This window comes from Aquila chrysaetos, chromosome 2 (genome assembly GCF_900496995.4).
Source record: "Aquila chrysaetos chrysaetos chromosome 2, bAquChr1.4, whole genome shotgun sequence".
Lineage (NCBI taxonomy): Eukaryota > Metazoa > Chordata > Aves > Accipitriformes > Accipitridae > Aquila > Aquila chrysaetos.
Genome location: NC_044005.1, coordinates 11,747,567 through 11,891,154, shown reverse-complemented (window position 1 = coordinate 11,891,154; position 143,588 = coordinate 11,747,567). Strand labels below are relative to the sequence as shown.

The 143,588-nt window shown below is 43.8% G+C and overlaps 1 protein-coding gene and 1 long non-coding RNA gene across 5 annotated transcripts; one reads left to right on the top strand and one right to left on the bottom strand.

The window, feature by feature from the left end:
- Positions 1 to 24,979: 24,979 nt before the first annotated feature.
- Positions 24,980 to 127,320, top strand: KIF26A (kinesin family member 26A). 4 transcript variants are annotated; one of them, XM_030004038.1, is made up of 17 exons: positions 24,980 to 25,044; positions 25,329 to 25,490; positions 27,953 to 28,198; positions 60,986 to 61,486; positions 76,749 to 76,915; positions 96,277 to 96,460; positions 110,815 to 111,024; positions 113,024 to 113,117; positions 113,596 to 113,858; positions 114,114 to 114,297; positions 114,596 to 114,755; positions 116,476 to 116,638; positions 117,198 to 120,582; positions 124,101 to 124,291; positions 124,748 to 124,768; positions 125,156 to 125,306; positions 125,848 to 127,320. In XM_030004038.1, exons 2-17 carry the CDS (start codon positions 25,356 to 25,358, stop codon positions 126,021 to 126,023), a joined length of 6,231 nt encoding a protein of 2,076 aa, XP_029859898.1. In that variant the 5' UTR covers positions 24,980 to 25,044; positions 25,329 to 25,355; the 3' UTR covers positions 126,024 to 127,320. The 4 variants fall into 4 exon arrangements, with proteins under 4 accessions (XP_029859898.1, XP_029859908.1, XP_029859916.1 ...); XM_030004056.1 differs by lacking the exons at positions 24,980 to 25,044; positions 25,329 to 25,490 and adding an exon at positions 27,487 to 27,812; XM_030004048.1 differs by lacking the exons at positions 24,980 to 25,044; positions 124,748 to 124,768 and having other exon boundaries at positions 25,356 to 25,490.
- On the bottom strand, positions 25,233 to 29,227 carry LOC115336685. Its single transcript, XR_003921865.1, has 2 exons — positions 28,875 to 29,227; positions 25,233 to 25,472 (listed from the first exon to the last, which is right to left on the bottom strand). It is a non-coding gene; the product is annotated as an uncharacterized LOC115336685 (long non-coding RNA).
- Positions 127,321 to 143,588: the final 16,268 nt, after the last annotated feature.

The following is a 143,588-nucleotide window of genomic DNA, read 5'->3' as shown; positions in this document are numbered from 1 at the left end:
TTAATAATTTACACTTGCATCTTTCAGGGGGTGTGACTTCCTTCCTGGGTATGTTTTGCTGTGGATCTTTGTGACCAGGGCCCAGTAAAAGTGGGATTTCGATGCATCAAATTCTTTCCATGGCACATCTGAATTTCTGATTCCTGCTGAAGGCTCAGTTTTGGGTGACATGATTCCCAGCACCCTTGAGGCAAGACATCCAGCAGAGATCTCCGCAGAATCCCGTAGATCTCCAGGTCTTCAGGACAAAGATGACTGCCTGTTATCTCTGCTGACTGACAAGAGCGTGATGTGAAATAAATCAGTTTATTTACTTGGACCACTTTGACCGAGCTCTCTGCCCACAACTATGTCACCATTCACCACTGTTGTTTGGAAAGTTCTACATTCAAAGACATAAAACCAGAAAGATGAGATGTTGCTAAAAACTACCGTGCTACTTCAGTGCAGAGTCACACTCTGCCCCTCTATCTTCAATGGCTTGAACCAGCAAATACTTAGGAAATCTCAGTGGATGGTCAAATCGTTAGTAACAACTTCCTTCCTGATGGCTTTATGGCACAGGACACGTAATTCTGCTAACCCTGAAAAACAAGCTGGTTGGTGAACATGAAAAATAAAGTTGGTATACGGTTTGTGATGGCTATTGCAATTAAGCATTGCAATCAATTACAAAGTTATTAAAGCACACTTAGTGCACAGCAGCTAATCTTAAATATGAATTGCTTGGCTGAATTGTTCAGAACAAGCTAGTGATTTCAAGTGTCAGCTTCCAGGGTCTAACCTGAAACTTAATGGTAGAATAAAAGGTGGCTGGCATTTTTTGAAAGTCAGCTCCTCTTACAGTCTATAGAGTCAGGCACCTGGGAAGTGAGGCATTCAAAATTACTGGCCATGTCAAAATCTTGTTCACTGGCTTTAATTTGTATTTTTATTTCAAATAAAAAAATCCCAAACAACACAACACAAAAAAGAGGAGAAAGGAGAATTGATTGTGAGGAAATAAAAAAAGTAGCCATGAGACTAAACTTTACTGAAATTTGGTAAAAATGCTACAGAGATTGTTTATCCAGAGTTGATCGCCAAACAGGACTTAGTGGATTCCATTTCTCACACATCTCCAACTGTCATCTCAATGGCACTGCTGTGGCTCCTAAGCTTCCCATGGAAAGTCATGGCAAAGTATAATCTACACCAGGACTGCAGAAGTACCTCCTCATTGTTTCCAGTATGCTTTTCCTAATGTTTTTTAGGGTTCCTACAGCCAGAGTTGAAGCCTCTCCTTAATATCGAGCTCTTGATGCAGAGGCTGACAGATCTCCCAGGATACATAGACTTGACAGCTCACGTGCCATCTTGCCCGTTTTTTTTTTTTTTTTTTTTTTTTTTACAACTGCTGATGCACAGGTAATTGTACCCACTGATCCAGCCTGCAAGTGTGTAAAGCCCCGAGGCTGCCTTATTCTAGACTCGTTATTAAAAGAACTGACATGTTTAACAATTAAATTGAAAATTTGAAGTAGAAAACAGAAAATTTGTACTGTTAGTTACTGGTAGCTGTTGTGCTACTGTATACAGACAACGCTTGACTTGAAAAATTCTCCCAAAAAGGAATAAAGTACATTAATTTATGTAATGTAATTTACACAGTTAACTTCTGGAATGAACAAGATGTTAAATCAGAACAAGGAAAATAATGAAGAGCGGTATTACACACTAAATTGGTATGTAACCTCTGTAGTGCTCAGGGACAATGAACTGTCTGCTTAGATAGAGCACATGAGATACAAACCCCTCTCCTGCTAAATTGATGATTTTGGATTTAATCAAAATTTTGCACATACAATGGTGGCATTTTCCAACAAAATGTGAATTCTTAGCTTCACATGAAGCTGTTGTCCATATTTTAATTTCTAGCATGTCTTTATTAATTTAACTACTGAATGGCAACTCCCCAATCTTTCTAAAAGTTCTTGGTTGGAAAAACACCCCACCCTGTCTTATTTCTCTATAAATCACTTGATGTTATTTAGGTAATAATCTCAAAAGGCTTCCTATATATGAAGAAGCATTAGGCCATCTCTCAAGGTGTTTATTACTGCAAAACAAGTTACTATCAAGCTATTATTATGCTCACGTGTGACACATAGTGGGCTGCTATATTGACAAATGAATTTGAATCAACTAAAGTAAACAAGAAGTTGCCCCATCAGTGTTTGCTATGAACATATGGAATGCTCCCAGGGTGGGAGAAAACCCACTTGTACAGGGCTTTTTCTGTTTACCAGGCCCAAGAATATAACAGGTACTTTAGAGGACCCATCAGGTTCCTGGTCTTTGCTTAAACTTGCAACCTAATTTTAGGTGAGAAATAATGAGCAAGAATAGTGAATCAGTAGGGAAATGATGATGAAGGTAAAAATGATAAGCTGAGAAATGGTAAGCTCCACGTCCAGGCTTCGTTTGCATGCTGGGTTTATTTTAAGTTTAGAATGGTCAGATAAAACATGTTGTAGTACAAGGAACGGTACTTTGGGTTGTCCCATGCTCTTCCACAGTATTACCTATGGAATAACGTATTGGCAGGAAAGTATGGGGATCTTTTGCCAAAGGAGTGTGGGGATATTGATGGATAATGATAACGCTTCCCAGTCACTTTTCACAACATCATTTTTTCAAAGTAGAACCTCCTTGAAATATAATTTTCCTCTCGTTACCAGAGCATTCATGATCTTCCATATTCTGCCATGCAAACAGCACACCCTTTTATGTCCTCCCACAAGCTTACCCTTCATCCTCCCTTCCTCCCAGGCCAGCTCTTTGTCTCTTACAATCACCCCTGGCATTATGTCTCCTTTTGTGCTGCCCTCTTTGTTTGACACTGTCAGCTGATTAGTATGTGCTTCCCCCTTCCAAGAAAACTCTGTCTGCTGTACAAGGTGCTCAAGCCACCATGTTCCACGTTGCAGTGTGCTGCTCCTCCAGGTTTCAGGAATATCAGTGCAATCAACATCTAGTGCGATGAGTTCACACTGGTGGGTAGCATAGTCTTTTTCATTGGGTTTGTGCCCTTGGACTGCAAACACATGGGAGACATACCTGCTGCTTGCTTAACAGGGCCATTTATTGCACTGTGATCCCTTAAAAACCAAGCACAGAGCTACTGTAGTCACATATATGCAGCTGAAAAGAGTAGGATAACAATGCACAATACCTATTTTAACCATCAATAAAAATTAAGAAATAATTACTATTCCTTTTAATACAACTAAATTTTTCCCTCTGTACAATTCAGAACCAATTTTATTATTTTAATGCTCCAATCACCTTTCAAACCTTAACAGAGGAAGAACAATTAATACACGGCTTATCCCTTGCATAGTGCTATGTGTCCATTTCTGCTGTTAGGCACCTCTATTCTACCTCTTAAAGCTTTCAGCCTATTCTGTGAGACTCCACCTGGCTAAGGGAGGTAGTAGGATGTTAGCTTTCTTACTTTTATAATTGGGGTGTGTAAGGGGTGAGAAACAGAACTTATTAAATAATTACATAAATAAATAAAATGTACACTTGCCCACTGCTCTCTAACATGTAAGTTACTAAAAAAAACCATTTTTCATACTAGTGATCTAAGGGAATTTATACATTGACTAGGTGGATCCCTTTAAGCCAGTAAAGTTCATTCTAGCCACCCCTTACAAAGAAACATGAGACCCGTACTCTCTTTTCTTATATTCTTCCCTGGAAAAAAAACCCAAAACTTATTAAAAAAAATCCAAAGCAGAAGATGATTCATCCTGCCTAAACCCCATACAGGTTCTTGTACCCGAGTTCCCCCTGGCTGCCCCAGGCAATTCCCCATTTAGGGCTCAGAGTCCTTCTTTAGGGGCCAGCAGCCATGTGTGTCTGAACCTGGACCAGAACAGCGACGGGATCCCAGGGGATTGTATATCTCACCAGTACAGTAGTGGGTTCTGACTGGTTTGGCTGGAAAGGGCTTTTGCACCCAGTTAGTATGGACAGTCGGCTTATTACTTAGCTGAGTGGTATTGTGGAGCCCTGGGTGTGGGTGTGGGTTTGTGTTTGTCAGAGGCAGGCAAGAGCTGGCAGTATAGTTAGTGAGGGATTATAGATAAAATACAGCTCACACGATCATGCTGTGTACCTCACCGGCAGGAGTGGGAGACCTAGGACACTGTGTCAAAAAACAAATGACTCTTCTTTCAGGGAGTGAAGAGCAGCCTTGCTTCCACAGATTTCCACAGATGCCAAGGACAGACATCCCCTTTGAATTAACTCACAAATAGTGCACCCTCTTCTATCCAAGGCAAGCAAATACCCTTTTTGGGAGAATGAGGAGGTCCAGAAAACCCCTACAGATTGGGCTATCTGGAAGAAGGCAAAAAATTAACTTCTGGGTTCAAGTCTGAGAGGGCAGAGCAGAAGAGCAGGAGCTGGTTTTACCAAAGTGGACTGAAACGCCTCCAGCCTAGACCCAGGGAGCTTCCTCAGCACGAGGTTTGCATAGGCTCCTCGAGCAACCTGTCTGCTCCTGCTTCTGGTGCGAGCGCCACGTTCACACGAGCTGTGCTGCAACAGCTGTTGCACAGCCACCAGGGCTTCTCCCTCCCCTGCTGCTCTGTCATGCCTGTATGGGCATTTTCTCCGGGACCGGCTTGAGTCTCCTATGTATTTTGAAAGGGCCAAAGATCATAGGATCCAGAGCGCCAAATTTCATACACAGCACTTCGTTCTTTAAACATGCAAAGTACTATATAAACATTAGTGAAGCCTCATAAGATGAGGTAGGTAAGCATTATCTCTCCCTCTCAAGGTGTGGTGAAGTGACTTGGCTGAGGCCGTAGGCTGAGTCACTGGCAGAGCAGGGTTTACCATCCACATCTTTTTGAAATGGTGTCTCCTGGGCTGGCTGGCAAGAGCAACGTGCGGTCAGGCAACGCAGGCAGCTCGGCACCACCAACGACCAGCGTCCCCACTGCCACCACGGGAAGGTCTGCTGTTAGGTTACCAAAAACCCCGTCCCGAGGTGGCAGGGCGTGAAGGCCTTTCAGCTTATCCCAACAACGCGGCTCGGAAGCCTCAGTGAGTTAGGTTTCATTGCTATTCTGTCGATGCAGAGAGTAAAACTGAGAAGAATCAATTGAAGAAGCCCCAAACCAAAGTTGGTTGCTCCCCGAGTCACGGCTAAGGGCGCGACAATGAGCAAGTGGCCCGATTTTTGGAAGTTCAGGGCGTCCTCCCCGTTGGCTGCCCAACACACCACCTCTGAAAATCAGGCCCTTCTTCACATTTCCCAGTTCCATCCGACTCCCCGGATGCCTCACCTGGGGAAACGGCAGCAGGGCGAGTGGGGGAAGACAGGGCAAACCCAGCCCCCCTGCACACAGAAGGTGGTTTCCCACTCCATTTCTGAGAAAAAAAATGCCCCACACCCAAGAGAGTAAAGCCGGCAGTGAACTCTTCCAGGCTGGGGAGGGCTACGCTGTGCCATCGAACTTCTGGAGGGCAGGGCAGCACGCGGCAACGCCGCCATCCCACACAGGGGTGTCGGGGGGCTTTTGCAGATAGAAGTCTGCAGCAAACCCCCCCCCCCCCGCCGCCTCTCAGCGAATATTGGCCGCAGGGGAAGGAGGAGAGACCCGGCTTCGAACAGCAGGGATGGCAGGGAGGGCACCGGGCCCCTCCACCTCAGGCCTTCCCCGGGGGCAGGCCAGGCGGGAAGCGGCCTTCCTCGCCAGGCGCGACGCCACGACAAGCGTGGAGCCCGGGCCAAGGCAAGGCGTTCACGTTGCGGCGACGAAATCCCCCAGAGAACGTGACGGGCCGGTTTAGAGCTTTTTTTGTTGTTGTTTTGTTTTGTTGTTTTGTTTCTTACGGCTGGCAGCCAGGCGAGGGGAGCCGGGAGGCTGCCGAGGGCAGGCGGCCCGTCAGCGGCAGCTCCTGTCAGGAGGGCGCAGGGTGGAGTCTCTTACTCACCTCCCGGAGCCACCTCCAGCTTCGGCGAAACCTGTCGAGCAGTTTCCCCCCGGTGACAGGGCGGAGGGCAGGAGGGCGGGCGGGAGGAAACGCGCCGCCTTGGAACAGGTTTGTCCTTTTCTACCTGCTGACGTTTGGCCGCCCCAGATGATGGCTGGAAACAAAACCGCCCCGTCAGTGCGAAGGCAGCCTGGAAAAACTGGTCGTGTCAGGGGCGAGGGCTGCATTCCTGGCTGCCGCGGCAGGGGACGGCTCATCCACCGCGAGGTACCCGCGCGGGTATAAAAGGGCCCCGCACGGCGAGCCGCGGCAGAGGGGCGGCCGCGGCGGGGTGGCGGGGGACCGGCCGCGGGGCGCCCGTCCCGGGCTGCCTCCGAGCTGGGTCCCCTGAGGAGAATGGCGCTTTTTTGGTGGTTGTTGTTGTTGTTCTTTTTAGGCTTTTTTTTCCTCTTTTTTTTTTTGTTTGTTTGGGTTTTTTTTTCCTTTTAAAGAAAGCTTGTTGCCTTCAAGCTTTCACAGCCCCAGCGCAAGGCCAGGGGGATGTTCGCGGGACGGTGGCCATCAGTAAGTGGCGGCGCCGAGTGAGGAGCGTGCGGGGAGGGCGGGGGGCGGCGGGCCGGGCCGGGCACGGCACTCTCCCCGCGGCGCTGGAGCCGCCCGCCCGCCCGCTCGCCCGCCAGTCCCGTGTGTTTTGTCTCGTCCCCAGGTCCGGCCGTGGCGAAAGGAAGAGCCGAGCGCGGGCCAGGAGCGAGCGGGAAGCGCGTCCCCCCGCCCGGCTCCCCCGCCGCGGACCGCGGCTCCTCAGCCTCCTTGGTGCAGTGGTTCTTAACAGTTCAACAGTTCTCTATCATAATTGTGAAATGTTTAGGACCACTTGACCAGCGAGGCCCGGGCATCGGGCCGGCAGCGGCGGACGAGCGAGCCCCCTGGCGCCGCCGGAGACCTGCAGCGCCGGCGGCAGAGACGGGCCCGGCCCCCGGCCGGAGCCACCCGCCGGAGCGGAGCGGGGCGGGGAGGGGGGGCAGCCGCCGGGCCGGGGCGGCCGCGGGGAGAGGGGCGGCCCCGGGGGAGGTGGGGCCGGGGGCCGGCGGGAGCTGCCCGGCCCGGCCCGGCCCCGCAGCGCCGGGGGCCCGGAGCACCTGGGACGGGAGGCGGAGGGCCCGGTGCGGCAGGAGGAGCGGGCCGGGCCGCAGGACCTGCCGCCGTTCCCGCTCTGGGGATGGCAGAGAGAGTAATGTCAGTACAAGTACTTAAAAAAAAAAAAAAAAAAGTTCCGGCAGGTACTGTGGGAACTGAGCAGTTGAATATCTTAAAAGGAAGAACAGGTAGGATAAATCCTTCTTCTGCTACAGCTGCTGTCGGCTGGCTTTGTTGGAGGCAGGCTGTTACTGCGTAACCGTTTATTCTCTCCTTTATTCCCCCCATACATTCAGATGCACAGATAAAAAAAAAAAAATCAACTTGCCTTTGACTCTCCAGGCTGCATTCTTCAGAGGCTTCCCACCTTTCCACTGTTAATATATGCAACATGTATTCAGTGATAGCACTTTTTTTTCTTTGAGTGCCCTTTTATTTAGGGCAGTGTAGCCTTTATGCTGTGGTGTTTTACGCTGTGTTTTCCACGTATACACTCACTGCAGGCAGTTAAAGGATTATCCAGACTTTCTGTCCTATCTTCGTCAGAATGACTAGTGGGTGGCTGCTTTTAAGACTGTTGCACTGACGGCCTGGTTTGAAGGTCCGTGGACTTAATCAAGTTGGATGGACCTTAGCTGAAACGCTGGATCTTTCAAAATACAGCTGAAGAATTTTGAGTTTTTAAAAAGAGGAGAAAAAAAAATAATCTGGAAACAGTAATTCTGCCAACAATTTATTTTTCCTGTAAAAGGGTAGCCTTGTAAGTGAGAAGTTCTTCCTACCTTGTGCTCATTCTTCTAACCCTTACCCCAAGTATCAAATGGAACTAGAAACATTGATAGGTTTCTTTTTTTTTTTTTTTTTTTTAACTTGCATCTAAATAAAACAGGCAACAGACTAATTCATAATACGGAATTTTACTGCTTTAAATTTGACCAAGGAAACTTAGTGAGCCTGCCTACGTGTATGTTTTAAACCTTAAAAACCAACAAGGTATATATATATGTATTCTCACCATCACTTTTGCGGTATTGTGTTTGCTTCAAAAATATGCTGTCTGGCATGAACATGAGGTGCACGAGTATATTTGCAGGTGATTCTGGCCTCACTGAAGTCAAGAAGAGTTCTGATGTTGCCTGCAGTCGAGCTGTGATCTTCAGAAGAAGAGCTTCCAGGAGAAGCTGGAAATATTTGAAGAGTAGGCAAGCCTGATATGTAAAAATGCTTCTTGGGGACAGCCTAGGAAAAGCATGATTTTTACCTACTGCTGTAACTCAGAACAAGTTAGGCAAGGTTAATTACAGCATAATAGGGTTTAATTTAGCTGGGAATGAGGGTATGGTGGCTGCTAGCACTGTTTCTCAAACTGCGAGGCTGGCCTCCTTAGGCAAGCTTACACAAGCCCAAGGCAAATGGAAAAACACACTTTGTCTGGGACTTGGCAAAGGTAGAACCCCCACATCTATTAATGATGATTCCTCATTTGCCAAGGCAAAAATTGAAATGCTCTCCCAAGGAAAAGATTAACGACCTGTCCCACTTAAGGGTCTGATGATTCAGTACCATTCTGTCTGGGTTCTAATATATGGCACCCATTATCACAGTCTCTTGAGCACCTCCCAAATATTTAAAAAGAAATAACACTGGTGTTCTGCACACACAGTTCTCATTAATTTCAGTGGGTGTTGTGAATGTTTAAACACAGCAGAGCAGAGCCCTGAAGAGTTGAAAATAGACTTGCAAAACGCACTGTGGGTTAGATCCACAGCTGGCTTGAATCGGCACAACCCTGTTAACTTGAGTGGGGTTACACTGATTTACACCAGCTGGGATTTGACCCAGTGTTTTTTTTCTCCTGCCCCATCTCCAGTTGATAAGTCTGATCCTCTCAGCTGGGTGTATCCAAGCTGTCCACTGGCTTCAGTAGGAATATGAACTGTACAGGGTTTCCTGTTTCCAGGGAATCCTCTGCTTTTCATAGTACAGCTCAAGATGATGGAAGTGTTGGGTGTTTTTCCTGTGTTTGACTGCAGTGTGCCTGGAAAAAGTTTGAAAGAAACCTGTCTGATAGGGGTAAGAAAAGAGTTTTGTTTTTTTTAAGGATAGTGTCAGTCATTTTGGAAGAGCAAACCTGTGGGGGAGGTTCTGCTTTCACAAAGACAAGACCTTGATGTTCTTGTGGTGGGTTTTCCATGTCAAGACAAACCTCTACTGATTACTTACAGAAACCGATGTTTCATTATAATCCATGGCTGAAGCTGGAGAGCGTCACGATGTTACTGGAATGTCTCTTTTATGTGTGTTCTATTCTGTGACATTTTAAAGGTATGGAATCAGGTTGACTTCTAACCATTGTTTTTCCTCTCAGACTGGGTGAACTCCTGATGACAGGCTTGTAGTTTTCATGAGCTGGCAGTAAGCCGTGTGGATGAACAAACAAACAAACAAAAATCCCCAACAAATACGCAGTGAAAACCTCTGGGCAAACAGCCCTTCCTTGTGATATTGTCTAAGCTAAGCAAAAGCCTGCGGGGATGAAGGGAGGAGACTCTTCTGCCAAACTTAGTAAAATGTTGCCCTGCAGTTGCAGAGCATGTCTTTAGCTCTTACTATTAACATCTCAGACAATATTTCAGTTTCTTATCACTGGAATCTTGGCCTTTGATTAATAACATTTAATTTTTTTTTACTCCCTTTTAAAATGAATAGCAAAGGTGTTATGGCCAGACTGGAAGCATAGGTGGATTAAACCACCTGGTCCTGGACTAACCCCTGGACTAAAGAGGTGTTTCTCATTTTCTGCTCTGCCCAAGAACAGGAAGTAGAAGCACATTCCTCCCTCCCCGCCCTTTTCTGTAGGCTGCTTAATGCTTTGGCAGCATCTGCTAGTTTCAGTATACACAGAAATACATTGGATGGGATGCTGATTGGTCAGAGATTTGGGTGGCAACACCTAGTAAAGTATGCATGCAAATCAAATTCACATTTGAATTTAGAAAGGTGTGTTTCAGGTTGCTCTTTCTTTGTCATCTACTGAATAATGCCCCTCTGGGTAGGTGCAATCTAGATATTGGTGTTTCTTAGCTATTGAGTAATGCTGTAATCAGGGCATCCTAGACATCATACGTGGACATCGCACTTAGGTTCTTGAACAAGAGGTAGTTGCATCTCTAGAAGTCCTTAAAAATAACAGTAAAAAGCTGTTTTATGAAAAGCTAATACAAAAAAGAGGTATTTCTAGACATCAGTAGTCAACATTCACAGAGGGTTTAAGCTTAGTTTCTGGGACGGTACTTGTAATGTTGTTCACAGAATAATTTCCAAGGCGAGAGACTAGATGTCCACCACTTTGAGCATCAGAAATTCTCAGGCCTGATCTGACCATTTGCTTTATTGTCCTGAGGGGCAGAAGAGGCTCACCCGCTGCTGTCAGCTGCCAATCCTATAGACATGAATTAATAGCCGTACTTTCAGCCCATGTAAATTGGCATATGGTCTTCCACTTCTGTGTAGCTATACCAGTTTACCCAAACTCAGGCGCAGGTCTTGAAATTATTTCTCCCTGCGAGTGATTTTGTGCTCAAAATGGATGATGGAGAATGCAGATAATTTTTGAAAAATGTATTTTTCAAATACAGTTAATTGTCCATATCTGCAGTAATGGCATCCCTATATGATAAATGGGGTGACAAAGTCTGTGCTTGATAACAATGAAGGCATGATTTTTTTGCTGGCTGGTTCGTTTCTGATTCCCTCCTTTGACAGAAATTTATCTGGCAACCTGTGATTTTAGAATTTGCATGACTTTCATTTTAAAGGTGTTCATAGTATCCAGCAATTTATACTGGTAGCTGATGAGTGCTGGTGATCATCTCGCTAACTAGTTTTTGTTCTATCTCTGTCTGATGCAGACACCAGTGATGTACATCTCCCTTTAGCTTACATGGCTTCATGTCATCTTTTTTATGTTCTTAGACAAACCCAGCACCCAGATAAAAAATCAGGTTTTTACTGGTATCTGGGAATATCTTTTGAAAGCACTAATTTCTACAGGCATGTCCGGCAAGTTTGTAATATCTACTGTTTGAGCTTGTTTCTTTCCCTCCTTTTTTGTGACAAATTTGGGTCTCAGGGGGTGGGGGTGTAGCAGTATTTGAAGCTGGAGTAGTGTTCTGCCAGTTTACCTTTTATTGCACACTTGGATATGATTCACCTGAAAAAACGTAAATAAAATAACTAGTTGCCTGAACTAACTTTATGGTTAGTGCACACAAATGGCCGTTCTCAGGTGTGATTCATCTCATCATCTTAAACTGGATGGCTAAAGTAAGTGAGACTCATTCTACCCTAAAAGTACCTGTTTCTATTAGTTTGCTAGAAAGTGGGGCAGCATCACTAAATCAGCCACGAGACTTGTGCATTGTGGACTATGGCAACTTGAACCCCCTTGTGAGTCTCCCTGCAGTCTTGGTCCAATACAAACCCTCTAGCTGTACATAGCTGCTCTGCTCCATCAGTTAGATCCATGTTGTTCCTCAGCTGCTACGTTTATGTGAATCACCTTTTTTCTTGCTTCCTGGAGTGCAGCGGGAAGCAATTTTTAGAACAACGGGCACTAAAATTAGAAATAATTCAGTGACACTTTTATAGTAGCCGCATGCAGGAGTACTTGTTCTGTAGTAGTTTAACCTTCACAGTATCATAAAACAGCTGTAGAGCTGGTTTTGGTGTCAAGATGAAATAAATTTATAATAATGTTTAGTTACCACATTTCATGAGTCTTACACAGAGCTATTTTTGCCAGTAGCTTTTTTCCTGACTCCATAAGAAATCAGGACTGGGAGAACTGGCTTCAAACCAAAAGCCCCAACTGCTTTTTGGGTGTGGGGTTTTGTTTGGTTATTTTTTTCCCAGGAACATTGTGCATAGTTGATCTGGATTAATACCCAGAGTGTAGTATATTGGCCCTTTTTTCATTTTAGGCAGTTTTAATCTGTTCTAGCAAATGTCATCTTTTTCTGGGTCTTGTAGCATAGCCAGCTTTATGAACCTGTTTGGTGTCAGTGATTCATTAATTGCTCTAGTATTTTCATCCCGAGTACCTTGTTAGCTGGTTTTGTTCCTTGTTAGCTTGTTTTGTTAGCTGTTTTTTGCCCCAAAGGCTCCAGCTTCAGGATTCATGTGATTTAAGGATAACTGTGAATCTTTAAGACAATTCCTAGTGCTCATTGTGGCAGAAGGGTTTGAAGTAGTAATCTGACGACACAGAAATGCTCAGAAACTGGTAAACAAATGGAATCAAAGCCATTTTTACTCTCGTGATTTTTGTTGTAGGGTGGGGATGAATGATTCATTATGTCCTTTTTTTTCCCCTTCATTTTCTTAATACTTGGAATTGGCAATATTGCATTGTAATAAGCCTCTAAAGATGTTCTCTATTAATATTATGACATCCAAACAGAAAGCCAATCTTTTCTCTTTCACATGGGCTTAAAACCAGGAAAACACCAGTTATTTGTGTACACTGATGGAACAGAATAAACAGAAGATACTAAAACTGCTACGATGATCTGTGCATTTGTCACTTCAGGTAAAACCGATGATTCCCAATCCCAAATGCTGCCTGGCCCAACCTGTGTTTTGCTGATCTTACCACCAGGTCAGAAGGCTTGTGAAGCTGTATTGGTGCATGGAAAAACTACTTTTGGTGGCCTGTTGAGAAGGGCAGTTTAAATTCTGGCAGCAGGAGATCTGGAAAGAGGTTCCCTTGATGCCTCTATTGCCTGGGGGGCAGAATTCATAAGCACCTGGCTCCAGGCAAGGGAGGATTTGGAGTATGAAGAAGTGGCTCTTTGCACCGTAGCCTTTCTCTTTGCAGTGTCTTGAGCTTCCTCCTGAATTTTTCCTCTCAGAATAAGCAGCTTCATATGGAGTATGCTGACTTCTGTGGATCATGTTCCTGGGCACCTTAATCTCCCCCATTGATGGACCGGGATCTAAAAGGTGATTTAGAATTGGAAGGAGAAAGTCTAACAGGATTTTTATTCCAACATGTTCCTTCCACTCTCATTGCAGCCTGTACATAAAGTCCCTCATCAGGTCATGCTCACATTCACACAGCTTGATGTGGACTCAGCAGAGTTGTGCAGGTTTCTTTGGGGACCGCTGTTGGCTTCATACCTCAGCAGTGCATTGCCAAATACTAAAGGTCAAAGTGGTGGCATCCCAGGCTCCCTCTAACCAGATTCAGATGTAAAATTGTAAAAGGCAGTTTTGTGCTCATGTAAAATTAAAGAATAGTGTTTTATTGTTTTCATAGACTCAAAAAGGCCAGAAGAGGATATTCACATGACACTAATTTTAGATGGCATGTGCGAGAGGCTTATCTTCCCAGACATCTCCAAAGGGAGGACAGAGGACTGTAGTGAGGCTTCTGGACAGAATCCACTTTGCTATAGAGGGAGCATAGAAGACAGGCTTAAATCAAATGCATGTCAGGAGGCAGTGTGAATGCCTTCCATTGGGATAAGATAGTTCCCTCTCTTGCATAACACTGCTAATAGGATGTCCCTGGAATATTTATGGTTTGGAGTGGAACACATCTTTTATAAAGACATGTGGTCCAATTGAAAAAATAAGGCAATTTCCAGACTCTCTAAAATAAACAGGAGATTCATCACATATAATAATGTTGTTCACGTCTTCCCTCCCTATTTTTCTTTCCCTAGTAAATACAAACATATTTTTCCTGGCTCTTCTTATGCATTCCATTTTGTAATAAGGGTTTAAAGAAAAAACAGAGTCACCACACTACTTTGAAAACAGGCACTGGATTTTTATGTTTGTGCAGACTGTGTATTAAACATCTAATATCCCAGAAGAGGCCAGCATCTTGCAAAGTCATGCCTTTCCAGCCCCAAAGCCTAAACTTAGCTCCAAAATCCATATTTAGACTTAATTGTAAGTGGTCTAGAAAGTCAACATGTAAGATACTGCATCTTTGAGCCTGTCAACATCCAGGAACACGGGCACTGCCAGTATTCACAGCCTGAACCCATACAGCTATGACTTCAGATGCTATTTAGTGATACTGTAGAGATCAGTGAACAGGGTTTCTATCACAGAAGTTTCAGCCTGTGGATATGGCTCCATGAAGCTATGAATTATTATTTCTTTTTATTTATTGATCAATAAAAACAAATACCGAATGTGTTTGCATAAAACTCTATTTTTTTTGACAGAAAGAGAGGTAACTAACCTGGCTTCACGTAGCTTCCTACTGAGAGCAAGTATCAATAGTCTTCCATATACCATGAATTCCAGAAAGAGCATAGGTTAAGATTATAGTTAGCTTTTTATATAAAGTCTCTTGAGAAATTTGCTGCATATAATAGTAATAATAAAAAAAGTTGTTGCCCATCTTCCTTTAAGAGCTGACTTTTCAGCACAGCTAAGCATTGTACAAGAGAGATCCTTTATTGCTGGTAGCGACTGCTCTGTCCTGGGACAGAAGATCATTCGGAGACATGAGGAGATACTTTGGGGACCTGCATGTCTATAACTGTTTAGCCACATTTAGCAATATTCAGCACTAATATAACTGAGGCAGTTAAGAAAAAATAATACTATGAGCTGACATAATTGTAATGGCAAACCATCAACTCCTGTGCCCCTCCTCATGTGTGGGTTGTTAGTTTAAAAAAAAAAAAGGGCAAAGGGCCATTTATTTGGTGGCAGCATGTGCCATGTCACCCTATGTGTCCAAGCTGTAGAGAGTACAGAACTGCTGAAGTCCCAGTGGCTTAGGCTTTAAGCCTTGTGGCTTAGCTCTTTCATTTGGGTGCTTTCAGTCACAACTTTTGGGTCACTGGTGTTGACAAAATGGAAACTATCATCTTTGCAAAGATAAGTTCAAGCAGTATAGCTGGAGACTTTTCTACTGCTGCCTCCATCCCTATAGCTGTGAATTCAACTTCTGAGTGGTTGGGAGTCTGGGGTGAGTATGTGCAACCTTGTATAAACTGGGGTTATTCCTGACTCTCTACTGGAAACTGAGCAAGATCTATTAAGGAGCTGAAAAAAATAAGCTATTGCGAGGCCAGAAGAGCTGCTGTGTTGCCAGAGGAGCTGGGAGCTCTTGCTGCTCGTGAAGTAGAGAAATGGTGGATTATTGGTGGTGGGTGGATGGGGTATCTCGCTGCAGGATCAGCGTGGTGAAGCACTGGCTTAGGAAAGCAGCCAGGCAGTGTGTTTATTGTGCTGTGCTAAGATCACACTTTTGGGTGGGTTTCATAAAAGAGGTGAGCTGAAATGAAGGCAAGTAGGGACTGGGGAAGGATAAGGATTAGGATGAATGCATTAGAAAAAGGGTAGAAAAGAGAGTGTCTTGAGGTATTCATTTATTTGGGGGCTTTTTTCAATGAAGTTTTGATTCCCTAGCTCTCTCCCAGTGGGGTGCCTGCCTCTGTGTGGGAATGCTACTTTTTCTGGCCTTTTCTTAGCCTTGCCTTGCCCTCTCCGTTTCCCTCTCTTTAGTCTCCTTTCATCTTCAGGCATCTTCTTCTTCCTGACTGCATTTCCAAAATCCTGTTTCACTCTGACCTCTTCCTCCAGTCCCACCTGCCAGAAGGATCATCAGAGGGGAAAGTAACCTTTGCTGCTCAAAGCTATTGCTAGTTTTTCCAGGTAAGTCCCTGTTAAGGTTTAGTTAGCAGAACCAGTAAACCAGGGAGATTGCCTCTCCCAGTCATTGTTTTAGTCTTCTGAAGAAGATATTTCTGAATTCTTTCCTCCCCCACTGGAAACGAACTTTTCCTTTGTTTGAACGATCAATTTGCATCTGTTGTGTGATGGACTGTTTCGGCTTGATGTGTTCAGCAGGGCCGACTGAAGGCTTCTCAGCTATGCAGGCAAAGCAGCCAAAATTTGATACATTGCCCTATAAATAAGGGCATGGGCCAGGTGTCTTCTGCAGTTAGAAGGAAAAATATTGAGGGAGAGATTCTGTCTTGGTGTCCCTACTGTTGTGGGGGAGATGTGCCTGTATGAGAGCGCCAAAGAGACCTTCCCTTTTCCCACATTGGGTCTGTAGCTTCCACACGGGCTTTCTACAGCTCTGGCAAAGGGAATAGAGGCACTGGTGCTCATGGTCATTTTGCTATGTCTGGTTGCCTGCTGCTCTAGAAAACTGCTCGCTTTGCCAGTAGCTGGAGCTGGTCCTGCTCTTCATTTCGTCCATGTTTGTTGCCTACTGGTTCAGGGTGGCCCGGAGATACAAATGCGAGAACATTGGTAAGCCCACAGGAGCCTCATGTACCAGTAAAGTATTTGTAGCTTGAAAATGTCTGGGTACAAGTGGGTACAGAAGGAATGCTTTTCCAGTTTAGTGAACCATTTGTAGTTTTAAGTGTCATATTATGCAAGAACCTGTCATCACTCTTTGTGTCATAGGCTCTCCAGCAATGTTTTCCATGTGCAAGACTGATGCTCTCACACCCCCTTTCTGCCTTGTTTCACAGAAAACTGCATTAATTCTCCTTTGCCTTCTCAAGCTGTCAGCGCCCTGATGCTGGTTCAGCTCTTCATCCTTTCTATCCTAGGACAGAGAATATACAATATACAGCTGAACTTCAGTGCAGAAGCTGAGCAACTCGAAAAAGAAGGTTTCCCGAAGAAGGCCAGTTGATGAATTGGTTGGTCTAGCCACTTGATTTTAAAAAGTCCTTTATAAAGCACCCTCATGCAGGATGGGGGGAGTGGGGAAGGAAAGGAAGAAAGGAGAACCATCAGTGGTCCACTGATTCATTTGTTTATTGTGACACTTGTTTTGCTGGGACCTTTTCTAACGTGCAAAAGGTATGGCTAAATTCCAGCAGCTGCCGCGCGGGTTATTCCCCGGTCCACTGGACTTCAGTCCTCCTCGGCAGCTGCCTCTTCCCCGGTGGCTGTCTCCCACCCGGAGCGTAGGTTTTGCGCGGCAGCCTTGCCGCCGGCGGAGCGGCGGGACGGTGCGGGCTCCCCGGGGCGGTTCCCGGCGGAGCAGTGCCATCTGCCGAGAGCGGGACGCACACACCGACCCTTCCCTTCCCTCCGCTCCTGCTGCGGCTGCGGCGCGACTCCGGGCGGCTCTGGAAGGGCTTGCTGCCTCAACGTTGATAAATACTCTTTTCTCTTTGCTTGAGGTTTGGGATTCACGCTCCTCTGGTGTGGTTCTCAGGATTACCGGTGGTTTTCAATCCAAAAGTTCCTGCCTGTGAGTGCAATCTGCTCTGAGGAGCCACTAGGCTGTTGAAAAATAATCACCTGCTCCGTTCTTTGTCTCTTACTGACAAAGCAGCCCCATTTTAGTTGATATACACACAACTTTCTCTTTCCAACCAAATAGATTTGAAAACTGAATTTAGAAAATTGAGTCTTTCTCCTTGGTTAAAGGATTAATAAGGCGCTCGGCTTTGGCCAGGGCAGTAAGAAAAATGCACTCAAGATCCAATGTGGCCAAGGAAACAAATCAGCAACTTCTCCAGTAAGACAAGGCGTCAGATGAGCTGAGAGGAGATGCAAGGAGAGGCCACACTGAGCTCTCTGGAGCACGTTTTCTGACTTTGTTCCTTACAGTATAATCTTCATGCTGTAGGGGGGGACGAGGGAGGGGAGGAGGCTGTATTTCCAGGGCCATGCTCGATATGTTCTCCAGTCACAAAAGCTGTAAATGCTGCTGCGTGTGGCCAGCAAAGCTGATTCTTTCTCCTGCAACTTCTTGGATATTTTCATGTTTGTTGTGATGCTATTTTACCTTTGATGAAAATATGGTCACGTAGAACTTGATGTTGGCTTTTTAAACAAGTCGTTTGTCACAACGCAGGGTGTCCCTGAGAACGCCTCCATGTCTGCTGTACTGGGGAGATGGAGGAAATATTTCATGAAGGCTAGAAGCCAGGGCTGGTTTGTTCCTTCTTTCTTTGCCCTCCCCCGTGCATGAAGTCTCCCCTAGGTCCCGTTTGCTGCCCAGGGCGGTCGCAGCCCCACAAGACAGTTTCCCCGCCATCCAGAGTCACTGAGGAGGAAGAGGAGGACACTTGGTTAATCCCAGTTTGCACCCCTGCAACAGAGTGAAGGTTTGCCCATGGCACCCCGTGGACCGCAGCAGCGGTGGGCTGCGCAGGGCTGCTACCTTGTCTAAGGCACAGCTGATTTTTATTGCTTCTCATGCTGTTTGCGTGGGCTCGTTAATACAAACCTGTCACGGGAGAGAGCAGAACAGTCCCCAGAGCCCCTGCTCCTGTGGCAGCATCCGTCACCACCCATCCCTTGCAGCCCGTGGGATCCCTCTGCCAAAGCCAGAAGGAGACTAAAACACAGCCCCCCAGCTGCTGCCAGAAGCTCTTTTTTTTTTTTTTTTTTTTTTTAAACACATCTGCCCCACACGCCCAGTGAGGCAGAGTCCGGGCATCTTCTCCCGGGCCCTGTTTCTCCGCGGAAGGGGCGGCCGCTGGGCGGAGGGGAGCGGTCTGGAGCGGGGCCGCTGTCCAGGGTGCTGAACCGCAGCGCAGCACCGCGCCGCCCTGCTCGGCCCGCTCCAGCCCCGGGAGGCGCCGGGGGGATCCCCGTCCCCCGGCCGCACGGAAAGGGGACCAGGCTTTGTGCCCCCCTCCATCCACCCCCCCCAGCACTGCACAGCCTGGCGAGGGACTCCCCGGATGCGTGTCCCCGCACGGAGGGAAAAGATGGTTCTAAGCAGACGGGGAGAGGTCAGAAAAAATAATCCTCACTCCCACCAACCCCTTTAAAAACCAGCCAACCGAACATTAAAAATGAGACAGTTTGGGTTTGGTTTTGTTTTGGGTTTTTTTTGCCGCTTCTCCTACGGGCTGCTGCTGTTCAAATGCGTCTGGGCAGAGGCCATTGAAATAGCATTAGAACCACAGATCCATAGTGCAAACAGGACACTAAAGTGCGTGGGTAGGCTCTTTCACAGAGGAGGTGGTAGCCAGGGCTGAGCATAAGAAGCACCTAGGCAACTGAGTGAGGGTTAAACTGGCATGATTACGGTGACAAGAAATTAAACGGGAGACCATGGACTGCATACTGTCTCACTTTATGACTTGCAAATTAGAATGGAAATTAAAAAGCTTGAACACAGAGATCCCCACGCCTCCCAGACACGGACAACTGAGCAAAAGATTGTCTGCAACTGTCTTTCATTAAGTGGTGTCAGGCTTTCCTTCCCCTGACCTTCACCAGTTGTTTACAGGAGGGTTTTCGGTCTCCCCTTGGAGAGCAGGGTCACAAAGAGGCAAGGGACCGAGCCAGAGCAGGCCCAAGATCAGCTCTGAGCTGTCAAGCCCAGGCAGCGACAGGAGAGCCCTTGCATCAAGCTCTTTTACCCAGCCCTCCCCTACAAGGCAGGTCACGACCTGGGGCTTGCTTAAGCCCCTGCTTTGCTCCAGACTTGCGAGATCCACTCTGTGGCCTGAATTGCCCCAAGTGCAGGCGGGACATGGTCTTGGCGTGGCAGGGAACCCCGTCACTGTGGTGGGAACTGAAAAGGCGTCCTGCAGACTGGGCTGGACCTCCCAGGACCACAGGAGTGGCATGGAAGCACCAGTGAAGTGAGCAGAGGGCAGAGCCCCAGTGTTGCGGGGAAGAAGCACCCAAGCGCAGAGCGGGAAGGAGAGCTGCCCAGAGGCAGGACGGAGTTGGCCAGACTGGTTCACCTCGGCGACAGAGAGGCAATCTGCCTCGGGGGGTGAATTTGGCCACTCTTCTCCCTGGGTCCCTTCCGGCCCTTCTGGTGCAGACGCATCCTGCCCACAGAGCCACCGCAGAGCCGACGTCTTCCCTCTTGCAGCCCTCGGGCTGCAGCTGGCCACCGGGTGAGGGCCGGGGGCTTCTCTGGGCTCCCCCCTGGACCCCAGGGGTGTCCTAGGCGGCCGGTCCGGCCCTGCAGCTTCGCCCGGGCACCCCCAGGTCTCCGGGGTGGCCGCATCCCCATCTGCGTGTGAACATGCGCTGGGGGGAGTGAGGGGGGGAAGGCTGTTGTTTGCTTTTTCACGCCGGTTTCGCCGATAACGATCGTTATTTTCCCCCGCAGCCTGCAAGGGCTGAAGTTTCCCTTGATGGTCTCAACTGCCCGCCCCGCAAATCAATTAAACCCAGCGCCGGCAACAGGGCCTGATCAAAATAAAGGAGAGGCCGCACAGCAAACAAACAAACAAACAAACCAGCCCCAAACAAACAGGCGCCCCCGCGGCTCCCAGGACGTCCCCCCGTCCCCCCCCGCGGCCCGGGGTGGGCAGCGCCCGGGAACACCCCGAAACCTGCCGCGCCCCGCGGGGAAACCAGCTCCCCTTCACCCCGCCCCGGGGAGCGGGTCCGGACCCCCCCCCACCCCCCCCCGAAGCACTACCCCCACCACCCCCCAGCTTCCCACCGCCCGTGCACGCTGCCCCGCGGCCCCCGCGGGGTCCCCGGGCGGGCCGGGGCCGGGGAAAGCCGCCTCCCGGGACAGCGTGGGGGGGTGTCTCCGCGGGGTCCTGCCGGGAGGTGCCCGCGGGGCTTTCCCGTCCCCCCTCCGAGGTTTGGGCCGCGCTTGGGTTGCCCCCGGGGCCGGCTTTGAAACGGGACGTGCCCGCCTCCCCTGGCCGCGATCCCAGCCCGCTCCGCCGTCTATCTCTTTAAAGAACCACTAATTTATCGTGTTTTCCTAATTATGTTTTATTTAGCTATTCATGAGCTATTTGGTGTTCCAGTGTCTAGGGCTATTCCTGCTCTGCTTTCCTTTCTCTCCCTCCCCCTCTTCCTTCGCTTTGATGTCCTTTTGCATATTATACAAACAAGATCAAAAGCTACTTTTACCACCTCCGCCCACCTCACGCAATATTTGTTACGGGAGAAATTGTGTTTCGCGTCGAAACGCTGCCTTGTTAGAGAGCTACTACCCAGCTGAAACCGGGGCGGGGGGTGTGGGTGAACGGGGGGGGGGGGGGGGGGGACACGACACCAGGTACATGAACTTTAAAGTGAGCCCTATTACCACGTTATTTAAAGGTCTGGTCGTGTCAGGTATTATACTGAAGAAAAATGTTATGTCGGACAAAATGCTTATATTTTCCTGCGGTATTAATGAGAAGCTTGCCCTGGGCTATTTCCCCGTCTCAGAGGGCAGCAGATGCGGAAAGTCCTTGGGGAGTAGATCTTTGAAATTTCATCAGCATTCATGGGTGACCTAGCCTTTTCAAGCACAATGATAGACATGATAAATCATCTTTACAACGAATTCTAATTATCCTTTATATGGCCGGGTTGCCTCTTGAAAAGCAGAAATCTAACACTTTTCCATATTGCTTCCAGATTTCGGTGAGGGTGTCAAAAGTCTCGTGCCATCCTTCTTCTCCGCTGCAGACCGCATTGCGTGACATTAGCCCTAAAGCTGCGAGTGTGCAGAAGTCAAACTACTCTATTAAGTTACACGCTTGCCTGTATTGAACTAAATTTAATTCCTTTCCTCTCTTACCCAATGAAATTATGTGGTGCGGTGTAAGATAGGATTAGAAGTATATCATTATAGCAATTAATACTATAATGCCTCCATGATTAGTGTGCTACATTGAATTTCATGGATTTTTGCTCACTGTTGCCTAGATTTCCCTTGGGTCCTCTAGCCCAAACCATTGTATTCTTAGTAAATTAAATGTGAAATCACAGCAATATACTTAATAAATCCACTATCACCTGTATGGTGTATTAATAAAGGAGTCCAGTGCAACCTGTACAGCACCACCTTGCAGCTGGGATGCGCACGCTGGGAAGGCCTTTTCCCCCGAGGAGGTGGCAGCTGCCTGCTGTGTCCCTGCTCTCCTGCCCAACATTCTCTCTGCTTGCAGAGCAGGCCCAGGGGAGCAGGACTGTGGGAGCCCAGCACCGCTCACCCCAACACAGGGCACAGGGAGGATGGATTTAGGCTTTTGGCTCGCAGAGGGAAAGCCTTGCTCCACGGTTACTTGTGGAAGGGAATGCATTGCAATGCGCTAACCCCCCACCCTGCTTGGGGACTTGGATGAAATTCCCCGCCCCTTGCTGGCTCCCCCCCACCCAGGGAGGTTCAAGCCTCCCCCGCCTCCCCTCGGGGAAGGAGGGGGTCTTTAAAGAGGAGCCTGTTTGAAGTGGCCCTGATGGAAATGGGGTTATTTCAGAGGTACAGTAATGGCTGGCTGGTTATCTGCAGCCAGGGCTCTGTGGCGGGGAGATAAGATATTTATTAAGAGACCCGTTTTAATGCTCGGGGATCGCTTTCAGAGGGCCCAAGAAAAATGGACTTTATCTAGTCTATTATTATGTACAGTCACCCCGTTGATGTTTTACTTCAGTTTAGACACCATGAATAAAAGGTAATAACTTTCCCTTCAGCTTGTTTATCGGCAAGACACCTGAGGGCTGTGGGGTGGGGAGATATTTGCTTTAATAGGGTTGATTGAAGAGGGACTTTCCAGGATTAGGGGTGAGGTTGGGGTTGCACTGGGACCCTCGGTGCCTGACATTCAGGGCATGTTTTAGACCTAGACTTTCCTAGGATCCTTGCCAAGAGCCTGGGAAGAGGGGCAAACTGTGGCGGGGAAGGGAGACCTGGTGGGCTGGGGGTGGCCTGGGGAGAGGGAAGAGCTGGTCTCTCCTTGGGGCCAGACCAGCGCAATGTGAGTGCTTAACTTGGGTTGGGCTGAAGATGTGGGGGATGGGGACAGGTGCCTCAGGCCATCTCCAAAGCGGGCAACGGGCCTCCCTGGCCTGGCCGTGTTTGTCGCTGCCCTTGGATGTTTCCAAACCTCTTTCCCCAGTGCATGGGAAATGACATTTGATGCTTTGCGTTCTGCTGATGGGCACTGCTCTACCTCATGCTGAGCACCTGGGCTGAGGGCCTGTGTGGGACACTCTTCACGTGGATGGCTGATATCCATACCACCATTTTCCTTCTGCCCTCTCCTTCACCCTCTTCTTCCCACCCTCTTGGTAATGCGGCACCTTCCAAGCACGGGGATCTTCCAGGCCAGGGGAATATCCCACCTGGGCAGGGGAGGGTGGTGGAAGACTTTGCATGCAAAGTGGTGCACAGGGAGGCAGGAGGCTGGGATAGGGGTGGGGGGGTGAGAGGATGAGGCTGTGAAAGGTGGCACAGGGGCTGAGTCCCTGCAGACTCCATTCCCAGGCGGGTTCAGGGACCAGCTCACACGCTGGCACATCTCTGGTCTGAGATGTCTACATCAAGAACGGACGCAATAAGGAGCCAAACAAATCCTCGCACCTTTGCTGTAAGAATCTCACCATTCCTGTCCTCCTCTCCTCCCTCCCAGCACCCCTCCTGTACCTGCTGTGACACCTGTATTCCACCTCCATCATACAGAGCCACCCACTAACCCACCTCCTTCATCTAACACACAGGCTCATCATTAGCTGGAAGCCCCGAACAGGCGACATAGTAAATTCAGAATAAAGATGAGGTATGATGTCCTTTTGTGGCCATAGAAACTTAAGACTTCTTCTCTCTTCTCTTCTCTTCTCTTCTCTTCTCTTCTCTTCTCTTCTCTTCTCTTCTCTTCTCCTCTCTTCTCTTCTCTTCTCTTCTCTTCTCTTCTCTTCTCTTCTCTTCTCTTCTCTTCTCTTCTCTTCTCTTCTCTTCTCCCTCCTCCTTCCTCACCTCCATCCCTTCTTCCCTCCTTCCCTCCCCCTTCCCACTCTTCCTCCCTCCTCGCTCCCCCCGCAGCACCCACGGCCACGCAGCTTCCCCGCCGCGACGTGCCGGCCCCCGGCCGAGGCCAGCCTGGGGGGGCAGGACCCCAGTCCCGCCCAGGGCGCAGTTGCGGGTGGGAAGAGCGGGACCAGCCGTGGCCGCCCACTCCTCCCCGCCCCCAGCAGCGCCCAGTGTCCGGGCAGGGCGGCCGGCGCGGAGCCCGCGGGGGGGGTGAGGCCGCGGTCCCCCGCGGAGCCCGGCTAAACAGATTATTGAACTCACTTTCACTGCAGGCGTTATGAAGCGGCATAATGCTTTTGTCAGGGGGTGAATTATTTGTTTAGCGGGAAAGTACACGGGAAGGGATTAGCGCTCTGCCCCGAGCCGCCTCCCCCGCTGTGCCGGGAAGCCCGATCCATCCCGCCCGCCCCGACGGGACGGGCCGCGCCTCGCCTCGGCGTGGAGCCCCGATCCAAGAGCTCTGCCCCGGCCCCCAGGCTGGGACACGCGTGGACACACGCGTACGCGGGGGACGGCAGTGCTGCGGTGGAGGGGGGCGGCCGGAGAGGCAGCCTGCCGGGAGGAATGCCCTCTCCCCGGGGCTGCAGTCAGGGACCTGTTTCTCGGCCCCCTCGATGAGGAGGAGCTCGCTCCCTCTTGCCGTCCTCTCCCACGGCAAATAAAATTAAGCAGAGGGAAAAAAAGAGGGGGGAGCTTTTCAGGGCAGTGAAAGGCCGGATCCCTTCCGGAAAGTGCTTCGCTTCTGCTCCCTCGGGCTTGTCTTTTTTTTTTTTTCTTCCTCTTTTTTTTTCTTTTCTCCTTCCTCTCTTTTTTTTTGTGCGTGTCTTTTTCCCCTCCTAAACTGACTTCACTGGCAGCTTTTCCCTCCTTGCGCTCACCCCGGAGGAGGAGGAGGAGAAGGAGGAGGGAAAAAAAAAAAAACCCCACCACAACCAACCAACCAACCCAGCCACTAAACCCACCCAGCAGTGGATGGGGGGAGGCAGGAGGCTCGCAGTGCGGGCTCCTGGCCAGCGGGCGGTGGGAGCCCCCTCGCTCGGCGAGCTGATGGCCGGCGGCGGGGGAGCAGGGCGCTGCCGGCCCCGCGCACCCAGCGCAGCGGCGGCCCCGGCCGCGGCGCCGGCGGGGCGCTGAGCGGGGCCCGCACCCGCGCTCGCTCGTCAGGCAAGGTGCGCTGGAGGGGGGGATAAAACGGGAGGGAGAGCGGCGGAGAGAGGCAGAGAGAGGCAGGGAGGCTGGTGGGTCTGCCCGGCTGCTGGTTACCTCACCCCGGCAGCGCGCATCCTGGCAGATGAAGGAGTAACTCACCCGCGCCTGGCTTTTTTTCTTCTTTTTTTTTTTTTCCCTTCTTTTTTAAGGGGTGGGAGGTGTTTGCTATTTTATTCCTTTTTTTTTTTTCTTTTTTTCTTTTCCTCTGTGTGTGTGTGTATACAAATACATCGCCTCCGCTCAGGGAGCCGGATATTTCCAACCCCAAACTATGGCTTTTCAAAAATCGCCCGATGCCTCCAACGCCACGAGGAAAAACCCCAGCCTGCTGGAGATAGGAGCCTTGTGCTTGGACTCGGAGATCATCTTCGGCTTCACCAGCCACCTCCTGCGGAGGAAAGCCAAGGTAAGGGGACCTTGCCCCGGCCCCGGGGGGGCTGGGAGCCGGGAGGGGGTCGATGGGGGGGGTGTCCGGCTGCCTGTCCTGCGCCGGGCCGGTTCACGGGAAGGGGGTGGCAAACTTGGCGGAGCGAAGTTGGCGGCTGCCGTGCCGGGTCGGGTTTCAGCACCACGAACAGTCCTGGCGGCTCCGCGGAGCGGCGCGGAGCGGCGCGGGGGGACGGCGCGGCCCGGCCCGCTCCCGGGGCGCCCCGCCGGGCACCGCGGTGCCTTGTGAGCCCCCGGCTTCAAATGGGGAGTGGGAGCACCGCGTCCCGGTATTTCCAGGAGGTTTTTTTTTTTACTTAATAAGGAAAGGAGGGGGCTCAGCCCGGCAGCGCGGCTCAGCCCTCAGCCCCAGCGCCGACCGGGGAGCACACCCCTTTACCCCCCACCCCCCGCCCCGTCCAACCCGAGACTTGGAGCCGCGGGAGGGTTTTGCAGCCGTTATTCGGGCACATGAAATTTTGGAGCAAGTTTCCGGAAAGCCGCAGAGCCCCGAGCAGACGAGAGAAGGGAGCCGGGGCGCACCGCCCGGGTGCATGTGTCTGTGCCAGCCCCGCTTTCCCCCCGCCGCTGAGAGGGGCACACGGCAGCCCCCGGGCAACAGCCCGCGCTCCCCCCCCACCCCCCGTCTCTCCTTTTCACCTCCCCAGCCAAACTTTTCTGGGGCTCCAGGCGGGCGGGCGGGGGCAGCGGCCGCAGTGCCGCCAGGGGCTCTGCCCGGGCGCACATGGCCCCAGCCCTCCCCCGGGGCATGCACCCATTTGGGGCAGGGGGCGGCGGGGGGGGGGGGGGGTGCTTCAGACACGTGCTCGGGAGAGCCAGGAAAGTTTAAGCGGCTGGGGAAGGTGCCTCTTGGGGGGTGGGGGGATTTTTTTTTTCCCCTCATATATATGTTTTTCCCCACTCTTTGTGCTCGGCGCTGCTCGCATCACCGCAGACCCCACCCCACGGTTCAGTGCCACCAGCACCCACCCGCGCGGTGGCGGGGAAGGAGACATGGAGCCGCGTTTGGCATGGCCGGGGGAAGCCGCCGCCGCCGCTCCCCCGCGGGGTGCCGGCTACGGCGGCGGCTGCGGCTCCGTCCCGGGTGGGACCGGGGGCTCCCGCGTGTGGCCCCGCGGCGGCGCCGGCAGGTGGCGCTCTGGTCACAGGGACGGCGGCGGCCGGGCTGAGCCCCGCGGGGCCGCTCCGCGGGGCCCGGCCACGTCCCGGCTCGGCCCCTGCCCACCGCCGCCCGCCGCGGGGGCAACGGGACCGGGCAGCCGGGGGGAGTAGCGATAGACAGCGGTGCATATCCCTCTCTCTGGGGACAAAAAGAAAAAAAAAAAAAAAGTGCTAAATATACGAGCCGGAGCGGCAGCCAAGTAGACAATTAGCTGCGAACGTTAATTTCTCCATCTGTCAGGTCAATTTTCGCATGTACGGACATCCAGCGCGCCCGCCGAGGGGCTGGGGAGTCGGGCCCGGGCGGGGGGGGCTGTGCCCCGCGACACCGCGCATCTGCCCGCGGAGGGGGGAGATGCACCGAGCGCAGGAGAGCACCCGCGGCGGGGGCGGAGGGGGGGGAGGGGGTCCCTGCCGGTCCCCCGATCCCCGTTTGCAGGTGGCCCGCACCCACAGCGCCCGCGGCAGGGCCCGACGCCTGTGCGGCTTTCTTGCCCCCGCGCTCCGCCGGGGGACAGGCACCCCCAGCCCGGCCCTTTTTTCCTCACTGCCGAGGAACCTGGGTGTTGGAGGGTGAAGGAGGCAACGGCGGGAGCGTCCGCGCTTTAGTCACACCGGTTTGGGACGATCCTGTAGGGTCACTATGAAATGGCATCTCCTCCCCCCCCCCCAACCCCAAACCTAAACCCCAGCCCGCCCTTGCCGAGTCTCCCCCGCCCCGCTTACCCCACCCCACCCGCCCCCGCCCAGCCCCTCCTCCCCTGCCCTCCGAGCACTTTTGCAGCTTTTTTTTTCCGACGTGTTCCCGTACTCCGGGTCCTTCCCCGTGCCGCCGTGGGGAGCTCACTCCGCCTCCCTCTCCCAACCCAAACTTCACTCCCTTCTCAACATGGGAGGCAACATCACCTAGCGCGGCAGCCCGGACGGCGGGGAACCGGCGAGATCACTGTTGGCACCCCCCGACCCCCGCCCCGCCATGGGCGCCGCGGGCCGCCCGCGCCGCCGGGCACCGCGCCGTCCGCACTAGCGGAGCGGGGCGCGGGGCAGGGGCGCATCCCCCGCTATCATGATCGCGGCCGCCGGCAGAAAGGGTCTGGGACCTGAGCCCCGGGCGCCGGGGGTAAGTTGTTACAGCACTCTTCCCCGCGTTTGGGCTTTTTTTTCTTTTTTTCCTCTTTTTCTTTTTTTTCTTCCCCGCGAGGCGGGTGGGAGCCGCGTTACCTCCGCGATCCGCGGCGCTGAGTTCTGCTCTCTCCGCAGGTGGCGGAGGGGAGCGCGGCGCGGGAGCTCTCCCCGCGGAAGAGGCCGCCGGCCGCCGCCGAGGAGGAGCGCTGCGCCAGCCGCCCGCCGCCCGAGGGAGCGGGGGCCGCCGCGGGGGCCGAGCCGCGGCCCCTTGAGCGGGCGGCGGCCGGGGGCTGGTGCCGGAGCTGCCAGGCCCAGCTGGCCGAGCTGAGGAGGCAGGCGGCGCGGCTGGCCGCCGGCGGCTGCCCGCCCAACGCCCCGCCGGTAAGTGCGCCCACGCCGCCCGTACAGCGCCGAGCACCGCCGGGCGGTCGCGGGAGGCGGGGGGGATGGGGGTGCGGGGGCCGCGGGGGCCTGGCCCCCAGCCCGGGCGGGGTCAGGTGTACGTCCCCGCGGATTCGGGAGGAGAACGTGACGGCAAAGCCGGTGATTTCCAACCCAGGAGGGCTCTTGAGAAGTTCAAGGATTTCCCGTCCCGGGCTTTATCAAAAAGCGAAACTGCGCGGCTGGACGCTCCCCCTCCGTTACAGTCACCGGCTGCCAGAAACAGTTCAAAACCAAAACAGAGAGTTGGGCAGGAGGAGCGGGAGAGCGGACGAGAGGCCGTGCGGGTGCCGTGCGGGACGCGCAGTCGGTCGAGCCCCGAGCGGCTCCGAGAGCCCCGGTGCCAGAGGAGCTCCCCGGCCCGCTCTGCTCCCGCCGGCCTGTGCTTCGCAGCCCCGGTGACACCGTTCCGGGGATGCCGGCTCGGTGCTTCGGCTGGGCTTTGCAGCGCCTTCATCCTTACCGCGAGAAGCTGCCGGTGGCAGCGGTTCAGCTCCTCCTTACGAGGAGCCCGTAAAATGCAGCTGGAAATCACACGCTCGTGTTTGTGGCGCTGGAGGAAACTTTGAGTGGGATGGGTTTGCTGGGCTTTCGCCCTCTGGGTGCCTCACCGTACCTCCCTGGCCGATGGGCTCGTTCCTGTCCTTAGTGGCACTCGGGCAAGCCGGGGCTGGGTCATTTTTTTCCGGTTTGTGCTTCACGGTGGCCCTTCGTATCTGGTAGTGAATGGAGAAGGTGCATGGGGATGGCAGAGGTTTCCAACCTTTGACGCATGTGCAGCTTCATTTGCGTGTGTTGTAGTTGTCTGCACAGTTCTTCCTTTCCGTGTCTGTTTTCTGCATATCAGTGGTCTTTATTATTCTTGTTCCTTTTCCTTTAGTGAGGGCACGTGAAACAAAACTTCTAAAAGGTGATACAGGTGAAAAAACACAGAGTCTTGATACAGAGTCTTGCCTAGGCACCTGAAGAGATCCCGAGGATTAGCTTGACGGGGCAAAATGCAACAGAAGACCCTGAGATTCTGTTTCAGGGCACACAAAACGCGTGTTGGGTTTTTGATAACATTTGGAAGTAAGGTATTGTTTTCTAAACAATGCTTATCTGGATGTTTGCAAGAATGGGGGGGAGGGTCTGAAGAGGAAGCCAAACCCTACTGACCTTCATTTTCATTCAAAGAGTTCCTGTATGATCTACAGAATTCCCATTGAATCTAAATATAGTTTTGTTTGGAAGTGCATTGTGGAGCAGTGTCCGAATGCGCAGCGAGGTTTGTATTTTCAGGCCGGATCCAAAAGCCCTTTGAAATCAACAGGAGTCTCCCTATTGACTCGCTCGGTTTGGAGCGGGCTCTTATTTCTGCGGTGTAAAAGGTCACGTATCTTATCGCGTTGAATTCAGGACTGCTGGACCTTTTGTTTTCTGGATTGCTGCAAATAGTGGAAAGAAGTTTAATTTCCCCTTGTGAAGTGCATGCGATAGGCTGCTTCAGTGGGGAGCGCATAAACCCCTGTTCCCGTTGTTGGGGTGGGCCTCTGCTGTAAAGAATAGTGTCCTATCTGGGAGCGGATCTCTGTCATGGGAAAAAAAAAAGCCGCCGGTGCAAGAGAGTCAGGGGGCCTCGGCCAGGTGTTCAGGTGAGGAGACCTGTGAGCAAAGGCCTGTTTGTGTGGTCTCTTTCCTGCAAGTCTCAGGGGACTTCCTTGATAAGCACTCGATGATGGGTAAATTAATCCCCCTTTTCTGCAGGGTTTCAAAGCATGCCTAGGAACGTAATAAAATAGCAGTCATCAGTGTCAGAACCTCGACAGGCCTGATCACAGAGTAACAGAGACCTGGAGTTTACTTACCGAGTAGCGTACAGTAGAGTTAGATGTTTTAAAATGTTTTTGAAAATACATTTTCTAATGCTTGTGAGACCTCTAGCCTAATTGCAAGCTCAAACCCCCACTAATCCTGGTGTAGTGAGCGGCTCCTCAGGAAGGAAGATGCAATAAACAGTCCTACTTACTGCCTTCAGAGTGTGAAGTAGGTTAGCGGGAGATAACAGTCAGGGGTTTGGCTACTCAGCTGCTGCGAATTGGCCTTGCAGTGGGAATCTGATGCAATATGCTGGCAGGTTGAGCACTGTGTAATGTTTGTGCCAGAAAGGCAGCTTGCTTTTTTTTTTTTTTTTCCTTTCCTTTCTTGTTTAATTATATAACAAGACATCTGAAAAAGCAGCTCCTCTCCATAAGAGTTTCGTGCCCATACAATAAAAGTCCAAAGAGTTTCTTATAAGCTCTTCTAACATACTGTCAAATTAAGCAACTACTGGATGAGTAAACACCAGAAGGCTACTGCTTGGAGCATGGTGCTCTCAAAGGATTTACCTCCTTTGCCATAATAATTAAGGGATCTTTCAGCACAGATTCAGAAAGATTTCCACACCTGGTTGAAAAACCTTTGGAAAGGTGGGTGGGTGCCTCAGAGATGAAAGAAGGGCTAGTTTCCTGCTGTTGATATCTTTCCTGATGAAAGAGAGGAGGTGTATTCTCATGCGTGGGGCAGCTGACAAGGGATTGAATTCACATTAGAATAAAAAGCCAACGTACTGTTTGCAGTCTGCAGGGATAACAAATCTAATTGCTTGAGAGGGCTATGATTCATACAGTTTATGTGTTGCTGCCCTTTCAATTAGATGTATTTAAAATATATAAATAATTTAAAGTTTCGGTGCTCAGATGTTGTGCATTGATTACAGAATACTGTTAGTTGTTTGTGCCTCTTTAAAGTCCTCCAAATCTCTGTGGACGGTTGATAAAAAGATATACCTCTTTGCTTATGTTAAAACTCTTTAACAGTTCTCCCAAGTACAAGATTTACTGCACCCTACTCTGTCGGTTCCCTTCTTTTTACTGCTGCTGCCTTTACAGTTTGCCACCACAGCGAGGCTTGTGTGTGAATCAAATCGTGATTTCTGGCAAGCATGGATGGAAACGAGCAAAATTTAATCTGAAATTATTCCGGATTAGCATTTTGGTATTGCAGTATCGTCATCAGTTGCCGGGTCATGTACTGAACTAGTGTAGGAGTTAAAAAAATAAAGGTGCCTTGGTTTATCCCTAATTAAAAGTTTTGTATGTGCCTTGCAGGCTGTGTCCCTGGAGAGCTGGTAATGGGATACAGGATGTCCCACTGCCAGGGTTCTGGCTGGAGTGGAGAGGAGGGGGTTGTGCCTGGAAGTTATTGCTGTTGGAAGCTGTGGGGCAGTCCATGGGAAATGAGTTGGTGGTCTCTGTCTCACTCCCAGTTGGCAAATAGCCTTGTCACAAAACCACCGCAACAATTACTGCTAATTGGCATCACTGTTGGCAGTTTCACAGGAGAGGCTGAGGGCTGAATGGGGATGCAGATTAAATTAGTAATAATAATACTTAGCACCTCAAATCTTCACAGTGCTTCACAAATGCTAATTAATTAATTTGCGTGATGCCCCTGTTCGGTAAACCCAAACGTGCTGTCATTTCTAAAGAGGTGTATGTCAGAGCGAGGTGTGTGTCTCCGAAAGGAAGGGGACGGGCAGGGACTTTCCAACATGAGAGATGTGCTCCTGCAGCTCCATCGCTGGAAGGAAACTCTGTGCTCCCTCTAGCGCAGGCAATAGCCTTAAGGATATACAGCTACTGTAAAATGGTTTTAGCTAATCCCTTATGAGCAGAGGAAGAAAACTCTCCTGATAGGAGGAATGCACACACTGATGCAGCTACATCCACAGAAGGCTTTTATACTGGTATAAATGTTTTGGTTATAAAAAAGTAATAATCGGACCCAGTTATACTGGAATAAAATAATTTTTTTGTCAGGACTGAAAGGAGGCCAAGACCAGAGAGAGTTCACTTTGGAAGTGACTAGCTTTAAGGATTGTGTTTCAATCAGCCCAGGGATTCAGACACCCCATTTCACCTGTCCCCATCCACCCTTGCACCCCCCCTACCACCCCCCCCAAAAGTCTGAGCAGTTTATGTTGTAGCTACTGCCAGTGCAGGCAGGTGTCAGAGGCAGCATGAAAGGGGGCAGAAACACACGTATTGTAGCTTGAGTTCAGCCAAGTTCTTGCTATCCTAGCTTTTAAGAGCTGCTTTTCTTCCCCATTTTATTTTTTTCCCTCTTGCATTATCTGCACTGTGTGTTACATGAGGCGCAGCACTGAATTGCTTCCAGGGAGTTTGAGGGACAAAGGAGCAAGCGTGGGCTCTTTATTGCTGGTGGGGTGGACAATGCTTTTTCTCTGATACGTAAAAAAACTGTATTCCCAGTTGACCGGGTAAGCTGTGGTTTGGTACAAAGAGGCACACTGCCAGCCCTGGTCTACAGAGAGTCTTGGTGACCAGGACAGGTCATGCCTTTGGTTGCTAATGAACCATGAATCATTTGAGGGAGCTAAGCAAGTCCTAGCCTGCCGTGTCCTTGGCAGGGCTCTGTGTCACACCAGCTAGAGCTGGAGGACGCCTGGCTTCTCTGGAATAAAGGGGGGGTAGCAGTGGCTTTAGACACACTGTTTGCACTGGCGTGTCTCAGCTGTGCAGATGCCACGCAGTGCTGCTGGATTGCACTCCCACCACACCTGCTTCGCATCAAAGCGATGGTCTCTTGGTACACCTGTATGTGCTGCTGATTGCATCACCTGAAGGGGAGATGAAGAACAAAGTTTTGGGAGGGGCATGCTCTTTCCTGTGGGTTTCTCCTGTATGCTAAATAACCCCTACGTTTCCACGAGCAGCAGAACTAAGGATGGATGGTTTGGTAGGATGGATGCTTTGCTCGCCGCCTCCGCTCTCCCCATCCCTCTGCATGAATCCCAGCTGTTCCCTCCTTGTCCCCGATGACTCGATAAGAGGCAGCACCTTCTCTGCAGCTGCACACGTACTGTTTGGTTGACAGTAAGCTAGTACTTGGACATCTGGCTTCTGCCCAACAGTAACAGGTGGGTCCTGCCCAACTTCTCTCACGGCCAGTTTGTGGAAGTTGTAGGAACTTGCTCTGAGCCTTCTACCTCAATTTCAGATCATTTGGCGGGTTCAAAAGCAGTTAAGGGAGGGCTGGCAGCAAGGAGGGTGGAAAGAAGGGCAATGCAGCAGTTCTCGTTGCTTTGGAAAACCAGGCCAAGAGGACAGGCATGGGATTGAGGACTGCGCTGTTGATGCGTGCGGGCCAGCTACGCTTTGTCATTCCCACCTTGGCCACTCTGACGGCATGGTGTCAGCAGGGCTAGTAGCAAGGAGAGCGTGCGTGATTCCTGGCTGCCAGTACCTGTCTCCTCACTGTTGGGTGCACTGTTGGGTGGTTCAGGAGCCTGCGCTGCACACCGAGGAGCCTGGGAGAGGGCTCTGTGTCCTTAGCGTTTGCCTGCAGGCTCATGCTTCCCTGAAAGAGCAAGGGTTCAGAGCACGTGGGGACTTCTCACAACACGTGGTGCACGTGGAACAGGTCTAAGCTTTTAGAATCAACCCCTGACTTTGTGAGGAGTTTTTCTTCCCATGCCCATTGTTTTCTGTTGACATGACAGCCCTTTCTACTGGGTGACATGGTCACCTGGAATTTGAGAGTCCTGGTGATGGTTTAGAAACCCTGTGCTGTCTTGCCTAACTTTGGGGTCCTCTGTTACTGAGGGGCTGTTTGCTCTTTTCATGGGAGGCCTTGCTGCAACTGGGTTGATGTGGATAAGGGGAATTGAGTGGGAGAACTGTGTCATTTACAGATGCCTCTATAGAGAAACCCAGTTTTCAGGGCTCTTTACAAGCACTAAATGCACCTTAAAACATTCTATATTTAACATTTAAAAAATGCATAAGTGGAAAAGTAATGTCTTAATAAATATGAAACTACGGGGCATTTTTTTAGATGCACATTTAATATTTAATTTTGTGAGAGAGACTCTTGCAGAGACTTGGTTGTGGAGTGCTTCAGGCTATGAGCTCAGATGTGGATTTCAGGTACGTGTGCAGTCTAATAACGGGGTTAGTGACAACACCGTGTCAAATGTGTTGACATGAGCAGTTCCCTTGTTTCAGTCAGTGCAGTAGTCCCCATGCTATATGATAGGCCGTGGAAACTAATTGTAATGAGTTTGCTTTAGACATTTAGGATTTTCAGGCATGCCCTTTTAAAATACAGGTGAGCGGGATTATCTTGCAGTTCAGATGCCAGAGGCAAGAGACCTTCTCACTGGGGAATCTGAAGTGGGGGAGCGGGGACTGTGCTATTAGCTGAAGATACTGCGGTCTCCCGGGTAGCTGAGGGTAATTAGTATTGCTCCGGCTCTATCTCCAGCTAATTCCTTCAGCACCCTGCCCTATTAGGGAAAAGGGAGGAAACATAAACCATTTCAAAATCCCAGGGGGTGGAAAAGAGCATCTGCTCCTAACATCTGAGGTTACTTTGAACCTGTTGAAATATGTAGTAGCTGCTTTATTGTTTTTGCCAGGAGTTTCCACCTACAGTGATCCCAACCTCTAGCTTGTTAACAGTGAGGTTGTAGGAGGCAGTAGTCATCCTCTTCTTCCCCGGCCCACAGCAGCTGATAATGGCTGCTGCTCTGGACCTGGCACCGCAGGGTACTGGAGCGGGGATGGCTGAAACCACCAAGAGGTTTTCCTTTCCCAAGACCAGGATCGCCCACCATGTACACTGTTGCTGCATGGGTCTCCTGCTGCTTGGGTACCCCGCCATAACTGCACTCTGTGGGTGTGAATCCTTCTTCCCACATGGAGGATGCTGATGTAGAGAAGAGCCAGTTGGTCCTTGGGTTTTCAGCTGGCAGATGAACGTTTTGTTGTGAAAAGTGAACGGAGATTTTGCTTCAGCCTGGCTAGAGGAGGCGAACCTATCTGGAAACATGTGCATGTCTTATGGAAGATTTTGCTATGATGATGCTGTTGCCTTTCTCAAAATTGAATTACCTTCAGGAACTAGATCTACTGAGGTATTGCTCACACTGAGTATGGCAGGCAGCTGTCCATTTGAGAGTATTGTATCCTCTTTTTTATTTATGGAATTTAATTTGTCTGGATTTGTCTCCCTGTCCTCTGACTTCAGACCTGCAGCACTGGAATAACTGTTTCGTATTTACATCTCCAGTATATCCCCAAATGGAAGGCATCTTTAGGAAGGCGGGAGTCTTGTCTGTCGCTGGTTATACTTGTGATCAGGAACAGGCTGACTTCTTTTACAAGTGTCTGCTAATTTTGTATAGTCTTTCAGATGAGTGGCTTATGGGAGAAAACTTGGGCCTTACTTTCAGGAGAATCATGCCTTCTGCTGCTTTTAACGGGAGGAATTGTGTCCCTTTGCAGGGATGCAGGACCTGAACTTAATCCCTACATCTGTCACTGACTTTGTGAATTTGTTCAAGCTGCTTAATATCCACATGCTTAATTTCTCCTTTGCCCAGCAGAGAGAAAATGCTTCCATCTTCTGTCCATTTCCAGTAAAAAGTTTTCTTTTTGTGGTGGGGACTTTCTCTTGCTTGTATGGCACTGAGCATCATTGACTGCTGTTCTTAGTAGAGCTGGCTGCTCCTGTAATATGGATAACAAGGAAGAATATATAACAACACAGGGACACAGAAAACAGCAGACTCTATGACTTGCAACTGAACTTTCCAGGCAGGTGTTTGGGGAGGGGGTTCTGGGGCTGGGGTCTCTGCAACAGCAGAAACCGCAAACAAAGCTAGGGACTTGAGATAAACTGTGCAGGTAGACAGTCCTGAAAATCTGCCAGTTCACCAGGAGGAGAGTGGTGAGGCTCTGGAAGGGGACTGAAGGTGCTGCGGTGTATGTTCAGGCAAAGGGGAGCTTGCTGAAGTAGCAGGTATCAGATCAGCTCGGGGAGCATGGATTAGAGCTGTGCCGATGTTATCTAAAAGGGGTTGATGTGCATACTGCGCTGTGCCTCCCTGTGATGAAACTAGAAAACAGCCTTGTGGAAATCTGGTGCAGCCTTGTAGGTCGGGAACCCTTCAGCGGCTTCAGTCCCTCATACTGCTGTTGAAGTTTATGCCGAAGTGTGTTACTTATTAGTTTTTCATTAAAAATGTTTTATTTATAAATGGAAAAAAGGAAAATCTTGTAGAGGAACTCAAGCAAAGCTTCAAATGATTATTCCAAGCAAGGGGGCTGGTGGGGATATGTCACTTTGCAGGAGTAATGTATTCTTCTCTAGGATAAGTTAAAGTGAATGTAAACTTTTGGTGTACGGTTCTTTGCGCTGACTTCTTTGCTTTGAAGCTGCATGAGCTTTTAAGGCGTAGCTGGCAGATGTTAGTTTTCACGTTGGAGAAAGAATGTTTAACTGCTATGAATATATCCACCTATTTTAGGCAGCGTAATGGCATTGTTGCATGTTTGTTTTATCACTAAGAGTCTGACTGTTGTATGCATTGCCCTACCATACAGTGAATCAGCAAAATCTCAGCACTTGCTCACAAAAAAAAGGCTTAGGTGCGCACAATTATCCTTCTTTCTGAGTCAAGCCTTAAAATCAGTCTTTGATCAGCGTTCCTGGAGTTTGGCAGGCTGCTCTGAGTTTCGGCTGGGGCTGGGCCAGCATAACAATACGTCAATACCTGTGCAGAATTGATTGGAACACCGGATGGCTGTGGGAAAATGATCAATTTTCATTTAGCTATTAGCAATTCTTCCCCTAACGTTGCTGAGGGATTTTACGCTGCTCAGTGAATGGGATGGGAAGCCTCCTGTACACAACTGAAATGTGATACTTCTGGCTAGGCTGGGCATTGACTGGCTTTCAGCATTAACTGCGAAAGTGAAGCATTAGTCCTAGTTCTCACAGCATTCAAAAGATTATGTTTAAATGTGTTTCCTGTTTTACTACAACATACAATTTGTTACAGGATGGTTTGTGTCGCTGTCGGTGTGTATATATTGATCAGTGTTGATTATACTGTAAATGGGCAGTGTTTGGCTTTGTATTCCAAGTCATTTGGGAAGTTAGATGTACTCAGTTTTTATTGTACTCTTTTTTTGTTGCCTTGTGTTGTCATTGTATTGTGTGTTGTAGCATGTATTTACTCCTTTTGGCATTGTTGCTATTCTCCTGGACTTTAGAGTACAGCAGTACAGCTTTGCCTGTAGCTTTACCAAGTAAAATTTCTTTGCGGTGATCGCCTGCTGCTTTTGCATCTTACGTGGCTCCTGAGCAGTTCAGAGGTGGTGGCTATGCCCGGGGTACATCATGCAGCCCTCAGCAGAATGGTACTGCTGAGTGTTTTGGAGGAGGTGAGCCTCCTGGTGTGGTTGAGGTCAATGGCACCAGGCTGGATCCATGATCCATGGATCCCGAAACAGGGCACCAGGAGCTGTTGCCATCCCTGGACTGCGACCCATCTTCAGGGACTCTCTGGGATGCGGCAGTTTCAACAGCTGTCGGAAATACCATGCGAGTGCCTTGTACGATCAAGAAATCTGGCCGTCCTTGTTTCAATTGCTTTACTACTTTCGGGTCATCTGTAGAGGCTCTCTGTGCTGCTGGGTGTGGTGAAGGCATTCAGGTCTTTCCTTGGTAGCTGTTCAGTCCTCTTTGAGTGCCTCTGGACAAAAAATGCCAGTGTTGCAACAGACCCTCTCTTTAACACCAAATCGTCTAGCGTGGGGTGTAAAACCAACTGCTTGTATCTACTGCCCAGCTGCAGCCAGGCTCTAGTGACCAGTGGCACGGTTCCCAGGAGGGTTAAGAGGCCAAGAGTCAAACCTTAAAATGTGCTCTGTGCTTCATCTGTGGAGTGCTTGGTAGGTGTTGGTGTGGAGGTGGCTCCAGAAGCCAAGACCACTGCCAGGTGTGGGTGACCAGTCACCAGCCCAGGCTGGGAACATCCCATATGGCTTGTTTTATGCAAGTAAATGATTTTCAGCTGCAATAAATAGCAAAAGTTGGACAGATCTGGCCTCTGTTCAGCTGACAGAGGACAAGTGTAAAGAGCATGCCAACCTCTGCCAGTGCTGTGTGTTGTGTTGACAGAGCAGCAGAGTTGTGTTAAGAGTTTTGGCCTGGATTTAGCAAAAGCGATTGCTGAACATTAGGAGAAGGAAAGTTTGGCTGACTTGGGTGTTATTTGAGAAACGTTAGCCGTGTTGTGATAGCGCGTCAGTTTTGTGTTGAACATGTGTACACGTGTGTGTGTGTATAGGGACCTGGCTGCTCCACTTGTGAGAACGAGCGCTCCAGTAACAGAGAGGAAACAGAATTCAATCTTTGATGAATATATCACATAATCCGCACGTGCATGCCCTAATGCTGGGTGCATCGTGAGGAAGAGAGGTGTTCCCATACTGCTGCCTGGCCCTGGGCCATCTGGTCCCAAGGAAACAGCCGTTAGTGATGAGAAACAAATCTGCTCTACAAAATTTGGCCTTTGAAGGATGGAGGCAAGGCACACGTGTCATTGCCGCTGTTGTTTCTGGGTAGAGCTGGTGCTCCTTTTCTGGTAGGTGGGCAGAAGATGGAAGGGCTGCTTTGTCCCAAATGCCACTTTTAGAAGAGGTGCCTTAGCCTCAATATGAACTACAGGTGCTGCAGAGCTTTTGTAAGCTATCTTGAAAACTATGCTGTGGGTGAAACACAGGCCAGGATTTGGCCTATAACTATTTTGCCTGTAGCTTGTAATTAAAGATAAAGTTAAACCCAGAAACTCCAGTTAAAATGTTCAGGTGTTAGTGTCGCTTGTATAACTGTGAATGCGGAAGTAAGCTATTTTGCTGTCTTTCTCTGAAGATTTTGTTGCAAAGAAAGGAAAGCGAGCACATTTGATATTCCTCCAACAAGCTCTCACAAGGGTAATTTTGTGTAGATGATTGAGTGGCATGGAAACACTGTAAGATATTGTCCTTTTGTGGGTTTTGTAAAGAGGAGATACAGTTGAAGTAATTTATAATATGCAGAGTCTCAGCAGTCTGCTGAGAGAGCTTCTTTAGCAATTACCTGTAAGAATAAAGTAAAAAGCATTTATTATTGATATTCACATTCCACATATTAAGAAATATTTCTTCTGATATTGTTAATTTTTTATTTGTAGGCTCCAAAGGAGTGTAGAGTAAGACAAATGTGGTTGAGGAAGAAAAATATATGAGTTAATGTATTAAGTTTACATATTTTTCATTTGATGGATTTATGGTTTTTAATTACACCTTCATGTCTTGCATTGGGATCCCTGGGGGCCCTTTCTGAATTTCATGCTTATACTCTTATAAATATGAGATGCTTTAACCTGCCACCTTGTGCAGTCTTCCTGCTGCTTGACTGACCTCTGGTAAAGTTACTTTTTATTTGAGTTTAAAATTTGAGACCTCCACAAAGAGCTAAATGATTACAAAAATACTTGTGTGATTTAGAGTTTCTCAGCCTGCCATGTTGTGCCTGTGAAACACGGGTTGTGAATGGGTTTCTCTGATGTTTGCATGGAAGGGTGGACTTTGTGCTCAGCATTTGCCAGTTGGTCATGAGTAGCAACACCCTGGCCTCAGCTTACGGCCTTACTGGCTCCCAGTGGAGTGTTTGGCAGTGGAAAGTAGTCGTGTCTGTGGTAATAACCCTTTGGGGAGCCATGACTGGGTTTAGGGAAGAGTATTTTCAGCAATATGTTGTCCTGAATCTGGCTGTACATCTCTTTACTTCAGTCTTCAGTTACATATGGCACTGGATTTTCATTTCATAACAGTTTGCATCGTGGTTCTTTTATTGACAGTGGAATTGAAAACCTGTGTTAACAGGTGGAAAATGAAGCCTGTTGGCACTGTGTAGTTTGAGTTGATTTACACCGGTGAAACAGAAGAGGAAGCCAGACGGCAGAACTGGGTCAATGTCTGTATTCCAAATCTGTCTCTCTGTGTAGGTATCATTACCTCTGTCTGCTTTTTTCCAGCACATCCTCTTCATTTTTCTGTTCAGTGGGAACATAATTACCTGTATGTGGGGGGAAAAAACAGTGCCAGGATCTGTTTGCTATAATTGAGATGTAGTTTATCCAAGAGGCAAACAATCCAGGCTGATAATACTAAAAATTTCCAAAATAAATTTGCTTTAGGACTGACACTATGCGTGAATATTCAGCCACAACTTGAGCCCTTTTCCTCAGATTTGTGCTGTATATCCTTTTATTATTCCGGTCATGGCTGCTCCTAAGCACACACAGCTCAAGAGCAAAATAGCTCTGATTTGTGCTGTTAAAATTTAGTTGGGTTTCAGCTTCTTATTGCCAAGTCTTTTGATGACATGAAAGATATGTTATATGCAGGGCTAGCTTTTCTGACCCACCCGGAGTTCTTCCCTGAGCTTTTTATTGCTGTGGGAGGGCTTGACTGCTGCAGGATTGGGCACAATGAAAAGCGTGGAGTAGACAGCTGAAGAACTGCAATGCAGAATAAACACTTGACCCTGGGAAGTGAACACAATTGAGAACACAAAGGCATTGTTCTCTGAGGTGATGCAGTGGAAGTTCTCTACTTTCTGTGTTTTCTTTTTGTAGTTTTCATTTTAATTCCTCTTGCTAGCACGGGTTCAATCAGATTTCTCTTTCTTCTTGCCACTGGAGCAGCAGTCCCTTTTGCCAGTGTTGGAAAGTAGTTCAGGGCATCCCCTCCTTACTAAAGGGTGTACTTCTGCTTTCTTTGGGAGCGGTGAGAGGTCTGGTACAGAAGGCTGTCTCACTAAGCATAATGGTACAGAAGCAGTTCACCTGCATCTAAAGGAGTGAGCTGAAAAATGTGTATGATTGTTCAACAAGAAAAAATGTAGATCCACTGTGTGAGAAATCTGCTTCTTTCTGTACTTCGACAGGATTCCTTAAGTCTGTGCAAGAGCAAATGGTTAAGGTAATCCTGATCTTACAGAGGACTTAGTTAACCCAGGAGTCTTGTAGCTCAGCTGCGTACAATACAGGAATGACATCAGTGAGAGCTTAGAATAAGCTTCCTTATCTTCAAAGACTGTTTACTTAATGGTTGGGGAATCGCTGTGTTTGTAGGTAGAGGTAGGAAATGTCCTCAGGCAGGCAGGAGCTGATAGCATTAAACAGAGCGGTAGTGTTTCTCCTCAAGCATCCTTACATTGCTTGTGTGCTTCTCCCAGCCTGCTGGCTGCCTCTGCTTTTGTGTACACCACCCGTACAGAGGTCTTTAAGAGATTGCCAAGGTAATTTTGGATGCTAAGCACTGAACCCAAGCAGTATCCTTGTAGCTTTTGGGTTATTTCTTCCACGTCCTACCGACTTTGGCCCTATATAGGGTAATTATATGGCCAGTCTGTAACCTCTGGCTTGTTTTTCATTGTTTGCCTATAGTTTTTTTTCCAAATTCCTGCTAATTTTCAGGGGAGATGTGCTTACAGGGTAGTTTCTGAAAGCATACCCAGAGTTAGCGTGTCTGTCTGTGGAACGGTGGGGAGGGAAAGGAGAGGGGAGCAGCACGTGCTGCTTTTCAGTGCTGGGCTATCAGCAGCCTGTCCCGGGGTGCGATGCGATGGGTATGGGGCACGTGTTGGCGTGCAGCGCTGGCTCTGCTGGGAAGCACGTTCTGCCAGGGGGATGAGTCCTTCTGATAAAAGTCCCCATCCGACACCCAAATGGTGTAACAACCTGAGGAATCAACCTCTGTGAATCCTGGGGCAGTACTGCTTGTATTTTTCTTACATAAATACATCTATAAGTTTTCTTTAAAATATTGGTTAGAGGTATTTTAAAAATCTCAGAGTTGAGCAGTGTTACCTACCCTTGGATATTTCAGCTATCACTTGTAATCACACAGAAGACAATATGTAGTTGGTTTGGGTTTTTGGAGGATTCTTGTGCAGGACCTGGATCTTTTCTGCAGAGTTCCTTTGACAGCAGTGAAGTTACTTCTGATCTCCAGTAAAAAGGACAATTTGATTTGCAGATTGTGTAAGAGCTGCTATAAACTTAATTTGGAGCCCACTAGGATACATGTCCTGCATGCAAGTGTTTAGCTTTCCATTTTTCTCATGAAAACATTCCTGTAAAAGTGGTCTTTAAAGCCAATTTGTGCCTCATTGGCATATTTTTTTTTAAAGACAAAGCAGAGATGCAGTGTTCCAGGCAGATATATTTTTGTTCCCAGCTGTTTTGAATGCTCATTTGATGCTAAGTCTTTGTTCAATCCAGTCCTATGTCATTAATGACTCTGGAGTAAGTAGGTATGCAGAGCTGGAGGAAATCCTGTTTTATACGTTCCTATTCTAGGAGAGCCTCAGAAAGACTAACAATAATGCTGCTTGGTGAGGTAATGGGTAAACATAGTAAGAAATAAAAACGTGCTTACTCCTTACTGAAGCAGAAAAATAGCTTATGAAGCATAATGTTGTCTTTGATACGTGTAGATAATCTGACCTGCTTCAGTCTGTGGATTAAGGCATTAACTGGGGCAGCTGAAATGGCTTCTCATAAAGAACCTGTCCCTCTGGTTGTAAAGGAGTTGTCAGCAGATGCTAACGAGAATTAAAAAGAAGTAGGAGCCCAGTCATAACCCAGCAAAGTCACTTGAAAGGCTTGCCTTGACTTCAGCGGCCAGTTAATTCCCACCTGAGGTGGGGGGTTGTGTTGTGCCGCTTAGCGTTATCACAAGTCCGATGTGGGCAGTGGTTCCAGTCAAGGGGGTGGGTGGTGCACAGCCTTGGGTTTGTACCTGTCCTCTTCATGGTCCTTTCAAGACTGTGGGAAAGAGAAAATGGGGACATCCCCCAGCTTTTCCTTCCCTTTGTTGAATGAATGGTTTAGCAGAAGAGAAGTATTTGTTTTCAAGAAGAACCAGTATTCTCGTAGGAGGTCAGATTTCTTCATCACATTCTTGAGGAAGTCAAGACTGGATTTAAAACTTTTGATCTTGGTCAGTAGATGGGCAGCAGGCAGAAAAACAGGGTGAAGTTTTGGTAGCAGTTTTGGGAAACTGTTGACTTTTTTTTTTTTTTTTTTTAAGAGGAAAATGTGAAATTGTGTAATTTTTCCATCAGCCAGCTTCCATAGCAGCATGTGTGACTACAGTGAAACATCTCAAATCCAGCCTACTCGCACTGTCTGTGCTACAGGCTTCCCTAGGGACGTAGGGCAAGTCAGCTAGCATTACATTTTTAGATATACTTACCCTATTTAGCATATGCATTTTGCTCAGCATGTGATTACGGACTAGTAAGTTGCATGCATATATACCAGAGCCCTCCTCTTGGTGTTCCTTATATATGCACCGGTTTTTATGTGCATTAATCTGGTGTGTATACTTCAACTATATTTCTAATCTCTCTCTACCTTCATGTTTTTGACTGTGAAACACCAGTGATACCTTTTCTTTAAGTAGGCAGAGTCATACTTGAGACATATTTTCAGACCACTTCAAAGATATAAACTTACTTAAGTGCCTGTGATTTATCTTGTTTTGCTTTAGAGTCCTTAAATGTCAGCCACTCTGAACAGTTCCTAGGATTTTCCTCTTTTATTTGGGAGGTGTCAGCTGACAAGAAGGCAGCTGGTGTGCTGAAAGCATCATTCCCTTAAGAATTTGGTGTGTGATGTGTTTAGCTGGGGAGAAAGCCCAGTGACAGTTGCCCTTTTGGTTTTTTTTTTTTTTTTTTCTTTTTCCCCTAAAAGTTGCTGTCTTGCCCTGTTGGTTTAATGGTGAAAGAATGCTGCAACAGGTTTAGCTGTGCAATGCCTTTCAGGTAGTGAGAGATACCCGAGGAATGAGAGAGATCTTGTGTGCGTAACTGGCTGGCACTTGGTTGACCTAAGCTGACGGGTCTATACATAGTCCTGATTCCTGCCCGCCAAAAAAGCATCTGATGCAGACAGCTGCTGGGTGTGTGACCCCTTTTGGTACGTGGGGCGAGCGTGGGCATGTGCCTTCCTACCTGTTGGGTGGGTGCGGCTACCTCCCAACGCTTTTTGCGCTCCTTATGTGCTTTTGGAGAGGACAGCCCCACCAGGAGACCTTGTCCTAGGTCGAGGGAGCTGTTGGACCCCTGATGGCAGGAGGGAGCTGGGCTGCCTGGGCTTACCTTGTGTAGAGGAGCAGATGATCATGGCACCAACGGCAAATGGTGCTTCTTGGTGCAGGATTCAGGGTAAGGGAGTGAATATGCATTGGGCATCACAAGCTTGTAACTGCCTGGTGGAAAGTGCAAAGGGGAGGTTGCTTGAAGCACCTCTTTGCTCCAGACCCCAATAACTGTATTATTGGCTCCAGGATGTAGGAGGGAGGGAAACTATCCGTTAACAGCTGCTTTCCAGAAACACTTAAGATCAGAGTCTAATGAGCATGTATCACCTCTAGTGTATCTTGCTTGTTTCAGGTTATGTTGTGATGGCAGTCCTGATCATTATCTCATATTAATTTTCTAGAGTGTGATGTATGTGGATACACCTACTGCGCTCAGAGATTTCACTGCAAGATTAGAGACATGTTTAGGAAATTAGTAATGAGAGAAAAACGCGTAATTAAAAATGATATCAGTTTGGAAGCTCATCCATCTTCAGCCAGCTTGCTGGAAGAGAAAAGAGTCTTACACAATGCTTAGTGGTGGGAAAACACATTTGGCTTTCTACATTTTAAACAGGAAGGAACTATTTAAATGACAGACTTACAATAGTAATCAGGGCATTTACTTGGGAGCACTGGATCACATATTGTAGCTGCATAATGTTGTGGTAACTGAGACTGTATAAAGTTAAGGCAGATCTCATTGTATTTGTTTTCTTTTAATGATACCTTCACACAATTTTTTTTTTACTTATTTGGACCCTTTATAAAGTAATTGGGTCCTTGTAGTGAAAATAGCATTCATATTTTGAGGTAGTCAGATTTACATATGCTGAATATTGGCTGTAACATTATGAGGTTGCACACTTAACAATTTATTTGTTTCCTGAGATAGGCAATTTTATGTGAAATGTCTTAAATTCACAGTCTGCAACAGAATTTTAGCTCTTCATCCCCAATGACCATTATAAAATTGCCATATGCCTAAAAATGTGCTCAGCACAACTGCAGTTGTTCAGACTGTGAATTTCCTCTCATTTTGTGATGGGATCCTTAGTTCAGAATAAAATTATTCTTTAGCAGTAGGATAAACACCATTTGGTTGTATATGGTTTGTTATAAAATGCGGTAACTTTTAAGCATTTCAAACAGTACACATGCTTTATTTGAGTTTTTCTGCCATTTTTCACGAACAGTTAACAGTACCTTGTTGTCATTTTTGTCATGATGTGTCCATAAACTCAATTATCTTTCTCTTTGGTCCAACTTACAAACACATAGAAAGCCTAAGCAGATGTCAGAGCAATAACCAGGTGTACATTGTAGTACTTTGCAAAGTTTTAATTGCTGCAGGGATGTTTCCTAGTTAATGGATCTGTTTATTAAGTGCTTCTATCTGTTGTGTCTTGTTCAAGAGTGTACCTTACGTATGGTATTTTCAGGCTGAGTCTGGCTATTTTATCTAGTGACAGCTTCAGAGTAACCTTGCAGAGGGATGTGCTTTTCCAGTTACGATACCCATAGAGTAGTTAGCAAAACTGCTGAATTGCCTGTTGTGTAGGGAACTGTGTAATTTGTGATTTTTGGTAAAATCATTAAATGCTTTAGAGTTGCGAGTTTGACGCTGGGAAGCCTAGACCCAGCTGGACCTATGGATGTGACCAGTGTGTAAATATTTATTTACCCTTATTGCCTCTGTAAGCACTCTGGGGTAAGGCTAAGCATGGGCCATGAAAAATGATCAGAGGGCTGGAGCCCCTCTCCAGTGAAGAAAGGAGAGAGTTGGGGTTGTTCGGCCTGGAGAAGAGAAGGCTCCAGGGAGACCTTATTGCGGCCTTTCAGTACTTGAAGGGCTTTTACAAGGAAGATGAAGAGAGACTTTTTAACAAGGCCTGTAGTGAAAGGACAAGGGGTAATGGTTTTAAACTAGAAGAGGGTAGATTAAGACTGGATATAAAGAAGAAATTCTTTACAAGTGTGGTGAGGCACTGGAACAGGTTGCCCAGAGAGGTTGTGGATGCCCCATCCCTAGAAGTGTCCAAGGCCAGGTTGGATGGGGCTTTGAGCAACCTGGTCTAGTGGAAGGTGTCCCTGCCCATGGCAGGGGGGTTGGAACTAGATGATCTTTGAGGTCCCTTCCAACCCAAAACGTTCTATGATCTTTGGGTGGCTGCTGATCATGGCTGTTGGGTGTCCACCTGTTGAGAGATGATGGCTGTTGTTATCTGGGAGGAGGGACGATGGGTGAGGAGGGTATGGCCAAAATGACTCGACCAAAGACCAGCAGTTCTTGATGGTGCTTGGAGCGGGGAGCTGTTACGTTGGTGGCCAAGGGACACCTCGTGTCTGGGAGCTGGAGGTCAGCAGCTGTGATGGAGAGTGTAGGCGGCTCCCTGGCATTCCCTGTTATGCTTACCCATGGAGAACTGGCCTTCCTGGAGAGGTGCGAGGGGAAGAACAGTCTGTCTTGGCAGCCACTTTGGGGTCTGTGCTGTTGTGCGTGAATGGGGAGATGTGGATACGGTCCAAGGATATCTCCAGTTGCCCTGTGCTCACTGCCCAGAAGCAACTGCACAGCAGGAAAGGAGACCCTTGGTTCATGCCCCTGTGCAGTACTGCAGATTTGTACCCAGACCAGGCCATGGAGCCAGGACTGGGTCTTTTATGAGCGATGCTATGTATTGATGAAACAATGAGAGAGAAAATATTTTCCCAAGAATTTAATAATTGCTTCCTTGATGAAAGGCCCCAACATCTGGCTCTTGTGTTTCATGTATTTTGTCATGTAGATGTAACCGTTCGCTTTGTTCCTGGCAGTAATGTTAATTTATTTATGTATGAAGCCGTTTCCAGGTCAGTGGAAAACTGCATATAAATCTTTATTACATGTACTTGATTGTCTTTAACTCTTTGTAAGATATAATTAGCGTCCAGTAATCGTGTTGTGGTGCTGTTTCTGTGATTACGCTAGTAGTTAGTGTGCTGTGCAATTCTGGTTTTATAGACTGGAGCTAATGTTAGCTTGATTAAAATAAAGGATAAACATCGGCCTGTGTTGTTGGCCAGTGAATTTTCTCACCTTTCTGCTGCCCACTTTCATTGCCTCCTGTGGTTCTGAGATGTGACCACCTGCCACTGTGTGGCTTCTGATTAAAAAGACGTGATTTTTAATACGTGGTGCTTCAGGTTGAAGTGGAGCCGCTTTCAGTAATGGTGTCTGCGATGGGAGGGAAGAAGTGGATTGCGGCAGGGTCTTCAAGGACAGTGACTTGGCGAAGCACTAGTGCCTAGAAATGTTTTGATCCTATTGTAATGAATAGCTGCTAGTTCCTGTTGTTGTTTCTGTTTTGATTGAGTGCCCAGCTGGTGTATGGTGGAGATAGGATGTTGGGGCAGGGAAAGGAAGTAACTGTCAAAAGTGCATCTCCCTTAGGAAAGCAAGAATGTGGAGGCACAGTAGAATTGGGGTTTAAATAGTACTTATTTTTCGTTGATTTTCATAGTGCACTGGCCGTATGCAATTTTCCGCTTGCTGGGTAATGGAAAGTTGTGCCCAGAGGAAGTCACTTTGTAAGTCAAGTTTGGGATTACAAAATCAATCACTGTTGGGTCACTAATTGGTGTGGAAGATAGGAATTTCCTATACAATATGATAAGTTCATTGGCTTTCTGGCAGTGTGTGCACGGTGAGCTGTTTAGCCGACGATAATCTTTCCTGGTTCTGTTGTTAACTCAGGAAAAGCATCAGGTCATTTATAGCTACACCCAAATCACTGGTTTGTTTCTGAGTAGTAACGGGAGGGTGGGGGGAGTTTGATGTCATGTAGAATCTACATGTGTTTTATGAAGTTTGTTTTCATCTCTTTGTGGTATAATAGTGAAGCTTGGCAGCCACATGGGAATCGTGAAGATTGATTGCTCTTGGTGTTAAGCAGCTCACATCTCCGAGTTTGTATCAACACAAGCCTTCTTCCAGCAGCAGCATCTGGCTCATTGGCAAGATCTGTGGGCAGTTGTTCTGATCGCTCTGGAGGTGCCTCTGGCTGTCGTGTGGCTGCTGCCTTGGCCGTGCTGCTTTGTTATTCTAGCTGGTCCCATTTTCATTTATTTATTTTTTGGCTTACCTTTGATTCTGGTGAATTGCTCCTGAGATTGTGGTCTTGAATAAATCTTGCCTAACTTCCTCATGCAGGGACTTCCATGAGATGCTGATGTTAATTTATTTCAGTGACTATTTGCTGATTGGAGCTGGAGCAATAACATTCCGTTCTGTGCCTTCTGTGCAGGTTTTCCCTGTGAATCACAGCATCAGTCTTGTGAAGTAAAACACACATCTTTGAGCATATCCTGCATAATGGGTTTCTCTGAGACTAGAGCTGCAAGCGTAACTCAAATACTGCCAGTACACAGTCAGTGTCCGGGATGGTGCTGAGAGTCCTGGAACCAGCCACTTGGATTTCTCAAGTTGACCATTGGGAGTGGAGTTTCTGGCCCAGCTGATATAAACCGGCAGAGGAACAAAGAATAGTGTTCAGCTCTGGATTTACATCACCTCAAGTGCTGTCCCTGTTTGATTGTATGTTTTTTATTCATATACCTTGTACTTTAAAAACATGATTCTTTCAGAAGTACTGTGGCTTTGGAAGACATGTAGGCTCAAATAAAAAAAAAGAAAATCTATTTTCATTAAATAAGCCTATCGGGGTCATTACTACTTCTGGTTGAATTTAGCAGACCTGTGATGTGCAGGAGGCTGGACAAGATGGTTATCTTCACTGGCCTTTTTAACTCTAACGATCTGTAGAACTGCTTCGGCACTGTCTACAATGGGAGCTGTTTGACAAGCTGTCCCATTTTATAAGGATGTTAGCAAGGCATGATTGCGCACAGTTTTCTGGTTTTAAATTTGTATTTACATTTCTAATAATACTAAGGCAACTTGGGTGGCATGTGTTTTATTTTTAATGATATACTAGAAATTTGACACATTATCTACTGCCACGAAACTTGTTTTAAAATGAAGGGGAAAATTTGCACACTAAGATGTAACTTCATTCATCACCCAACAATGACAAACGTGCATTTCATGGGCATTTTATGAAATGGAGAGGCAGGTTGGTGAAACAGTTCATTGCTGATTTGAAGTTAGGAACGGGGAGGCTTCAACTGAGAGGGGGAGATACCGACTTTGCATTCAGTATCGGTGTTGCCATGGATTTATTTAGGGCCCAGGTCTCACGCTGGGGCTGTAGTTTCTCTTCTGAAAAAAGAGCCTTTTCCTTCTCTGTACTTGGCCTTTTCCAGCAGGTGATGAGGCAGCTTCTTTTCCAAGGTCCCAGACCACAAATTAAAATAACATCCTTTTATGTAGTACCTTCAGTTGAATGGAAACATAAATGTAACCTATGATGTTAGGCATTGTCTACATTTGTGGAATGTAGAATATAGGAGCAACATTAGATACCATAAATGTTTAAGAGCCCTGTAAGTGTGACTGGTAGGACGAGCTAGAGCCTTTCATCTCTTAGTTGCTGGTTTTAATAGGATCTGGCTTGAAGAGTTTTGAAAGTTGTTGCCAGGTATTTGATTGCTTCTATGTCTCAGGAGATAAGGCTTTTTTTTTTTTTTTTTTCTTGTGAAGAGCCTGAAAGCCTTTACAGATGTATTTTCACCAGCCATCTGTGGGCATGTCTGCATATATATGTGTTATAGGCAGATACAAGCTCACTTTGCCCAAGTGTTTAATATGTTTGTATCCCATGTTGTAGCAGAGTTGTTTATAAACCCTATTAACATGGCTTTCAATATGCTCTCAGCATGGGTGGAGTCGTTTTTTGTCTGCCTGTGGGCATAGCCACATTGATTTATGTTCGTAGAAGAGAGACCTCAGGCAAAGGGAGTCGCTTCTCCTTGATTACACCAGCCCTTTGGTTGGGGAGAGGTTGCACAGCTTGCAAGTTTCACAGGACCACTGCAGGGCTTCTCACCATAAGGATTACAGGTGGGTATTAATCACAGGACTGTTGTTGTCCTGCTCACACGAGTGTGATTTGCTGGGCTGACAAAGACAATTCTTACTTGTTATTGAGGTTGCGTAGAAAACGGACAATGCCTTTTGGTGCCCAGTCTGGTATTTTTAGGGTTCAAGAGTGGAAACATGTTTTATTGTTCACAATGCAGTATAGCCATTGAAAGGCTTGTTACAAGACTGTATGATCAAAGGGTAGCAGCCAACTTGCAGAAAGTGGTATTTTTATGGGAAGACAAAGTACTCCCATGCAAAGCAATCGATTGATCTGACATATGACTATTAGAAATAAGTTGTTTTGTAGATAAGGACTATCTAATACTGTTCAGGTAATGGCTGTTGAAGACCAACAGGATCAACAGAAACAGCAACAAGAATATCTTACTACTAATAATAATCTTGTTCTTGCTATGTTTCTGCATAGTATCTTACTGTGACACTGCTACTAGTTCATGGTCCATGATGTGGTGCTAGATGCTGAACTTCTCATCTAAAGAAATTGTTGAAATACTAGTCTAAGTAAATTATAGCCATAGAACACACTGGGCTATTTTAAGTTTTCAGGAGCTCTTTAAGTAACTAGTCCTTATCGTTCTTTTTTCTGTGTATATGTTTAGGTTTTTGATATCTCTGTCCATCTGTCATTTGTGTGGGTATCTGGGGGAAACCATACCTTTTTTTTTTTGTGATTATTTGTTACTCCTGAAAACCTGATAGAAATGTCTCAGGATCAGAGGAGCAACAGGTTTACTGAGAAAATTTTTTTGAAGGTGCTGTGAAATGTGTTGATGGCAAAGCCTCTAGAAAAATCTGGACGGGTAAGTCTGCAGATAGCTATGGATTCATCTTTCTCATGCCATCCTGTTACAGACATTTCTGGTGTACCATCAGCAACCCTGAGTTGTCTTCCATTTGTAATCTGGAATGACTCGTTTGCATTCCTTCACAGCTCCTTTTAGTGGGCTTTGCAATGAGGTTGTTTTGAACCTTTGCAGGGAGATAGTCTAGTTACTGTAATGCAACTAGTACGGTCTGGTGGGTTTTTGGTTTTTTTTTTTTGGTTGGTTTTTTTTTTTTTTTTTTTCCAATTCTCATTTCTGAGGTTTTAATCAATCTTGGTTATTATATTTATTTCCAGAATGTTATGGACAGCTAGGAGTGGTTGGACTTACACCATCTAATTTAGGCATCTCATTTGGATTCCTAAAATTATCCCCTGAACCTGTAGGGAATGAAATGTAACAATTCTGTACTTTTTATCTGTAAGGGTAGATTGAAAGTAGAAAATATATATGTAGTATAGTTAATGATAAAGAATGTTTTGGGTATCATGGTGACGGGCTGTGAGTATTCAGCAAAAGAAGAATTATTCAAGGTGATACAGAGTGTCACAACTAGGACAAGAGGAATGGAATTAATACAGGAATGATGCACATTGGAAAACTTGCTGTTTGCAAGGTAGCATAGGTTACTGAATAGTCATCTAAGGAGAATAGTATTTTGAAGTCTGTATTCCTTGTCTGTCTGTGGCACTTGAACCCAAGCAACAAGTCTGTCTACAGATGCATTACTCATCTTTCCAAAACTAGGATCATAAGAATGTATGGCTAGAAAAGGATCTTCAGATCTTTAAAAAGTAGTCCAGCTTCCTCCACTGAAATGGGATCCCCTATCTCTTCATTACCTCCCATGGATGTTTCTCACCTGCTCTTCAGAACCTTCAGTCACGAAGGAACAAGATTTCTCAACGTCATTTTGTAGCGCTTGCCACTATTCACTCACCTTTGACAGTTTTTCTCAAGGCATCTTTGCTGAAAAGTAGCATGATTTCTTATTTTCCTTTCCCAGGTAGGTATGGAAAGTAATTGGTCACCAGTCTCTTTGTAACTACTTTTTGTGTACTGGAGGATTCTGCTCAGTTTTCTTTCTTCTAAAGCAAATAAACCACACTCCTTTGAACTTCCCACAACATTCTTGTTTTCTAAACTGCTTTTTGTCCTATAGACACTTCTCAAATGGTCTGTCTCCATCTGCTGTTTATATGGCTGAGATCATCCTTCATCCTAATGAGATTCCATAGGAGGATCATTTGATTCTTTGGGCAGTGTCCCTCACCTGCAGATGTCCCTCAGGATCTGCATTTTTATCTTTTCTTTCTAACGCAAGATGGGGCCAGCAGAATGAGGTCAATTACTTCTATGCACCAGCATCTTAACTGAAACCAAGGGGTAACCATGGACCTTATTTCCATCCAAGTCCAGAGATACTGGAGGTGCCAGGACCCCACTTTCCAACAGGTAGCTGATAGCAAATTTGTGAATTTGCTTGCTGAAGTTGCTCTGCTGAAGAGCAGTATTAAAAAAAGCCACCCACGAATCCTTTTTAAAGAGCTGCTGTGGGATGAACAGATTGGAGAGGGAGGTGGTGTCTCACACTTGTGCCACCAAGTAAGCAAAGGAATTGGATCAGACTCTTCAGGCAGTGTGTGGCCTGCTTGTGGTTGAGGAGTTAGAAATATACTTCATCATTCCTTTTTTATTCATCCCTGCTTAGAGGGTTTTTTTTTCTTTTTTTTCTTGATTAAGTCCAAGCAAGGACTAAAAGGAAAAACTCTAACCCACTACAGTACTGCTTAAATTCAAATATAAACCCCAAATTTTTCAGCCAACAAGTCAGTTTTCGGTGAAGCAGTTAAACTGAGGCAGTGGCACTTTAATTAAGATGAAGAATAAGCGTAATCCACTTTGTTTCTGGAGACAGACTGCCTGGTGTGCTAACTGTGCACTATATGCAGCAATTTGTAGCTTGCAAGAGGAGTGCACAATGGGCAGCCCTTTGGTTGTGAAAGCTAAATCGTTTCTGTACAGTCCTCAAGTATTCATTTACCAAACAAATAATTGATAAAATGAGCAAGTGAAAGAGACACTAAGAGGGTGCGATCCAATGCCAAGCACTGGTTTTCATAGCTGGTTTTAAATCTACATTATGCTAATTACGTTCATGTGGAAAATGTGTCTACTCCCTAACTTCTGCCACTGAGCATTCTTTTAATTGGATTCAGATGGTTGGACTGAAACAGTTGCAGGGTTTGTATACAGATGTCCTGAGTGCTCCAAGCACCTTTTCTCCTATCCAGTTTTTCTAAGCCAGAGTTGCTTTCACTGCAGCTGGTGTCCAGAAGTTCTTGAACTCCCTCATTAAAGGTCTGCCTGATACAAATGGGCACGGTTCGACTGGGACAAACGCAGTTACGATCATTTAAACATGCTGAAGATCTCATCTGGGGCATGACTCCTCTCCTAGTCCATTGGGCTGTCTGGGCTGGGTTGCTGGTCCCTGGCCAGAGTTCGTCAGTGAAGGAGTCCCTCTCACAAGGCTTACCATTGCAATTTGTCATTCTGAAAACACGGGCCATTGCCAAAATAATGGTAATAGTGGAAACAGCCTTTTGTTTCCAATAAAATGATATTAAGCGTTGATGTTTCCGAGACATTTTGACAAGGCAGCATGTTTTCTGTGTAGTGGTGCTGTGCTCTGATTTTCATCCCTATGCTGAAATTCTGAACAGCCTGATTGAACTCAAACTGTATGTGGAGTAGGTAGCATTCAATGTGATGAAGGTATCGGAGAGCATCGGTTTCCCAAGTAGTTGTTCTAACACTTTTCATAAGCACTCAGTTTGCTTGTAAGAAGAAAGAGAAGTTGTGAATTTTCATACAATGTAATAGGCAGAGTTTCTGTAATCTGATTTACCATGCTCATAGGCTAACCAAAATTTACTCTCTGGTTTCAAGGAAGAAATAATTAAGGATGGAAAGCTATTTATCTTTTAAATAAAAGTGTCTAATTTCTATCAAAAGTTTTTGTCTGAATTTCTGTAAGGCAACTTTGTCTAAGTGGCTATTTCTGAAAGTAATAGTCAAACAAAGGCTTTTCAGACACCAAAGTATTGTGTGATGATGGGTACGCAACTATTTCCCCAAACACTTGCTGCTGTTCAAAATGACAATACTTTGATGAAGGTTAAAAAAAAAAAAAAAAGAGAGAAAGAAAAAAGACACAACGGGTGTTGGAAGATGGTGTTTTTGTATGAACGAAATCAGTACTGAATTTGCATTGTGAAGTTTCAGTAAGCCACAGACCCAAGAGGGAAAATTAAAGGATTACTTAAAACCAACAATAAACATGCAAATTAAAAGTCATTATTTTTAATGAAGTCATACACTATTAAAAATAAGCACAAAATTACATACTAGTTTAGATGTGTAGTTTATAGAATACACCAAATGTTAAAATTGAATGAAATTAAGAAAAGCATTTTCCAAAGGCAAGTAAAATATCTGTTTAATTAGATCGTAAAGAAAGGAGATTAAAAGTAATATTTTGTGATACGGTAATTACTGCTTTTCAGAAGTAGTCAGGTTCCTGTGTGTTGATCTAAATTTAACTCTGATAGCAGATCTCTTCGGGGTCTTTTGTTTTGTTTGTGTCTTTAATTATTTTAAATCGTAACTACTACCTTTATTTTGTTTTCTTTGCACTGAACACACTGCATGGCTGTTTGCTCCAATACTCTGCCAGCTCATGAACGCAAATGTGGGTGATCAGCTCATACCCTCTGGTTCTGCGATGTTAAAAGCCAAATCATTGCAGGGGACTATACAGCAAGATAACAGGAAAGGCAGCTGAAACCATGGGGAGGTGGGTTGAGGTGCTGATGGGAGCCTGAGATGTAAATAAACCAGATTGCTCTCATTTCCTCTTTCCACTGTATTATGCATTCCAATAGCACTATTCATCTTTATGACAGACACCTATTGCTTTAACTTTACTGCGGGCCACTGAAGTACATTAAAGTGGGCAGGAAATAGAAATAAATAGAGTTCAGTGGAGGCTGCAGAATAACTAAACACGCTGCAGTCATTTTTAGTGTGGGGTCATGCGGTTTTTAGCAGATTTATCGTATTGCTTGACTTTTGTTAGAAAGATGGGTGCTGTTTAGAAGAGATGCAATATACTTATAAGTAAGAGAATGTGCTTGGTTTTTTTTTTTTTTTTTCCAAACTCTTTGGGATGCCAAAGATGAAAAGAAACTGGGTTGAGTCTCAGCTGGGTAGAGTCAGTGGGATATGTCTGTGTGCAGTACCTGAGGTTGTGGTTAGAAACAGAATAATGGGATTGGAGATTTGAAGAAATCCTACTAGGGGACGGCATGGGAGGAGGACCACAGTCCATTGGCTTAAATTAATCTGCTACCTAAATGTAGCGAGACATTCAGGTAGAGAGGCCAGCTGGAATTTAGTCTTAAAAATGCATCTATTTGTTTTTTAATGCACGTGCATTTTGCTCACTTTGGAAATGTGGATTGCTCTCCTGCTTATTCAGAGGGCTGTTTCAAGGACAGCATGGTTACACTGCAAGTTCCAGATACCCTTAACCCTCAGGAGATGGGACTTCTGGTGAATTCTGTTTTTGTGAAAGCTTTGTGTGTTTGTTTTTCCTTGATTGTTTATATTCTGATAAGATTAGGTCAGTAAATGAATGAATTCACAACATCAGTTACTTGAAGACTTAGAGCTCATATTTTCACTCCCTTGAGATAGCTACTTGGAAACTTTTCTTTAAAAAAAAAAAAAATTACCATTAGCACTGTTGTGGTTTTTTTTTTCCTTGATTACATTGAGCAGTCTCTGGTTTTGCTGAGTATAGTGTGTTCTTTTTCTTCTCTTTTTCTGACAATGACTGCTATATTGTTGAAAGCAAGCATCAGCCTTCAAAGTACTTGTCAATATAGAAGATATTAGTGGATATTTCACAATGTCATGTAAGATAAAAACTAATTTGTAAGCAGCGCGGCAGAAATCTGGAAAGACAATTAAGACACAAAATCATTAACATTGATTCTTTTGCACTGGGAAAGTATATTCCTTTCTCCCAAAGCATCCTTTAAAAATGTTGTTTACCTAGATCTGTATTTAAGTATATATTTCAGTGTGACATTCAGTGATTCTTCTTCTTTCTTTTTAATTATCTTTATATCAAGAATTTAATTTAATTCAGAATACTGCTCCAGATACACTTGCATTGCAGAAAGTAGTGCCAGGCAGAAATGCAGGTAATTACTGAGGACGGTTGCTGGCAATTTGACTTTTCATCATTTGTTCGTCATCATTTGTTCGCACTCTGTGGATAGTTCCTTGCTGAAAGGATTAGGTTACAGATGGGTGGGTATTACTTCAGGGACTTCTTAAGTGAGAATCCAGATGCTTTTCTGCGTCCTCGCCTCTTGCTTAGTTTGGGAGTTACAAGTCAGTAGCTGCAGGTAAGATTTAAAGCTTGTATCTTTGTTTCTCTTCTGTAATGGAAAAACTCTCTTACTCCTTGTTAACTGAACAAATGATCTAACTGCAGACTTTAAATACCTGGGAAATTACAGATTGAGCTAAAATTTCAAAAGAATCTAATTTTTTAAGTGCAATATCACTGACAAACTGCTTCAGGTATTCAAAAGAGTTCAGCTCCAGCAAGGTCATTTGGTGTTGCACGCTTTTGAAAACTTGGCTATGATTTTGGTGCCTAAGCTGTAGAGGGGCTTTTCAGAGCTGTTGGCCTTTGGCCACATCCCAGTTGCTTTGAGTATGCCTATAGTTTCAAGGGCAACGGTCTCGGGACGTAGCATTTTACAATTGTGAGATGTGGGTTTTGTTTGTGTGCCCCACACGCAGCACATCGGTGTTCCCTGCGTAGCTGAAGCCCTGCTTGGTCCTTGCTGCGTTTCATGGGGAGGCAGCAGCAGTTGAGGTATACATCAGGGAGGGAAGCGTGAATTAAAGTGACCGTTTCTTTCTTTCAGTTGTATGTTGCTGGATGTGTTTTCAAATCTGAGCTCGTTCTCCCTGCTCCTGGTTCAGAGGTAAAGCCTCAAGGCAGACTCCAGGCTAAATGCAGCTGGTGTTGAACTAAATGGCTGTTTTGCTGTGTGTTCTAGCGGGAGCACAATCTTGATTTCCCAAGTTTACCATCTTGCCCAGTTGAGCTTGGAAGGACTTGCAGACCATGTCTGTGTGCTCTTCCTCGTGCGGGCAATTTGCACGTGTGTGTTTAATCTCCCAGTAGCAGTTTGCAAGCTTGCTTGTGTCTGTAAGAACCGCTTGCTGAAAAACAGTGGTAAATTCCGGCGTTTCAGAAAATTCTTCCTCCTATAAATACATGTAGTTATCTCATGCCTTGACCTCGCTGGGGGCTGCTGGGCTCCCCAGTGCAGTTGTCCTTTGTGGGACCATTTATTTTACCTTTCTAACAGTCTGTGATGTTTGAATATCTAAAATTTGTACACAAAAGTTAACAAGCTGAGACTGAATTTAGGGTCTTGGTTTCTGTAGTGGGAGGGGAAGCTGTGAATGTTACAGCATCGCAGTATTTTGCTTATCCTGCTTGTTCGGAAGGTGAGAACAGCATTTGGAAAGTAGGCATGACAAAGACAGCATAGTTTATTTATGCTGTGCAGGAATAAAGGAGTCATCTTCTTTGTAGCACAGCAGACTAAATTGGTTTTGGAGCACTATTTGGAATAGAGGCTTGTGTGTTCCACACTTAATTTTGTGCCAATCCCCCCAGCGCCTTGCACACCGTCTTTATCTGTCTTGCCTCTCTGCCGGCAGAGCAGTAACAAGAATGGCTTTAACTGCTTCCCCCCCTCCTATGTGTGCGTCTAATGCATTTGGTCACTCAAGTTTTATTTCTTCCCTCTGTAAAACATGAGAGTGTAACTTCCACCCCAACCTTGTTAGGGTGCGAGCTGCCGCGAGCTGCCGAAGCGGGGGCTCCCCAGGACCAGGCATCGTCACCGGGTTGTAAAACCTCTTTAATGGGGCTGGCTTAACTTTTAAGTTATGGTTAATGTTTTTAACAGTAACTTGTGTTTCCTCTGCCCTTCACGCCCAACCATTAGCCAGGTGTTTTTGTTGCACAGAGTGGAAAAATAAAAGTAATCTAACCGTACAGCTGGGCCCTCGGTGAGGTGCTGGAGGAGGATGGCCACAAATGCAAACTGGGGATCACAGAGGCTGGATGAGTGGGTTAAAAGGCTCCTTGTAAATGCTTGGCGAAATGCAAGCACTGGAAATGAGATGGCTTTTTTTTTTTCTTTTCTACTATAAACAAATTAGATGGTTTAAATTTGGCATACTGTGCGCTTATATGGTTTGCTCTGTGTAGTTTTCTAAATAAATAAAAAAATTTTTTTTTTGTTCCCCCCTTTAATATGGCATCCATCGGATTTCCTTGTAACTGCAAGACGGGCCTGACTCTGATCTGCCTTATGCTGTAAACTGTGTTTATGGAGCTAGAATTGGGGTCATTAATTTTCTTTACATCAAAAGAAGTCATTTCTTTTAAATGAGAAGCCTGTTTCACCTAGTAATTCGCTTTAATTGCTTATTTGAAACTTTTGACATTTGATAGCAATTTAAACATTGCCAGATGAGGCTCACGCAGTCGGGACCTGCAGGTGCTTCCTTGTGTGCCCAACTTGGATCAAAGGAGCGAGCCCAGGGATGTGCCTGGCCGCGGACGGGGCACCCGGCGCTGGAAGTTGCTGTTTTCTGGGGCTGTTTGAATAGATGCTGTGTGTCAGCCTCATCAAGAATTTGCTCAGAGGGCTCTCCCTTGGAAAGGTTTCTGCAGAGTGTGGTGCTGTTTGTTTTTCTTGGGAGATAGACTGCGTGGCCTTTGTTTTGCCTAAGGCTTAATAGTGCTTGCAGCACTGAGTATGTTTTTTAAGTCTAACCAATAGCCCTTTCTGCTGAAGCGTTAGAAAAAAGTTTCTAAAATATTAATTACTTTTTTTTTCCTGAGTAATATCTGTTAATTTAGTATTATCATCTTCTGGGAGGTTTGGAGGGAAAGAATTTTCTTGCTCATGAGGGTAAGCAAATGGTGCAACTTCAAAGGCATTTTTACCAGGATCTAAACCTCGATAAAGAGAAGAGGCAGCGATGAAACAGTGTCTTTCACTTGATTTTGTAAACTGGTTCACTAATGTGAATGCAATTTATTGTTCAGTCAGCAGCAGGAGTATCTTTCCTTAGCCTGAGAAGTATTTATTTTTTTTAAGTCAGTAAATAAACAATAATTTAGATTATTGCGGAAAGAGCAACTTTTGTTAATAGCTTTTGGCTGCAGAACGATGTGATGCTAGATATCCTCACAATGGTTCATATCAACACTGTACTGTGTCTTGTGAGATAGATTAAAAACTATTGCAGGAGTAGTCCAGCAGCTGAAATCGAGATAAATTCCATGCTGCTGCTGCAGAAGTTAGGCAGTGTTTTAGGACTTTCTGAATTTAGAGCAAAGGGAAATAGCGCAGTTGAAAGCGAATGAGCAAAGCCAAAGTACCAGTGCCAAGACTTCTTAAAAGAGTTTTATTGATGTGTGTTGTAATTACAACCAGAATTAGTTAGTTTTCTAATAGGACATTCATTTCCTAGAGAGCAATTGCAGCTTGGCATAAAGTAATACATTTTTAAAAATGAGTACTGATCTGGGGATACCCCCAGCATATGTTGGATGGCTGACTTACTAGCTTTGCGTGCCCTCATTATTAACAAGCAAATTAAGTATTTTCACTTGAAATAATTATACAAATAAACCTTTGGCTGTGCTGTGATTTCATTAAAACCTTAATTGTTTAGAGAGCTCAATGAGAGTGTGTGAAGTTGGGTCAGTTTTACTGCACAGCATTAGCCTCGATAGCAGATTTACAACAGGGCTGGATTTAATCTCTTGACTAATCTTTACAGTAGCAGGCTTGGGATGGGAAGGCGTTTGTGTGTTTCAGGAGATAGGTAACTCTATCTCTGAACTGGAAACACAGAGCTGGGTTTTAAAATGCCTGGGCAGCCTTAAAATGAACTAGCAAGGGGGAGGGGGGGAGAAATTGCTCTGTGGAAACAAAATAGGTGTTGCTTTTAAATCAGCTTCTTAGTGTGCACATTGTCACACCTTCACACATGGCTGTAGGCTCAAATCTATTTCTCATCAAAGCAACTGTAGCGTAAGGGAATATTGTGACCATCTGGGTTGCAAAGATCAGAAATAACAGTCCTTACTAGCAGAGGAGCCAGCTGTGGGCAGCACCACGTAAACTGGTTTTTATGCCACTTGATTAATCATTTCTGAGGGTGAGGACAACAAACCGTTTACCAGGTCACGCACTAATTTTTTGCAATACTTTAAAGTCTAATTTTCCTGTGTTTAAGGTGGCGGAATGCCTTTGAAACACACTGTGATATTTGTAGGTTCAGCATCTCAACTAACATTGTTCCTGAGCCCGGGAAACACAGGCACGTTAGATGTGTCCAAAGGAGAGTTAATTAGAGGAATGAGTAGTTGTCAAGTACACCACAGCTCCACTGTTTAATTCGGATGATAATTTTCATGCTGGGTCTAATACAAATGAATTCACGTATGGTTTATTAATCCACTGTGACCTGCGAGTCTTTTAGGGTATTCGGGGGAAAAAAGGCTGAGAGTTCCCAGAACAGATATAAAGTGCTTCCATGGGCGGAGAGCAAATGACAGAGAACTTTTGTCTTTTTCTTTCTTTTTGTCTTTCTGCGTTGTTTTAACTCAGTATGGTTTTTCTGCCTTTCCCCACTTCTTTAGGACCCACGATTATCAGCTTTAATTTTTGACAAGCTTCAAGTGCCTGACTATTTACAGAAAAACAGGAATGAAGGAGAGAGCAGATGCGAAACTTGTGCCACTCACTTGAATCAGCTGAAGCAGGAAGCCATTCAGATGATGCACACCCTCAATCAAACCAGCTACCCAGAAATGCCCGACCTCCCGCCCGGCGCCGGGGCGGTGACCAGCATGGTACCCAGGATGGTCACTGTCTCCTCCCAGCGAGACCTGCCGCTCATCGCCGGTCAGGTGGGCAGGCAGCCTGGAAAGTCACCGAATCTCTTCTCTGGGGCAGAGAGGAAGAAGGGACTTGGATGGTCTCAAGGGGCGGGCAGTTTTCCCAACTCCAGCGTTCAAGTCACCGTGGCCCCCAGCGGTCTCAGCGGGGCTCTGAGCTCGGTCACCATCCAAGCCCAGCAGTACCTCGAGGGCATGTGGAGCATCTCCAGGGTGAACAGCTTCCTGCCTCAGGCTTGTCTAGTAAGTAGCGATAATTCAGATGCTTGAGTTTTGTTTGCATGTGTGTGGATATGGAGAGAGAGAAAGATAAAATTTCTTGAGATATATACATATTTATCTTAGAGGGGATCAGCTAATGGTATTCTAAACCATGTTTCAAGAGCTGAAGTGCTGAAAAATTGCTTCGAACGATGTTCTGTCGGATGTCACAAGGAATTTGCTTTCTTACGTCAGATGGTGAGATCCTTTCCTCAGATGCTTTTGCACCTATTTTAGCTTCACGTATGCAGGTGATGTTATTTGGCTGTCACGTACCTGGTGACCCCTTTAGAAAAACATAAAAGGCCAAGTTTGTCACATATGAAACTCTGGGAGCTTCATGGGATTATATCAAAGATAAACTTGACCCTCAAGTCTAGCGCTGAACTTCTAAGGCTGTGTTCAGCAGACGCTGTTGATAGACTGTGATGGAGAGCATTAATCTTCAGGTTAGATGTGCTGCAAAACAGTTTGCTGTAAAAGAATGCATTCAGAGGGTTGCTTCAGAGCCACATGCCTGTAAATGTCATTGCACTGGAATTTTCAGCATTGATGTTGATTTCCTGTGTTCTGTGTGTATTTTAAGAACTCTTGTGGGAAATGAAGACGCTTTAGAGGTGCATGTTACCTTTAAAAGCAAGTTCATTACAGATTTGTGACAATCTATGGAACCGTGCTAAGAAGGATATAGTGACTGGTCTTGACTAAGATTATTCCTAAACTGTTTACACATGGTAGTGAAGAGGGGAGTGTGAGTAATGGTGAAATGTGTACAAATAGAAGTCATGGTTTTCACTTAAATCCGTTGTAGCGGATCTTGCAAGACCAGGTATGTTGGTGCTAGACAGCTTTAAATTTAACATAATGCCTTATGTGCTGTTGTATATAAACACTACCTAATATTGCTTGGTAGCTTCAGCTGGCTGAGCTCCAAGATAATCAGAAATAAATATTTAAGAGTGCTGCTGTGTAACATTACTTTTACAGGGTGGCTGTTGTGTTTCCTTCCAGAAAAAGCTTGGAGACGTGATTCCTCCTTCCCGTATTTCTCTCTCATATGGAAATTTGTGAATGCACATACAGCCCACCTTTGAGGGCTCCCCATTTAAATCCAGTGAATCTCCACTGATGTCAGATAGCTCTCTGATGATTTTTACATTGAGAAAAGGGAAAAAACTGGTCCATTCAGCTCTTCGTTGTTTGAGGAACTGCTGCTATGAGTGCTTTTCTCTAAAATGCTGCTCCATGCGTTAGGGATCAATTTGGCCAACGTAAGGCATATGATGTTACCCTTTAATTATCTTTTAAATTCTGTGTATATCACAGAAATGTAGGAAAAAAAAAAAAGGGGGGGGGGGGGAGGCTACTGGGTTGAGAAGCCTGTGCTCTCTGAAAGCAGAAATATTTCCATTTCTCTGCTCATTCCTTGTTTGCCCTTATTCTTGTCTTAAATAATTCACTAACAGCCAGCTCCAGATTTCTTCCTGCTTAACCATGCTGACTGATAGATGTGGTTTTCCCTAACCACTGCGTTATTCTAAGATGAAACTGAGTTGCCTCATTTAACCCCCGTGAAGGAAAAATGTGTATAATGCAACAGAGCTTAAGTGTGATCTAGAAATGTGCAAAGAAACTCAGTAGCCTGGAAAACAGCGACCTTTAATGAAAGGACAAACACTGTTAGGCTGTGAGTGTTGGAGGCTGCTTGGATGTCATCCAGTCATCTGCAAGGACAGTTTAGATTTAGAAGCAGTTTTTGGACAGAAGCTAGGCTTCAGTTGTTTTCTCTCCACCCCCCCCCCCCCCCCCCCCCCCTTTTTTTTTTAATATATTTTTTTTAATTCATTTAAGCCTGAATGTAGTTACTGAAGACTGTGTTGTGCATCTCTTCCCAGGTTGTGCTTTCTGTGTCTATCTGAATTCTACTGCCTTTTGTATTATTAAGAACCTTGTCTCTGACGAAGCTATTTGAGTGGGTGAGGCAGAAAGTGCTTCCCTTACGCTTTTTCCCTGAGGAATCACAGGTGTCGAAGGAAATAGGATTGGAGGGATTTCAGGAATCAGCTAGTATAGTCCTTGCCTGGGACAGCATCCACAGCAGGGCATTCTTGTCCAATGCTCATCTCACCTCATCTTACAATTTTGCAAAGACTGTGATTCCCTGACTTCTATTGATTGCGAAGTCTGAACTTCTTTTCCTATTAGAAAAGTTTACTTGATTTATTTCTTTTTTTTAAAACCTTGGTTAGCGAGATGATTTTGTCTATTCTTTCCTGAAGTTGGAGACAGGGTTTAGGTTTAAGATTAACCCAGGGAGAGAGCTGTGGATATATGTCCTTTTAGAGACATCTGTCTTTAGTAACCTTTCCCATCTTCCTGTGGGGCAAAGCTGGTCTGGCTAGAGGGATTCTGGAGCAAGAAGAATTGCAGTAGAAAGGACACCATTGAGTGTACTGTTTATTATGTGTAATGTGACTACATCTTGGAGTCTTCAGCCCCCGTTTAAGCAAGATACTGCACAAATGCAGAAGAAAAAGATGGCCCTTTTCCTGGGGGGTTTACACTCTCAGTTGTGATAAGAGTTATTTTGACCACTCTGTAAATACCCCTGTTTCACTGGGAATCTGTACTTTTGCCTTGTTTTCTTACCAAAGGGGGAGTTCTTGAAACAAGTGCTGAACTCCCTGGTAAGAAAGTGTTACCCAAGCGCCTTACCTCTCAGGGACTTAACTCAGTGCTGCATACGAAGTGAGCATGATTAATGTTCTAAAGATGGGAAGACGGACACAGATAAAGGCTGGGGTTCATCTCAACTATTTTTAGCTGCCAAAAAGACAGGTGTTTATTCTAAGCTAATTACCGAGGCTTCCTTTGTAGTTGTGGGAGAGCAACAGGCACCTCCAAGAAATGCTTTGTCCTTCTCATCTCGGATGTCTGTCTTGGCTCGCCTCGTCCGCCGAAGGTGCCTGTGGCTTTCTGCTGGTGCTGGCAGAGCCCAGGCGGGTGACGCGGAGCAAACCCTCGCATGGGCGGCCGGTGTGGGGTGTGGGGTGCTGCGTGCCCAGTGCCCTGTGGGCGTGAGAATACACCCCAGCGTATGGCTGCCAAACCTCAGGAGACCTTGTACCTACAGACGTTTCTCCAGGATCCACATTTTTTATTTATGGTTAGTTTTAATAGTGGTGGTAGTGGAATTGTCTGCGGAAAGAAAAAAAATTGCTTGATTTCTGCTCTTCTCATCTCCCGCCCCAAACTCGCATGTATTACCTTGTAATGTCACTTACGGTTGCAAAAACACTTCTGGGCTGAATGTTGGGGGTCAGAAGTGCAGGTCATCGTAAATTTTTAATATATGTTTGGAGTTCAAGTGTGAAAATCCATTATAGAGATTATAAATTTTTTGAACAGGAATGTGTCTTCGAAGCATAGTGTGGGTGCTGCTCAAACCAAAATAATAACTGTGGGCTTCAGGAGCCGTGAAGAGGAACAGTAATTAAGGATCTGGAGGAAGGCCCAGGGAGGGGAAGACTAGGATTGCAACCAAGGTGCAAAAGGTGAAGATGCAATCAGCTGCTTTACCCAAGTGGCCTGTTGTAAAAAATTACAAAAAATAATCACCAGTAGCAGTGATAAGTAGTCTGACCAGACAGCGAGCACTGTGGAGGGGAGGGAGCTGGTATAACTCTGGTAAGACAGCTGATTTGTAGTGGACGACTGACAACTTTAATTAATAAATAGTTTTATATTGATGTTTTTAATTCTAGATGTGAAAAGTGAATATAAGGTTACTGCTCAAATGAAAAAAACATGTTAGCGGTGCTCAGCATTGCCACTCAGTTTAACATAGCAGCAAAGGAGCAAGGGGAATTTAGGCTTCCTAGATGTGTTGAAATCTGGCTGAGAGGTAGAACATTAAAACCACTGAAAATACCTTGTGTATCTACTAGAAGTATCTGCATGTATTGTGGAAGAAAAGAGGTCTTACTGTATGCTTTCAATTGACTGTGTTATTAGTATGCAGTGTTATGTGCTGCATAAAAGTGGTAAAGTAGCCATGCCATGTGCTATAAAGACATCACAGTGAAATAGAGTTTGTTTTTGCAAATTGCTTTTTCTTTTATCTTATGCAAAATGAAATCCTTGCCACACTGTATTTCTAATTTGAATAGATACAATTGGTACTGGTTATAAGGCAAAATATTGTGGCTCCTTGAATCTTTACCAGTTCCTAAGTTGCTTTAAAAATATATTAAAAAATGCACCATTAGGAAATAGGAAAAGTTGGAGCACTGGAAAACAGAAGGTGATTTAAGTAAAACTTTTAGAGCATATGTATATAAAATGGTAAATTTATCAAAAGTCCAATGTATGTCCCAGAGAGTATTCACAAATTTAAAGGTAGGTGTAAGTTTATGGCCTGGTTCAGAGAGGGAGGGTTCACCCACAGCACATGTAAATGGGTGCATATACTCTAAAGGAGTGATGTTCCTTTGCTTTATGTGAAAAATCTCTGAGTTATTTTAGTCACAGCTCAAGCTTTCCTGTAGTTCCTAGGAATAAGTCTTCTGCTTACCATAATCTGAACCAGATGGATTCATCTGAGGGTAGTTCAGCCTCTGTTGACTTTCCTTAAATCCTCTTTGTTTGTTTATAACAAGGATGACTTACATTTTGCTTAGAAGATGCAATAAAAATCTGACTGTGGAAAAGAGAATGACAAGATTTACTTTCCAGCATTTACTTTTTTACTTTGATAAATGTCATACCAAATGGATTTTTAAATTAATTTTTAAAATCCTCCTTGATAGCTTTCTCAGTGACCTTTTATTAATACAATGCGTGAAATATATTTTGTAACGAAACAATTAAAATATAGTGCTTTGACCATAAATCTTGTCTGTGAGACATCTGGATGACTTTGAGCTTTGGGACATTTCTCAGACTCCATGTATAACATCTTGATTCTGCAGAAGTCAATAGCAAACCCCAGACAGGTGGTGGGGCCAGGGCTGCATAGAGGCTTTTCTGTTTTCCCTTTAGCTTTAGTGGTGCTGGTGTTACTGCTTTTGTAGAGGAAATACATAAAGGAAAGGGGGTGGCAAAAAAAAAAAAAAAAAAGGTTCAAAGTTAGTGTTGGTCACTCTCCGTAACAAGTCTGAACAGCAGAAGGAAACCTTTTGATCCAAGTTACTAAATGCTTTCTCATACTAACCTAATTTATAGCCCCCATGGAAAAGACCTTTCCTGAGACTGTTGCGGTCTCAGGCTGAGCAGTAATGCCTTGCATTGCACTTTGCTGCCTTAGCAAATGCGGGGGGGGGGGGGGGTGTGATGTGGGAGGACGACGCTTCTACCGGCGCCGTGTATTCAGAGTCAGCGAGACCCTGCCCCAGCAGGCAGATAGCAGACCAGGTTAGAAAATGTGGGTTGGAAATCCAGCCTTAAACACGCAGATAAAAACATAGCCCTCCGTTTTGTGTAGTTGCTAAGGTCTTCGTGCTCTCTTTTTCTAGATTGCCCCCAGTGTAGGATGCCCAAGGTGAAAATGAGGTTACCTTTTAATTCCCAGGTATCAGAGTGGCTTAGGAAAAATGTTAAAGAGTTGACAGAAAGGGTACTGGCTACAAGATGGAAATGAGTGTTTTCTTAGGTGAGGGTGTGGATTGCGTATCTTTGTATTGTGTGTTTGACACTTCTGCCATAGCATTGGTTTTACAGTTGTGGGATAGGGTAACTATTCGCAGGACTCAGACCCTCTTGTGGCTCAGATTACCACCTGAAAACAGTTCTTTTGATCCTTCACCCCTCTAGGCTAAGCAGTTGTTATTACAGCTTGCACAGGGAAACAAGTCCATACTTGCCTTTGTTGACAATTGAAGTCAACAAGCAATAATAAAGAATGTTGGCCCAGACTTCACCTGTACTCATCAGAGGTAGATTTAAGACAAGCAGACTTTAGAGCTTATGTGCAAATGATAATCCACCGTATTTACCTTTGGCTCACAGGTCATTCTGTCATCCAGCAAGTGTACCATAAGCTACACTAAGATAAAAAATCCCCTCCTTTTTTTGCCCAAAATATTTAAATTTTCTACTCTTGCCTTTGAACTAGTTTCTTAGGGAAGGCCTTTTCAGTTTGTTACCTTCAGCTCCTTTTGCTTACTGCTGGTCCATTTATACTCGGCATGTGCTCCACTATGAATTCTCCAGGAACTGACTGTTAATCAATGCATCCCACGCCACCCCAGCGTTAGAAATCACCTTAAAGGAAGGCTCATACTTTTTGGCTGGAGACCAGAAGTGTCATCCAACATTTGAGAAAGGCTCTATATGTCTGATGCAGAAGTGCCTTTATGAGGCTACTGTTGCTCTGCACTGGCTACATTGCTTGTTAAGGGTGGGCTGCAGCTGAATAATGCCCTTTGGTTTCAGAGGTCAATGCAGCAGAGAAACCAGATAAATTCAGGCTGATCTCAGGCCCTCGTCACATGCAGGCTGGTGGAGAGAAAGTCTCTCACAGTGGTCTCCGTATACCCCATGGAAGGAACTGATTTGCACGGCTGGATTACCCAGTTGTCCTGCTTCTGTAAAATAGGATTGAACAGCATACATTTTTTGGAAAGTGGTTTGAATTTAACATTTGCTCCATAGGCTGTGTACCGGAATGGTGGCATGTTGAGGTTGTGGGCCTCCAGGTAGTCAAGCTGTGCACAGTGCGAGCGCTGCCAAAAGGATCCCCTGTTGTTTTGGGGCATGAGCAGCTGAGCATCTGGCAAATATTGATGCTCTTTTTACTTGCAGCTAGAATCACTGAAATGCCCTGGGTGGGAGCTTCTGAAAGGAGGTTTAGAAAGCATCAATAGAAAATGTATCTAGTTTTCTGTTTCAGCACTTGGGAGGCAATTTATGATGTACAGATAGAGTTCGTAGATGTTTCAAGCATTTCATATGTGTGTGTTTAATGGAATGGATTGCCACTTTACTGAACATAGCATCAAATCAGCTCTGTTAATTGAAAAAGATTTTTCACATTATTGCTAATGATGTGACACAGTTTCGTTAGAGATGGTGCATAAAATAGCGCTACTTGAAATGACATTAATGTATGCATTTAAATTCCTTTTTCCCATTTACGTGCATTATTGATTTTATTTCATTGTTGAGGAGATAATGGATTTATAATTAGAATACAGTCACCGTAATCAATGATGAGATTATTAGACTTATAAATAGACCTTTAAAACTACGATGAGGTAATTTCCCAGTGTAACGAAGGATCAATAATTAGAGGTTTGCTTTGAATCTGAAAGTAGTACTTGTAAGATTCAAGCATGAAACACTTCTAGGGAAGTGAGTCCATATAAATTATTATACAAACTGGTGTTGTGGTTAGGCATTTTCCAAAGCTGACCTATTATTATTATTATTATTACTTTTGTTTGGTGCCCAAACACTTCTGAGTTAATTCCTCTGGGTTTGCATAGCTGCCACGACCTCAGAACTGGATGAGGTTGTTCTTTTCTGATTCCTTAGTTGAAGGAAGTGTTTGAAAGGTGCCGTAGGCAGGAGTCCATTGCTGTGTTTTTGGTGTTGTTGGGCAAAGATAATGGATCTGCCGTTCAGAACCTCCCCCTTCTGCTTCTCAAAAATGACAGTGGTAAAGCTGGGCAAGGCAGTTGGCCGTTGTAGCAGGAAACGGGATTGGAAGAATGAAGAAGGGGAGAATGGTCCTTGTGATGCCTGGCTTGGGAAGGGTCTGCGTTTAGTTGGTCCATGCAGAGTAGCTGTGTAGACATCCTGTTGAGTCTCACCAACCTCTCCTGATGACTCTGAAGTACTCAATATGCGATCAACCTCCTTGTTCTTCGTGCCCTCCCTTGTGATGTCCAAAATTTGTTTGGTCTTTTTTTTTTTGGCCACTGCTACATCTTGATTTCAGAGGAACTGTCAACGACCCTTAGATCTTCCAAGTTGTAAATGCAGGTTTTGAGTTCAGCATTGTTTAGGAGTCATTTAGGTTATTTTTCCCTAAATACGTGATCTTATCTATGTCAAATCTCACCTGACACTTCTTTGCCCACTCACATTTGGGAAGTTCTTCTGGAGTTCCTCATTACTGTCATGGCATTTGGCTACTTGAAAAAGCTTTGGGACATCTATAGGCTTGCAGATTTCATTTTAGTCATGGTGAATCATGACTGTCTGTGTGTCTGGGTTACAAGGTTCCCACGTGGGGAGTAAACAGCAGGTCAGCAAGGAACAGCCACAAGAAAAAGAGCAACATCTGCATAGCTCCGTCCTGAATTTGGTACCTCGGTGTCCTTCAACAATGATCACATAGTCAGATCTGTCCCTGTGTTTGCGAACTTAATGCTGCTTCATGAGCTTGCCCTGTAATTGAATCTTGTTCTCTAGATTTGGGTGTAGTAAAGACCCAGTTTTCCCTTCAGATAATGAGGGCTTGTACCTCTTCCAGCAAAATACTAGTCAATGGGTGCCTTGCATGTGGTAGCTGTCAGGCAAATTGATCCCAAGGGATGTTCTCTTTAAAGTAGTTACATCTAATATGCAAGCAGTTTCAGCATGATTGAAATAGGAATTAGGTACAACAGTCTCTGTCCACCTTTGCCTTTATTTGCTGACTTTGTATGTCAGTTATTATAACAATATAATGATTATGCTAAAATTGTAAGACCTGTAATTCTTGGGAACGTGGTTATTCCATTTTGCTGAATAGAGAGTAATCAAGGCACAGCGAGATTTTGGTTGAGTTGCCTAAAGTCATCGAGAAATTTTGTTGCAGAGTCAGGAAGGCAACACAAGTTCTCCCGGTTCAAAGCTCTGTAAGTGTCTTGTGTTTTGCTGCTGTTAGAGACGCATCTGGCCAGTGGAAGTCAGTCCTAATGGAAAAGCATTTGTCTTCTTGTAGGAAACCCAATCCTAAGCTGACAGAAATTTGCATTATTATGAGCTTGTTAATGAATTCCTTCACTTGCTCATATCAGCCTGTGACAAAAAGCAGGGATTCAACTGTATATTTGTCCACTTGAATAAACAGTTCATTTTTAATTTTGACCACAATGGTAAATTAAAACACCCTGAGCAGTACATAGCTATATTTTTTGGCTTTGGAGGCTGTAACTATTGTAATACATGCCAGCAGGGAGGGCTCTGGGCAACACTTTCTGATGCTTGCCTGGAGGCATTAGAAGAAACAGTTCCTCTAGCCTGGCTGTTTTAAATCCATGGCATATGAAAAGTCCCTATTTAAGAGTGTTTATGTGCAGCAGGATCTACATTCTTCTTGATAGTCCTTTTTCACGTCCTCCTGACTTTGCAGGTGGTGGGGTTTACATATGCAGATAGGAGGGTGAAGTTTGTGTGACTGGTGGTCAGATAGCCATGAAGAAGGAAAAAAAGAGCATTGCCTGCTGCCTCCTTTGGCACCCGTGTCCCAAGTGGCTGAAATGTGAAGTAATTGGTCCATTGCTGCCTGGTGGCATCTCTGCACTACCAGAGCCCTGGCTGCAGAGACCTTCCAGCCTGAGAACATGGGCAGGCTGAAGGAAGGAACAAGTGTTTCACAGACGAAGGAGGCCTGCCCAAGACCTGCCCTAAACCTTAATAAATTTCTCAGGGACCGAGGCGCATGGTTTAGGAGAGATGTGAGTCAGAGTGAGATCAAGAACCCCTGGTCGGAGGGGAACAGGCTGCTGCTCCTCCATCCTTGCACTGCCAAGGACACCAGCGCTGGATGCAGCTGGGTGCCTGTGCCCTGCAGTGAAGGATGAGGTCCGTTCTGTGCATGAAGTACAGACTGGTAGTGATTTTTGGTGGTGAAGATCCAAACCCTTAACTGTCTTAGTAATTCAGATATTTATCCCAAAAAGCAAGGGCCTCAAGGTTGTCTTTGGAGCTCCTATATTACTTTCCAGTCTGTGACAGCAGACGGGCCCTCCTATTTCTACTTAATTCTACTTCTCTCTGATTTTTCTCCTTCTGCCTCCAGAGATCAATGACAAGCCAGACATTAGCAACTCTTGTAGCTGAAAACCTGTTTTGGGCTAAGGGATATTATGCTCTGCATTTGATTTACATTGAAGACGAGATGCACATAAAAGCCCGAAACTACAGGTTTAGGCATTCTTGTTACCACATTGCAGCTGCAGGTTATAAAATGACTACAGTAGTGTATTGTAGTTATAAAATGCCCTAGTTATTTTATAATGAGCCCTGGCAGAAACATTGTCAAGTGGCAGTAAAAAGTTTATCCAGAACACGTTTCGCTTCAACCTGGCATATGCTGCACTGTTAACTTTACGTAATGCTAGTCAGTCAGGAGGAGACATTTCACATAGAAGACATATGCAGGACTTATCCACGCTTACGGGAAAGAAGGGTTTATAGTATGAGTATTATCCAGATAGAGATTTACGTCACATTTGTTCCAGTTAGTGGTAGTAGGTCATAAGGGTCTTAGCATGAATCATTTAGAGGGAAAATCATTGTTTTATCATATACAAACGGTAGATTTAATATATTACAAAATCGTTAGATTAAGTAGTTTTTACAGTTTAATTGGCTGTGACTTTCTAGTCTGAAAGGGGAAAATAGTACGTTAAAGCAAATACTCAAAATTCTGTATGTCTGCCTGCTGGTCAGGAAGGGGTAAAAACAACTTAAAAAGGAAAAAAAAAAAAAAAAAAAAAAAAAAAAAGCCCCGGTACAAACTCAGGCTTGATCTTGCTAGAGCTTCACCTGCAATTCACTGTTGAAGCCCTATTGAATGCTTTCATTATGGGACCAATTTTTTGAAATAAAATAAATTACATTGAGTTCTGACTCTGATTACACAGATGTGTCAGACTCGTTGACGCTTTTGTAATTTTCTCCATTCCCTCTTCTGTGAATCTCTTCTTGATACTTACATTTAGACATCATATCTGGTTACTTTCTTTCGCAGCTCTTTCCAACATTCTGGTTTTCTTTTACTGTGACAGTACTATCCTGGGATTGATCTATTTTTCTCTAGATTTTTATATTCCCATGTTTTTCTTGCTTGTTGCCAGGCACGTATTTTGCATGTGTTACAAAGTGGCAGCACCTCGCTTGGCTTTTTTGGGTCCCTGGACAAAGGTCAGTGTCCAGAGAATGGAAATATTCAGGAAACTGGAAACATTATGGCTTAGTTTTTGGCTTTGCACTTCAAACTTGTAAAGAGCTTGTTAGGGTTGTAATTGTCCTTCAGATGGTAATGGCCTGACAGCGTACTGTGTACCTGGAAATTTAATCAGTGGCCAACTTCTCTACAGTGTAATTTTGGACTAGCCTGACTTGTTTAAACCTGGGCAGATGTTTCCTGCCATCTGGTCATGGCCGGGAACCTGTGTGCTGGGAATCGGGGACGGGGCAGAGGATGCCCCTGCTCTGCCCAGCGCACCTCCACAGCCTGAGGATGTCGGGTTGCCTCCGTCCCTTCGTGCCCTCTCCCCCAGCCTTTGGCCATCTTAACTGGGAACAGCTCATGCCGTCATTGCTTGTTGTGGCCCCTCCAACCTCAGCTGCGTGTGTGGATGCTGCCAGCCAAAACGCAGCATGTCTAGCTCTGCTCCCATGTCCTCAGGACAGGCACTGGGAGCTGGTGCCAAAACCCTCCCATCCACGACGCAGGCACTGGTATGAAGCACCGAGACATCAGTCATTCCTGCATGTGCAAAATGCCTGGCGTGACATTTTCAGGCGTTGATTTTGCTGTGCTCTTACCAGTTTTTATGTGGCTTTGGAGAGAGCGGAGGGAAGGGGGTCCTACAGAGCAGTTTTGGAAGTCCTTCCTTTGAGGATTAGCTGGTTTCCAGAGGGTTAATGGCTTTTGTCCGGCAAACCTTTTCTTAGAAAATTAAAACACACATTAATCTCTGGATGCAGAGGCCTATGACACTTTAAATATTCAGTGCAGTCGGTAACACTTTATAGTGACAAGGTTGTGATTTCTGCGTTTGATCATGAGTGATTTATGACAATTTAGTAAATGGTGAAGCACAGTTCCCTCTCAGCTGCAGACTGGAGTCTTCTCTCTGTGCAGACTTGCATGCTTAAAGAAGTCATGCAAAGTTGCTCCCATTCCTCTAGAGAATTATATTTTCCACACGCGGTCCCCACAAGAGCATGGGTTGGGATGAGGGAGGCGCACAAAGTAATTCCTGCATTTAGTTTAAAAACAAAGCCCCTTTATCTTATTCATAACCCTTCAGCAGCTGTAAGCCACACTGTGGTGTGACAAACCAGAGTGCCCAGGAGGGTCCCATTACTTGTCTTTAATTTTCCTGCCTCAGGATAAATGACTCGGACCTGACAAATTTCCTCATACCTGAGCCCTCGTCATCAGCTGAGAGATGTAGCTGTACATGGTTGTGCTGGAAAATCCTGTCACTTTGGATGGTGCAAGCACTCCTCAAAATGAATCCCAAACTTGGAAGAACTTGTTTTGTGCTTTTTCAGCTTCTTACCATGCAGCAAAACTGATGTTACCTCTGTGTGTAAGAATACTAATTGGGTAATGATCTTTTAGAACCGTAGGCTTCTAAGCTCTCACAGAAATAAAAAAAGCAGTGAAAAAGGAATATATGTTATACATTTCTCATATTTTTGTTAAGTGTGAATAGCTTTTACAGGAATTGACATGTTAACAGATTCCAGTCAGTTCTTACAAATGTGTCACAATTTGCTGTAAAATTCACTGAAGTTCCATGCTAACTCTACAGATTCCATATTTAGCTTTGATTTTGCCATCATTTAGATAATGCATTAGTTAAAGTACGATTGGTTAGAAACACGTTGCTGCTTCTGCCTTCTTTTTTCATTATTTTGCTTAAATGTGGTTTTTCTTTGTTTCAAAGTCCTGTTGTCTCATGTAGTCCCTGTTGAAAGTGAATGGAAAAATATGTCTTGGGAATTCATCTTAACCCTGTAATTTTTATATCTGAGACAACAGCTCATGTGACAGAGGGTTATGGTTGTCTTCCTGGCAGAATGTAGGGGAGTATTCAAACACTAATGTTAGCCTGCCAGTGGTTGCTGGTTGGGTTTCCTTCTCTTGCTGGCCATCTTGCCACTGGCCACTGGGCATGGCAGCCTCGTGATATCCCAGTTTGTAAGCCCCACATACTGGCTCCAGAGTTTCTGGTGTAGATTTCTTAGTAAATTGCTAAGTCCGTAGTAAGTTCCACTTATTATTAGCACTTTGTGTCAGTTCATGTAACTCAGAAGTTCAGACATCATGTTGGATTTTTCCCAGTCTGTGTGTTTTTCCCCATGCCATATACTTTCTGTGACCGGTATAGGTCAAGGCCACACATTTGTTGCTTCAATTCATTAATGATCAAGTACCTCCTTTATTGACCATCTGAAGGTCCTTGTTACTCCATCACTTAGTTTTAAGCCGTTAACCACATGAGCGGATCTCATCCTTTTGCAAGCATCTCTGTTCCTGGCTGTCATTGCCAGTAACCATGGGTGGGATAGACAGACTCCCCTTTTTAAGCATGTGTTCCTGCCATACCATTTCTTTGTTCCAGTGTGGATCTCTAGCAGTGCTTGGTCTCTGCCTTTCTGCCTGCATCGCTGAGAAATCTGATCTCATGAGACTTCCGTATTACAAAGTGAAGGGTTTTGCAGAGGGTTATTTAAAGTTTCCAGCTAGGCTTCTAGCACGAGTAGCTTCACTAGGATTAAGTTAATCTGTGTGAGTATTCTTCTGTGTCAGCCTCACATCTCTTAGGTGAGCTCTATGAAAGTACTCTTTTGTGTAGCAGTCTATGGTAAAGCATTAGTCAGCCACTCCATAATGCTGATAATAGTATTAATCTTTAAAGAGCAGACCTTCAAAAGAGCTGGGTGCACTTTCTTCCTGTTGACTTTTCTGGAACTGGGAATTCAGCATTCAACCTATGGGAATGAATCCAGATGAAACTCGACAGTATTCCATGCACCAGTTGAGTACTCCTCGGTTGGCAGAGTTTTCTTTTACTTGGTACCTAATAACCAGGTTGCCTCAGTTCTCATGAGAAAAACTCTGTTTGGGTTGTCAGTGTATGAGAAAATTGAGGGTGTGTATGTAACTGAGAAGGCCCTATTACAATGTCTGCATATCTGTAGTTGTAAAACATGATCTATGGCAGCACAAAATTTAAAATTTGGTGGCATCCCAGGAAGTACTTAATTGCGTTTGTGCTTCATTACAAGGCTGTCTCCTTTTCTGGAATTTATTTTAGCTAATTAGCTGGAAATGTCGACATAGTATTTCAGATGACAGAACCATCATATTTTATCATACATGAAGCAATTAACTCCTTTGACAAATATTTATTGTGGTGTCGTCTTTAATTAAATTCTCAGTACTCCTAGACATAGAGCAGGTTCTTCTGAAAAGGAGGCCTTCCCAGCACTGTCAATGAGCATTTGACTGATGGGGCTTAATTGAACTTGGTACTGGAAGAGTCGGTGGCCTAAACATGAAGATTTCGACATGACACAATTTCACAATACAGATGTCTGATATTTTGGCAAAATCCCAAAACGGTCGCCCCTTCCAAACTCTTGTCTCAGATACAGCAGATGCATTATGCTAGAGAAGATGCATCTCCAGTCACTCCTGTTCTTCCACTGGAACAGTTTGCAGGAGAAAAAAATGCTGTGCACTTGTGCTGGTAAGATAAATAATCCTGAAAAGCAGGGCTGTATATATGTTTTAAAAAATCAATTTTTTTTTATTTAGTTCTTGGGGTTATTCATGTGGAAACGTGATACAAATGTGACTGTTTGGTTAGTTCCTCTTAAACAGATAGGTCTTGTAGATGATGTGCCACTGAGAAATAATTCCTGACAGTTATAACTGAACCAGATAAACAGTTCTGCCAGTTCCCAAATAACACTGTAAAACAAAAGGGTTCTTCTTATCTTTTTCCATTTCTTCATGCCTGTCAAACTATTTAAGTGTGCATTACCCATCACAAAGGGTCTCTGTTTTTCTGCTCATCTGCTGCGGTCATGGTTTTTACCTTCTGCGTTGCAGGACCTACTGCAGTACGCTTGTCCAGCTGTATTGCTCCTCAGTTGCTGCTGATCTTCGCCTTCACCCTTGCAAAGACGCTCTTTGGAAGTGCTGCATGAGATTTCTCCCTGTCATGGCCATTCAGCAAGTGTATTAACCTGTACATGTGTTATTTGTTTTTTTTTTTTTTTCCAGACAGAAACAGCACCAGAAAGTGGCCGAGAGGGTCCCAATGTTCAGATCGGCTCAGGGCAGAACAACTCCGACCCTGCGGGAGCAGGTGGCTCAGCAGCCTCCCAGAGCATGGTTGCTCCAGCTGGGGGCTCGGCAGGTACCTCAGCTGCGGCTTCATTCTTCATAAGGTAGTTTTTCACCTTTCTGCTTTCTGTAACCGCTGACGGGTCTTCAAACGGTTGTGAAATGCTGTTGAGTCTTTGCTGTGGGTAGAACATGTAGCGTGTGGTGCTGGTTGATGAGAGGTGGAGTTGGTCACCTGGTCATGACTATGGCTTTCCACTGCCACTGGGGAGCAGGGATGTGATGGTGATGCCCCTTTCTCTCTCTGGAGACCTGATCAGGAACTTCTATTGACAAAAACCCAAGAAGATGTATGTTGGTCTTTGTCTAGTCCTTAATGGTCATTTCCACCTGTAGCAAGTCTGTTATTCTGTAGGTTTCCTTGGAGCAGAAACTGAAGTAGCAAGTTTTTTTTCACTCAGATTTAAATGAAAAAGATTAGACTTTTATTCAGTAGCATGGCTTATGTATGCAAATAAAAGTTTTTCTATAGTTGGTAGCAACAGTTAAAACAGTTTAAGACATTCTTTTTTTTAGCAGTAGCCCAGAACAATCTTTTTTTTCCATTCTTGGGTCTTATAACAAAAATGGTATGTTAGTTTTATTTGTGAAATGTTTGTTGTAATTGGCAATGTTGATTAAATGCAATACACTGTCAAGCAGATGGTATTTAAAACAACAAAATTCAGGGCTTTGTACTTGCATTCCAAACGCTTTTTTTAATTCAGAACTGAACATGTTTTGAAACAATATTGAAAAACGTATGTCTGTGAGTGGCATTAGAGTCAAATTTATGCACTGAGTGAGGATCCTTCTTATCATGTAATCATGATGGTAATTGTATTGTTTCCTTTTCCTTGATATTTAAAATGTTTTGCACCATGTTTACTATAAGTTACAGTCTGACCTCAGAAAGGGCTCGACTTCCCAAGTCCTGTTTTTTAGAAGAACATAGTACAATGAGTCTTAAGCATTATATGCTTACATATTACAGTCTGTCTGTACACAGAGGTTGGAAATGACTGCCCAAAGAGTGGTGTGTGTAAGTTGGTGCTTTGTTTCTGCGCTAAGTGCTGCAGGTTTAAAGTCAACACAGAGAAATGGTTGCTTACAGAGGATGATTTGTTTCATTTTAAGACAGGTGTCTGAAATCAGTGGGAGTGGAGAGGAAAGGTAAGGGGAAAAGCTCAGACATCTCTGTTCTGGTTTAGTTACCTAAATAAGGGCAGATGAATCCTCTCCAAAGTACCTAGACTGGACAGCAGCACAGCTTTCGTTACTGTATTTCATATTGTGGGTATGAACAGTGTGATTTAGCTTAGTCTACTTTGGATTTATTACAGTGTAAATCTGTATGTCATAAACAGATGTAAAGACTGTCACTTTCACTAGGGAATCCAGAAAATAAAATAGCATCCTTGGAATTGAGAGAAAGAAATCAGTGCCTAATAATCTGAAATAAGACCCAAAATCTTTTCTCCCAGTGATGCTTTTGTCATTGGTCAGCAAAACTGAGTTCTGGTTTTCTTGTGAAGTGACATATCCTTACTAATGATTGTTGTTGGCTTGATTCAAAGATTTTTGAAGTGAGCAGCAAGACTGCAAATGACATCATTGTACATTGGATCAGGCCCTAATTGCTTCTCATGAATCTGTCTTTGCCTTGAGTGAAAGTTTTATAGCTTTAGTAGCTATGTGCTAGCTAAAACATTTTAAAACCCATTAGTACATTGCTTATTCCCTACCCATGTTTCCTCTGTTCAAAATTGATTCTTTTCAAATTTTTTTAACCAAAGAACAGGGCTGGTTGAAATTTTTTTGCACAAAGCACTTCTGTTTCTTTTTTTGTGGTTGTTGGAGAGAGAGACTTAAGTGAGAAATGAAGTTTTCCTTTAACAGTTATCAGTTATCTGGATTAGTTTTGTAGCATTTTCATGATCTTTCATCACACTGCTGATTAATGTGCTTCAGCATTCATTTTTTCAGTATTCTGGAGCCCGTCTAAGAATCTCGGGTTCCCTAAAAACAAACATTCAAGAAACAAGTTCAGTAATGACTGTGATTAAAAACACAAATTGGAAAGCAGAAAAATCTCTCAAAGGCTGGGGGAGAGAGATCCATTATTGATCCCTGGCAGTCATAAATAAGTTGAGCAGGTCCTCAGGTGGGTACCGTTGCATAGCAGTGGCCAGGCTGCTCCACCACCATGGGCATTAACCTCAGGAGAGGCTCCCTCTCCCACTGCTCCTTCTTCTCTTGCGACTCCTCCTGCCATTGGGACCTTACGGATCAAAGTTTCCATGCTGAGTCTTCCTCCCGTCCTCGAGCTGTGCAGTCCTCAGCAGGAGGGGAGAGGAAGAGGAGGAAATCTTCAAGGATGAGTGAGAGGCAGATACTGGCAGAAACTGGGGTGGAAGCAGCTTATCCAATACAAGTATTGGGATATCAACAGTGTTGGCTGTTTTTGTTCAGCACTGATGGGATATCAGGCTGCTTTGCTCCAGGCTTTCCAGTCCCGTCTCCTCTTTCCCTTTGCACCATCCAGCCTCGAGCATGTTGAGGAAGAAGATCATCCCTGCCTTGAATCTTCTGCAGCAGCATCCACTTCTCTGTCCTTCGTCTCTCTGTTCAGCTAATCCTTCCTCAGCAAGCACCTAGAGATGAAAGAGGAGTCATGGCACTAGTGTTATGCTGTAGTCCCTACTCATTGTATTTGCTGATTCTTTCCTTACTGTGTTTCTCTCCTCAGTCACTTAAATTCTGAACTTCATAGCAGGGCCAGTGTGTTACTCATGTTATGCAGAGCCTGGCACACTTTGTTTCTTGTTCTCTACTGGAATAAATGCAATTAATATATCGATAATCACACAGACACACTTTTTTTTTTTTTTTTTTTTTCCCAAATCATTGCTCTCTCTTTGACCAAATCTACTGAGTACCTCCATCTTTTTACAAAAGCCCTTTTGTAAAAGGGGCTGTGGCTGGGACTTTAGCTCAGGAAAAGGGCTGTTCTGTCACAGAAATAAAGTAGCTAGGCAAAAATATGCATGTATGTTAACATTCAGTGTATTGGGGTGCAGGGTTAGTTACTTTGGAAAACAAAGCCTTTATAGGGTGCTTGTGGAAACTGCATCTGTGATTTCCTTAGCAGCAACAACACTAGATACAGATTTTTTTCACATGAATAAAGGATTCCAGTCTTGTTCTTCATGAAACAGCATTAACTGTGTTTGTACAGGTCCTAGCACAATTAGCTTTTGGGCTGTGGCATGGTTTCCTGGCAGCAAATAAATGTCTTTTTCACATTAAAACTAGAGTCTCTATTCAGTGAAATAACACCCTTTGACTCTTGATTGTGGGCTGTCTTGTGCCTGGGAAGGGAGGAGGTCTGTGCAGGTTTTTTTGGTTGGTTGGTTGGTTTGTTTTTTACTCCAGTTTGTTCCTCGGTGAGAGTCATAGCTTTGTATTTGTAAGGTCACAAACTGAAAAGACCATACAGAGAGTTCATGTCCTCACCTGGAAAATAATAACTAAGAGCTGCAGCAAAACATTTACCTGGTGATAAGAGGGACCGATGGTTAAAATGAGTACCTTAAAGATAGTCTTTGCAGTGAATGCATTGATTTTCTTAAGCACATGTGCAGCCAAAATCTACATATTCATCCAAAGCTCTTTCTCATTTGAATGTCATATTTAATTTCTTCAAGCTTAATTATGTTCTGCTTTTCAAAAAAAAAAAAAAAAAAAGTAGTATTTTATTCATTACCTAGAAATTCAGACTGTCTAGCATGGAAGTGCTAAGTATTCAAAATCAAAGCCAAATATTAGAGCCAGCAGACAGAAGTGTATTAAGAAATTAAATCAGTTTTAAGCTTTTTTCCTCACTCTGATCTGTCATAGAAGGAGGAAAGCTTTGATTAACATCTGACTGTGTCACACAAGCAAATTGCCAGACATTACTCAATGGTCATGTTACCGAAGGACCAGAGGATTTAGCAGAAAATGCAGCTTCTCAGTAGGTCACTGACAGAAGAAGAAAGCCAGAGCAAAAAGTGCAGCTCATGGGCATGGACGGCTGTGAAGAGGCTGCCAGTTTACCCTTACAATGCAGGAGGAGAAGTTTAATCTTGCATTCTTCAGATTTAAGAAGAATGCAGCTGGGCTTTGTCCCTTGGTGTGGCATGAGCTGTGCCTTGCTTAGTGCTCCACATTTTATACCTGTTTCCAGGTTTGTTTTTTTTTTTTTTTGTATGAGGAACCTGAACAAACTTTATATTACCAAGTGAAAATATGTGAGGTAGTTGTAGGACCCTTCTGTGGGCTATGCTTGCAACTAAGTACATATTGGCATATTGTGGTATAAAGCTGTAATAAGCTGTTGGGATTTTTTTGTCACCCGGACACCTGGGAAAGAGAGGAAATGGTGTTTCCAAGAACGGGCAGGAGAAGGGCAGCGAGGAGGAGAATGGGCGAGCACTTGGGAAGAGGTTCATGGGCCATCTGCCAAAAAAGAAAATACCACTCCCTTGGGAGGAGAATCAAGGCCCCCGGAGAAATAGAAGCTGTCACCATGAACACGCCATTTCCACCTGTGGGTGGCTGGTGGTGGTGGTGGCAGCACCGCCTGTGCTGCTGGGTGCGGGTACGGTGTTTCGGTGAGAGCACGGGTGTCTGGCCTCGGTGCGCAAGGGCCAGCTGGAAGGAAGGTTTGAGCGGTGACAGGACAGCTAGGAAGAATCAAAGCTGTTCAGAAGAAAATATGTATAAAAGCAAGCCACCCTGGGCAATGTTGAGCAGAAGACAAACTGTATTAAGTCCCCCTTCTTAAATTCTGATCTTGTTTGATGTTGGGTTATTTTCACATCTTTTCCAACTAATTTGGTCACAGGGTTGCACTTGCTGCTGTGGGACTGCTGCCTTTGAAGCAGGGAAATAGCTGTGTAGTTGCAGCTACTTTCCCTTGCACCCGCCTGCTTTTGTTTGATGAATTAGTCTTCCAAACATGGCACTCGCTATGCACTCACTAGTTTTCAGGTTTCTAAATTATTTGCAGTGTTGCTGGGCTTTGCTAGATTAAAACCATTTAAGTTAATAAATGTGGAGAATAGCAGTGGTGAATCACACCCATTATCTTTCCACTCTCGTCATATTGCTGCACGTTTGGGAAAGCTGTGTCAATTTAGACATGATATAAAACATTACACATGATATGCTTTTTACAAGCAGCTTTTCTTAACAAGATATAACATACAATTTCTGAGTAATGTAATTGAACATCTTAAGAGTTAAAATAAGCATAGTCGTCTTTCTCTAGATTCAGGATGTTCCATCATATTTTAATGCCTGTGAGTTGTGGATTAAAGAATCTAATTATTCACTAATGAGCAGTAATGGTACATATAAACTAAGGGTCACTATCCTATTACAGGCACCTGATGGTTCACTGATAAACATTTGGTCATTAGATTGACCATAAAATATAGTCAATAATTGAGGTTACTCATAGAGCAGACACCTTATCAGCTTTAGGCATGGTGGGACAGCCTGTCAGTACTCTGTGTACTGATTGTGCTGTGACTGAGCATATGATTAGGGTATTGAAGCAGTCTGTATCTAATGAAACTGCAGGAAAGGCATAGCAATATTAGCACAACCACTAAATGACTAATGTGTTTTTGTTCCAAGCCTCAGACACTTCAATTAGTTCCAATAAACTCTGATCTAGTGTAGCGGTAGGCAGAGAATTCAGATATTTTGTGTACAAGCTTTCATTACACTAGTCAAAATTTGTAACGTTTCGGGGACAGATGAAATCTGTGTGGCTCTGAATGAAAAACGATGGAAATAATAAAGGCTGTCATTACCATTTGTACTTCATTTTTTTCAGTTTTATTTTTGCATTTTTTAGATTTAAAATACTTTCTGAGACAATGCCTAGTGCCTGATTTAAAAGATGAAGCTGACAGCAGCAAATTAGATGTCTACATATTCTGCTTTAAGGTCCATTCATGCAGTTCATGTAGGCTTGTGCATATAGATCTAAACTTAGAATATGTTCCTTAGCATTTTGTACCATATGGAACATTAGTCAAATAGTCTAGTTCTTGAAGGCTTTTGTAGAGATATTGATTTTACTGTGCTTCAAACTGTTGCTGGGAAAATAACCTCAGAACCTATTCTTTTATAATTTTTTTTTCCATGAGGATGCCTTAACTTTCATAAATTATTTAATATGGTGAAGGATGCAAAATGCCTTTTGTCTTTCTGAACTGCTGTTCAGGCTTCTGTTATGCGACCTTGGAAAGTAACCATAGAAACATGTTAAAAGCATCAACCGAAAATCAGTAGTTCGGTTTGACAGTGATGCAAATTTTGTGAAAGAAGATTATGATGTATTAGGAACACTTGAGGCATATATTACCGCTAACCTGTTAAACCTGATTATTCCATGACTATCAGTACTTTCAGAATTTAATGCAGGGGAAGAAAGCACAAAAAAATGAAACATACCTTTTTTTTTTAAGTTGCCATGTTAGAGATGCTTCTAGCTAAATCACTTCAGCCTATCATTCTCTGTCCTGTTAAAAGCAAGAATTATATTTCTGTTAAGCTCATAATGTAGTTCACCAGTTCTCTGTATTTAATAGCTGTAAACTTTTGCCCTGTACCCTGCTGGGATGCACTGGTATCCAGGCTTTGTGCAGAGCTGGCACAATTTAAATCTCTTTGACAGATAAAGTGGATAACTGGGTTATGAATAAGTACTAGTTCACTGAAAGGCGAAGAAAATGTGTGACTCATTGGATCCTGAGTTAGACCTTTCCGTGCTGACCTGTGGTAGTTAAGCTAGTCTGTGAGGTTGAAACGGAAGTGCTTGCTATAGTTACAGATAACCATAGTAAATTCTTGGTGAATGATGGGTCAAGGGAAGAAGCACAGTCACTTGTTAAAGCTTCCTCATTAAGCATAACCCATGCCCAAGAAATCCTGTGTTGAGGTGATGCGGGAATATTACATTTGAATTAATTACCTAGGAAAGTGGGGTACCAGCTCTTCCTAATTAAGATTGCCTTGCTGGCAGATATGTTCAAAACCCATGCATGGCTTGTCCCTACTTTGCAGTGTCGTAGCAGTATCACAGGAGCTGCGGGGCTCTTCAGGGACGTGGTGGCTCGCTGGCATTAATGCAGCTCAGCAGCCGCTCGGTGCATCAACCCTTCTTCATTAAATGCCCCGCAATGCCCCGCTTTCTCTTGCTACCATTGGGTCACTGTTGGAAGCTGGTCAGGAAAGGTGGCTGAGCAACCTGCGGCTTGGGGAGAGCTACAGATATGCAGATGAAGGGGAGCATCAAGCTGTTCTGGGGGGAGCCAGATATATAATTAGCCTTTTCCCTGTAATGAATGCCTCCTCTGAATCTAGTGGGCTGGAGCAGCCTGGTCCCTGCAGTGTCCTCCCCACCGCGTGGTGCTGGAGAGGGGGATACCTTCCCAGCCATGTTTCCCTTTCTGCGTGGAGGCAGGGAGAGCAAGAAAGCCCTCATGCAGATGTGCAAATGGAGATGGAGCGGGTGCCACCGAAAGGGCTTGCCTCGTCTTGCCAGTGCCATGCCGCGGCTGCTGGAATGTGGTCGCTAGCTGTCCCCGGAGAGTAAACGTGACCCGCCTGTAGCACGGCGCTGTGCGGGGACGGGAGACGGGGCAGGGTGTGCAGCATTGTGCAGTATCTTGTATCATCTTAGGGCAGCTTAAGCTTTCCTAGTTGCTGTGGCAGCAAAATACTGCCTATAATTAAGGACAAACAAAACGGTGTATGCTTTAGGTATATCCCATTTCACGTTAGCCCGTAAGTAGGATAAATTAGAAGATAAGCCTGAATTTAGTAGGCTTTGTTCTTGGAAACAGGAATGACTCTCAGGACAGCATGTTTAAGAGCAGAACATCATTACTGGTATCATTGCTAATACTGCATCATACATTTACACAGTGCTTTATCAGCATATGGTAAGCCAGGCTCCCTGCTATGAAGAGCTCATCCCTGATGACTATGAGACTGACGGGGCAAACAGAGATGAGACACAGAGCTGTATTTCAGCAAAGGGAGGAGGTAAAGAAATTGGAGTAGCTGAGAGGAGAGGAAAGGTAGAGTTTCGGACGTCGGCACTGCTGAGATAGAACACTGCTAAAAGCATGAAAAATGTCGCAAAGGCCGATAGATCTGTGATCAGGATATGGCTATTTAATTAGAGGGGGGAGGCGCTGAATGATCAGCCAAGGTGGAGAGCCCGTGGTGAGGATTTGAGAGAGCCTCAAAGGGAATTGGCTGAGAAAGAGGGGGTGGTGGTGACCAGATGAAGCAGCACTGGGCATCTAGGGGTCAGTGCCTTGGAAGAGCAAGCTCCCCGGTACAGAGGGTTAGGGATCATGGTACGAACCAAGGAGAGATCGTGCAAGGCATCAGTTAGGAAGATGTTTGGAAGGAGAACCCTCACCTGGATAGCATAAGGTACACGTGTTGTGTGGGAGCAGGTTGGGCTATGCTGGAGGTGCCGAAATGAAGAAAGGAGGGAGCCTGGTGCCAACCACATTGGCAGGAAATGTGGAAAGGAGGAGACCGTGAAAGAGGGGAAGAAACCAGATCTAGGGATGTGGGTAGCTCGTGGTGAGGTCAGGATTTTGGAGAGGATGTTCTAGGTCTTTACTCCAGCTTCATAGCAAAAGCAGAATTAGGGCACAGCAAAACACTTGCAGTGTTTCCTGCTGACTAGATGCATAAAGATCTTTATCATATGAGGCCACCCCTGGGGAGGGCTGATTTTTGTCAGCCCTGAGTGCCTTGATGGATGATAATATAGGAGGTTCTGGAGTACCAGAGGCAGCCCCCCCAAGAGATGTGGTGACTTTTTGAGCTGCTCTAGGCGGTTCAGTGGAGACTGCTGTTGCAGCAGTTCGGTCTTGGATTAGCTCTATATTCTGAGACATTCATGGTGCTCAGGAGGAAGAGCAAAGCAGAATAATTTAAACCTGATGTGCTCACAGATATGTTGGAGGGGAGAATCTGTGGCTTCAGAGCCACCCAAGTTTGAATTTATTTGTGGGGGTAAACGGTGGCCAGTGGAAGGGATTTTAAACTAGGGAAAAGTCTGAAGTATTTATGGGTAATCTTGACTGGAGTCATGCAGATATTTCTTCTTACTTTGTTGTCTCTCTGATCTTCTGCTCTCCTGAACTTAATATTTTCTCCCTTAATTTAAGGATTTTTCATATGATCCTTTCAATAATTTCTCGTTCATCCATAGCTGAACGCACCTGATTATTCTGTTTCCTGAATATATAGAATCTCACTGTTGTCTAGCTACCATAGCCTCTTTTTCCTTTTGGCTTCTTCCCTTCTTTCTGCCCTTCCTAGCTTGTCAAGAGGACCACTTCTCCTGCCTCTCCCCCACCCCAGCCCTCCCAGTCTGCCTGCTTTTTTGGTTCCTGGACTCCTGAACAACGGTGCTTGCTCTGACTCCGTTATTTGGGCCTCCTCAGCTCGGTGGCAGTGGCAGCTGTGCTGGTGGTTTTGCTGCAGTGGGAACGGAGCATTCCATAGGTAAAATGATAACTGTGACTTCCCTGTGGGGATGTAATTTGACAGTTTGCACCTGTTTTGCAACTTTATTAGTGACTTTCAGGCTCTTCCAAAAACGTATTTAACTATTTTAATACTTCATTAAGACAGACAGATTTAGCAGGCAAAATAGTAAAATCAGACTGATAGTCAATTGAATATTGAATATTTAGTTCTCATGGCTGACTTGCAGTCACTCTAACAGTTTACTGCGTGCAGGATGTGGTTTGCAGGGCAGATGGACTTTCAAGTGACGCTGTTTCTATTCTGAGCTAGACTGTTTTGTGTGCTTGTGCTCGTGGCAAAATAAGACATCCCACATTATCATTTATAACAAAAATGAAATGTCAAGCCAAAATAATGCACCAGCACTATAGCTGCAGTGCTTGATCCACTGCAGGATTGCTCTGAAGGTACTTTTAAATTCTTTGTGAAATAGCAGTGAATTTTGGCTTTTTAAAACTTCCCCCATCCTTCCTGCTGGAGGGTGGAAGATGTTTCTTTTGGCAGGACATTTCAAAGAGCTTAGCCAGTACCTCACTCGGCATCAGTTAGTGCTGCTTTGCTGGTCATCACAGAGTGACGTTCTTGGGGTTGCTTTCTGCTTTGTTGGGCTTTTCATGTCCTCAGTGGTGGAGCTCACTTATTAAGAAGCACTGCCCTATGGAGTTTTTACTGGAAGGAAATGACTCAGTGGAAGTTAATCAGCATAAAATGAATCTAATCTAAATGTTATTAGTGAAGCTAGTTGGAGTCCAGGGCAAGCTTCAGAATATTCTCTGATAATCTGTCTTGAGCAGGTCTTCAGGAGTTGCTTACTTCTGCTGAAATTTGAAGTTACCATCTTTGGATCAGAAATAGTCAAATCTCTCCGTCTGCAGTGGTGGAAGAACATGCATCTCACGTTTTCCTGCTAAGTGCTATTTTAAATGGCGCTGCAATTTCAGCCTATTATACCTCTGAGAAGGATCATTTCAGAACTGATGTCAGTTAAATAAATCACAGGAACGCTGGGCTTTAAGAAGCCCGTATGTACCTCCTCTGTTTAAAAATACTCATTGTGTGGGCATACGACTTCTGTACTTGGGTGATTTCCACTGCATCATTTAATGCTGTCAGTGACCATTTAACTCGCTAACAGTAGGAATAAGTAAATGCCCCCCTGAGAAGTTATTTGCTTGGCAGTATAGGTGTCAAGCCTTTGACTAAGCATCTGAAATAAAACCCAGCTGAAGCGGGAATGGATCCTTTGTGGATTTTGTAGATGAGCACTAAAATGTGGAACTGAGGGAGCTGGAGGTGATGAGAAAGGTATGTCTGTGGGGATGGTGTGTTGGGGCAAAGGAAGGTAACCTGAAAACGTAACCCACCCCAGAGCTTTTATGGTAAAGGAGGCTTTGCAGTCACAGATGCTAAGTTGTATTCAGACTGCTATATGTGATCAGGAATGTGAAAATACTGACTTTCTCCCTCATTCAGTCCCTCTTTTTCCTGTCTGATATTTGCCTGAATCTAGTGCTTCAGATGAACCCTTGTTAGCCATGTCCTGTATTTTATCTCTCATCCTTTCCACTTGCAAATGTGCCTGTTTCTTCCCTGGAGCAGCCTGAATGAGCTGAATGCTTTTGCTTTTCCTACCAGATTGTTTTTGATGAATAGCATGGAGTGTAATATCCTTTGTAACAAAAATAATTTATTGCCTGGTAAGTCATTTTGATACTGGCTTCTTTCTGTATACTGGGAGCTCATATTACAGGGCAAAATTTTAAGTGATCTGTTTAAGTAATTACTTTAATAATGAAGGGCTAGTTAGAACCATTGTTTCTGTTTCATTACTTCGTAGTTTTAAAAATGTCTTTATTACTTTTTGTGATAGAGTACAAATGAGACTAGTATTTTATTTTGCTCAACCTGACTGTTTCATGAGTCTATGTCTCACTGGCAAATAAGTCCAACTTTCTTGCCTAAGGAGTGTGCTTAGATTGATGTGGTTCTGCCTGCTTTAGCTCAGTTAGTTCATGAAACAAAGCGAGGAAATATTGCTGGCATTCAGGTAGCTGTATTTTCAATACGTAGCTATCTATGCAGTGTGCAGCCCGGGAACTGACATATTTCTATATTAGGTGTTGACAGTCTGGCTTACATAAAGATTAACCTACACAGGTTTTCAGCAGTTTGTCATATGGTACAATTGTAAACAGCGAGTATGGAAGTACAGCAATATGTTCATTTGCTCTTGCTTTGTTTAACATCATTAGTGAACAGAGCTGGAAAGGATATGTGGCAGGCTGCAGTGACTAGCTGTTATTCTGGTGCGTGTGTGTGTATATATATATATATATATATATAAAAGTCAGTTCCTGAACCCTGGTCCTGGCTGCTGAAGCGATGTTCTTTGGCCAGAAAAGTGTCTTAAATCTGCAAGCTGAAGAGAATATGGAGCTGACGTCACTCATGACAAATTTTGTAGCAGCAACCTCAGAAACTGCTTGTTTGGGAGAACAGAAAAAATGATTGGAGTGCAACAGGGCTTGTGAAAATCTGTCCTTTGCCATTTCTTAAATGGAGAGGAGCTGTGAAAATTCCTTCTTGGATTCCTGTATGCAAATCACTTGAATGCTTGAAGATGGGCTTGTTTGGTTGCTTCTGTTTAAATAATAAAGTGTAGCTGAGAGGAGGGATCAGCTCTTGGCTCTGTACAGCATGAGGAAGCTCTTTTTATGTCAGGAGTACCCTGCAGGTTTGTTTTAACTTGTCATCTTCCAGGGGTCTTTTCGAGTTTATTCCAAAGTGGCTTTGCCTGGTCTTTTGGTATGGTGCCTGAATTCAGGTGAGTCTTGATTATTGCTTACTGATGCATGAAGCCTTGCTTCCATACTTTATGAGGATGGGAATAGAGTAGGGGGAGAGTAACAAGGATGGTCAGAAATCAAGGAAACTTGACGTGTGAGGAAAGGTTGGAAGGATCAGGACTTTTTAACTTGTAAAAGAGAAGACTGGGGTGTGGTAGTGGTCTTCATACAGGTAACAGGTGCTGCCAGAGAAGGAAATAAGTTCCTTTGCGTGTCTGCTGGGGAGGTGGAGGGAAAATAAGGAACAGCAAGTCAGATTTATGAGACATGAGGTGTGAATTTTCTAACAGTAAGACTAGTTAAAAACTGGAATTGATTGCCTCAGGAGGCTGTGGACTTGCTTTTACTGGAGATTTCTAGCAAGTTGGACAAATACATACTGGAATGTATTAGGTAAAGTTCATCCTACCATGGAGCATTGGGAAGGTGTAGATAACCTCTTAAAATCCCTTCTGGACCCGTCTTCTCTGATCAACTGTGAGCAGATGATGTTCCTAATATGTCAACATAGCTGATTTTTATTTCTGCCTTGCTGATTTTAATAAGAGATAGTAAGAGAAAATTAAGAGGTCACTCAAAGCGAGAGGCTGAAATTCAAGCCTGAATTGCAAGATTATGCTATGTGCAAGAGGCAAGGCATGAACTTAATCTCATATTGGAGATACTTTCTCTCATAAATGTTGGCTTGGTAATATCCCCACAATATTAGATGTGGTTTGACATTTTGGAATGTTTCAGAATAATGGTCTTCTATTGAAACTTTATTACCATCACCCATTATAAAAATGCTATTGTTTCAGGCTGTGCATTGTGATCCAGATGAACTAATTATTTATTGAGGAAGTTGAAGCACTGAAATAAGGAACATTAATTGTTTGTTCTTCCTGGCAGTGCTTCTCAACAGCATTGCTGGGACAGCTAAGCAAACAAAGGTTTGGTGCTGTACTTGTGTAATGGTGTTAATGTGAGGAAAGCCTTTGTATCCTCCTGAAGCTATATATGCATCACAGGAACCTAGTAAGCTTGTTCTAGGGGGAAGAACAGACCATAACCTCAAAATTTAACGTATAATTTATACGTGACTCCTTGGACAAAATTTACTGTAGAAATACAGATGGTGCCTGTCCTTCCCAAACCTTCATGACAGATTTAGACATTCCCAGTTTTCTCTTTAAAGATGTCTCTTTCTGAACCAGATTTTATTTTCCAAATCAAATGCTGTTAGTGGAAATGGATATCTTGTTTATTTTTAAGTTTGCTTGGAGTTTTGCATAGCAACTGCACTGTTTCATTGTGCTACCTTTCTAATTTTAGAACCACAAATCAAGCAGTAATAGCGATAATAAAAGTAATAATACCAACCAAGTTTATTCTGTGAGTTGCGGAAGGCTTGGGACAGAGTGCTGAAGGGTGTATTGTAGGACATCCGTCTATTTGTTGTCTGTATTGACGAGTAATTAAGGAAACAATAACTGGAACTGCAGATACAATGACAGACTGTGACTTTCCCACTGCTTCCTTTGGACCTGGTTTGCAGTGGGAAAGGCTTGGGATATTGGTTATGTGGTGGAGGAGTGATGCCTTGTTGGGCTGGGAACTGGGAAAGTTTGGAAAAGTCTTGCTTTAGAGTAAACTGATTTCCACTGTAAACCTGCATCCAGAATTTTGCAAGCTTTGCAGAGTATTCAGAATCAGGATAAAAAGTGCTCCCGTGATGTCTGTCTGTCAAGGTCAAACCAAAACTCTTGAGTAAGTGTACTCTTGAGTAAACTCCAAAGTTCAGGATATTTAAGGCTTGGACTGTACGATTCTTTGGCCTTGACTCTTTCAGTGAAGCCCTTAAGCATTCTCACAATATGAATAATGACAGTGATCTCTGAAAGATAAGGCTGGCTAGTAACACTAAAACTGTTAATACGTAATGAGTCATGCTGAGATGAACGTGCAGAGGTTTTCGTTTATTATTTTTGTCAGCAGAGCTTAATAATGGGAAGCAGGACTCCCAGTTCTATTTCTGACTTATGGTGGTTTGTCAGTAAACCCACCATGTCAATTAAATCCTCTGTATCTATCTCAGTTGACCCATTTCTAGTATGTGTCCCAGAGTACCTTTCACATCACCCTTCCTTCTGAAGCTTAATACATTCCACAAAGTGTTAAGCAAAAATTTTATAATTTTGCATAGTTATAAAAATTGCAAATCTAGTTTTCTTTTTCATGGAGAAATTATGCCCAGAAGGAACACTGTTCTTTAGGGATTTAAATTCTGCTGTTTACTTTCACAGCTATAATGTGCAGAACATGTGCAGTGAGTGTAAGCTAGAAGCAGCTTGCTGTACATCAGAATATCTGAAATGTCATGTTAACGACATAGGCAGAATTTTAAATAAAAAATCATATGGTTCTTTCAATGGGCAGGCTTTGTAGCTACTGTTGTTGCACAGTCTTACTCCCTAGATGCTAAGCATTATGTAATTGATCTGGCCATGGTTTTCCTCACTGGTCTCATCCATGCATGGCAGAAAACCTAGTAATCTGTAAATTGTGTGGGGGAAAGAGCAGGTTAGAGACTGTCCCTTGTCATTTGATATTGAGTGCCCCTGCATGTGCCATATATTAGTTTTATTTTCTACTGTGACACCTAGCTATGAGAAAAGAACTCTCCAGAGCATCTTAAAAGACATCTTCTATTAAAGACAGAAAGAGTTAAGCAAAATGCAGACAGTAGATCTCACAGCCGGAGGTAAAAATAATATACATGGGTGTCTCTCTTGCTTTAATTGGAAGAGCGGCATAAGAGTGTGGAGCTTAGTTTCCTTTGTAAGAATGTTTTGTAGAAGGGTGCTTTGTGGAGGTTGAATGGGGAAAGCGAAGGTAGGTGGAAAGTGTACCTCTCTGTCAAAGCTGTGACAAAATGCTTCGAAAATGCCCAGAAAAAGAAATGACTGTAACGCTGAAGTTTTGCATAGTATTCCGTACAGGTCATAATTTTCTCTGTGAGGAAACAGAATTTGGTATTGGAGAAGGTCAGACAGCCCACTGTGGTGCTGAAGATGATTGTGAGGGCCTCCTGTGCAAGACTGAATTTGAGAAAAAGAAGCAAATCAGGAAATAGGCATGGCACCCAACTGGGCTCCTACAGAGAGTGATCTGGTATGAGCCTGACTTCTGTCTTTCTGGTACTAGGCAAAAAGGGCCCAGTTTATGAGAGCTTTGCCTTCCCTGTCTTCATGGGACAAATTCCCCCTGAGAAAAGGAATGCTGGAGGAAAAAAAGAACTGGAAACTTAGGTGTAAATTCAGTAATGGGTTGTTGGATAAGTACTACAGAAAAATCCAGCGCTCTGGAGTGTCTCAGAAGTGGCTCCCTGTAAGTACGTACTCTCATGAATTTTACTGAAGTAAGGAGTTTTGTGAAGTTGGATTTTGTTTAATTTAGTTGGGCCCATATCCAAACCAGCTTGGCCTGTATTTTGGCCTAATGAGTACTTGGCTGGGATGCCACTAAGTATATTTTTGGTGCTGCAAGAAGTGCATAAGTATTGATGAGTCCTTGTGTGGTGCTCTTTGCCTGGACCAGTCCAGCAGGCCAAGCAAAGCATATGAAGGCTGCTGCCCAGCTGGCTTTTGTAGTAGTTAAAGAACTGACCGTTCTTTTTGTAGGAGCTGAGGTTGACAATTACTTGAATTAATATTCAGTCTACAGTTGGACAGTGATGTTTTGTTTTGCCTAAATTGCCCTATTCTTTCCATTAGATCCTTAACTTTTCCCTTAGAAAAAAAAACAAACAAAACATGCAAAACCAAACCCAACAAGCTGTTTGATGCTGCTGGTACAAGATGCCTGTGATGTTCCAACTCCAGAAACAACCTCATTTTAATGTCAGGCAAAGTAATTCTTGCATTCAGACACAGAGAGGTTGTAATTAAGCTTTGTGCACTACTACCTGAGAAGAGATGCTTTTTAAATGTGAACCACATACATCATTATTAGTGCAGTTGGCCTGTTGCCCATCAAAGCACTGATTATTTTCTACCACAGCTACTCTAGTTCCTCTGCTTTTTCAGTTTCCTGTTATCTCGCATGGACATCAGCAGTCCCTTTGCCAAATTTCTTAGTAAAATTGTGGCACTCCAGACTCATAGGAAGAGGGTTTATCAGCACTATAGCAGTTAATTGCTTTAGCTAGCATATGGCACTGTCCTTTGAACAGTGGAGATGCAGAAAGTGTGTGAATACTCTTGGAAGTAAATCACTTTGAAAGTTGTTCTGTCTGGGTGAGGAAGTTACGACAACTAGTAATGGATAGTAACTAGGTTTACTGAGCTATTTTGAGAGATGCTATACTTTAAAAAGGCTGAATTTTCTGTTCATTTGTTTATATACTTTGCTTAGCTTGGCCTGTATGGGTGTATTTACTCCTTGAGTGTTAGTGCTTAAATACAGAATTCCTGAGTAAATTTGTCCTTTGTATCTCATTCTGTTTCACATATGTTTCCCAGAGGAGCTCCTTCAGCCAGATCTATTGAAGGAATAATTATTGCATCAGGATTTAATGTATATCTTGATTGCACTTTGAAGACATTCTCTTGATGAGTTTTTATCATTTCAACAAGGGATCATAGCACGTAAACAAGGAAATAAACACTGTCTTTCATATTAATCAACAAGATGATTAAATAATAACCACAATTGTTAATTGGTGCTTGGAGATAGAGAGTAATGACTGTCTTGAGTTCCACAATGAGAGTACCAACAGGTAGAGACTCTTTTCTGCACAATAAAGCTGCATATAATTTAGGAGGCATTACGGTTTTAGTGTGCAGCTGCAACCATAGTGAAGTTGTGCAACTGTTTGCCTGGTGTACTATTTCAGGCATATGTTTTCATACCGAATGAGGTATTAGCAAGGAGATTTGAGATTTAGGCAATTAAATCAGTTCTCATTGCTACCTAAAACCCGAGGTTCTGTATAAACCCATGTTTGCGGTGTTTTGCTTCACTGTGGGACACAGTTCCTGCTGGTTTCCGGATGCAGCAGGAGTCAAAAGCTGCTTCTTTCCTCAGAGGCAAAAGTCCAACTTGTCCCTCACAAGGCAGTGGCTTCTGGCTCCCTCTGAGTTTGGAACCAGAGCCTCATTTTTTCATCACATGAGTGTTTGTCTTTTTCTAAATCCTGCAGTGTTTGTAGAGGGAGAAGGAAGCACATAGGGGGTCTGCATCTCTAGAAGCTGATGAAGTAAAAAGGTCTAGGAGTTTAACACACAAGTTTGGGAATGTAGAGCATAGGACTGGGAATTTTGGAGGTCTGTATTGAGTGTCCTGCCCCTTGTACTGACTAGCTGTCTAATCTTGACCCAAGTGAGTAATTTTGCTCATCAGGACACAACCAGTTCTTTGTACTATAACTCATTTGAAGCCAGTACTGCTGCTGGAAGAAACTGTGCAGCCCTCCTGCTCTCAGTGTTCATTTTTGCTTCTAACCTGCCATAAATATAAGCAAAGGAAGAGTTTCCTTCTCTGATCAGCTTACTAAGCTGACTCAGCCTGAGGGTCCCTGATGACTAGGTTCGTGGCAAGGTTAGGGGTCTAGATTTACCCCGAATTAGGTATGACAGCAAAGCACTGCCTTAGTTTCTCCATATTTCTGTTGCTTATAATACATCATAGATGCTAGTACCAGTTGGATCTCACTGAAAAGTACTTGGAGATCCTGGGCTGAAAGGCATGATGAAAATATAAAGTAGCCATTGTATAAAGAGACTTTTTGTCGTCACATATTTATAAACTAATTTGTCCAAAGTGACAAGCCTTTGTATTGCAAGCGTGGACCAGAAGAGTGATTTGTCCTCAGAAGACCTTTTGGCATCAGTAGCATGGTCTCAGGTTGCCCACAGATGCTGGCAGTGTAACACTTTCCCTTTTTTCTGGCTTAACAGTCATTCAAAGTAATGTTAAAAGATAGCATGTTGGATGCTTTTACGATACGTATCTGAGGGTGGGCTATATACTGACAGTCTCAGGGTCAGATCACACACCATTCAGGTGGCAAAGCCCTCCTAGGCTTTGACAGAGCTGAGATTTCACCCTCACTGCCATCCCCAGTTGCCCAGCGTGTGCTCGCTAACACATATATTTGTTCTACTTAACTCTGCAGGGTGTTTTTTTTTCCCATGTGGGTTTTGATATAGAGTCGAGTTTCTGTTTTTGTTTCTTGCTATACTGTTTGCTGTTGCTGATGGGGAATAGCAGAAAAACTGATTGTGTTCCTATTCTTATTCAAAAGGAAGAATGTTACAATTTTAATTGTACATTTTAATTTTTCCTTCTTCTTCATCTTTTATGTTTTGAAATTCTGCATTTCAAAAGCAGGATCATTATCATTCAGAACATTAAAGCATGTCTTTTTAATAGCTTTCCCTTTTAATGTGAAAGAATGGAATTGAGGAGGAAAAACCAATCTGTCTTGAAGGAAATTCTCTGTTATCTAAGGATTTTCAGTGCAGCCAGCAAGAGAGGATCTTGAGCTCAGCTGACTTGGAGTGTTATCCTCTGCCTTGAGTAACTTGTAGAGGGTACAGAGAACCACTTTCATAATGTTATCACCAGCAAAGTCCATCTGGTCCTGCCAGTGACAAGGGGATTATTTCAGCTTTTTATTACATCAGTGAGATTTTAGCATTTTAGGATTCAGCTGTCAAGCTGTTGGGGGAAAGAGGGGAAAGTTAGATTAGAATTGAAACTCTGTTGGGGGAGAAATTAACTGAATATTTTTCAAGTAATTTTTCTACCCATATTTCCTTCTATTAGTCTCCTGATGGTTTGTCCTTATGAAATCAGATTAGAACACAATGACTTGATTTGTTAAGCAGGCAGTGATGACAATGAGCATCTGTTTGTCTGGTCCAGATTCCCATTAACACCTAGTAACATTGTCCTTTCTTGCTATTACTTTTATACAGAGCAGCACAGAAGCTTAACCTGTCTTCGAAGAGAAAGAAATACCATCCGCCCCTGCCACACACACACGACTTCTCTATATATGCTACTAACTTTAGTGGCATCCTGCAGCTCTGTCCTCCCCCAGCACCACCATGCCTTCTGAGAGCTGTGTCCAAAATCAAGGACAACCCTGGCATTGGAAAGGTAACTTCAGATTTCAATTTTTTAAAATAGTTTTCTAGATAAATTCTAACAGGGCTGGAAGCTTTCAGCCTGGAACAGCGTTGGCTCAAGGGAAGGGTCTTGGGATAGAGAGATAGCCACATCCATTTGAATATGCCTGAGAGCTGTTACCTCCTGTTGACTTTGGAAAGAGTTGGCAGGCTCAGAGCAGATTAAGTGCTAGAGCATCAACTTCCTTGAAGCCAGTTAACATCACTGACAACAACATTGGCAAAGGTTGTTTTGTCACTCCCTCTATTAAAGTAAGAGACAAATTTTCCTTTGACATCATTGGTCCAAAACCATTGCGCGTACAGGCTTCACCTTTGGCAGAAGTAGTCTCTGTGTTGCCAGCAAGGCTCAGCCACTGGTGCTGGTGCTGTCTGTCTGCTTCAGGTTAAGGAGATACGTTGAAAGGGCTTTGTTTCCCTCTGCTTCACATGTCATTGTAAATCAGTAGTATGGAAATGAAGTAGCAGGAGAGAAATAGATGTCTCTCCAACTTAGGAAATACAGCACCTTTCAAATTGTAAAATTTATGCTGGTTTTATTTAAAATTAATTGAAATACAACCCAATTATTTAGAGCTTTATTCATATTTATAACTGTTTAATCACCCACACAGCAGAGTCTGAATACTTATTTACATAGGTTACAAGAGATTAGCGTTTGAAGATAGAATTGAAGTATTAAATGTGCACAGGAGAGCTAAAATATGCACCTTGAGTAACCATACAAATCAGCATTAACATAAAGAGATTGTCATCCTAAATACCTATAGCTGACACTGTTGCTCACAGAATATTCTGTATTTCTTAAGTCAGTGAGTTTGTGCTAAATGGAAAACAAAGGAGTAATTGGGGCTATTTTAAGCAGGTGGAAACTCACAGATGAAAATGTGGTTTCTTCTGTTTTTCCAGTGTGTTAGAAAAGAGGATGTGGTATTAATTGGTGGAATACAGCAAACCTGGCAAAGTAATTTAGAGATTCCCAAGTGGAAGAGGGTTTGCTAAGGAACACACTTTCTATGTGTGTGTTTTAGCAGAGCCCATTTGTTGTGCCTCCCTCTTCTCCGTGAGGCTTAGCGCTTGGCCGTGGCACCAGGAATAACAAGGAGCATGGCATTTCTGAGTCTCTTTGCCTTAGGAAGACCTTTAAAGCATGCTTGTATCTCCTTGTGCCTGCAGCTCAATAAAACTGTCTTTGCACTTCATTACACTTGTGTGCCTGCAGCTATGTGTACCCAAGAGGCTTTAACCTTTTTCCTACGCTTTGAGGGTGGTTGGTGGAGCTTACTGGCACGACTTGCACCTCATGGAAAGCTCTGGTTTATCTGGTGTCTTCAAACAGATCAACAAAGTCTAATAACAATCAAGTGCATGATCCCAGATGGCAGGAGATTATATGCCTAGTAGGCCTACCTACTTTCTTCGTTAGTGAGCACAGCAGAGGGCTTTCAAAGGGAAGAGCTCTACCAGAACACCAAGGGGCATGGCAGGACCTTGAGCAGCTACGCTGCTTAGCTGTGTGAGCTTCTTCTCCAACATGGGATATATGTGTAGCATGCTGGCAATGTGGGTGGTGTTTCTCTCCTGCCTGGCACTCTACACCAAGAATTTCCAGACTTTATGGTTCAAAAGCTGCTGTTGACCCTCAAGTGTCTCTGTTGTTTAGCTCTCAGCTGAAAACATTATTGAAGATACTATTTGTTTGGGCCCAGTGTTCCAGCTGTGTTCTTCTCTCCGTGTACTTGTTGACCACAATTTGAAAGAATCCTGTTCTGTGCTGGAGAGAATAAGAGCTCTCTGCTAATTGAATCAGCCCTTTAGTTCTTGAGTTAAGATCTAGACCATCCAAATGGTGATGGATTGTGCTAGTTACTAGTTTTAATGCTCCTCAAAAAATAAAGTAGCTACGCATCTTCTCTGATCTGCAGTTTAAAATATGAAATACCTATTAAATGTCTCTCTCAACCCATTCCTCTTTTGCAACTTTATAAATTACAGTGTTTGCCCATAAAAAAAATCTCCAGCAATATAGCTTTTTGTAAAAATTATGAGTCAGCAGAAATGAAATCTGATGTATCCTGATTCTTAGAACTTGTGGTCAAAGGAAAAGTATCAGTCCTGTATAGGTGTTCTTTTAGTACTAAACACTCATAGTTTCACCTTCTCTGAGCAATGCCAATTAGCTTTTGGTAGCATTTAGCCCATGGTACAGTAACATTCTCCATTATAATTTCCTCTTCACCAGCTTCTGCTGATTAAGATTTAGTCAGCTAGTATCTCATTATGAGGATGATGGGAATAAAGTCATTGCCTTTCTTCCTCACACTTTAAGTAGCATAGCAATTGAGAGAACAATCAACAAACACTGGTAGATGCACTGTGGTCCTCTGTTAACTTCAGTCCCTCCTCTTCTAACAGCTTTTTACTTTAAACTCCTCCTGGTTATCTTTTTCCTTGGCTTTTTCTTGTAGCCTGTCCGATAATAAGTATGAGATACACATAGGGGACAGGTTCAGTGACGGATTCTGGAGTCACTTTTTCCTACCACAGCATCTGTGGCTGTGGCTGGTGCTCTCCTTGGTTTGTGTGATCGTTCCCAGGTCAGCAGTGTCCCTCACCCTATTTCTGCTGTGTGGTTACAGTGGGTTAAGCAGCTGGTGGGGCAGCCTTTTCCTTCCTCAACTCCCCACTTGCTGCTGTTTTATCTTTCATGGTTAGTTATGATGTGGAAGAGTGGTTCCTTGCTGGTTTCTGCTGTGCAGGTAAGAATCTAGCAGTGCTGGTGGGCTGCCTAATTCCTGCGTAACTTCACTTTACTAAGCTGAGAATAACCCATCGAGGACCAGTCATTATTCTCCTCAAGGGGGTGATTTCTCTGAGCACAGATAGCTTGACAAGTCTTAATTCCCTTCTTGTCAAATGGTTTCTTTCAGAGCAGGACGGGATTCCATAGAGAAACGTGCTGTTTCTTACTGTGAAGGGGCTGAAGAGATAAAATTTAAGAAGAGTATGAAGAATAGAGTAATAAACTAGAAATTCATGAAGTGTCCAAGATACTTCAATGGGAGCAATGTGGTTCCCTTTATGAAAAGCTGAAAAGGTGAATGATATGTCAACCGTATGGAAATACTGTTTATTTTAAGTGAGTAAGGCCTGAATACTACAACAACTAATTATTATCTGTAATGACACACTCTAGGTAGTCACATTTCTTTTGTAAACCTGCTGAAAGCTTAGAGCAAAGGACATGTTGAAACATTTACAATGACCAATATGATTGGCTTTCTCTGTTTCCCCTGCAATGGTAATTCTTAACATTTTTTCCTCCACTGATGCTCAAGGTTGTCTTTTAGTTGGTATTCAATACACTATAAGAGACACGGGAACAGAATGTGGAAAATGTCATGTCACTTTGGGGCCAAAAGGGAAAAAAGGGCTCCAGAGGGCATCTAGAAGTATAGTGTCGTAAGGCTGACTCTCAGACTAGGCAACCAGGCAAAGTGGTTGAAACAATAATAAAGATAGAAATTAGCAGGCAGGGATTAAAGTGATATAGTAGGGATCAGTTGATGAAGCTTTTACAGGTGGAACACATACGTTAGCGTTCTGTGGAAGAGTCAGCAAGCATTTGAATAGGGTTGGTCTGGTTGATAGAGTGTATTTGGATTTTGAAAAAGCTTTTGACAAGTGCCCTGACCTAGGTTTTTTAAAGAACCCCTAAGCTGTCATGTATTCTCTAGTGGTTTAATAAGTGGTAGGAAACAAGAAGGCAGATTTTGCACTGGAGCAAAGTTAGCGGTGGTATCATATGGAGGTCTGTGCTGTTCGGTGTTTTCCTAAATGGTTTGGATGAGGTGGTGAAGCTGCGTATTCTGAGCAGCCAAAGCTAAAACTGACTGTGAAGACTTGGAAAAAGATGTCATGACACTGAAATTACTGAGTGGATAAAGAGGCTGATGAACTTTCATATTGATTAACACAAGGTAATGTACATAAGAAAAGGAGCTCTAAGTATGCATGCACAAACGATAAGCTGTAAGGAAATCAGGCATGACTGTAGCCCATTCTATCAGCCATTGTGGAAGCTACAGCATTAGGTTTGTTATCATGAGTCTGAGCTTCTAAAGAAATGCCTTATTGACTGTTCAGGAGGCAAGAAGATTAAGCATCTTAAGTTTTAGAGGGGGGTCTAACAGTATGTGATGTAAGTACACATTGCTCTTCAGGCTCATAATGCTTAAATAACAGTCACTCATTGATGTTTTTTCTTTACTGGCCTTCTTCCTTGAGGTAGTATCTTTAAAGAAGTTTAATAGAGTATGGTAACAACTGAAGAAAGGTAAAGTTTTCCCCTCCTCCCCTATGTATTTATCCCTAAATTACCTTCTCAGAGGGGAGCTGTTGCTGTGGCTGAGCGAGGGAAGGGCTGGATCCTAAGACGGCAGCATGCAAAAGCAGCAGCAGGGTGTGTTTTGCTGCTGGTACAGACCTGGACCCAGTAAGCCTAAACCTTTGGAAAAAAGACCTCACCAAACAAATTAACACCCATACCTGGAATTTTACCTTCCTTATTTCATGTGCACTTTCAAAGCTGCCCTACCATGACTATTGGCTTATCCTGCCAAAGAAACTCCCTTTGGCCAGAGCACCAATTCAGTCTAGAGCTTCCTCATGCATTAAGTCCTTTTCATTGGTTTCAAAGTTAAACACATGAATAAGAGTTATTTGGAACTGGGTGAAGGGACAGCTGAATCTAAAGAACTGATTGAATTGAGCAGAGGCAGCATCAGGACTATCTTGGGTGTTTCTATGGTGTCTAGAATTGGACAGGTCCTGTCACTGGTTATAGGACCTTGTCTTGAACTTGTGAGCTGGATGGATGTTTGGGGAAGGGAAGAGGCTTGAATTCTTGCTTATCATAAGCTGCATGACTATAGCAAAGGAAGTAACTGTGCATTGTGAGAACTGCTGGAGGAGGCAGGAATGTGAAAAGATCATTATGGCCACTTGAACTCAGTTATTGATTATTTGAGCCCAAGATCTACATTTGTTCTTAATCCCACATCATCATCTCCATGCATATCATACAGTTCTGCTGTGGTGAAATTGCTGTATGGCTTCTATGGTTGAATATATTTGCTGTTAGAGACTTAGTACAGCAGAGAGCCTGTATATATCTATTGCAATTTCTGTTTATAATTTCTCATTGTTTCAAGTACTGTCTTGGAGGGTGGGAAATAAATGTCTTACTAATTTCTTTTACGTTTCACAAATATCAGTTTTTCCCCTTATAATAATTTCAGCAGGAGTGTGTAGACTTATTCTGTGATACAAATCTTTAATTAAGCCTTTTGCTTAATTTTCTTTACTAAGGGTGCAAAATGTTTTACATTCTCACAGGTGCTTTCAGGGTTTGTCAATATTCAGGAATACCAAGCAGGGAAAAGCTTAAAAAAATATATATATTTTGGAACTGTAGGTTTTTCTGGGACTAGTGTTTCATATAATCAACGATAACCAAACTCTCATGCACAAAGGAAAATCCCACTACCAATACAAACTGGATTCTGAAAGGAATTTTGCCCGCTACTGATAAATGTTACGTAGCAAATTTCATACCTTTCTCTTGAATGTGCCAAAAACATCAGAGTCCAAATCATTTAGCTGAATCCTACTTAAAAGGCAATGATCCAGTACAGTATGATTCTTGTAACTGAATCATTTTTGTGGTCTCTCTGGGTGTTATTAAATTTAATGTCAGAATAGTAGGAAAGACGTCTGAAAGCCATTTAATATTGTCACTGGAAAGAAGTTAGATTATGCTCAATTTCTGACATTAATGTGCTACTTAAGATAATTTATCATATTGTGGTATTAAAAAAGACATCCTTTTTACAGTGGCTGCTGTGTAGCATTCTAATTTGCTATTTTTCTTTAGCATGGTAGGAAGCCTTTTTAATGCAAAATGTTTTTTCTGGGGTTCTATTCAGCTCATTCTTTATAATACTGCATCACTTACAACAGCAACTTTAAGTGCTTGTCTCTGCCAAGGTTCCTGTCAATTTTTTATGTTAGAATGACAGAATCCTCCTATGTGAGACAATTGAAGTGGAGCATTTAAAGAGAACCTGAATTGTCAGACATGTTTCTTGGACAGGTATATACATACTGGTCTCCATTTATGAGTTTTAGACATTTACTTTCATTTATGCTTTACCAAGCCATAGCTAAGGTACTGCTAATGTGATTTACTGATCATGTAGGGTTTTCTTAAGTGTGGTGTATGTCCCATTCACTGGTTCTTACGATGGTTTGATGACGGATAACAAATAGGTACTTAATTTTGTCATCTTTATTGCTGCTTGTTTCCTAATGACTAGAGTGTTATTTCTGATATAAATCATGTATCATATGAAGTACTCTTCTATCGATGTACGTAGTCCTGTATCATCCAAGGCACATAGATCCCTGCCGAAATGCCTTGAACTGCTTAAACAAAAACGTGGAAAAATTAGATAAAAATACATATTCTTCTACTTTGTTTTCACCTTTAAAAATGAAATAGTTTTCTTCATGTCTTTTGGGAGCAGAGAATCAATTCTTCTTTAATAGAGTACAATACAGAAGTGTTTTTTTTTTTTTTTTTTTTTTTTTTTTTTTTTTTTTTTTTTTTTTTTAGGTTCTCCCAGGGGAGCTAGATGGTCTATGCTAGCACGGCAATTTTGCATATAAATTTGCCATCCATTGGTAGTGGCAGTATATGAAAGGCTTGTAAGAACTACCCACAGTAAACCAATTTAGCAAGGGTTATATATCTGTCAGTTACAATTAAATCCATGAAAAATATTGGCTCTGAACTAGGACTTTTGTAATTTGATTTACACTGTAGTTGAAAAATAAGTGATTTCATTGGAAAATGGCCTTTATTCAACTGAATGTGAATTCTTTGTAATTTCTTGCTGAGAAATCTTAATTCAGAATGGTGGATGTCTAAACATAGTTATTTAATTAACCTGCTGTTATACGCCATTTTGTGAACACTGGACAAAATTAACTTCCTGGCTGCACGATGCCTGTCAAGGATGTGTGTTTCCAGGGAATATTTAGTGTCTGTTCAAATTTGATATAATGACATTTATTGCTAAAGACCAAATTGCTTGTTCATTTAGGGATTATGATGCTGCTGTAATGCAGAATATGACCAGCATTTTTAGAATGGATTCCAGTATAGTGCCAGCACTTTCCCAAAATACAGACAAATAAAGTCAGAGTTTATTTTAGTAAAAAAGGCTTGAGCACATGTATTTTAAAATTTTACATGCTTTTTAATTCATTCCTTCTATTTTTGCCTTCTCATTCTGTCTAATTTGAAACTGGACAACTCTATAAGCATCAAATGCTTAACAAACCATCACTATAAACATATGAACACTGCACATCCATTGATTTCAAAGGAGGTACCATATGTTCCAGCTATGCCTGTGCTAACATACTTGGCTGGGTCAGGGTCTTAATTTCTTCAGCATTCGAAATGCCGTGGAGTCTAGTCATTACTTAGTGAATTAGTGGAGTCTTCTCTGTCTACATGTCTGCCCCAAATTAAACCACATAGAGTATTTGCCACCCTTCAGTCCACTGAAAAATGAATGACCAACTTTCTGAGATATATATATATAGTATTTTTTTTATTTGTTGTCGAAAACATGCAGTAGAGGTCCATGATAGTCTTAGGAACAGAATTCAAGTTGTCTGGTTCTTTAAGTGTGAGACGGTCCTTCCTCTTTCTCTGGTCTCAGAGTTGACAGCCCTTCCATCTCTTTTGATTACGGAGTAATAATCGATGTGAACCTGACTGTCTCAGTCTCCTGGCTGTTTCTGTCTAAAATTGTGTAGGATTGTGTCATTCTCTCTGTTATCGCTGGCTCTTTTCTCCACAAATTCAGCCTTGGATGTGTTTTCTTCTGGGATGACGCATGCCTCGCTGGTCTTGGAGGAGTTTTGTGTTCATTGATGTGTGACTTTGCTGTAGCTCCATTGAACTGAGCATATCCAAAATATGTGGGCTGTAGTAGACAAAACTGCTAGCTTGCCTCTGGCCATCAGTCTCACATTCACGTCTTTCTGTCAGAGAGTTGCTTTGAAATTTAGGTTTCACGGCTTTTTGGTCTGTCTCTTACTTTTTCCAAACCTGCTTTCTGGCACTGACATATGCTTGATGTTCTGCACTCTTGACCAGTCCTGCAGCCAGCCCGTTATTTTGGTTGCTGTGACTCCTCTGTCCTGTTCTCCTCAACTGCAGCTGGTTCCGTATGCAGGGGGAGGTCTGGAAATCACGAGTCCGCACAAAGGGGGCATGTCGGGCTGGCACTACTGGAGAAGGTCACAGCATGGGAACAGCGACTGCCATGTGGCGATGGGGGAGAAGGTTCCTCCTTGTGACGCTTAGGTGTGAAATGGTGTAGACAGTAGCAATGGAGGAGGAGGGCTGCAAGAGGAGGAAGAGCCAGGATGTACAGCCCTCAGTTTCTGAGATATTGCAGTGTTTAGGTCAGAATTGGTAAATATGCATCTAGATTTGACTTTCTTAAGGGTCAAAGATGTCAAGGTCTAGAGTTTTGGCTCAGGGCTCCAACAAATTACTGAAATTTGAGTGTACTATATGGATCTGTGGTTCTCTACTGGTGTCATCAGGTGTTTCTAAAACTGTATGTGTTTAGCCCCGGTGTCCTCCACATAGCCATTGTCCTCCACACAGGGGACTTTTTTTTTCTCCTCTCTTTTTTTTCAGAAATCTGCCCTTTTCCAGTTTATCTCCCTTTAAATACTTTATGTGTGCATAAAATTGTGGTATGATTTTTGGTTTTATGTTTCAGCATCCATCCACTGGGTTTGCCATTACATAGCTGGAGCAAAGGAATTCTAGCTTGCAGATGTTTACTTTTGTAGTCTTTCTTTTACCTGACTTCCACTGTAGGCTGACAGACAGATAAAATTAAAAAAAAAAAAAAAAAAAAAAAAAAAAAAAAAAAAAAAAATTCTTGATTGCTATGAATCTCTCTCCCAGCCTTGCCAGTGAAGGTTAAAATTACACCTGTTGTTGTGCTGGGTGGGCCTCTGACCTTACGCCACCCATTTTTAGGGCTTTTCCAAATTATGTGCTCGTTTATTTATTTTTTAAATTCTTTATCTTTTAATGGCATATTCAGGATGTATTTGCCATCTTCTTTTCCCAAACACTTTTGATTTTAATAGGGTTTCCTTCGGCAATTCTGCTGACGTCCTGGTTCCTGCAGAAACATGAATTTGGAAAGTTCAGTAGTGGAGTTTTAACCCCCAGTGTACAAAATCCACCAGATTAGAGTCAGTTAATTAATGAGATACTTCAGCAGTTTGCATGATTTAGGCTGTCTTCAGGCACTGAGAAAAATGTTAATAATGTGCAAGTATTGTGATGTTTGTGTTTCTTTTATTTTTATTTGAAGAAATTGAACTCAAAATACAAACCTATCCTGTTTTTCTATCAACATCCTGATTAAAATGGAGCCTCTATCCAATATTCAATATCTGTATGAATGTCTATGTACAAATCCTTGTATCCTTGATGATGATAAACTTCCAGTTGTAATTATCTTCCTTACTCTGCATCTTTCTGTGACATTGAAGAAGAAATACACAAAAGGGGTTTAAAAAAGGAGTTACTAAATATCCCCAGTTCTAGCAGGAAGGGTCACCCCCATCACAGGGTGGATGTGCCACCTTAACTCTCCTTAAGGAGTCTGAAAGTGGTCAGGGCAGAGATGCCCTGAGTCTGAGATGACTTTTCTGGAATCGCCATATTTGTATTCTCTTTCCTGTCTTGTGTTCTTTCTCTTTCTCTTCCCCTCCCTCCACCCTACCCCCACAGCCCCTCATTGCCATTCCTTTTAGCTCTCTTCTTCCCCCCCCCAGACCTGTTCTTACTCTTTTAGACCTGTCTTATTCTTCCATTTCTTCATTCATTCTCCTCTAAATTCCTTATCTTGTGTTTCTTTGTACAAGTGTTACCTGTAGCTGGTACCGCTGCAGTCGGAACTGACCACCAGAAAGCTGGCCGTATTGTTCAATAACTGCCCACAGAGGGTGTGATCCTGAGTGGGCCTGAAACATATGTTATTGCACTTAATTCTAGTAATTCATTTTCATAAACAAATAAAAGCATTAGAGCGTAGTGCAGGTATTGCTGCTTTGCTCCCTAGTTACGGGCCAAAGTTTTGTTAAGATTTACAGGTTCCCGTGTTTTCTTGAATCCTCCCCTCACTGCAAGCCCTTGTATCTGGATGATTTCCTGCACTGCACATTGCTATCTCTACAGGGGAGCATGCCTTTTGTATGAGAACTAGATAAAGAGACCCAGGAGAAGATGCAGTTAAGTTGATCCTTAAGGCAGGAACCATGCTGGCTCTATAGTACGCTGCTTTTTCTGCAGTAGTCATCCCAGAAGAGTACTGGGATAAACTTCAGAGCTGAGAATATAGACCTGTCACTTAAGATTGGTCCTGAAACACAGGAGGGCAAGAAGTGTAAGGAGAATAAATAGCATAACACTGAACCTTTCTTTTACATACTTAGAAGTGTGTGCGTGCACCCAGGGTCTGCCAGCACTTAGTTTTTGCTGTTGCGAAAGGATATGTTTGAGTAATCTTTGTGCTTGTTGGTACTTTCATGAGCATTTCCACTTCATTTCCGAGTGAAGTCAGTCTGGCTCAGCATCATGAATGACTGTGACACATTATAACCCTACAGTTTCTGGTAGGCATCACTTGCAGATAGATTTAGTGAGCAGAGAAACTAAATTTGAAATCAGTGTTTTTCTACTCTGCAAATCAGCTTTTATACACAAAACACTAAAAGAGGAACTCCCTCAACCTGCTTTTCTCTCCCCCCTCCCATTTGTCTTGAAACTTCTCTTCCACTGTAAAAATGAAGATGACCCTTGAGGCCTGTTAGTTTTTGGATCTGATCTGTTGTGGGAAGCTATTTTAGTATCTTTCTGCTTCAGAGAGGTGGACTCAAAAAGCTGATTTGATACACAAGGTTTTTGTGGGGGTGAAGCCATCTTTGTGTTAGGGGGAGCAATGCTCTGATGGAGTAACTTGCTCTTTAGGTCAGGAGTAAACCAATTTTCCTCTCATCCAAGCTCTGGCTGCTATAATCTAATAATAGGTGGAAGAGAGAACATAAAGGACTGTTTAGAGGAGTGCTTTGAAAACAGCATATATTTTAAAATTCATTTTAATCAAGTGACCCTGAAGTGGGCATTTGTACTTTTATATATATATATTTTTATATATATATGTATGTATAGGTGTTTTGTTGTTTGGTTTTTTTTTTCCCTGAGGGAGGTTATTTTTCTGAGCACCTTGGTAGCATGTCAAGGTTGAGCTAGCAGGCTAATACACAAAGCTGGCTTCATGGAGCTTTTATGGGGAAACAGCCTTGAGTGTGTCACCTCTGATGCACTTTGCTTTTGAAGCAGCTGTTTCATTTATTCTAAGGTTCGCTTATTTTCTGGGACTGTATTTTCATATTCATATCACTATGAAAGGGGAAAGAAAAGAAAGCATTGAAATCAAGGGACTGCTTGAGTCAATAGGTGGAAGAATTTGCTGCTACCTTTGGTAGAGCCTCCTGCAGTGTTTACTGGAGGGGTCAGTTGTTTCTTAACCTCTTTGTTCGGAAAAAATGTTGGGGAAAAGCTTTTATAGCCTCTTTGTGGAAAATATTTTCTGTGAGGATGCTTGACTAATTGTGCAGGGATGTCTGTGTGCAGCTTAGCCCCTATAGAAAGGAGGAGCTGGAAGAATGAAACAGTTGAGGACCTAAATGAAATCTTCAAACTACCCACCCTCCCCAGTTGATGAAGGCAGGGGCAGTTCAGCATGGTGCTTACTGCTGCAGCCACCCGTCTGCTGTGGGTCATCCTGGCTTGGGCACTACATTTCACTGCACCCACTGGGTGCAGGTGTGTATACCGTCACCTTTTCATCTTACCTGATATGAAGGGCAGTCCTAGAGGGTGGCTCAGCTTGTTCTGGTCTCTGTTCGTTGCCTGCATTTCCCATGTTGTGCTTTGCTGAAGTAGTTTTTCAATTTTGGTTCTTCCTTTGCCATTATTTCTCTGGATACAGGAGTGATGGGGAGATGCTGACTGCAAAGTGCATTTTTTCGTAAACACACAAAGAAAGTGTCAGTGTAGTAAGTGCACACCATTTTATTGACATAATGTTCTCAGAACATACTAAGTAGGAGTCAAAGTGTTCTGGCAGATTTAAGGTTAAATTTAGCAACAAAAAATTACTGAAAAGGAGGATCATTCTTTATCAGAGATGCATGTTTTCCAACCCAGCTTCCCCATGCAACACCCAGCTCAGGGCTAGAGGTGGGCCTGACTCATAGAATCATTTTGGTTGGAAAGGACCTTTAAGATAATTGAGTCCAACTGTTAACATAGCATTAACATAGCATTGCCAAGTCCACCTCTAAACCATGTACCTAAATGCCACATCTACATGTCTTTTAAATACCTCCAGGGATGGTGCCTCAACCACTTCCCTGGGCAGCCTGTTCCAGTGCTTGACAACCCTTTTGGTGAAGAATTTTTTCCTAATATCCAATCTAAACCTCCCCTGGCACAACTTGAGGCCATTTCCTCTCGTCCTATCGCTTGTTACTTGGGAGAAGAGATCAGCACCCACCTCGCTACAACCTCCTTTCAGGCAGTTGTAGAGAGCGATAAGGTCTGTCTTCAGCCTCCTTTTCTCCAGACTGAACAACCCCAGCTCCCTCAGCCGCTCCTCATAAGGCTTGTGCTCTCGACCCTTCACCAGCTTCATCGCTCTTCTCTGGACACGCTCCAGCACCTCAATGTCTTTCTTGTAGTGAGGGGCCCAAAACTGAACACACTGTTCGAGGTGCAGCCTCACCAGTGCCGAGTGCTGACTCATCAGCAAGCGACCATATGCTCTGTCTGTGGAGGGTTCACCTGGCAGATTTGCAGCAGAGGGGTTGCTATCTGTCACTCCCCTTCCAAATCAGGCGCAAGTGCTGTAAAAGGAGTGGGTGTTTTGTGGGTCAGCAGTTGCATTGCAGAAGATGAAGCTTCTAATGGGTGCTCTGGAGAGTATGAGTGTAAGTTGTTCCAGCTGTGCTGGTTGTGGTATATTACAGCCATGGAGGCTCTTCACCAAGTGAAAGTAGGTGGTTAACACTGGTGCCGTGAAAGTTGTCTGCTAGTTGGATAAGGAGGTAATACTGTTGTTCAGCTTGTTGTTGAAACATTTCATACTGGCCATGGAAAGTCACTTTGGCTGAGCATTGCTTTCTTTTTAAGTTTGATCTGCTGGGCAGTGCAGAGTTGAAGTTGTGCCTGTAATAGTCATTTACTTCAGTGCAAGGTGTATAAAACATGCTGGTTCTGACCTGGGAGCATTTCATAAGGATAAATGGTCGTAAGTGGGTTTGAGGCAGTATTTCACAGTTTATCAAAGTAAGAGTATGATTTCCAGGAAGCTTAAAAGAGGCAGGTGTGCAGCCTTTGCTGAACTTTCGTGAGACCCAGTCACTTGGCACCCATAAGCTGCTTTGGAAATCACAGCCAACATGTCTGAGCTCTCTAACAATGCTGTCTTAAAACGCCATGTGTAGGAAATCAGTATTTGCAATGCTGCAGTAGAGATGTACTTTGTGAGTGGTTTCTTCTCAAGCTTTTTGACATTTTAATGTTTTTTTTTTTCCTCCCTTCTTTCCCATTAAATCTGCAACTAACCACCAAAGAGCCTAGCAATGACAGCATAAAGGCATCTGCCTGGGAAAGCTATAAGAGAAGCACCTTTTTATTAGAAGAATTTGATAAGGAATTGAAAGTTTCTAGATTTAGTTCAGTTTGAGTGCACTAGGTGTCTGAGACTTTTGTTATTCAGACTGATTTTCAGAGTGGATTGGTTTGTGCTTGCAGTCACATTGAGTACTTGAAAGGTAGAACACTAGAGTTTCCTTTTCTTTAGGCATGGTATTACACCTACCTGCAGATCAGACATTTATAAATTGAAATGGTAAAACTGGAACAGAGTCAACTGAAGGGACAAAGTGCATCTTTAAAAGCTAGTTCAGTGAAGACCCCAGGGTGGAAACCAGGCTGGAAAATCTGGCTCTGGTTTTGTCCCACGGTTGTTCTGACACACCTAAATATTACAAATGAATGTGTCATGGGAAGGGGAGTGGGTTTGGGAGGAATGCTTTGCATGTGTTTATCTGTAGCTGGGAACTCAAGTTGTTGCTTTCTTCTTGCAGGTGAAAGTGATGGTAAGGATTTGTCCCTTTCAAGGAGCACATGAAACATCTGAATCCATGTCCTTCCTAAAGGTAGACCCACGAAAAAAGCAAATCACGTTTTATGATCCAGCGGCAAGTGGGCCTTCCAATGCAGGTCACAGAAGAGGCATTGTTGCTGTCCCAAAGATGTTTGCCTTTGATGCGGTTTTCCCCCAGGATGCTTCGCAGGTACTGAAGTCACTCACATAAACCTCCTGAGTCTTCTCATGGCCACTGCATTTGATTGCCTGAAGAGTTCTTTCTGTTTCTGGGGAATTTTATTTGAATGAGTTGCCTTAATGCCTGGAAAAAACATGGTAATTAATAGACAAGTGGGTAAATTCTTACTTTTTCAGTTTAGTCGAGATGTAAAATTAAGGAATAATAGCTGGGGAGATGGATTTACTGACTAAATTATCTTCCTGCATTTTCTCTTGTTAGAGAAAGACACACAGCCAATTTGAAATGCACTTTTCCATCCGGTTAGGTTTTAACCCATTTGATGTCACTGAAATAAAGTCCTTCCCCACTGCTTTCAATGGGAAATGAACATGTGTTTAACGTTAAACTAAATGCTGTTGTTAGGAGAAGAGATACAGCTATCCCTGTGGGATTGCTATACTGAAACAGTTAGGCAGCTTTTATATTTTCCTCGCCTTTTCCAGTTTGTTTATACTGTGGTTTTGACTGATTATATTTTATCTTGATGGTTGTGCTGATGATGGTGCATGCCTTTCTTTTGGCCTGCAAAAGGGTGTATTTGTGCAGTAGTAGCCTCAGACCTGAAACCTGATACACAGACAGGATGGCTGGTATCTGAGAGGATTGTGGGCTGCAGTATATTCGGGGATGGACATGGACTCATGGACACCTGAAATTTCCTTCTGGGAAAAATCTTCAGTTCAGAAAAAAAATCCTAGAACAGTTTTAAAAAGAAGAACAAATTCAGCAGCATATGAAGAACTACTCCAAGTTTGAAGTGCTGAAAAAAATCAGGGTGAAAAATACACCACAAAACATCCAAGGTCAAAATTGTATATTAATGTTGAGAAAACATGACAAGATCTAGTTCAGAATCCCACCCTCAGATCTCCTCCTAGGATTTTGTTTAATTTTTGGGGTCCCAAACGAGAGAGATGAAAATATCTATTAGGTCCAAGTTCCAGCCAAGTACTAAAGATGGAAGATAACCTTCCACACACATCAGTGCCTAAAGCAATGGTAACAACATCAGGAGGCTGTTTTTAAGATCCTGCATAAGCTCAAATGGCATCTTTGTGTAGAAATATGCAACAGTGATCTCAATATTAGTCCAGAACTGGAAGTGGCATTTTCTTACTTGTGTTGCCAGTCCTGCTGCAAGGTGGCCGGTCACAGCCTGCTGCTCTGCTGGTTTTGGCACCAGTCCTTCAGGTTGTTGACTCCTGGTTTGGCTAGGCTCTTGCAGGTCCTCATGGTGGGCCCATGGGGTGGCCTGTTTGTGGTGTTTCTGGGTGATGTTGGCCAGTGCAGCCACTTCTGTGCAGGTGTTGTTGCTTGAGGCAAGCTTACTGCCATGCACCTGCAAACAGAGCCTTATCATTTCACTGTAGTTACGTATTTACACCAACCCTCTCCCCTGCCCCCAGTTGCTGTATTTAATAGATCATCTTATTGTATATTTGGAACCTTCACTGATGTGGATAAACTGGTTTTAGTACACTCAAATATTTTTGAAAGTTCTCTTTATTGATAATGATGTTTCCCCTGGAAGACGAAAATGTGATACTATGAAATCTTATTCAGGGATCTTAATGCATTTTCTCCAGTATGAATGTCTTTCTAATTCCTGTGAGCACTCTTGAGTAGCTTAATTTCAGTGGAGTTGCTACTATTGCTGAATAGCCTTGGCTAAGCTATTATACCAGCAGGAAGCCTGGTTGGATAGCATTCAGTTTGCTACATTAGTCATAGAATCAATATTCCAAGAGAATTGGTTTAATAGAATTGAAAACTATTTTAGGCTGTAGTAACATATTTTATTATTTTTTAAGATAGCATAGTTACTAAAATAATAGGACTGATGCCATAAAAATGGGGAGAATATTGCGCCTCAAAAATATTGAGTCATTCATTTCATTACAGAAGAATAGTAAAAACCATAGCAGTATATGCTCTTTTACTTATTTGTCTCCAATCTTTCTTTCAGGCTGAGGTATGCTCTGGAACAGTAGCAGAAGTAATCCAGTCTGTTGTGAATGGTGCAGATGGTTGCATATTTTGCTTTGGTCATGTCAAGCTTGGTGAGCTCCCAAATTCGTTACAGTTAATTACTATGTCAGTCTGGTAATTACATGCTGTCAGCTCCTGGAACAATAAACCTGGAGTATATGAATAGATTAGAATTTCTTTTTAATTAGCTTTGCAAACTTACCATGGTTTATTTCTACTCTGGGATTGTAAGTTTTAATTTGAAAAGGTAAAATGTAACATCAGATTAGCTTATTCAAGATCAAGTTTATATAGGTGCATTGTGATGAAAATCAAAAGATCAGAGATGTTTTTAACGTTAATTTGCTGTGGGTCTGAGTTACAATAATTGCAAAACTAATTGAATAAATAGTAATGGATTAATAATTAAATAATTTGCATTTTTGCATCTGTTCTTTCCCATTATCTGTGCAGCACATGGCATTGCATGTAATGTACAGTGGTGATATGAAGAGACACTGTCTTGTACAAGAGAGGTGAATTAAGTTCATGTTTGTCTTTTCATTCTAGGAAAATCTTTTACCATGATTGGGAAAGATAACTCCACACAAAGCCTTGGTATCATCCCCTGTGCAATTTCTTGGCTCTTCAAATTAATCAATGAACGTAAAGAAAAAACTGGGACTCGTTTCTCTATTAGAGTATCTGCTGTGGAGATCAGTGGCAAAGATGAAAACCTTAAGGATTTGTTAGCTGAAGTAGCCACTGGCAGCCTTCAAGACGGCCAGTCTCCCGGGGTTTATCTGAGAGAAGATCCAATATGTGGAACCCAGGTATAATGGATATCACAACATAGATTTTTCTGAGGCTGACTTTCTTCTGCTTTTTATTTCCTTTTATCTGACAACAATTATGACAACTTTTAAGACAGTAAAAAAAATTTATTGCTTTTAATTCATAAGCCCTTCTCCCATGGTGTACATATTTGTTTCTTTTAGTGCCCTAGAGATTTAGCCAGTTCAGCAAAAAATAATAATAATAAAAAAATGCCCCTGTGCTAATTAGTAATTTTCTTGTTTATATTCAAGCTTCAAAACCAAAGTGAGCTAAGGGCCCCGACAGCAGAGAAAGCTGCCTTTTTCCTTGATGCTGCAATTGCTGCCAGAAGTACCAGCAAACCTGAATGCGAGGAAGAAGATAGAAGGAATTCACATATGCTCTTCACTCTACACATATACCAGTATCGCATGGAGAAGAGTGGCAAAGGAGGAAGTATGAATCTTCTTACCATATTGTTTATTTTTAACTTACGTGGTTTTGGGTTAGTTTAAACAATAATTTGCAATAAACTTAAAAAGAAAAAATGAAGTGAACCCTCAAGCCAGTCGAGTCACCTTTAACTTTGGTAGCTGTGGCCAATATCTGGTTTCCTTACTATTAATATTTAATTTGGTCATTATTCCATGCTGTATTCATTATTTTCCTCATTTGAATACATTTTGAATACCAAGTTTGGCTTGAGTCCATGCAAGAACGTGATGTACAATTGTTTTTCCCCTTTTTGTTTTAGTGTCTGGAGGACGCAGCCGTTTGCATCTCATTGATCTAGGGAGTTGTGAAAAAGTGCTGAGCAAGAGCCGAGATGGAGGAGGCTCTCTATGTCTGTCTCTCTCTGCCCTGGGCAATGTAATTTTGGCCTTAATTAATGGTGCTAAGCATGTGCCATATAAGTAAGTGAATTATTGTCTGCATTATCTTAAATTTGTGGCTGGTGTTACCTTAGCAATGAATTCCATCAACAATTTACTCTTTACCTAAGATGAAGTTAAAGGAAGTTCTGTCAGAGAGGGGCCTGTCTTCTTTTAGGGTCACTTCTATATTACAGATACATATGTCTGTTCATCTACCTGTCTATATGTATATATACTACACACAACTTTTTCAGTGTCACTTAGTAACATGAAATTCTTAATTACATGGTCAAAAATTAGATGCATATTGATATGTACTTAAGTTAGGTGAAACGTTGGGGAGGGTTTGATTGTTGAAACAAGCAGGGGAAAATGGCCAAAATGTTTTCTTTCCTTCTATTGCCTCTTTGTTTCCTGGGTTTGGAATTCAGACCAATCTCAGCCAGCTGGACATTAGTGAACAATTTCATCAAAATTTCATAGGATTTTCTCTCCTTTTTCCAAATTAAAAAATTGTATTGAAATTTCAAAAAATACTAGAGACTTTATCAAGTATGGTCATCAAAGGTTGTTATTTCTGTATGCCTTTTTGGATGATACATCTTTTCAATTAAAAAAAAGAAGACCACCATGTTGCACATTTGTTTAGCCAAAGTGAACATTTAGGTTTGTTCCTTTGTGGAGTGTATTTGACAATAATATTATGTCAAACACACCTGAGGGGAGCCTAGCGTAAAGACAACAGCCACATTGTAAACACCCTTACCAGAATTTGGCCTTCAGTCCTTAAATTTAATTGCTGCTTGTCTTCATGCGTTATAACTTTGTGCCGTTATCAATCATGTCATTTCACATATTTATCTAGTGCTGCATCTCAAACAGGTGTTCTTTCTTTCTGTATTAGGCAGAAAGATAATTTCCTCAGGCTAGTTGCTAGATTTGTGGATGGAGTAAAGGATGAGTAGGTTAGAACAGGGAAGGGCAGATCCTCAGCTTTTTCACCTACCATGGTTTAGTGAGCCGACATGACAGTACTACCCACATGTTGGGCCAGCTTGTGGGGGCGATAGGAAGCAGCCTCCAGGGAGCCCTGGGGAGAGATGTCTTGGAGACCAGAGGAGGACAAAATGTCACCTGTCTTGTCAGCTTTGCTGTCCATGGCGAAGGACTTGCATCACCAGGAGAGCCTTCAGAGAGAAATTCTGCTTCCCATTTGCTATGACAGAGCAGGGAACAGCAGGCAGAAAGGGAACTAGATTAGTTGGGGTGGCACTGCTTATATATTTCTGATATCTAACATTGTTATATTTGTTTAGAGATTTCTTACCATTTCTGTTGACTTATTTTTTTTCTTATTATCAAAATTGTTTGCATAGAGCTCACAGAGCTTAGCTATCCAGGTACTAAGTCTGCTCAGCTAAAAATACAGCACTCATGAGCTTTTCGGGTAATATGAGTTAAACCTGAAATAACTAAACTAGTTATCAATCAATTGTTTTACAATTGTCTAAGTAACAAATAAAATTACTTATCATGCTGCAAATGCACAGGGAGATAAATAATTAAAATATTGGTATCTTTGGTATGTGTACATTATAGACACATTTTAAGTGTGGTCAAATAATAGCATATTTCTTATCTACATGTACCATACATGCATATATCCTATGAGAGTGAAAGCACAGCTTGTGGTGTAAAAATCTGCAAAACAAGATTGTGATTTCTTTAAACCATCCTAGTGTTCTCATTTGTTAAACAGGGACAACAAGTTGACAATGTTGTTGAGGGAATCACTTGGGAACATCAACTGCAGAACTACTATGATTGCACATATTTCTGACTCCCCAGCCAATTATGCAGAAACTCTCACCACCATTCAGCTTGCATCACGAATCCACCGAATGAGAAAGAAGAAATCCAAGGTTGGTTCACAAACAAGCAGAAATTAATTCATTTGAAAATGAGTTTTCCTAACCTCTCGGTGGGGGGAACATGGGATTTCTCAGCGGTAAGAAGTAATACAAAATGCATAAAAGCTCAGGAGAGGAACTGACAAATGACTTGGCACTGAGCCATCATCCCGCCCCCAATCCTTAATCCTGAAATTCCCTTCTTTTTGTTCCAAACACGTATTCTTTCTTTGCTTATATGTGGAACTATCTCAAAAGGTCCTATTTGTATTAATAAAAAACAATAAGGAAGGAACAGAAAACTGTTGAAGAGAAAGACAATGCATGATATTGAATGGAAATTATCTGAAAAGGTGTGATTGTTATATTACTCCTAATACAGTAAAATCTATGTGGCATGACCTTGTTATTTTGATTCACACTCCAACATTTTTCCACTAGATCTAGTTGTGATAGTATATACAAAGCACAGAGTATATAGCAAACCTGACCTTTTAACCAATTATATGTACATATATATACTTACATATCAATTAGTATTAATAACTTTCCCCTTATTGATCATTTTCAGTATGCATCCAGCTCATCAGGAGGAGAGAGTTCATGTGAAGAAGGACATGTCCGAAGACCGCCCCATTTGCGACCGTTCCACCCGCGAACTGTTGCCCTTGACCCTGACCTTCCTGTCCTGAGTATATCTAGTGATCCTGATTATTCCTCCAGCAGTGAACAGTCTTGTGATACTGTCATCTATGTTGGTCCCAATGGTGCAGCTTTGTCTGACAGGGAATTGACAGATAATGAAGGTCCTCCAGAGTTTGTTCCAATAATCCCATCCCTAAACAAGAAGAGAAGTAAAGACAATTCTGCTGTTGGTAGGAGTTCTGACAAGGACCATTTTAAATGCAACACTTTTGCTGAACTGCAAGAAAGGTTAGAGTGCATTGATGGAAGTGAGGAACCCATCAAATTTGCTTGTGGAGAAATCTCTGTTGTGTCCAATTGTAGTCCAGTCCCTGGAGGTACAGAAAATGCACAGTCTAAGCTGATAAAGGAAAAAATATCTTCTCCTTCTGGAGGATTTAAGAAACCAATTCCACAAGAAACTGCATCTCCCAAGAAAGGACATAACCTTCCTTTCCAGGCTGTTGCACCGAGGGGTGGCAGTGGCAATTGTCATGAAAAGAGCACACCTCACTTGAAAACAGAGCTTTCCAAGCCGCAGAGCAGAGCTGACAACAAAATAATGGACTCGATACTGGAAGGAGAGAGAGAGACAATCACCGATCCCCTGCAGTCCTCAAGGTGTAGCCCTTCAAGGAATCCGGAGCAGAATAAGGGCACAGCTGAATGTGTCATTAAGGAAAAGCCCTTGTACGTGAAGAGACCCTTGCCGAGTCCAGCACCACCACCTCCACAGCAGAAAGAGCACGTACAGAGCTCCAAAGCTGAGAATTTGGAGCTGGACAATAGCAACGCAGTTCGGACTCCTCCTGTGGGAATGAGCAAGCAGATGGGAAACAAACCTGAGCAAAACCCCATAGGAAGCACGTTCCTGGTTGGTAGCAATGCCCAGAATCAGTCAGGTGCGATAGAGGTACACAGCTTCAGGTCAGCGTTCAGAGGGAAATGTTTTGATCGGGATATACTAACCACCACAGTGACTTTGCAGCAGCCTGTTGAGCTGAATGGAGAGGATGAGCTTGTTTTCACTGTGGTGGAAGAACTATCCATTAGCGGGATTATGGATAATGGAAGACCTTCCAGTATCATTAGCTTTAACAGCGACTGCTCCCTTCAGGCCCTTGCATCAGGTTCGAGGCCGGTCAGTATTATCAGCAGCATAAATGATGAGTTTGATGCTTATACCTCACAGGAGACTTCTACTGGTGTAAATATTGATATTGTTGTGCCCTTTGCTAAGGATCCCTTTACCAGTAGCAGACGTTCCTCCATCAGTTCGTGGCTTAGTGAAGTCAGCATATGTACAATTGAAAGTGATGGAGCCCAGTCTAGTGACAGTTTTGTCGCACAGTCATCTTACGGCTGTAATAAGTCCGAGGAACCCTTCAACTTGGATTCATCCCATTTATCTGTCCCCCTGAAGAGTGCTCTGAATGACAGTGGATTTTGCTTCTCTGAACTGGAGAGTGAGAGCTTGAGTTCCAGCAAGCTGTCCTCAGGCATCAGCAAAAGCCCTCAAACCTCTGAAACTACCAAAGCATCTCAGATAAAAAGTGCTTTTTGTGTCACTGATCAGCCCATAAAAATAAAATTTAGTAATTCTCGCGATACGCCTGTGATAGAAACAATACATTCTAGTCTTCCTAGGAAAACAAAAACTACCTCATCTCCAATCCACAATAATACTGTCCTCAGTTATAAAGACCTGCAGAATCCACATGGTATATTTGAAGATCCCTGGCTGTTGCGCACCGATTATCAGTTGGAGGCAAAACCTGCAGACTCACTGCTGTCTCCAAAATCTCACGCGTTTGGTACTGAGAAGCAGCCAGGAAAAGCTGCCCAGTATTTTGGCGCAGCATCCAGGCCAACGAAGTCACAGACTATGCTTGCATGTTCGCAGAGGGTTGTGGATGGTTGCGAAATGGCCTGCAAATCCTCCAGCGGAGCAGCAAAGAAGTCAGAAGTTGCGATGAAGATGCCACAGCTGAAGAGAGGAGCCACTACACTGGGAGTGATGCCAGTGTCGCACGCTAACAGTACTTTGTCGGAGGCCGTGACCCGAGGGAATTCGGATGCTCCCTTGGCCACTGGAAGCTTGAAATCGTCACTGGGGAAGAAGAGCGCACCACAGAAGTCGACCATGTTGCCCAGGCCAGGTGGGCCAACACCTCCAACACCTCCTGTACGCAAATCGAGCCTGGAGCAGAAACCTGTTGGTCTGGGTAATGGTGGGGGAAAAGCCTCTGGCCTGGACTTTGCCAGAGCTGCCACACCAAAGGCTGAAGATGAAGCAGATTTGCGGTTGAAAGCTGGGTCTTACTTCAGCGAAAGTGCCAGCAGCAAAATGAACCTGAAGGGTGACCACTCTTTGCCCAAGATGACATCCAGCTTAAAGGCGAAGGCATCGAAGAGCGAAGCCGTGCACCGTTACGGGAGCCACATGTCCCTGGAGAGGTGTGACAGCCTGACGTCGGTCGGATCCAAAGCAAGCATGGCGAGGGAGAATGGGAGTGCCAGCAGCAGCCGGGCAGGGCGCTCCGTCCCCAGGCTGGGGGTCCCCCCTGTTGCTTCCGGTGTGGGTTTACCACCACCTTTCACCACCCCTCCACCTGGTAAAAACAGCCAGGCAAAACCCACAGCTAACCAGAAGGTGCAAGTGAATGGGAATAAAAACCGGGGCCTCTCCGCCAGCGGGTCAAAGTCTCTCAGTTCCTCTGTGAAGTCCCTGACGCAGCCCACAGGGAAGGCCTCTGGCATGGCCCCCGGTGGGAAGGCGGCTCCCCGCTCTGTGCAGCCTGTCAGCGGCAAACCTGGCCGAGGGACCATCATGGGGACCAAGCAGGCCATGAGGGCGGCCAACAGCCGTGTGAACGAGCTGGTGTCAGGCGGCTCTGCCAAGGTGGGCCACTTCCGAGGCTCCACTGACTCCGACAGCGGCAACGACAGCGGCATTAACCTCAGCGACGAGAAGTCGCAAATCCCGGTGCTGCCATCACCATACAGCAAGATAACGGCACCCCGGAGGCCTCAGCGGTACAGCAGTGGGCACGGCAGCGACAACAGCAGCGTCCTAAGTGGGGAGCTGCCGCCGGCCATGGGGAGGACGGCTCTGTTTTACCACAGCGGGGGCAGCAGCGGCTATGAGAGCATGATTCGGGACAGCGAGGCCACCGGCAGCGCCTCCTCGGCGCACGACTCCATGAGCGAAAGCGGGATGTCGTCGCCAGGCCGGATGAGGAGCCTCAAGTCCCCCAAGAAGCGATCGACAGGTAAGAAGTGAAGGGGAAGGTGGCCAGGTGTCCAACTGGTGCTCCACTGAGTCCCTGAGGATGGGGGGTTTTCATGGCATCTCTGACAGCAGAGGGAGAGGAGGTTTGGGGGAAACTCAAAGCGGGGAGGTGGACATGTCTGCGTGCGCTCGCGTGTGCATGCGTACGGCTGTTGCAGCAGCTACTTGTCATTTATTTCACTTCAAAGCTGCAGGTGTGACACAGGTGCTGCGGCGGAGAGGGCAGGAGAGGTGCTGGGTGCCCTGGGGCGCCGGCAGCCTCCTTGTGAGGGAGGAGGCAGCAGATGGCTGCCGGCAGACAGGAGGACGTTCCTTCCTCCCTCAGCAGGGTCGGCAGCGAGCGCGGCACCAGGGCGGCCCAAAATAGGAGGGTGTTACGGGTGCGTTGGGAAGAGCGAGGGGGCTGGGTGGGCACTGATGAGCTTTTGTGAGGATCAAGTGAGTATCAGGGAAGGCTGGTGAGAGAAGAGCAGCGAGGAGAGGAGCAGCTCTGCTGCCAGGCGTTTGTGAGGGAATTTCAGTGAGATGGGCTGGGACTGTAGTTTGGAAACAAGGGAATAGGCCTGGAGGGGAGAAGAATGTTTGTGAATTAATGAGGATTGCTGAATGGGCGTTAGATTACCCAAAGGTAAGGCTTAGGGGCAGAGCACTAGGGTGCATACGTAAGGTGCGACGACTCTTACGTTAATGGTACCAGCTAACTGCAAAATTATTGTATTGCACTGTAACAGTGTTTTCATGAAGAAATTTTAGAGTGTACTTGCCGTTACTACAAGCAATAGGAAATCGACTGGGGGAGTTGCTCAGAAGAGGCAGCTCTGGCTCGCGTACTGTGCCAAGGCAGACATGTTCAACCACTCCATGCAGAGGTGGGCGTATGAAAGCTAGGTCCCCTTCCTGCTCTCCAGTGCCTTTCCTTATTGCTTTCGCAGGTTGTGCTCATGGAAGTGCCCCTACTTGTAGACAGCTTCAAAATCAGGCTCACATGACTGCTATTACAATATTAATTTTTACTGATCTATGTTGAAGTCCTGTAGTATCGTAAAGAATCGGTGGCAGTTGGTGCCATGTAGCTAATGACCAGCAGCCTCATTCAGCAACCTAAGCATACTGACTGTTGGAAATATAGTAGGAACTAATATCAGCAGTGCGCTGAATCTGAGCTTTTGGTTGGAAAGCGGTAATTATTGCAGTCCCTGTAGACACCCATGATGCTTGATTCTGGCAGTAAAACCAGGGGAGTTAAACTGATGTAGATCTCATGGTGCTTTCTGGTCAAAGCAACTGAGTTGCTTCAGCAGGTGATAAATCATTTTGTAAACTTAGTGCAACATTTGCTGCAGTTCTCTTTCCATAGCATATCAACCTCTTAAACCTTTCCTACAAATCAATATTAACAGCTGTATAAGTTGCACACATATTGAGAAGGCATTACCCACTGATGGATTTGTATTTGTTTTTGCCCCAGGAAATGCTTATAAGGTCTTTAAAAATGACAAACTATTTCTTTTTGCAATTGAAATTGCTCTATATCAGTAAATTATGTATTACTTTTTTGGAGTGCTGTAGACTTCGAGGCAATAATGTGTTTTATACATGAAATGAGGTTTCCTAGGAAGTTCATGAAATATTTCTTACAAGAAATATTTGGTGCAGAGCCATTATTGGCCTAAAATATATTGTAATCTTTGCAAAGTGTTAGAGATTCTTGGAGTAGCTTACATTGCTTCAGACTGTGTTGGAGTCATGTCATCTCTGGATTTAAGGACAGATCCTACTCCCATATATGTCACTGGAAACCTTGTCCCCTTATCCTTTAACTCCATCCTTGGAGAAATGACGTTGACCCTGACTGGTACAGTGGAAGGATAGCAGGTTTGTCTGCTTAGTATATGTGTTTGACTGCATCTGTTCTGTGTCCTCTTCAGAGGGATCCTGTTGTCACCAGAGTGGTTACAGGATCAGAGTTACAGCGGGTGATTTCAGCAGGCAGGACTATAGTGGTGATTCAGGCTAAATGAATAGGGGTTGTGAGAGTGAACAGGTGTTGTAGAAGTAGAATCACGTCTTCCCCTTTCCAAAACATTCCTGTTGTGATTGTTCTTGTTACTTAGAAATTAGCAAGGATGCAGTTATGAATTAGGGATGTTTTTCTTAAGAATATGTAAAGCAGGTAGCTCTCGAGGTATCTATGGAGGTGTGTTGCTTTGGGGGTACCTGCTGGGATTTTGTCTCCATTTCATGTTGAAGTTTGTGACAGGGCTTACCTGGCAGCCTTAACTTGCATTTAACTCTCCTGTAGAGGTCTCAGCCCAGAAGTTATTTTGGGAGCACTGTCCTCTGAGCAGCACTGTCTCATCTGTTTGATGTGCTCCCTTTTGTAAGACGACCAGAAGAAATAAGAAACTCCATACCTCTGAGTTGGTTTTCAATAAAGGGAGGAAATTAGGCACTACATTTATTGTTACCAGTCACCCAAAAGCTGCTTATACTTACTGCTACCATGTGACATTTCAGCTTGTTTCTGGTGGCCTTCAGCCCTCCTATTCACCTAGGTATTGGATTGTAGCCTTGTTAACATTGCCTGACCAGCTCTATGCATGTGCTCATCCTTGACACATGCAGTGTAAAGGTCAGCCTTTTAGAGAACGAAGAGAGACTTATCATCGCAAAACATGCTGGACACCAAAGTGCCAAGTCTTGTATACAAAAGTACCAGCATTTTTGAAGGACATAAGTCAGTCTCTGCTTCATGAAACTTGAGCCCTAGCAGATGCATCAAGGTGGCAGTATGCTGTTTGTCTGTAAATCTGGGACCCCTCCTGCTGAGGAATTGGTGAGTTTTGTCATGCTCTGAGCTCCTGAGTGCTGGTGCAAATGGGTGGTGATAGGCCTCAACTTTAGAGGTGGCTTAAGTTGCAGGTTGGTTGCTTTTGCTGCCTTTTGAGTGCCTCCCAATTCCACAAAGTCATTGAAAACTGCTGGTATGTAGCACCTTAAAGCATCGGTAGTAGTTCTGGAGGGAGCTGTTTGGTCTTTGCAAAGAGGTAATACAATGAGAGGGATCTTGGATACCCTTGCTTGGATTTAACTGGAGGAACAGGAGATTTCCAGATTTATCTGCCATTATCAGTATTGGTTTGAAATTACTCACTATCTCATTGCCTTTGCAAGGTAATGAATACCATTGTAGCCCACCAAAGAAAAATTAATCCAGGCAAAATATTTTTGCAAGGAGAGAATAAAGAACTGATGCTCAGACATCTGCTTTGGGAGAAGAACTGCTGTTACTCCCATTCGTGAACCAAGTGAAACATACTTTGTCAAGGCAGTAACTCAATTAGCAGCCTGAGGGTATTTTACTAAAAGGAAAAGATCAAGAAAAGCATTTCTTTCTAAGTATCCTGAGAACCTCGATCTTTCTTTAATTCACTGGAGTATGTTCTGCAGTCTGGCAGTCTATTACAGTCTGAGGAACGCTTGTCTTCTGTATTTTAGGCCTCCAGCGCCGTAGACTGATTCCTGCTCCGTTACCAGATGCTGCCTCCCTAGGAAGAAAACCCAGCATCACTGGCCAATGGGTTGATCTACCACCTTTGCCAGGCACTTTAAAAGAGCCATTTGAAATTAAAGTTTATGAGATTGATGATGTGGAACGATTACAGCGACACAGACAAGAGGAAACTGAGGTCAGCACATATTTTACAACAACTGTAGACAACTTAAATTACAGTATACAGGCAGAGTCCTTGCTTGAATGCCGGAATGGTGTTCAGAAAATTGATTGCAATTAAAGCACTATAATTATTAATTTTACAATTCATATGTTGGGGTACCCCTAACACAGAAAATGAAAATGATTACTGTCTAAAATTAATTGTGTCTAACATGACTGATGGTGTAAATGGAAGTTACCAATGAATACATTATGAGAAGACTTTATAATCTTAGCCTGGCTGATGAAACCTTACAGACTCCCTCAACTATAGGGTCATTAACTCTTTATGTAAATGACAGGATTCTATTAAATCAGGGATACACTGAGTTTAATTTACTTGTAATTGGAAACCACTTCAGCTAATTCTATTTTGGAGACCAGAATTCTATATTCTTCTGATGCCTTTTTCCTATTTCTTTCATAATAGCCTTTCCAGGATGTTGAGAAGGTAGGAATGCTTTTAAGAAAATAAGAATCCATATGTTTTAGGATTAACTATAACTCTAATGTTATTATTAGGCTGTGTTTATCATTTGCACTGCTTGAAAAAAAATCCCTGTACAAACAGTAGTAATTTCAGAATGTATTAAGAGATGTCTGCTAATTCAGAGAAGTGCAACAAATGCTCAAGTGATGTAGCATGCTGCTCCTCTAGATTAGAATCCATTAATGTAAACTTCAAATTTAAAAAAAAAAACCACCAACCCCACAACCAAACAAAACAACCCACCTGCTAACTCTTAGAAGTAATGAGCTGGGAGCAATTTGTATCAAACTGTTGGAGGTCAGCTCATAACAGGCAAATTCATGAAATGATCTTTCTGTGTCTTAAAAGGGTCTGATGTATTTCCATACCAAGCTGAAGATACTAGAAAGGCGCCAGCAGCGAATCAGAGAAGTAAAGGCAAAGCATGACTTTTTGAAGGAAGAGTTGGAAGAGACAAAGTGCAGGTTGATGATGGATCCAAATAAGTGGAAAGAAGACTGTAAGTATTTTGCAAAAACAGCATTATGATCAGCATGTAACAGATTTTTAGCATGTGAGCAGTCCCACTGAAAAAGCTAAGCACTTGCTAAGATATTTTGCCTAATTGAGCCGTAAAATACCCTGTGACTCCATTCGTATTTCTGTGATAAAGGATTTGTTCAGTGCTGAGTAGTACCAGAAATGAACAAAGAAGCCCCTCCAAACGAACCAGAAGGGAACATCAAAACAATGCAGAGACTCACCGTGATGCTTGTTAATATTAAATATTTATATAACCTTTTGTTATCCTTCTTTCCAAAGAAGGAAAAAAATGTTTCCATATCCATGTTATAGCTGGGAAACTGAGGCATGAGATTTGTTCACTGACTGTGTGCTGTGCCTAACTGGAGCCTCAAGGGAGAGTTTTGCACCTGCTGAACAAAGTGAAAAAAATTTCTTAGTTCAAGAGAAATAAAATTGCACTCTACATTATTGGCTCCCTTGTGATAGAATAATGTTTTGCTATGAGCTGTTTCTCTTACTAATTTTTTGTCTGACAGTTGAAGTGGATCCTGATCTCGATAAGGAGTCACAGGAGTACCTGGAGGCACTGGAACAAGTGACAGAGGAACTGGAGCAGTGTGTTAATCTGTGCAAGTCACATATCATGATAGTGACGTGTTTTGATATTGGAATAACAGATGCGCAAGATGGAGTAAGGGAAGTGGAGGTTTGAAGAGAGGTTTTTCAAGGGACTGAAGGAAGTGAAGCTGGATTGTCCGACATGAAGAAGTAAAGAGATAAAGTAGCTGGGAAGTGAAGGAGGAAAGGTGAAGACTGAAAAGCAACAATGAACGTTGTAACAGAAAGAAACAGCTGAGGGATAGGAATGTTCATAAATCATTTGGTGCCTCAACGTGACCTGAACTGTACAAAGATAAAAGTAGGATCAAGTATTGCTTCTACCAGAGGGAAGCGAGGAAATTTATTACAAACCAAGATGTTAATTTACAAACAAACATACAATGGAAGTGCCTTTAAAATTAATTTGATTTTCATTTTTGTATTTGGTGCTAGAATTAAAGCCAGCAAACCTAAGCAGACCACAAAATGTATTCCTACGAAATATTTTATACTGTATAGTGTATTTATGACTATATGTAAAAAACAAACAACATTGTAGCAAAAGCAATAAGTAAATTATGTTTTCATACCTGAACTTGCCTTCTTGTTTCATAGAAAAGCTGTTTTATGTAGCAGAATTAAAATTGTATTATAATTGTTTTCTTGGTTAGGGTTCAAGATATTTTTATGAACATTTATCTATTGAAAAGGTGTATTATGGCATTTTGAGATGATTGTTTTAACTTCAGGTTTTGTATTATTCCTTTTTCAGATCAAAATAAATGTTTGTTTTCCATTTTATATATACATATATAGATATATATTAACTGCTTACCTACTTCCTTGGTTACTAACCTCACTTATCACAGACCTGGTCTTTTTGGAGTTGTAAACTTAATGTGAGGAAGTCTACAAAGGGCACTGTGGTTTGTTTTGGTTTTCTTTTTTTCCTCTCTGACTGCAGGAATTGAGAATTATGTTTATTACCAAAACCATAAAACAAACAAAAAAAAAGGAACAAAAAGTTTTTGTAAATGTTAAGTTAGGTCCATATTTTTATATAGTTTTGACTATAAATATAGCATTTGCAGTTTGAACTTTTAAGACAAATAGTATATCTTTTTACAGTTTTTCTAAGGAAGGCAAACCCTCAGGATCAAGTTTATACATGCTGCATGAGATTTGTGCTTTTTTGAAGGAGGCCACTTAAGTGTGGAAACTATTGATAAATTGTTGCCAAACAAATACTTTTGAAAAGGTTTAATAGTGTATGTAATACCACATTTCATAATGGATCATATTTTCTAATCATCTTCCTTTTTATGGTTTTTTCAAATCCTTTGTACAAATATGTATTATAACAGCTTGCTTCAGTTTTTATCTGTGAATAAAAGATACATCTATTGTTACGATCGCTTGTTGCTATGTGCGTGATTTTAATGTTCGGAAGAGAGCGGGTGGCCTGTGGTACACTGCATTAAATGTCACATTATATTACCTCTTTGCCCAAGAGAGATAACTGGGAACAGAGTTTTGACATTAGTCATCAGAAACCAATAGGGAGAGAGAGACAAAACACCAAAGGGTAAAATAAATAGCGATGATAATACTTAAATTCTCTTAGCACTTCATAGTTTACAGAACAAAGACCTGCGGCTCACATACTTGTTTTCCCTGATGAGACAAAGCAATTAAAAATGGGTCTAAAAACAAAAGAAAACTTTAGGAACTGAAATCAAGCCCTGGGCCCTGTAGGTCCATCACAGCAAACGACTACGTTCATTTCTCTCTGACACTGCTGTGTTGGCTCTCTGGTTAGACAGGAGCTGTGCCTGGTCCTCATCTCCCAGTGATGCTGGCTGGAGTAACTCCAGGCAAGTTTAATGTAAAGCTAGTGCTTCTAACGACACCATCTCAAGTATTTTCCAGCTGTGTGGCCAAACGGCCTGTAGTAGGTGAAATTTTCCTCTCCCTCTTTTTCTCTCCTTATGTAGCCCTAACAGCATGGCATCCAAGCACCAAGTTCTCTTACCCTCACAAGAGGCCTGTAAGAGGGGGGTAAACGCTTTCCTCCTCATTCTGCAGCTGGAGAAGTGGGAGAGAGAGCAAGAATTTGATGCTTAAATATCTTTGTGACTTTGCATAGGTTACAAAGGGTGCCCTGCTCTTATCTACCTCTCCGTGATTTATCCCTGGAAAAGGGTGCACCGTGTTTGCTTACTGACATTTGGCACTGCCTTGGGTTGTATGTGGGGGAATGTGGCATCTAGAATTTCTAGAGGATCCCCTTGCTGATATTCTGGAATACAAGGTTTATTTATTAAGTTGTAAATTCCTGCTATTTTTACTTTCTGTATGTGTGCAGAAAGTCACAGTTCGTCCAAAGATGAAATCAAAACCGTGTAGTGATTCAATACATTGTAGGTTTTTTTCAGAGCAAGGATCAGATAAATAAATACAATCAAAATAAAAAAGGCAGCAGCACCCTGAGGGACAAGTATTTCTTAGCAAAGGGGAAAACCTCCAAATGAGAGGGCCAAATGAGACTATATTCATGGGGAGCTCTGCACTGTGGTGTTAGGTTTTGCACTGTCCTTTAGAGACGCGCATCTTAATGGTGCTGCTGCAAAATGAGTTGACCTGTGGTAGCCTCTGAGCCCTGAGCACAGCAGGGCTGGGCTCACAGTCTTTTCAAGGTAGCCTGTAACCCCCTCTTGAATGGACACAAGAGTTTTTGTTTCTTTTATCTGCCAGCCACTTCATCCTCTCCTCAGAGGTCTTCATTGTTTCTCCCCCTCTCTGGCAATATTATAATCCTCTGAAATAAAAATGAAGTCACTAATCATCCATCCCAATTTTTATAAACCTGACAATTTGTTGAACTATTCTGCTATATAGTGTTTGCTGATCAGGCCTGCATCCTTTGATACTTTCTCCATAATTTCTAACTATGCTTATGTTGTCCACAAAGTAGCAAAAGAGACATTTCAGGGCTGCTTGGTTCCATGTCAGCATGGCAATAGCATGCATATTAAATGCATTTAGCCTCTGGCTTGGTGACACAAAACAAGCCTGAGATGCAAAATAAGGCGAGGCACTGATGGATGAAATAGCAGACTTTTCCCTGTGCAAATGCTGTTCTTTATTGGTAGTTGTGGATAGTAAATTATCTTTCATATCTCAAGGCCTCAGAGCCTGTAATATTCTTTTTTTGGGGGGTTAATTTTGCAGTTCTGTCCAGTTAAAATTTATACAAATATATGCTTTAGTTTATGATTCAAGCCCATTTTGCAAAAGGCTTAATTATATAAGGTTACAAATGATAATTGCAAAGTTAAGCTGGTTGCTTTATTTCATTAATTTTCTATTGAGATTTAATGGTTTAAAATAGCATTAAATTGCACACTTAAAGATGTGATCTTGTTGAGTTTGTTACGGTATCAAATAAAACTTTAGAACCCCACTGGTGGTGGAGAACTGACTGAGTTACTCTTGTCAGGGCTAATTCACACTAGAATATTTTCTCCCTTGGTTGCAGCTCTTCCCATGAAATCCCTTACCTTCTCCTTGCTGGGGCAACCCTGCCTAGGTCCCTCGATGGCCCAGTTTACCAAGCAGCTCACATCACGCTTATTTCCCGGCAACAGGAAAAAATGTATGGACGGCTGCTGTTTTTTTAAACCAATGCAATGGTGACTCTAAATAAAGCCTAAAGATTAAATTTCAGGAAGTGGAACATAAATTCCCTTTCCTTAAAACCCACCTCTCACCAGGTTTCACTAACCAGGAGGCCAGAGGTGAGCTTGCCTGTGTGTGAGGGGCAGGGAGACGAGAGGTCCCCACTGCCTCAGTCTCATGGTCAGGCATCTTTCAGGAAGAGATGAAGTATGGACTGGAACAGAAATCCAGTGAGAAAGCAGGACTCTCATCTGGTGACCAGGGACTCAGGAAAGGAAGGAGAACCTTGCATTCTGGACATGGTCTCCAAGCTTACTTTTGCATTTTCCCATCCAATGGTCATGGTCCAATATATAAAACTACTCCTGGGAGGTGGGATTTCAACTCACTTGTCAGAATTTGCAAGTTGAATGGATGAGTTGGAGGAGTCAGTAGCCACTCCTGTAAGCTGTGCTTGTTGCTACCCATGTATTAAGCAGTGTACATCTACGGGTACATTGCTAGAAGTGTTTGGAAATACAGTTATTACAAACATAGACTCCCTATAGAGAAATCAGATGGTGTGTAGGCAAAAACTCATTTAATGTATGTGTAAAATCTTTTTCCTTTCAGTGCTTCTGGTCTAACCAGTTCCAGCTAAGGCATTTCTAGGACACTCTAAGTGTAGTATTGAAACATCAGTACTAAAAGAGAATGCAATAGAAATATGAGATTATTTGTTCTTTTCTCAGCATGCGGAAAGTGTTTCATTTATTTCTATTTCAAGGTACCCATGTATTCTGTTTCTAGTTATAAACCCATGTTTTCCAGTCACTTGCATTTTATTTTTAAAGTTATATGTGGAACATAACTCCACAGGCAGCTGTTCTATATTGTGGCTATAGGCAGGGTTTAAGGCAAAAATGTTAGCTATAAGATGACCTCTGTATCAGATGTCCAAGCTGGCAGAAGTGGACACAAATAAAAAATGGTGCCGTATTTGGGCCCCAATTCACTAGAGCACTTAGGCACCTGTTTAAGCAAGCAAGTGAATCTGGTTTGTATCCAGAAAAACACTCCAATTTTGGCTTATATCCCATTCACTTGGATTTTTTTGCTCCAGGGCTTCAGATGGTGTAAATTGCTTTAGCAGTGGTTCAGTGGAGTTACGCTGACTTTCACCAGATGAAGATCCTGCTGAAAATATTTTACTTATCAGTAGTATTATTTGGGAGAAAGGAAAGAATAATTCTGTTGATGTGCAACGATATCACAAGTGCAAATTAGAAAGCAGAAACTGCCTCCCAGGCTGCTCCTGTATGTAGCATCTCATGGCTTTATGCAGAATTTGACTTGCAGAAATCTGTTTGTGGAGCACATAGAATAAGACATAACTCTTGACAGTGTAGATATTCACAGAGATTTATCATCAGACCTGCAGGGGAACTGCGTGATGATGGGGTGTGTTTGGTACGACAGTAACCTTACAACAGCTTGCATAGGAGCCCGTTACTTCACTCGTTTCCCTTCCCAAGACTCTCCCCACGAACTGCGGGGGGGACAGCAGGAGCGTGGTGGCAAAAGGAGAGGAATCTTTCAGAGCAACTCACACAGGGACTCCGGGTGATGCACACTTCTTCAGTGGCCTGGTTTTACCTTTTTTATATGTCTTTTGCTTCTGACTGTTGCATTCAGCTTGAGACAGGTCATTCCTGGGTATATTCCTGTGGCTCCCAGATGAGAGGGAAGGGCAGCTGTCACTTGGCTACATCTCACTGGGGGATGGACAGTAAAGAGATGCTCTTACAGCAGATAAAAATAGCATTTCTGCCTTCTCTCCATTGCATGAACACTTAGTAGCATAATTCACTTTCTGTACTTTTATATTAATATATTCTATAGAGATGAGGACCTTATTCAAATCTTGGAGGTAAGGAGGCCTCTCTGAGACAGCGTTTGTTGGTTGATTTGTCTTCCAAGTGGCCAGCCCAGGACCTGGCGTGAGCCAGTACAGCTTCATTCTGCAAAGGTTTTGCTTCATTTATTTCTTTAATGTAAACATTTCTGTGGCACCTTCCTATCAGGACTGGCAAAGGAAGGCAGCAGCACACACTGTGCTGCCTGTTCTCCCTGGGACAGCTGAAAGAGCTTGTCCGGACTTTTGAAAGACCTGGTTTTGGAGCTTTGCTGTTGACTTCAGTAGGAGAAGAACCAGATCATTAGTTAACTCCTGGCATAGCTGGTATTACAGCAATATTATGTGGCCAGAAGCAGCAAAGCCTTCGGTCCCAGAGTAGTGAAAAAGCAGGTTCATGCCTCCTTGTTATCTGGCTCTCCTACCTGAGGTCAGCAGATTGCCTTAGATTCTGCCCTTCAGAGTGTCAGGGACCTCATCAGGGCTGCGGAGCTCCTGACACAGCTCACGTGACTGTATTTAAAGCACATTTTAATTGATCTGACCTTGTATGGGAAATACCTTTGGAGTCCTAATGTGCTGCTCTCTGGGAGGCAGGCGCAGTGCTCCAGGGCACAGGCAGCAGAGAAATAAGCAGGCATTTTAGAGTTTGGCCTTTGACTGGAAAAACTGACTTTTAAATATTGGCTTACCGAGACCTTTCCCTGCGTCTGTAACAGTGACCCTCCATTTGTCAGTACCTGGCACAGATATACTTACAAATGCCACTTGTTTTGAAGGGTGCCACTCATTTTGTTGTACATTACCATTTAAATGAGTTACATTTGTACCTAAAGGCTTCAGTCTCATGGGGCTAAGTGCTGTACAAACACAATTTTTTAGCCTAAATAGACAGGGTATGAGAGGGAAGGACAAAGTGGACTAGTGTGTTTCCCTCCAAATTGAGCATGTAACAGTTCTTAAAAAAATGTCTCTCACAATGTCCTTTTTGCTGAGTACAGAGCAAAACCTTCAGCCACAGGAGCTGAAACACTACAGACAGGCTCCAATGGGATGCCATTTTCAAACTGCTCAATTTTCAAAGTGAAGACATGTTATTTACTTGTATGATGGGAAATGAGGGAAAGCAAAGCTTTCCCTTCAGCTTTTGGGAGAGAAACAGAAGGAAGAAAATGTAATAATGTATACAAATACATCCATAATGGAAGAAAATGCCAGCGCCCGGACTGTGCACTTCTTTGCAAAAGCTGTGCATTCTGGGCAGGCATAAAGGGGTGGAGAAGACTGAAGGCAGCAATATGCTTCTTCCCCTCCACCCCGTTTATATCCTTGGTCACATTTCTGCTCAGTCTCCTACCAACCAAATCATTTGCAAAACACCTATGTATAGCTTTGAGGCAGCAATTTTATGAAACACTTTTGCAAACATGAGATTTCCCTGTTTTCTCTTTTTTCCAGTTCTTAGTGTTCTATAGGGCATCGTCTATTCTTCTTGCTATTGCCTCTTTGGATGCCTTGCTTGGTCTCTGATTTGCTCTTTGATATCTAAAGTATCTCTACCTTTTCTTCCAGCTCTTCTTTACTAATACTCCAGTTGTAAATGCAGTTTGCCATTAGATGTTGTGCAATGGGAGCTGGCCCCTGCCAGGAGAGGATACAGAATAAGAAGAGAAGGGCTGGTAAAGGAAAGCTGCCTGGTAGAAAAACTGGGAATGAAGTTCACACCTAGGACTCAAACACTCAGCTGTGTTGGGGCCAGTGAAGTTATGTTTAGAATTGGACAGATGTGCACAGCAGAGACATTTATTAGTCATCTTCATATATACTAGGTCAGAATTTCTTCTGCCTGAAGTTCACTGAACTATGCCTGTATTTGAGAACTCAGTTTTATGTCATACTTTCATTACACTGTTGGGTATAGACATTAAGCTATGATAATTACTAAATCCAAGTTCAAAAGATAGAACTTCACACTACTATGATTTTTTAAGATTATTTTTTTAGGCTACTGCTGAAATAATGCATATACACCACGTATCCATATTCCAAAGAGCTCCAGAAAGACAGCCACCATTTGCATGGGATTTCTCTATAAAATAACCAGTAGGCTGCTGAGGGAAGTGTTGAATGTGGAAACCAACTATTTTTCTTGGTTTACATGTTCAGCGCTTATTATGTTGCCTTATTAATCTACTATTTGTAAAAAATAAAATGCAGTGGATCAGCAAGCTAAGGTCTGGTATATTCTTGGGATGCCCTGGAGCTCTCTTCAAAGCTCCTGTGACTTTGGAAAAAATCCCCTTCTCCAGTCTGGGTGTTGAAGTTACTTGATGGGGTTGTCCTTGATAGACAGCTGACCCAACACAAACCAAGCTCTGAAATAGCATCGAAGCATTAAACTTCAATGACACACCTCATTTACTTTTTCTTTAAAATCAGAAACTAGGAAAGCTATTCTGATTAACTCTGTCAGGAAGGACTTCCAGATGTACTGACAACACACTCACTGGTTTGCCATAGGGGCTAAAGATCCCTTTTCAGGTGTGTAAATTTTATATGCAAGTTTGAAAGCTTCATAAAATTTACCCCTTTGGTGCTTATGGTATGGATGTGATATTTGAGTCATTGATGTTATAAGATCAGTTAATATAATAGATAGGTCTGTATATGTTAGGAATATGGCCAGGAATTTCGGCTCCGTATGCACCAGGCATGCAGCTGTGCAGACCTTGCCCTCCAAGGTCTTTCCCCATTAGCAGTGTTGATAATCAGGCTGGAAACGAGCACAGCAGTCTGACAGCACCATATGCAAACTAACTGGGAACCTTTGGAAATGCTAGCACCCTGCCTTCCCTTCTCTGGCAAAAGCCTCTACTCTGCCCCTTGCATATATGCAGCTAGTTAATAATTCTCCAGCTGGCGGTAACTGAGAAGATGTAGGGCGGCTCCCGGCACTCTAGGACCCATGCAAGTTGTTGCATGCTTTTCAAGTGGCTTCCACAGTGTTGCTATTTACACAGAGCTCCTGATACTTTGCAAGGGGTGATTTAACTGTAATCTCCCACAGCAACAAGCTGCACAGGCAGTAGTTCTGCTATTTGTATATAAGTTAAAAATGTGCCAATACTTCAACAAAGCCAGCGTGGCTTTGTGTTTACAAATGTGTTGCACCAGCCTTGCCTTTGTTGTGCTATCATCTTATCAGAGCGAATGACTGATGTGTTTTGCCAGCCTGCAGCACGTTGGCACATACTCTTCTAAGGTACCTTTTTCTGCTTTTCGGTTCTGGAGTGCACACGTGTAGGCTGGGGAGAATGTCAGTGCATGACTGTGCAGCTCCACTGGTTGACAGAAGTATCTGTGGCAACCAGACTATAATTCAAGTTCTCCTGCTAGTTCCCAGTCTTAGCAATGTCACAAATGTCAGTGCCAGTGTGGCAGGGCCCTTTGGGCTACCTGGAACCTGTCCAGTTTTTGTCTATTGCACTGCAGTTGCTGTTTCTTGTACCTTAAGTTTAAAACCACTTAATGTCAAGATGGGAGTTTTGTTAGCATTTACATGCATCAGATGACGATCGCGCCCATTGCCCAGAGGGTGTAAGACTGATGAAGAAATAACAGATTTCACTGTGCATTTGGAACAAGGAGTGAAAAGGCTGTAGCCTTTTTGTGCAGCTCTTCTGCACACAGAGAGGGGAGCAGTGACCATGTTGGAGGACTCAGTTTTGTACTGTAGCCAGCTTAAGTGACAACTTGACAGCCCTGGCAGTGTGCTCGTGACTCACCACACCTTGCAATCCAACAAGAGCCAGAGATTTCCTCTGTATAAAGACAGACTGCTCTTTTTATTTGCTTTATGTTGATTTTTGCCTTTTCTAAGATGCGTGATGAACCAAGGACAGCGGTAAGATGTTTCATACCTTAGCAAACAGGTTGGGTTTTTTTCCCATTTTGTCCAAACTTGAACTTGTCCAGAGGCCTTTGAATAGAAACACAGTTTGCTTTTTATATTGGGTGTTTCAGACATGTTCTGACTGCATCATAAAACGACAATAGGAAAACTGCAGAACAACTACAACAGAAGAGAACCTGCGGCTATTAGTAACTATCTCTGAGTTTATTTTAGACCAGTACCATTCCCACACATGCTAGTAATAAACGATATTAATACAAGAGAGCTTTGCCCCATGGTTTGCACTTTAGGCTGTGATGGTATCTGGCAGGAGAAGCAGGGGAGCATGGTTTCTTACGGACTTACGAAGACCTCCCTTCCATCCCCTCCCACTAAAGTCGAGCTCCTGACAAGTTCCCAGTGACAATCCCAGCAGAGAAAAAGCAGCATGTGCTGCAGCTAGTGCAGAGCAATTCGCGTGCCGGCTGCCTGGCCAATTGCTGCCACGGGGACTGCATGATGCCTGACTTGTGTCCGCCCTTCCCCTGGTGGAGGAGTTAATTTCCTCCTCTATCTCGCTGCCAGTTTTCATGAAACCCTGTGGGAATGTAATTATCACTGAGATTTCTGCCCTTGGTCAGATTTGTTTGATGTTGGCCAACCCTCCTCCCAGTTACTGGGGAGAAGGGGGAGAGTGTTGAGATATACAGTGCTATTGAATAAAAACGGCTCAGCAGTTAGAGGAGTTCCTACGTGCAGTATGAATCTAAATAATTTGCTTTCAAAGCTGAGCATGGTATTAAAACAGAAAAATACGCAATGAAGCTACACATTCCTGAGTGATTCAGTGACTTCTAGTCCTAAACCTGAGGTCATCTCCTGTAATGAGATACATCTGAAATAGGGTTTTGCTTCTCTCAGTAAATAACCCCTTTCTCTGCTTCCGGGAATGAATTGTAAGTAGTTGAGAAGAGAGGATATTGGTGCAGCCGGTCGATCTGCGTTCAGTGGGGTTAGAAAAGCTGAAAATAACTCTGTCCTGGAATTTGCTTACAAGCATTTCTTACAGCTCCAGATTCTGGTTACAGATTACATCGGCACAGCTTTACCTGAGAGTACACTCAGGTAAATTTAGTTTGTTTGAACTTACATCAGTATTGATGAAAAGAGGATTTGGTCCTTAGGCCTTCATTCAGGAAAGCACCTGTGTTTAGAAAGGATTCTTACACACTGGCTTAGCTCACTGCCATGCTTCAGAAAGCACTTTTCTAATTTACGGGCTTCATGTGCATTATTGAATGGTAGCGAATTAACTGGAGGTGAAAACAATTCTAGCACAGTTCTTCAGCTGCTGGCAATACATGTAACTCCATTGTCTTTAATAACGAGTGCTAATTTTACACCTGTTAAGGACTTGATAAAGAGCAGTGTTGGCAGTACTGTGCCTTCTGGGGTGGATAATGAGCCATTTTGTGTCTCTGAGTCTTGGCTTTCTCACTTGCTTGTGCTGGCTGGAGCATCATGAAGGTGAGATGTGGATTTTATTTGCTGCTGAGCCTCCTATATTATTATTCTGCCTCTCTCATGCTGCTAGTAGCCATATGGGTGACTTTTGGGAATGTGCAAGCACTGTATTTTGACTTGCAGTGCTGTGTAAATGGTTTGAATAGCTTTCTTGACCCGTGTGATCAGTCCTAATATGAGGAGAACATTTGAAAATAGTCTTGGCTTGTACATACCTTTGTCTCTAGAAGCGAGGGCACTCATGTCTCAGCTTTGGAGGCATTTTAGTGAGAATTTTTTGAAGTCACTAATTGTATTGGCCATCTGCTGGGGGGGGGGGGGGGGGCTGAAAAATGGTAGGTATTGTCTTAAGTGTGTGTGTGATCCAATTTTTTTTGTGAATGCAGCCTTTAATCACTAGCCTTGCAAAGTGAGGCATCTGTTTCTGAATTTAAGTAGCTGAGACTAATCGGACTAGTTCAAGTCTTTATGCAGTAGGCCTAATTGATAAAACTAATATCTTTGCAAAAAAAAAAAAAAGGTGGGTTTTTTTATTTATGTTACCCCTTACATTAAGGAAGGTGATGAGTCTTTTAATCACTTTACATGGTAATCTTGAAAGCTGATGTAGAAATTTGTTTACAAAATACACCTGTTCTCATTTGTTGCTACTTCAAAGCCTGCACTGTGCTTAAAGGGAGAAGAAAGCGCTGATGTGCGTATTTCCTACCAAGGTTCTCTTATTCTCACAGCACTGCAAAAAGTTATGTTAGTTTGAAATACAGCTTAGTCTGAAGTGAATGTAAATTGTCAGTCTGAACGAAGCATTTAGTCTGAGAAGAGGTTTTCAGTTAAGTCTTTTCTCCTGTTCATATGGCATGCCAAAATACTCTCAGAGCTGAGCACCCTGCTGTGAAGAGAAATCATTACTCTGTGTATTTAGGTGCACAGTACCTAGCACTCAGTAGGTTTTGCAAACACTGAAGCAAGCTATTATTAGAAGAGTGCTATTGAGGGTAAACTGAGGAAGAGCAAAGGCACGTAAGTCAGTGAGGCTAGTAAGTAGTAGACTTGTCTCCTTGTTCCTCACTTTGGCTGTTGGAAAGTGTATTGCATCCCAGAGCTACCAGTCTAATGTTGCCTGGACCTGCCCAAACATCTTGAATCAAATGCAGAAATGTTATTTACAGGACAAAAATGTGCTTCTGAGAAAAGGATACTCATCACTGTAAAACTAGCAAATCTGAATTCTGCTAAACTTGCCTCAGGTAGGAATTCACTGATATTTTTACAATTGGATATTGTCACATTCCTGGGGAAAGCTGATGTGGACTAAATGATTCATTTTATTATATGCACAGACACACATTCAGGCAGAAAACTGTGGTAGCAACAAAATTGCATTGCTTTGCTTTCTGAACTTGTTAAAATAAGGTGTTTTATTTGCTGGTGTTGAAAGCTAGAACAAGTCTTCTTTACAGCTTCAGATAAACCCTGACATTTCACACAGGCCTCAACCCTGGGCAGATTATTAACCCTTGAGCGAAGTTACCTTTGACTTCAGTCTAACATGTAGTGAAAGTTATTCATATACCTAAGCCTTTATCTTAATTATCATTTGCCTGCTGTATTAGGGAACGGTTTAATGTACCAAGGGCAAAAACCCCTCTGCATTTCTATTTAGCAAGTGCCTATCGGGCCAGACCTTTTTCTTAAAAGGTATAGCAAATAGCCCTCCTTCTACTGTTCTTGTGATGGTAACGTAACAAGAGAGGGAACTATAGTACTGAACATAGTAATAAAATAATGCCTATTGTTTCATAAGGCTGTAGTGAAAAACAATCGAGGGAAATGGCAACAGTAAGCCAGGGAGAGTTAACTTACAAAAAATCTGGCATTACACAAAGTCAGAAACACATGGCAACTTCCAACTCGCTTTATTTCACTTAGTTAATATTTTGCAGAGTGTTTGCATGTGTAGTGCTGATCAGTACTAAGATCGAGTGCACCTAAGTTTTTTGCCAGGTAAGTAAACCAACATCCTCCAAATAACACTTAAGCATTGATAGTCATCTTGACTTAATCTGTCATGAACGCTTGTTACAAATGTTCTCATCCTTTCCCCTCCTATCTTTTACAAAGACAGCACCATAAGGTTTATAGGATGTGTTTGGGGTGTTTTTTAACTCCCAGAAGACATTGTAGCATAAATAATTTTACTAAGTGATGTTACTCGAACACTCCCTTTGTACTTGTTCTCTCCTATGATGTAACCAGGATAGCACCTTGCTATCACTGCAGTGGTGGAATGAGATATCTTGGTATTGCAGATGTTGCCACAGCCCAAGATAAATTTCATCACTTAGAAAAATACTGGGACAGTCTTGGACATAGCCATGGTGCTTTCATGCGGTTTGCTGCTGTTCCATTGATGGCATTGTTGGAAGCCTATTATAATATAATACTGGGGGGAATTGTTACTATCAAGTGTCTGATCTATAAGCAAGTAGTGATCCAGTTCTGTTTAATATCTTTATCAATGATCTGGATGATGGGATCGAGTGCACCCTCAGTAAGTCTGCAGATGACAGCAAGTCGGGAGGGAGTGTTGATCTGCTCGACGGTAGGAAGGCTTTACAGAGGGATCTGGACAGGCTGGATCGATGGGCCGAGGACAATGGTATGAGGTTCAACAAGGCTAAATGTCAGGTCCTGCACTTGGGTCACAACAACCCCATGCAACGCCACAGGCTTGGGGAAGAGTGGCTGGAAAGCTGCCTGGTGGAAAAGGACCTGGGTGTGCTGGTTGACAGCCGGCTGAGTATGAGCCAGCGGTGTGCCCAGGTGGCCAAGAAGGCCAATGGCATCCTGGCCTGTGTCAGGAATAGCATGGCCAGCAGGACCAGGGGAGTGATCATCCCCCTGTACTCAGCACTGGTGAGGCTGCACCTCGAGTCCTGTGTTCAGTTTTGGGCCCCTCACTACAAGAAAGACATTGAGGTGCTGGAGCGTGTCCAGAGAAGGGCGACAAAGCTGGTGAAGGGTCTAGAGCACAAGCCTTATGAGGACCGGCTGAGGGAACTGGGGTTCTTCAGTCTAGAGAAAAGGAGGCTGAAGGGAGACCTTATCGCTCTCTACAACTATGTGAAAGGAGGTTGTAGCGAGGTGGGTGTTGGTCTCTTCTCCCAAGTAACAAGTGACAGGGCAAGAGGAAATGGCCTCAAGTTGTGCCAGGGGAGGTTTAGTTTGGATATTAGGAAAAATTTCTTCACTGAAAGGGTTGTTGAGCACTGTAGCAGGCTGCCCAGGGAAGTGGTTGAGGCACCATCCCTGGAGGTATTTAAAAGATGTGTAGATGTGGTGTTTAGGGACATGCTTTAGTGGTGGACTTGGCAGTGCTAGGTTAACAGCTGGACTTGATCCCAAAGGTCTTTTCCAACCTAAATGATTCTATGATCTAGTGAAATTTGTTAAATGAAATGTCTGTAGCATTCTGTTATTAGAGCTGAAATACTAGGAGGCTGCTTGGTCACTGGGCTGTCTTGTAAATTTAAGCAGGGGGCTCCTTAAGCCAAGAGGCTCAGAGGGGCTTTTCTGAAAAACACAGGGCCTGGGCAGCTGGTTAGTTGTTGGCTTGCTTTTGCATATGCAGTGGCAGAAAGGTAAGGAAGCTGTTGTGAAGATGGAGGAAACAGAAGGAACATTTGGGGAGACAAAGTGAGAAAGGCAGACTTGTATTTTGTAGTAAAGTCGTTGCCTGCTGCTGTTTGTTACTCTGGTGCTTTGGTGGCAGGACTTTGTGTCTTCTGTAACTAGGCAAGACTGTACAAAAGATGTTCCTGACAAGTAGTGGGCTTGTACTTATAGCAGCTAATGGGAGCACTATCTGTCCTGTTATTTGGTTGCAGTCTTTACCGTGACTGATTTTTACTGGAGTGTGGGTATGGACAGGACTTAATATGTGGGAAGACCTGTTCCACCCTCAAACAGTGATACTACTGTCCTTCCTGCAGAGGAGGCGAGATCATTGTATTCTCCTCAACTCAGCTGTCTGCAAGAGCATGAGGTAAGAAGCTTTTTTTTCACTCTGAATAAATTATGATGTGTTTTGAAAGTCAGCTCTAACTAAATTTGCCATTTCCTACTTATCTTCTGGTGTGCAGCCACTTGCTGAAAAGTAACAGCTTTTGTGACACAGGAAGTATGAGCCTGTCTAGCAAGAGCATGTAATATAGTCCTCATCCTACTTTAATACTTGTTTAATAATCTCTCAAGGCCGAGTTGTGATCTCTGACCCAGAGCTGCCAAGATTGGAATAATCTTGGTGTTTGAGAATAGAAGCAGCTTTATACTTAAAATTTTTGTCCCGTTGGGATTTTCATAGTCTCCCTTAAAGTGACTTAAAGTTGCTGTGTGTGTCTAGAAGAGGTGAGCTTAAATTTAAAATAAGGTTAAGCTTTTATTTCAGTAAACAATAAAGCCTTTGGTAAAAAACTAGGCTTGCATGGTTGATTCAGCCTTATGTATCTGCAAACACCTGAAGAGATGTAACTTAACTTATACAGCAAGGATTTTGTTTGCTCTGTATCCTGTATTGGGGAGGGATGCGATTTACTTATGGGTCTTCCTCTCCCTGCTCCCCACTCCAAGTTCAGGTCTTCTACCCCAATTAGGCATAACAGATTTGAAAGTAGCAGTTCACACCCTGCTCTACTAAGTTCCTTTTTGAGGAAGCTCTAATTTGGGTATTGCATCATAAATCTAGTACGCTGTCTGTAAGAGCTAAGGTTCATGAGGTTTTTCTTGCATATACTTTTGCTCATATGTCATAAATTCAAATCCTAGCATTTAGTTAGGATGTTGCAAAACCTGTATACCTGCATGTTGCTTAAAACATGCTGCATAATGCATGCACTTTTCCCCACATCTTACTATTTCCCTTGCTGGTTAAAGCTGTCCTCTGCACTACAAGTTCAAGTCTATAAAGGTTAGAGTAGTGCATGTGTACTTAAAGCCAAGATTGCTGCTTTTGCGTTCTATCCAGGTTAATCTATTTCACCCAAATTTGTTACCCCAGGCATTTGGGATCCTTCCCATATACAGCCTCAGTAGATTCTGTAAACATCTTTTTGTAGGGATGCTGACAGATGAGTATCTGGTTAAGGGCTAAGTGGAAATGAAGATGTCCTTAAGATGGTTTTAGGCACTCCTTATATTGGGATAGTTCTGGTGCAGTTTGGTCTAACTGGGGAAGAATTGGGATTTGGGGACACCCAATTATGTCTTTCTTTGAACGCAGACACTTCTTCAGATTTCCCTTTATGGGAGAAATGTAGATTCTTAGGCTGTATCCTTAGTTGGAGGTAAAGGAGCATGGCTTTACTGAAGTCAGATTGACACTGCCTCTACAGGATCTGTCTTTAAGCTTAAAGTCTTTTTCATCATTTTGCAGAGCAAAACAGGTGTGCTTTCCTCTAAAAGACATTGTGTTCTCTGTGGAGTTTCAGTGGTGAGCAAAGAGAAATCTTTCCATTTAAATAACTATAATTTATATTGATGATAATATGCTGAATTCTATAACCACTTCCATCTCTCAGAAGGATCTTAATATATCCTTGAGTTTTGGGACACTGTTTCATCTGGATGTAGTAGATGGATGTAGATGTCATGGGGTCTTTAATTTTCACTCCTTAGATTCATTCTCCTTCTTTCTGATTAATTTCTCTATGGGGTGTCTGCCTTTTACATCATGGCAAATGGAGTGCCGGGGGGAGGGAGATGTAATGTTTTATTAGCAGCCTCTGTTTAATGTAACTGTGCTAGTCCTGTGAACTAAATATGCTATCAAATGTAATTCCCCTGAGATGCAGACTTACTGATACTGGGAGAGCTGTAGAAGAACATACACCACCTATAGAGGAAAGCTTGAAAAGCCAAATCTTTTCTGTACCTTTTTTTTAAGCCCGACCCAGGGGTCTTCTCTGTTAATCTTAAATTTTGCTTTCTGGTAGGGAAGGAAAGATATTTCAACATATAGTATGTATTTGACAGCTGATTGAATGACAAGGTTGAAGCTAAGGTGTGATGTGAATTGTACTGCAGTGGCCCTGGGAACGTGTCAAAGAAAGGCTGAAATCAACATGGTACATTAGGAGCACACTTGCATAAGGTGTGTTCTCTTATTAAGCAAGTTTTTGAATAAGTCTATTGAAGCACAGAGCTGAAGGAATTATGAAGTCAAAGCCAACATCCCTCCATTATGTCTTTGCTGTCACATCTTTAATTCCATATGACTGAGATCCATATTGCTGCTTCTGTAAATTGCAGGTCACTGTTCCCCCCCCCCCCCCCCCCCCAGTTAGTGTGAGATGGGGTGGTGGCACTGGTACTGAAGCACACAGGAATGAGTACTTATTTTATAGCTTCCCTCTTCTTCACTGGGAGAGGTTAGTTGAGTCCCATGAGCATTTACAAGTTTTTCCCCAAAGTCTTTTGCTTTATTACTTGTGTGTCTGGATGCCTCAGCTGCCATGAAACAGAAGCTGCACGATCAAAGGATCACAGAGTAGTCTATATGGCACTGATAGGCATGAGCAGTAAATTGTGATGTGAAGTTACACTGCACTAACATGAACTTGCCCACATCCTTGGGGCTCTAAGACTGCCTTGATGTGAAGTGATTTTACTTTGAAAGGAAATGTGGAATAAGC

Excerpts from the sequence above, each read along its gene's own strand:
- KIF26A (XM_030004038.1), top strand. The coding sequence starts at position 25,356 with ATGGCTTTTCAAAAATCGCCCGATGCCTCCAACGCCACGAGGAAAAAC. Across the intron at positions 113,118-113,595 it reads CTTTGGTCATGTCAAGCTTG|GAAAATCTTTTACCATGATT; the intron begins GTGAGCTCCCAA and ends TTTTCATTCTAG. Across the intron at positions 113,859-114,113 it reads ATCCAATATGTGGAACCCAG|CTTCAAAACCAAAGTGAGCT; the intron begins GTATAATGGATA and ends TTTATATTCAAG.